The sequence below is a fragment of the Lepisma saccharinum genome, chromosome 15, assembly GCF_977018435.1.
Source record: "Lepisma saccharinum chromosome 15, izLepSacc3.1, whole genome shotgun sequence".
Classification (NCBI taxonomy): Eukaryota; Metazoa; Arthropoda; class Insecta; order Zygentoma; family Lepismatidae; genus Lepisma; species Lepisma saccharinum.
The window spans coordinates 6399057-6521966 of record NC_139243.1 but is presented as its reverse complement, the minus strand read 5'-3'; the positions used below and the strand labels follow the sequence as shown (position 1 = coordinate 6521966).

Here is a 122910-nt window from a genome sequence, read left to right as displayed (position 1 = left end):
GAAAGTATCTACAAAAAAATTATCAATAATTATAAAAACAGCATATAGTAATGGATCAAAGAGTTAATTTTTCTCCAACTGGAAATTACAATCTTTATGTTCTCTTACAAATATTATTATTTTTGTATTTATTTTGACAAGAGTGCCTTCAAGAACAGCTTCTCTTATACAAATGTTAGTGGTCATAAATCTCTATTTTAACAACACATTCTTACCTGTTGATATAATAATAAAAATAATAATAATTATACCTCTGATTCACAATAAAGTTATTATTAATATTACATGTGAGATACTTTACAGGGTGTCCACATGAAACCTCCCTGATTTTAAATTACAATTGTGAGAGAACTATTTGACAGAGCCTTGTGGTTTGCGGCATCATGTATCGCAACTCAAAAAGTTTTTTTTTTTTTAGATGCTGAGTAATTAGCAGCAATGACGACAGCACAAGAGAGAGCACAGGGTGTGGTGTGGTATGCGGAAACAAAATCGCCAATTTCAGTCCAAAGACATTTCAGATGTGCATTTGAATAGAAGCAGCAAAGACAATTAAGGCTTGTTACGACAAGTTACGACCCACTGGGAGTGTTAACCGGCAGTCAGGTCGACAATTGTTCGAGATCGAGTATCAGCTAGACATTTTAAGGGTTACAAATGGAGCCCACGTAGAAGTGCACTAAATTAAAAATAAAGAAATAAAAAAACTTTCTGAGTTGCTTTTTGTTCCATTGTGCAGGGTTTATTTTTATACGCTTTGTCCTTTAATTGGACCCAAAGAAAGAAGTCTGCACGCATTAGATTGGAAGACATGGATGACCAAAGGTTTTTTTGAGATAATTCTGTGTCAAAAAAAAAAATTCTTTGAAGTGTGACTTGATGCAGAGTCTTGTTGGTAATATCCATTAGTTAGTTCATCATCCATTAACTGATTATTTACGAACGAGGAACACAATCTGTTCCACTCCATACATTGTTACTCACGTGACATGACTCTCAACTGGCAAGATGCGGAACAAAGGCAAATGAAAGTTCCTGTACGAGTCATAATATCGCAAGGATCCACGCTGTTTTTCATTGCTGGTATGTCTATATAAATTTTCACGCCATTATCTCAATAACATAATTTTCTATAGACAATAGTTTGGGGTCTCCAGCAAGAGAATCACCCTTTTTAACATCTAATTAATCCAGATGGGGTGTATAAACAAAATAAATATGAATTTTTGAAGTAAACAAGATCAAATTTTCAGAATATGCCACTCTCACGGGCATTTCTGGATTGCAACCATTGCACAGGAACTCGATGGGTTCGTTACAACCCAGAAGGGTCCATAACTACACAATTCAGTTGTATTGAGTGTGGTAAAAACAACTGAATTAAAAAGAACAAACTCATCTCCATAATACCTTGGAAAATTTAATAGGAAACAGCTCAACTTCCATAACAAGAAAAACAGAATAAACCTGAAGTAAAAGCACAACAAAAAATGGAGCAGTAGATATTAAGATTTATCACTGCCCATCTTGTATTTTATTGCCTCGCAGACAGCTCTCATCCAAATACCGACAGCATGGGCTCCAGGGTCTGGAGATTGGAGCTTTCTACTACCCGAAACATAACTTGCCCTTCCAGCACGTGGTCTCATTGCTAATGTCCTTTGGGCAATGATTTCCGCTGAATCAGTAGCATATTCCAAAGCTTCTAAAGGTTTTTTCGGCCTCCTTGTGTAGGCCGACTCAAAAGCATCTGCTACTGCACTTAAAGGATCAACCATCGTCCTGTCTCCCGGTTCAGCCCCACCAAACTTCATGACCGCTGCGACGCCAGCTTTCAGCGCCGTCAACCATGTTTTGATAGTCACTTCGGTCAGATGGACAAAAACTTGACTCGCTGCCATTAGGAAGATGCTATAGAGTGCACCTGAAGTTCCGCCAATTTTGTCCTCTGCTATTAGACTCAGTTTCTGAAACACTGAAAATGGACTAGAAGTGTCTAGGCCCTCGTCTATAACACGAAGAATTGCTTCTGCAGCCCTTTTCATTCTAGACCCAAACATACCGTCCCCAGTTTCCAAATCGAAAACGTTCAGCTGATCCTCACATGCAGCTACCGATGTCGCACTATACTGAATTGACAAGAAGAGAATTTTGGAGGCATCTTCCGATATCCTAGGGCAGTCCACGATGAAGTTCCTGTCATCCAAAGCAGGAGGTGGTGGTACTTTGGAGGGCATTCCCTTACCGGATGCACTCATCATTCGAAAATGTCTTGGCCAGGAAGGAGCGCAAGTTGGAGCATCCAGGAAACGTAAAATCTCCGGCACATGCTTCATGACAGTTATGGAAAAGCCAGCCATGTTAAGAGCTGTTAGCAATGTTCCGCAGTAAGTTCTCACGACAATACGACCCTTCTTGCGCAACTGCAATATGGTATCCTTGGCAAACACCATCTCCTCAATCTTAGACGAGCCTCCGAGGTTGTTGATGAGCAGAATAATTTCATCCCCGTTGTGAACGTTTAAACCAGTTTGTGATTCTGAGTGAAACACTCCTTCGAGCATCGTATAGACAGTGGACGACGTGTTTGTGAATGGAATCCTCGATGAGCCAGGTTCCCCATGAATCCCGTGCCCAATCTCCATCTCGGCATCACCCAGTGCAATCGGTGCACCCTTCACTCCCTTCGGCACCGTGCAGTATTCAACGGTTATGCTAACGGTGGCCATGTTCGCTACGGCAAGTTCGCACATGGAATGGATTTCATCTAGAGTCTTTCCTTCCTCGGCCATAGCCCCAGCTATTTTATGAATTAACACGGTTCCCGCCAAACCTCTTCTTCCGTTACTCCTGTCGTTTGTGGAACCTGCACTGTCCTCACTAACGAGCACCATCTTCACATTTATCCCAATGCTTTTCGCTCTCTCCACGGCAAGTCCGAAACTCAACCTGTCGCCAGTGTAATTCTTGACTATTACCAAGATCCCCGCTGTGTCATCCTGCGCAAGGGCACGGATAGCTGCGAGAACACTTCCTGCTGGTGGAGGTGAAAAAATATCACCGCAGGCTATGCCGGTCAGCATCCCAGGTCCAATAAAACCAGCATGCCCCGGCTCGTGTCCCGCGCTGCCACCGGAAAGAATTTTCACCTTGTCTGCCAGGGAAAGATAGTCACGCCTTAATATTACACGGTGGCCGTCCATCATTATGAGCCCATTGTTTACAAGAACCATTCCAGCCAGGCACTCGTCAGCCGCATGGTCTGTGGTATTCAGTAACTTCTTCACTATTGGCTCATACGGTGGCTGTGGTGAAAATTGTGGGTTCTTAGAAACATCGAAACACATGTTTGAACCTTTGTTGTTGTTCATTTTTCTGAAACAAGGAATAGCATGGTGTTAAAAACTGATTGAAATCTACTGTACAAAAGCAACAATTGAAGAAAGTATGGATGTATATTCAAATTGGATTTGGTGCGTATTACTCACAATATTGAAATTAAAAAAATATTTCTATTAAGAACACAATAAAATATCATATAAAAACTACTTTACTTACGAATTTCTGAGTCTACTCAGCCTGCACTTACTGCATTCCTCATAGAACATCAGCCGATTACCACATAGACGGAAGGGAGTACAGTTTTTGGAATTTTAACTCATTTTTACTAATTTTAATGCATTTCACGTGAATTTATAGTGAACATGACAAGCTTTAAGGGAATGCAAAGTGAAAGGGAGATAGTTTTATCTGACAATTTTTCCTCAATCCTACCCATCTAACCTTTTCTTGTATGATATAACGACGTGGCATGGCAGTATTGCATGCTTCAAGAACGCCTGAAGAAGGGGGCAGTCGTTTCCCCGAAACATAGCTAACTCAAGGAGTAGACTCACAAATATGTAAGTAGTAGTTTTTATGATATTTTTATTGTGTTCTTAATAGAAATATTTTTTTAATATCAACATGATATAATCCATGAAAAATTATGACCCCAGAGAGGGATTTTTTTTTTCAGATTTCTATAGTGAATGTCAATTAAATAAGAACATTGTCTCTAGTGGCTAGATTCCTACATAAAATATTGTGTCCCATGGCATATGATTCTGCACACACTCTGCTCAATTCAGAGCCTATATTGATGGATTTACATATCACATTTACCCCGCACAAGTGCTGCTACAATAATAATAATAATTACATTTTTATCCCAAGCAGTACAAAATTTTTATTATAGCTACTTCAGTAGGATACTTTTCTGAATTATAATGCCTGTGTACAAATGTTTATATATATTTATATATGGTACACGCATATTTCTTACATGGTTAAATTTCTAGTAATTTCTGTTAATATGTACTTCATTGGTTCTGATGTTTACTCAGTGGCGTCTCGTCCCTTGGGGCTTCCGGGGCTTAGCCCCTAAAGAAAAACGGACGTATTCACGTAATTATCAATCACCATAACGCATAACTATCACACAGTCTTTTAAAAGGCGATTTTTAGCCACGTAAATTTGTCGTCTGTTGCAATGGATACGACAGCGCTCCTAGTGGCATTGATGTCAATTATCCATCTCCGGGGCACGTCGCAAAGGAAGGCATGGCCTACGCTACAGTGAAGGTCACATGCTAGCAGAGAGAGAAGGGGAGAGTCCAATGGATTTGAGTGCTGATTCGGGGCTAGTTCCTTCGCGTCACGTTCGATCTCGCGTGTTGTTCTGTAGTGTTTTGGTGGCTTTCATTCGCTATGCTTGAGTAAGTTTGGAAGGGTTGATGTTCGAACACAAATTGATGATGACATAGGCTGTCAATTACAAGACACAATGAATTTGTCCGAAAAAATAGGCATATATTAAATAGAATTATCGATTGCTTAAAATTCTGTGGTCGACATGAACTTGCTCTACGAGGACATAATGAAAGAGAACAATCTTTAAACAGAGGCATCTTCCCAGATTTATTATCCCTTCATAGAAGAGGTAACTTCATGTTCTTTATTGTAGTGAAGAGTTGAAAAACATAAACTCTATCAGTAGATTGCATTCATTTTTTATTTAAAATTATTTAGAGGGTACCTTTACAAACATAGTTTTAATAACTCCAGTGGCAACAGCTGAATCTGAACGATGTTTCAGCACATTGAAGCGTATTAAAACCTGCTTAAGAAATGCAATGGGACAAGACAGACCAAATGCCTTGGCACTTGCTTATAATAGAGAAAGAATACATTTCAAACATAGAGGGCTTCAACGAAAAAGTAATAACAAAATTTGCTGAGCAGAAGAACAGGAGTCGACGTTCGTAGAAAGGTATGTTTCACAACAATACCTGTTTCTTTTGTAATCATGTGAATTGTCATTATATTTTAAATTCTTTAGAAAAATAAGTCCAGTTTTGTAGTTTAGAAGAAGATAAATCCACATTTTTTTCTAATTCATGTAATTTGTCATTACATTTTAAATTATTTCAAAAAAGTAAGTCCAGTTTTGTAGTCTAGAAGAAAAAAAATACCTATTTTCTGTATTTCATGTGAATTGTCATTATATTTTAAATTCTTTAAAAAATAAGCCCAGGCCAAATTTGAGGCCACGAGACGCCACTGTGTTTACTGGAGAATGATTCCATCATTCTGTATACTTCTATGCATATATTTGTCTGCAAGTAACCATTCAGTTACTGCCATTTTGGATACTTTGCAGGGGGTGGGGTGTGAATGGGTTTTCTGACTCAGCATTAAAAAAATATTGTAAATGGTTTTGGTGTTAGATAAGGCAAGTCACCAAAGGCTTAGAGTTCTTAGCATTACATTAAAGTCCCTAAATGCATTTTACAACTGATCAAGTGATGTCTAGTCTAAAGCACAACATCCCTTCACGCCTTGTGTGAAAATACGGCAGTAGTATATGCCCAAGATGGTAGTAAACGAGTTGTTGTTGGGAAGCACCGATGCTTACATAAGCTACTTTTTACGTAATATTTTCTGCAATAAATAGTATTTTGCAAAGCTCTAAACTAAGTCAAAGCTGCAAATTTACGTTTACAGTGTTCTTCAAGACTTCCAAATGCTTTTATAAAACTTGCAAAAATCATTAAACATTCAGAATCATTGACTGTAGTCTTAAGAAAGGATGTGATGCACCATTTGTGACAAGCCAGAGTGGAAGTTTAGATATTATTAAGGGGGTCGCTATCATGTTCACATCTAGCTTGAAAATTCTGAACGAGGCCGGTATTAGGTGTTCAGAATTTTTAAGAGACAAGATGTGAACATGAAAGTGACCTCCTTAACCCTTAAACAGAAACATTGGTCTGCGAGACCTTTAGTGTTTTGTAGTTCTACAGTGTGGCAACACTGATTGAGCTGTCTCTCCCCCTCCACAGTGCCTTATAATCAACCACTTGCCTACCCTGTGCACATGTTACTGCTCAGTTTGTGACTGTTTGTTACGAGAGACTTATTGTTATTTGAAAACCTGCAGGTCTAACAGACCGGGTGTTTCGCATTACGTATTCAATGCCAAGGTTGGAAGTGATTTGCATAATACACTTTCTTCGTTTTGTTCCCATGTAATTTTAGTTTTCAATAAGTACCGAGACACACAGTTAACAACAGCGCACCTAGCGGCAGCCAGAGAACTACAAACAAAAGACGCACGCCAAGCAACAGTACAGCAAGTTCCAACGAGGATGGTGGCAGTGGCCACTGAAATTAATCAAAAAAGAAAGAACAGCTTCGCGAATAAAAGCAAGTACTACTTTCTCCGTATTTAATAACTTTGAGTTATTAATCATGATTTCGCTCTTTTATTGTCTAAGAATATATAAATAACAAATATTAAAAAATAAGGTCTCTCAGACCAGATGTTCCTAATTATGAAGCAAAGACCTATGTTAATTTTTAAGGGTTAATAATATCTACAGAGGCAGGTATTAAGTGTTCTTATTTTTTTTTAGACCATCCACCTCATTGCCGCAATACATTCTGATAAAAATCCACGTTCTTGGTGTGAACATAATCGCTGATATATTTTTTCAGGTACGAATTTACAATACCGGAAGTATCTCCAATTGTTTTCAAATTTGGCATACTCACTAATTTTGGCCTCGTAATCACGAATCTGCAGTTAATAATTGGCGGTATTGCAAAATAACCTTGTCAATTACCACTATGATTCTCCATACACTAACATGGAAACCATGTTTTCTGATATGAAGAAGTCTTCCTTTCCGCACAACGGTCTTGCTACCTTGTGTTCTGACATCACACAAGGAATGCCTACGAGGTCAGGTTAGGTTCCATTAGCATAAATACAAGGACAAATTATTTTTTACGGTAAGGGAACTAAACCTACTCTAAAATTAAAAAGCTTTCTCGCATGACGTCATAACACAATGGCGCTCAAGTGTTGTGCAATAAGTGAGACCAGTTGCATGGAGCGTTGATTTGCATGTGAGAAAACTGCATCTTGCGTAAAGGTGGAAAACATGTTTGCCCCACGAACCATTCACGGTAAGGTAAGCTTAGGTTAGGCAAGCATAGTTAAAATTCAGGGTCATCACAAACATAGTTTTGAAACGCTAATCATTGGAAAAAATAGTTGTTTTCTTCATAAATCAAGGGTGTTTACTCCGTTCACGGACCCACTTATTTCGACTTATTTTGCAATTTCTAGATGTGACTGCCAAATTTTAACTGCAGATTCGTGATTACGAGGCCAAAATTATTGAGTATGCCGAATTTGAAAGCAATTGAAGATATAATCTATCTGCTCTTGGAAAACCTCTTACTACAGTGGTTACCAAGCTCTTTGTTTCACGGCGTCCTTAGTGTTTCAAGATTTTTCAATGGTGCCAAAATCAGAATGTAACCCTATCTAACACTTGCAAAACTCAGTTAGTGTCGTTAGCTTGCTTGCCTAAGTTAAAAAATAAGCACACATTTCAAATTCAGAAACATTATATGTAAAAGCTACTTAAAAAGCACATATTTAAATTGATGTGATGGTCCGATTCTAAATCCACATGTAGACTAACAAATAAGTGTCATTTCAGTGAAAATACTGAAATATTTCGCGGCGTCCTGTAAGCCAGTCACTGTAGTCTCCCCACAAATTACGTTCTTCATTACCGCAATCATTCTCCATACATAAACATAACAACCATGTTTCATGATATGAACAAGTGACGTTCGGCATTCGTTGCGCTGTCTACAGCATTGCCACGCTGTTCCTTCGTTACTTGCAGAGCATTATTTGAGAAGAGCATGTGGAATGTGGATTTTGATTAGGGGTTAGTTTGGCAACGGTGTTTGAGCGTTCTTCTAGAAAAATGGCATCTTGCTCAGTGAGGAAGCTAGTGCTACAAAACTTATATTTTGTTACAATATATGCTCATTGGGAAAAGATTTAACTGGTATCACCAAGAACCATTTTCCGGTAAGGTTAGGGTAAGAAAGTATCTTGAATTAGGTTAATATTTGTTAGATTAACTCATTTTGGTCTTCTGATCAGTACATTATGAACAGATAGCTGCAAGAAACATGCACAGGTAGCCCACAAACCATTGACGGATAGCCCCACGAACCATTTCTGGTAAGGTTACGTTAGGTTAAGCAAGCTTAGTTAAAATTTTGTTTGTAAAACAATGCGATACAGCTTTTAAAAAAAAAAATCTCAACTTACATCAGTTTTTCTCACGATTCCCCCCTCCCCCCACTTTTAACAACAGATTCGTGATTAGAAGGCCAAATTTAGTAAGTATACCAAATATTAACGAAATTGGAGATATTCTCTATTTTCTGCATTCGCTCCAAAACTTCTGAAAAAAGATTAGATGACAAAGACAAAGATTCCTTTTCTGAGGGGGGGAGACTCAATAAGTTTCGCATATGAAGATGGGGGTAACAGTTTCATAAATCGGAGACAGATTTCTTCAATTTTGCACAAGAAACTACTTACGGAAATGAGTTTCTCCAAAGTTTACAACATTTGTTGAGGATTTTTCTTTCACCGTGGAATATATTTGACCGGGAAATCGTGTATTTTTCAAGAGAAATATCTCACCGATACACAATTGCCATTGCTTTCATTTGCTTTCCCTACGACAACCAGATGCTGAGTACGTTTGATGATGTAAGCTCCTGTCAGTGTTTTTTACTATGCTTGCCTAACGTAACCAAACCTAATCTAACCTTATCGGAAATGGTTGATGGGGCTATCCGTGTATGGTTCGTGGGGCTATCCATGTATGGTTCGTGGGGCTATCCATGTATGGTTCGTGGGGCTATCCATCAGCTACCCGTGCATAATGTTTCTTCGCTTCCGTAACACACAATTATCGTATGAGGGAAACACCTACTAATCATATATTTCGGACTTCTTTACATTGTTAACGTGTTATTTTCGAACGTGGAACATTTCCTAAAGTGAAATAATGCATATCAATGTCTATTTCTTAGATTTACGAGTACTTACTGTTACGTGTTGTTTCGAATCTGTAACACATTATGGCCATGATAGCATTTTATGCAGTGTTGCAACCTCGTTCACCGGAAAATATCTACTTTCGTGCCCGGATTTGAAATTCCTTGAAAACCATTCACGTTAGCCCCAAAACCATTTTCCGTAAGGTTAGGTTAGGTTATGTAAGCATAGTTAAAAAAAAAAAATAATAACACTCGAAACGTCATGCTCTAGTGAAAACACGGCGTGGCTGAAACACTGGCTACAGGGTTGCATCATCTTAACTACAGCGCAGAGAATAACGTAGTGTGGAAAACGACATGCTTCTGCGCTCTCTGGCTGGTTCCACTCTAAAATGATCCGCTAGAGGCGCTGGTGTTGACCCCGGTGCTTGGTGTTCGACTGCTTATAATGGTAGTAAATGGAGTTTTCGCTGCAACGTCTGATTCCTTTACATGAAGCATTTCTATGAATGTGATAATTGCTATGACATTTGGTACAGTGGTCGCGAAGATATTAACGAACATTCTAGACAGTCTACCACATACTGTTATCGTCATACTTTCGTTAATAATACGGGAGAAAAAATACGCGTGGAATGCTCTTGACAACTAAATTTTTGTGTATGAATTACGTTCGTTATTATTATCATCATCATTTCTTTTAAAGATATACACACTGAAGCATTTGTATTTTTGATATTTACTGTCTCTTTTCTTCCGCTTTAAACTAATCGCGGTGATTATGATAATGATGATTGCATGAAACGACAAGGGGAACCCCACAAAACGTTCTTAGTACCATCGACATGATTGTAAGGCAACTTTCAAACCAATGGGACAAGCGACATGGGATGTTCACACTGTCACACTAGTGACACACACTTCCAGACTGTAAAATAGCATTCATTGCACATGAGGGTCCAAACAGCAAACGACACGTTCATATGGCGTATTCGCGTGCTACTTGTTACTTCGGTCAGAAAGCTCCTTAAAGGAAGGGTGCTGAAACCGAAGCAACACGCTACAGGGGGAGTTCCCAACTAAGTGACAAGCGACATGGTGCCTTCAGTCTATTAGCAAGCGTTGCTTGCGAACAACAGATAGGTGACACGATAAACCGCACGTTACAAGTAAAGATCTAGGCGACACGATAAGCAACACGTGTCGCTTTGTCGCTTCTGCGTCGCTCAAACTGGGCCATTTCCTCAATAGCTTGCAACATGTTGCCGTGGTTTGTTGTTCGCGCATACGCGTTGCAATGAGTGTCTTGCTTTAGTGAGATTGCGCACCAAAGCGACAAGCAGCACACGACACTTATCGCTTGAGGATTTCACCAACCGAACGCTATCCTGTGCCTCCCGTCATGCCGCTACGATGTGAAATGTTGCTCTTGATTGGCTCCTTTCCAAGCAACATGTGTCGCTTCGGTGTGAAAGTTGCCTTGGACCGAAGGACCCGTGTCGCTTTGGTGTGAAATCCTCGTATCGTTTGTCGCGTGTCGCTTTGGTCTAAAATCTCCTTGAGGAAACGGTGCAGTCAGAGCTTGTGTCCCTACGGTTCGAAAGGCTGCATTGATTTCAGACTGCTTGCTTTCAAGCGACATTTGTGGTTTGTCGCCTCGGTATGAAATATCTCTCAGGATACTATTTATATTCTAATAACATAGAAAAATAAACTCTAATACAGAGTCCAAGACCTGACGTCCGGAATCACATTGCGATGTTTCTTCTTGTGTTACGCATGCTATTTATTTATTAATTTTATTTTACTTTTCTTTCCAAATTAATGCCATTTCGTGACTGCAAATCACTCCACAAATATAACTGTTTCCATCAATTCACTTACCGCCTTTCTAGAGAAACAAATCTACACAATATATTCCAAAAACTAACTAAGCCGCATTACTTTCATAACAAAATTAGCACCTGGGTCGATCGCACTGCCATCTACTTGTCATCGTCTCGAGGAACCAGTTTCTTGGGTCGTTTTCCACACTACGTTATTCAAGGCGCTGTAATCTTAACACACGGAACATTGCATTTTCGTGCAGAAAGCAAAGGCGGGAGCAGAAACAGCGTGTCGGACAGAGATTTTCGCAGAAAACAACACGCATTCACATTAAAATGGATCAAATCTACATTCAAGAACTTCCACAACGCTAAAGAAAATTATATCCGTAAGTACTTTCTCCCGTAAATTTGAAGCAATCAGTTTCCCTCATACGATACTGTTACCGTAGCTTCTTCTGAAAAAATGAAGAAATTCTATCGGCGGAGATCGCACTGTTACCCATAGGTTACCAAAATAAATTTGGATACATACATTTCCTAGCCTTGCACTTACCTCTTCCAAAAACTAATGTAAGTGCAAAGACAAAACAGTGCTGAGGAAATTTCAGTTTTTCTATACACTTCACGAAATAGTTATAGTTCCATTTAAAGTGAATCACTTCCTGGTTGAGTTTCAATGTATAAAGTCGTATTAATAGGCCGATTAATTCATTCATCATTTCATGATTTCATTTCAGTCACTTGTTGCGAATATGTTGAGCCATAGAGCTGACTTATCCATACGAAAACTACTTTTCATTGGTCTTGCGATTTGTCCTGTGCCGCAGAGCAAATGAGCAGCCCATCACATAATTAATTTTTACATATATATTTTCTACGTAGGTTAATTTTCACACAATGAGACTCACACGATGCACTTATGTTAATTTACTCTTGAAAAACTATATTTTTACACCTTATAACGTGCCCTGCCTGCACTAGGAAGATTAGTAAGACACAAATATGGATGTGTCCAATAGCAATACAAGTTGGAACATATTAAGTGAAAGTCTGTAGAACATAGCAGGCATGAGTTGTCTTCATGTTGAAGGGTAGTAGCAACGTTCAGATAAAAAATGGTTCTTATGGGGAGGGAAGGGGGTGCGGAATCCCGAAAATTCGGTGCCGGAATCGAAAAGAAAAAATCCCGTCCCGACCAAACATTTATCCTCAAGCACATTACTAGGTTTGGACAATAAATTTAAAAATCACAAAAAATAGAAATTACATATGTATTAATGTATGATGCTATGTAACAAACCGTCGTAAGCGTGAGGGGTAAAACATCTCCTGTGCATAGGGGTATGAGGAATCCCGAAAAGTCGAAACCGAGATATGGAAATAAATTCCCGTTCCCAACCCCGACTTTTTGGGATACCGAATAGTAGGCTTACCATATTTTTTTGGGTCCAACCCAGGACATATTTGCGATCAACTCGCTACTGCTGAATTTCAGGGGTTTTTTTTACAAAAAGAAATTGAAATTACTTAAAAGTCTTAACATTTTATTGGAGCATTAAACTATAAATTGTACAGGAAAGAATATTAACATTATTTTCTAAAATCAATCAATTAATTTGCAAGTATTTAATTGAGTAATACATTTTCTGATGTTTTGGAAATCTCTCCGTTCTAAGTAACATTATCTGTTAGTGGACTCAGTTGTACTTTTCACTAGATATGACTTTTTTCAGAAATGGCTTGTTTGTTTTAATAACATCATAAAATTCAATATTATATTAATATTCAATACGGGTAGTTATTTTCATGTTCAGATTCTCAAAACCCAGGACATTTTGCAATCCCGGACATCACCCCGGACAGCACTAAAAAACCAGGACTGTCCGGGCTAATCCCGGACGTATGGTAAGCCTACCGAGTAGTCAATTGATTGATTGGTTGGTTTTATTTTACTTTGCCTTTTCTGCCACTTTTGGCTAATCGCGAAGATGACGATGAGTGATGAAGGGATATTCACAAAGAACACCCATGTCCAGGCCGGGATTCGAACGCGGGACAAAATTAACACAGTGGTTAAAAGTCCAAAACTAAGAATGAATAAATCACCACTGATCAACTACAAAGAAGAATATAATATAAAGTTTACAGTAAACAACCGACAAGAGTCGACGAAGTAATGTCAGCAATTGAACAAGATAGCGCAAATTTACCGAATGAAATTATGCTTCTTAGTAGTAGCAGTGATTGAGTACTAAATATTTGAGGGTGGGGGCAACGACAGTTTACTTTCTATTTGGCAGCCACGACTTACTAAAAGAGCCCATAATGAGGGGCAAATATTGGGGGGAGCAACTGTCCCCCCACGCCCCCCCCCCTAATCGCAATTGATTCTTGGTGTCTTGATTCCATTGCTTCGCGTCTCCAGCAGTTCCCCGTCATGAGTTTGAAAACAAGTGTTGTCAAGACATAGAAAATACATGTCTGTAGATTCTGTTAAATTTTGAAAATGAACTAGGCCCAGTGGCGTGGCGTGACTTTTTCAAAAGTGTCACCGGCTATCAGTACGACAATTATGCCTACAAAACATGATCACAACCCCCCCCCCCCGTAAAAAAAAACATGTCTTCGATCTAGATATTTGTTCATTTCGTTCTTGTTTTGCAATCAGCACAGTGATTTAGCCACAAACACTCCTAGAAAGAACTACCACGAAAATCCAATGAATAGTGGTAGACCCTTGTCAATTCTTCATGTCTCTGTTTCTTTGCAATGAGGTGAGAAGAAGAACCACACTTTTCTCGGGTCAGTTTGACGTTTGTTTGGTGAGCACTGAGCAGACGACAGAACTCCGCTCCTGTGGAAAGGAAGCCCAGCTGTACGTACTACTGTTGCCAACTTAGTATTTTGTAGCAAGGTTTGTCCAAATCACGAATCACACCAAGGAACTATATTTTCGTCTATTACCTAACTGGTCTCAGTTGTAGTTCAATCCAACCTTGGCTCTGCAGTCTACCTCTAGTTGCTTCACAGAAATGGTATTCCTATTTCAGGCGGGATTTAGCTCTTTTCTGCCAATCCGATGTGACAACACTGGCTGATCTGGTAGGTCTGAACGGCAACAGGGCCCCTTAACAGGCATATGAATAACCCCATAGCACACTATGCCCCAAAGTCCTTCCCCACTCTTTCCTTGCATTGGCGCCCTCATCTTCCTTGTTGCCTCTTCAGGGTAGCGGAACGGCATCCCTCTTCGCTTCTGTCGGCTGCAGAAAAAATGTCCTAGGCAATATCTACTCGACGGCAACGGTGTTCATTAACATATTTAACAATGTTTTCATTTTATTGAAACAACTTCTTAATTCGTTACATTTTGCTGTTAGCTAATAAAAATGACTTTATAGTCATTCAAAGTGTGGGACACTGCGTTTTGATGAGAATAAAGTTGATTGATTGATTAATTTGGTTTGTTCTACTTCGATTTTCTGCCACTTTTGGCTAATCGCGAAGATGAGGATGAGTAATGAGATGATTAAATTGATAAAGAGACACTCTCAAAGAACATCCAAGCTCAGACCGGGATCCGAACCCGGGACCCCTAGCGTCATAGCGCCAAGAAGGGCGACTGCCGAGAATCCAATAAAGCTGACGCTTCGTACGAAGGTCATGCTTGAAATAAAATACTGGCATCTGTCCTGCGTTTCATTGATCCACCTGTGCAAACATTAGGCATAACGGGAGAAAGTTTCGGCAGACAGAGAAAGTATTTGGTTTATCTTTCTTAGCAAACAGAAAGCAGTTCCTTGTTGAAGTGCCATGCAACAAACTACGTGCAAATAAATTATACATGTCATGAGTTTTCTCTGTAATGCGCACACTGTTAAAAATGACGTAGTCAAAATCAACCGCGGCCTGTCTCCAAGGTGACAGTTTGTTGTCCTCAATGACATACTGGCGGCAAGGTTAATGTGTCTCTAGAATGTAAAACAATGAAACGACAGTGCTGCAATATGCATATTTTAAACATCGGAACAAGAACAATCCCTAGTTAAACCTGTGGAAAAGCGAATGTGGAAGTCACTAGCCCTATCAAAAGGTTGGACGGAAACTTTAAAGTTACAAAACCATGAACAAGTAAACAGGCTTTTGTGATTAGTCCGCGGTCAACATGAAACTCATGAAGGGGTTTACTAAATTTCATACAATTACATTGTAGTGTGTAGAGTCCACTTTATGCAAGGAAGGTTAATCGGGCTGGACCTACTATAGTCTAAAGAGGGATCCGGACCACAATGTGCCTCCGCCGGGTATCGAACCTGGGACCTCTTTATTACAAAGCTACGATGCTACCACTACAGCATGGGAGGGGTGTTATATTAACAATCGGGAGCAGAATAAGTGTGGACCGATTTGTGGAGGAGCCCTGTGCGATTAATAAAGTGAAAACACTTTCTTTACTACGTGATTACTAACGAGAGATCTCAAATGAAATATAAATCCTTACTTTCCTTTTTAACATGGATATTATTTTCATTATTTTAATGTTTGTAACTACATTTTTTTTATTTTTTTATTATTTGAGAACACACGAGGTGCCCAGGCAAGCCTTGCAGCCACTGTGCGCACGCATATGGACTGACAATTACAATTACATTGACATATCCGATTCACTGTCGAAGACAAACATGCCGTCATACTTGTAATGTCAAATGCAAGGCCAGTAAACATATATATACTTACAGCTGTCCCCGGACAACACGGATAAACTTTCACAACGTATAAAGAACATCAAGGCTAACCGCTTTTCGTAATGACGTATTTCTCTTTCAAGCCTCGTTTGGCGCTACAAGTCCTGAGGAGGGGTCCGGTTCGAATCCCGGCCTGGGTATGGATATTCTTTGTGAGTGTTCATTCATCAATTTCGTCATATCACCACTCTTCCTCACCATCACGATTAGTCAAAAGTGGCAGGAAAACGACGCAAAAAACAGAAATAAAGAATAAGATGTCTTGGTGCAAGAAATATGTTTTACTCTATGTATGTAACCACGTAGCACAGGGTTACGGTGTTGCCACTGGCAACCCCCCCCCCCTTTGTCAGCGGATGGTGTGTGAGCAAAACTTGCAAAATATTTTTTAACGCAAAATCTTCAATTACGATAAACAATGTATGCATGCATGGCGCTAAATGCTAATTTGAAGGGGAATGGCGCAGTGGTAGCGTCGCCGCCTTGTAATCAAGGACTCTTTGGTTCGATTCCCGGTAAAGGCACATAGTGGTACGATTCCCACTTTAAACTGTAGGTCCAGTCCCGATTAGCCTTACTGTGTATAAAGTGGACTTAAAACAGCAATTCAATCAATCAATGCTAATTTGAGGGGGAAATTAAGCCTCGTGACGTCACCCATTCGGTGTATCTGCTGGAACAATGCTGTTTTCTCAACACAATAACGCTTTTACAAGATTATTTGATATAACAAATGTTTGGTCCTAACCGTGTATCTGTGCTGCGTTGTTGCATACATTATGAGAAAATGCTGTTCCGCTTGAAACATAGGTATTGTCGTCATGAACTAATGGCATTTGAAAACATGAAAGGATGGCGTAGTAGTAAGGTCGCTGTCTTGTAATCAAGAGATCCCGGGTCGAATCCTACTTTAAACTGAAGGTCCAGTCCCGATTAGCCCATCTGGGTGGATCTAAGCTCGCGCAACTTCTGTAATTCCTGTCAATCTGACGACGATATAAGATTATCCTAGTTGCCAAGGTCGCTTGGGACCAATGGGAGAATCCCCGACAATCCCCCCCCCCCCGTCTCCTTTCGTTAATTCACACTCTGGTTAAGAACACGCTAATTTTGAAGAATGGTATAAATGCCGTGACCTTTCGAGCGTATTGCTTTCGAAAAAAAAAAGCCTACGTTATTCGATGACACTCCTTGAAAAGCACCAAGGCCATTTTTTTCCTCACGTGACAACGTTTTTCTGACATTATCTCTTACTAAGGATATGAAATTAGGTCAAGGTTTGGTGAAACCTCTAAATTTATCTTCAGAACAGTTCAGATCTGATAATTAGTAACTGAAACTTTCAATTATCCAGGGTTCGAAATGGGAATTTTCATGAAACGAAAAGCTTTACTTTCGTTAACATGCTGTTGTCTGTTTTTGTCTACGATTACAACAGTGACGAGATGGAACGGGAAGGTTCCAGATTCACGAACCGTTCGACTCCTGAGATTATCCCTTCCGCCTCAGTTCGAACGTATAAGCCAGTGGCGTATGCTGGGTTCAAAACTTGGGCTTTCTCACAAGACATTAGTGTCCAAATAAGAAAAATATTGTTCTTTTTATATTTTGAAACATGCGAAACAGTTTCCTTTGTTCAATTATGTGTTGTTCAACTATTGGAAAATACTGTATCTTTCTATTCAATATGGCAACAAACTCTTGTAGCTGGACACACTTAGCCATTGCTGAAGAGGAGATGCACATTTTTAAATGTTTCTTCATTTTCCAATTTTATCTCATATTTTTGGCTTCAAAATTCCCCGTTCCTGAGAAAAATCCATGCTGGGAACAACACTGTATTCAAAGACAAAGGCTAGCCCTAGGTTCTTCGTAAGATGAAGTCTGTGCAGGTTGCCAACTCCTAAGAAATCATGTTTCCAACTCGTAAAGCATCAACGTCATATTATTGAAATGAACAGACTAAGCACATTTTCTAATCGATTTTTCTTGTGAATTTCAGTCTGTGTGGTTTAGGCTTTCCAGATGGCCTAGGAAGCCTGGGATATACGCTCCTGGTATAAGCAGTTAATGAGATTTATATTTGACAACATGGAATCATAATCAGAGACACGAGGTTTTGATGTTGTGATAAGGGACAAAGCTCGGATTAAGGGAGGATTATGGTATTTTAATCTCTACACTGGCTCAACTTTACTGTATAAAATTAACTTTTGCGCTCATCAACCGCAGCAAGTTTCGTCACAGGCCTTCCCTCGCCTGTGGTTTGCTTACTATAAGGGAGCTTTCAGACCGAAACGAGAAGCAACACGGAGAATTTACATCCTAGCGACATGAGACACGTGTCGGTTGAGGATTTCACCAATCGAATGCAGGCTTATGTGGCCTGTAATGCCGCTACAGGCTGAAACGTTGCTCTTGATTGGCTCGTTACTAAGAGGCATGTTTCACGTGCCTCTTGCCGCTTCGGTCTGAAATCTCCCTTAGGGGAGATTGAAGCGACAAGGGACACGTGTCGCTAAGAAGTGATCTCTCAGTAATCATTCGAATCCTCCGTACGGAAGTGACACGACAAGCTGCACATGTCGCTTCCGTGTCGCTCGGTTTGAGTCCACTTTATGCACAGTAAGGCTAATCGGGACTGGACCTATAGTTTAAAGTGGGATCCGAAACACTTGTGCCTCCACCGGGTATCGAACCTGGGACCCCTTGATTACAAGGCAATGACGCTACCACTGCGCCATGGGGGAGGCCCGTGTCGCTCGGACATGGACTATTTTCTCAATACCGTGCATCGTAGCGCCTCGATCTGTTGTTCGCACATGCGTGGTGAATGTTCTGTTTTCATACCGAAGTGACACGTAACACGTCGCTTGTTAAGTAGCTTATTAACAGCGATGTTTCACACCGTAGCGGCATGACTAACCACACAAACCTTATGTTCGATTGGTGAAATCCTCAGGAAGCTTTCAGATCGAAGCGACAAACGGCACAGGCCCCTTCAGTCAATTAGCAAGGATTTTCCGTGCATACGCAACAGACCGAGGCGACACGATGCACGTCATTGAGGAAACGACCCAGTCCGAGCGACACGTGCAACTTGTCGTGTTGCTACGATTGGGAAGTTTATATTTATTTCAGATGGTCGGTTTCCAAGCGACATGCGTGTCTTGCCGCTTGTCGCTTTTCGCTTCGGTGTGAAATCTCCCTAAGTCCGTAAGTGCGCCAAAATGAAATGTGTCGATCGTTTTAGTTCAATTCTGTATAAGTACTTCCGATTGTCTAACCGCTGCGGAGTTTTCATTTAATCACTCTCACAGTTAGGCATGGGTTCATAGGTCCCAGTGTCCCCTCCATCGAAATGTTGCAAACTTACACTACAAATTCTACAAAAACAAAAGCAGCTGTTCAACATACATTTTAGGGGTAATGAATTGCAAACTGACGTTAATATTTGTTGATTCTTCGTTTCATGTCATGTAAGGACCTGTAACTCAGTCCACTCGCAAGCCTGGGAATTATACAAATGTAGTAATTTACGTAATTATTTTTTTTTTACTTATTCTCGAAAATTTCACTACATTTAATGTGTATTCTGGGAAGAATTTAGCGAAAATCGTGTTTTTTTTCTGCTGTTACAGTATAGACTTGTCTGCATAAGAAATACATTGCAAGTTGCTATCTCAATCTCAGTACTGTCCTTTTGACAACTTTTCATTCAAGACAGTGTCTTTTCTTTTTATCTAAAGTTGCGCCAACACTGAAAGTATGCTAAAACTCTCTTTTTACACAATTTGGAATGCACATCGTACGTTTTTTTTTTTTTTTAGTAGTGACACATCGAAAATGAAAAGACAAAGATTTAGAAACTTATTAGCCTCACATAATTCTCGGTTTGAACTTTCAGCATTTTCTGATTGATTGCTTGATTTGCTTTATTATACCTGGCTTTTTGTGCCACTTTTGGCTAATTTGCGAAGATTGATTGATTTGGTGTTTTAAGTCCACTTTATTGACAGTAAGGCTAATCGGGACCGGGCATACAGTTTAAAGTGGGATCCGAACCACTTGTGCCTCCACCAGGTATCGAACCCGGGACCCCTTGCTTACAAGGCGACGATGCACTAATTTGCGAAGATGGAGATGAGTGATGATATGATGAAATTGATGAATAGACAATCACAAACATCCATGACCGGGTCGGGATTCAAACCCGGAACCCTTGGCGTCGTAGCGCGATGTGCTAACCACTCCGTCCTGGAGGCTCAGCATATTGTTTTTTTGCTCTTAGGTAATAACACGAAATATAGGTAAAGTTAAGTTCCCCGTGCATATAGCACTGTGCCATTTAGGGGATATATAAACATATGTATAATATTGTTTATTATTTGTAATATATGTATGTAATATATTGCGTTGTACTTCAGACAAACTACGCCGTACATATATTGTGTGTCCCAGGCCCCGCACCCATCTAGAGCCGGCCCTGTTTTATGTAAAAGTAAGGCAACGAAGCAGGATAAAACTAAAAAGTACAAAAAAAGCTGACATCCGTTATCTTGTACTTCGTGTATTCGTGGAAAGTCTTTCTGCAGAGCTGCCCAGACTGAAAGCTAAGCTTATGATGAATGATTTAAGATGCGACAACATCAACTTCGCAGTTAAACTTCAGTGCGCAGTGTGTGCCAGACTATGAACTGTTGTATCACCATTTGTTTAACGTAACTAAATCAATTGTGCTCACGGAACTCTCCTGACTTGTACGGTATTACAGCGAGGGGATTCGTAGCTAGTAAAGAGATAATTTCTTACATGAATTCAATTCAGTGCTGTACACAGACAAAATGGCAATTGCTCTACTCAGAGATATATCAAATATGTATAGACCTACTTGCTTATTATTATTTGATGTAAGCATTTCCATAATGATTTGGAAACGTGCCGAGGGACAGAAGGTCAAAGATCAAAGGGACATTGCACTTGAGACGAAGTAAGCAGAAAAAAGATAGTTTTCTCTGGAAATGTACAGATTAAAGTACGCTTTCGGCTTTCCACAGAAACGCCAGAACATTCACACTTATTTCTTTCACGCTTTACAGATTAGCATTTTGAAGAAGTCACTTCCGTAATATTTACGTTGACCTTGCAATCCTCTGGTTATCATAAACTAGGCAAGAAATCTAATGGGGTTTCTTGAAGCAAGTAGCCTATAGAAATCTACGTATTAAACCAGAAAAGACCAATGTTTGTTATCTGTGGCTTGGGGTTCTTCAATGAAAACAGGCCTGTTTAACTCATTCTAAACAATGGTATTCAAATGACAAGCAAACGAATGTAATTTGTGATTATTTTTTTTTTTGACTATGTGGTATACGCATAAATATTAAGCGCAGGTGTTTTTTTCTTTTCAATGCTCAATTTTATACTGCCGTTTGATTCTAAATAATATGTCATTGCTTGTTTTGTAGCTTTTGTGCCACAAGGAACAGAACGAGAAAAAAACTATCAATTCTGTTAATAATTGGAAAATGAGTTATTTATCGACAAAGTGAATGAATCATTTTCTGCAACTCACATTTCGTCCGGTTTATAGAAACATGAAATATAATTATCCATAATTAAAGAACCGTCCTCCGTGGCGAACACAGCGCGCTATGACCTCAGGAACCCCGGGTTCGAATCCCGGCCTGAGCATGGGTGTTTGTGAATGTCCCTTCATCAATTTCATCATATCACCACTCATCCTGGGGTATAAGGGATGACCCTTTCTGAAGCTACCCAAATGTCAACCTCCCTTCCACGTAGAATAACCCTGGACTGCAATTTGCAGACTATCGATGCTCTGGCGTCTGGACTCACGGCTACTATAATCTTCCGTGGGGCTCGTGTTTTGGGCTTATCCTTGTTTGTTTGAGTTTCTAGGTCCATTTTATGCACAGTAAGGCTAATCGGAACTGGATCTACAGTTTAAAGTGAGAGCCGAACAACCTGTGTGCCCCCAACGGAACCCCTTGATTACAAGGCGACGACGTTACCACTACGCCATCGGGGAGGCCTTGAGTGTTTGTGTGTCCATTTTATCAATTTCGTCTTATCCCTACTCCTCCTCATCTGGCAGGAATGCCAAGTAAAATCAATCAAACAAAAACATAATTAAGAACAAGAATGTTTTGTTTGTTTGTTTGTTGCAGGCAGCCAAACACATGGGCGGAGTTTGAGCTCTTGCTTTGGGGGGGCAGACTCTGGGAGAAGCATATGATGTACAGTCACAGACACTTCTGAGTTGTAACGACCCTATTGAAGAAGCACTGAAGCAAGCCATCTATGTCTGACCACCAAGCGCCTTGTGACTAGACAACCCAACCAGCATTGCAATTCTGCGGCTTGTATACCAGTCACGGGTATACATCTCTGTAAATTGAGTAGTGATGCCAAAGAGAAATACGAGATGAAGATTGTCGATCGTAATGTCTCGTGTTCTCGACATGGAATAATACTCGGTCCACGTTACGTTCCTTTATTTAATGTTGTTTGGGAACGAACCTGACGGACTGGGTTTATATTTTCACTCCTTGCATTACAGTAAATTCCATATTTTACAATTATATTAATGCTTTGAACGAAAATAATACCCAGAAAAAACATCAAACACACGTGCACACCACTCTTCTCACACACATGCACGTGAAAACAAACACACATAGCTAAGATTTAACTTCCAAGTGAATGTCCAAATAACAGTAAATGGAGAAGCACGATGTGCGAAACATGGGATTTTTCACAGAAAGAATGCGTCTATTTTTGACATACGTGGTTTCTATTAATAGACAATGAAACAATTATGAGAGAAATTAAGCTGCGTTTTCGTCTTCAGCTGTTGAGGAAGGGAAGAGACTGACTGGAAAAACGAAACATGGTGTTATTGATAGAGTGTTGGTTAGCGTACAGAACTTTCATCAGTGAGATCTAGGTTCGATCCCCACCAAGGACAATTTTTTAATTCTTTTCTATTAGTGAAGAAGTATGTAATATTGTTTTCTAGGCATTTCGACGAAAGCATACACATCAAATTTGTTCGTTTAATCTGTATTTTCATTCTTCTAATAAGTTATCTATCACAAGGGGATATAGAGATTCTCTATCTAGGCGATGGATATCTTCTCAATGGTTCCGTAGCTACGATTCTCCAGTCCCTTCCACCCACTTGTCTTATTTATTTACTTTATTCATATCAACTCACAAAATACCTTGAATCTAACGAAAACACACAGATATAGTTAGAACAAGAAACACACCTCGCGTCGAAGGTTCCAGACTCGAGTTCTTGCCTTTTTGCGAGGTTGATTATTCCTGTGTGTCTGTTTATCATCTTTGTGTAAAAAATATTCCTCATTATTGCCGTGATTAACCTAGGGAGAGTCCAAAGTGACTGAAATAACAAAAGTACAGAAAATGCAAGACACATCTGCCCAGGCATGTTATACCTTGGGAATTAGCAATCTGACAATTAACTTCCGTTTCAGTCCACTACTTGCGAAACAGTTTCGTGTTGTCTCGTTTGGAGTGTTGGTTATCGTGTCGGACTAGCATGCGCGCAACCTGAGTTCGTGCCCAGCGGAAGGGAAGTTTTTTTGTTTTTTTTTGTCTAATTTCATCCAACCTTATTTATAAAACTGAGGTTTCTGCAAAACCTTTAGAATTCCATACCACTTCGTATTTTAGTAATCTGAAAACAGCAAAGATGAAAATTTGATGTTCAGAAGCGACGATGTATTTGTGTATGTGTTGAAAAAATGCAGTTATTTATTAGCGAAAAGCATGCAGCCACGTGATCTTTGAGAACCCTTCCTAGTTGTCAGTGCTAATATGGCAGTAGCTACAGTCTGTCAACACACACCAACTTTCACGTTCCCCGTAAAATGATTACCTTTCCACGTTTCAAGATCATGAGTGATATCTAAAGCAATAATTTGATACTTGCGTTTGCATGTTCGAACTTTTTCCTCGGCAAATGACATTGAAAGCATTAATAACTGTTTGCATTGTGATATTGATATCATATGTGGAAAGAATAAAAATGGAGAATTTCGCTTAAAACAACTTATAAATATATTAAATTATGTGGATACCTGATGTGAAACGTAGGATGCACGATCAGAGAGCCTTAATGTTGCATTGAAAACTACAGAGAACAATGACTGACTAATGAACAATGAAAGGTTTTTCTATGCTCCAATGGGATTTTATTTATACTATAAACAAACAAGGGAGAAGGACACAGGTTCGTATGATGAACTAAATTGTAATCTAAAAGTTTTAATTGAAGAAACAAAACACGTTCACGGTCAAAAATAGGGCATTCAATTTCAGGCACATTACACTAACTGAAAAAGTATTTTCAAAATTAATAGTATCCGCGTTCTTCACCTTTTTCTCAGTTGTCAGACATGTCAATTTCCTCTATATTCTCATTGGGACAAACACCCACATCCATGCCCGAACCGAGTATTGGTAATATCGCACGCTAGCCAACAATTCCCGGGTAAGAGTTTGATACGCGGTTTAGGCACAAGTGGTTGGAATCCCACTTTAAACTATAGATATAGTTTTCTTACTGTGCATAAAGTGGACTTAAAAAGAAAAAAAAACGAGGAAAAGCGCTTGAAGGTTCGATGAGTTCCAAGTGCCTTGATAAGGAGAAGCTATTACATGATTTTCAAGTGGTCAAGTGGCCCCGTGATAGCGGATAAGTTTCACGTAAAGAAGGCTTTGTGTTAGTTTCCCGTTCTATTGCCCCATTTTTTAAAATAACTCGAGCAACTAATTATTGCATTTTATTTGATAATTTATTGGAGTGAAGGTTAAATACATTTTTTTTTATTTTTGGGTGGAAATCTTTACTTTACCGTTTTAAATTTTATTTGTGAAAATTATTTTTTACCATAGTTTTTTTCACATTTCTCATCATTTTACTAACATACTAATGTTATGCCTGGCGAAAAGTATACATTTCTTTCGAGAAAATGATCCGGAAATACATATAATACTATTCACAAGAAATTATCGTAACCGTTTGGAAAACAAAATTCAATTCAAAATTCAACATTTCGCACAGCAAATAAAATAAGAATGTTCGTAATAAACAAATTGAAATATATAGTTCTCGAGTTGAGAAAAAAAAATTGGAACAATCAAACGGGAATCGAACCCATTATCTCCTGCGTGTCAAACTAACACGCTACCACCCCACCACCTTGTCTTCTGTCAGTCGGACAATATAATCGTCTTGTGAGTAACGCTTGCTATGTTTCTAATCTTTGAAGCGCTTGTAATTGTTGTTATGTGTCACGGAGTTATGTTTACTGCAACATTTCAGCACACAATCCAAACATACGTAAATTTTATACACAGAAAACATGGGTTTTCTGCACATAATTACGGAGCATGCGCTCTGTCAAGGACTAGAAGGAACCTCGCAAAAGTTACCGAAGCTTCTCTGCGGTGCTGACAGTTGGCCCCGGAGTCACGTGATATTGCTTATCAGTCGACATGACCTTGTGCCTGCAGAACCAGCACACGGAAGTGAACGAAGGTATTTTACGTGATTTGTAAACTGGAACAAAACATGCCACGCGTTACAACAGACAGAGGTTTGTCTTCAGCTTTGGACAGACAAACCACACTATGCATACAGACAGAGTATAATGTAAGATAAAAGGAAATTATTTTTCCATCTCCTCACACTTAGTGTTGTCCACGGGACGAGACGGGGCAGGCATTTAAAAATTCGAGACGAGATTGACCATGTGTCATGAGACAAACGAATATTTTCGAGACGAGACAGCATTTCCACGAGACTTCCACGAGACGAGAGAGGCCAAAGTCTCTTCTCGTGGGCAACAGTACTCACACTGACAACTTTATTGCCTTTTCTTGGAGTTATTTGACCACAGAAACGGATTATATTATTGAAGTCGTATCTCATGTGATGGCTTGGTTCAGTATGCTGATCAGGTTTTCTTACAAAAGCAGGACGAGCTACCAAAGAACAGTAATTTTCTATATTTTATATCTGCTTCCTTCCTCATCCGGTATAAGGCAGAAGAGCACATACCACAAATATGTAAGAGAACTATTGCTAATTTGGTAACTTGTCTTGCAAATGAATTTCTCTCATGAACAGCTGCAAAGAAACAAAGGCTTTCATTTTTAAAGATTACACTGAATAATTCTTATTTGATTAGGAAACTAAAAATGACTTCAGTATTCTCATACAGTACACAAGAGATTCTAAACAAACTCTAAAACATACTACTGTTCGTTTCAACGTATTATTTCAAGAATCAATACTCAAAATAAAGGGCATGCTCAAGAACAATTATGTTTCTGTGATTATCAAGTGCATTACGTGGTTAACATCAAGTTTGGATTTGCCGGTTATCCAAATATTATTAATTTTGAAAATAGTCTTTCAGTTAGTGTAATGTGCCTGAAATTGAATGCCCTATTTTTGACCGTGAACGTGTCTTGTTTCTTCAATTAAAACTTTTAGATTACAATTTAGTTCATCATACGAACCTGTGTCTTTCTCCCTTGTATGTTTATAGTTATAAATAAAATCCCATTGGAGCATAGAAAAACCTTTCATTGTTCATTAGTCAGTCACTGTTTTCTGTAGTTTTCAATGCAACATTAAGGCTATCTGATCGTGCATCCTACGTTTCACATCAGGTATCCACATAATTTAATATATTTATAAGTTGTTTTAAGCGAAATTCTCCATTTTTATTCTTTCCACATATGATATCAATATCACAATGCAAACAGTTATTAATGCTTTCAATGTCATTTGCCGAGGAAAAAAGTTCGAACATGCAAACGCAAGTATCAAAGTATTGCTTTAGATAGCACTCATGATCTTGAAACGTGGAAAGGTAATCATTTTACGGGGAACGTGAAAGTTGGTGTGTGTTGACAGACTGTAGCTACTGCCATATTAGCACTGACAACTAGGAAGCGTTCTCAAAGATCACGTGGCTGCATGCTTGATTTTGATTTGATTTAGTTTATTTTACTTCGCGTTTTGTGCCTCTTGGCTAATTTGCGAAGATGGGGATGAGTGATGAAATTGATGAATGGACATTCACAAACAACCAAGCCCGACCGGGATTCGAACCCGGGACCTTTGGCGTCGCAGCGCGATGTGCTAACCACTCGGCCACAGGGTAGGTCCCGTGGCTGCATGCTTTTTCCTAATAAATAACTGCGTTTTTTCAACACATACACAAATACATCGTCGCTTCTGAACATCAAATTTTCATCTTTGCTGTTTTCAGATTACTAAAATACGAAGTGGTATGGAATTCTAAAGGTTTTGCAGAAACCTCAGTTTTATAAATAAGGTTGGATGAAATTAGACAAAAAAAAAAAAAACTTCCCTTCCGCTGGGCTCGAACTCAGGTTGCGCGTATGCTAGTCCGACACGATAACCAACACTCCAAACGTGACAACACGAAACTGTTTCGCAAGTAGTGGACTGAATCGGAAGTTAATTGTCAGATTGCTAATTCCCAAGGTATAACATGCCTGGGCAGATGTGTCTTGCATTTTCTGTACTTTTGTTATTTCAGTCGCTTTGGACTCTCCCTAGGTTAATCACGGCAATAATGAGGAATATTTTTTACACAAAGATGATAAACAGACACACAGGAATAATCAACCTCGCAAAAAGGCAAGAACTCGAGTCTGGAACCTTCGACGCGAGGTGTGTTTCTTGTTCTAACTATATCTGTGTGTTTTCGTTAGATTCAAGGTATTTTGTGAGTTGATATGAATAAAGTAAATAAATAAGACAAGTGGGTGGAAGGGACTGGAGAATCGTAGCTACGGAACCATTGAGAAGATATCCATCGCCTAGATAGAGAATCTCTATATCCCCTTGTGATAGATAACTTATTAGAAGAATGAAAATACAGATTAAACGAACAAATTTGATGTGTATGCTTTCGTCGAAATGCCTAGAAAACAATATTACATACTTCTTCACTAATAGAAAAGAATTAAAAAATTGTCCTTGGTGGGGATCGAACCTAGATCTCACTGATGAAAGTTCTGTACGCTAACCAACACTCTATCAATAACACCATGTTTCGTTTTTCCAGTCAGTCTCTTCCCTTCCTCAACAGCTGAAGACGAAAACGCAGCTTAATTTCTCTCATAATTGTTTCATTGTCTATTAATAGAAACCACGTATGTCAAAAATAGACGCATTCTTTCTGTGAAAAATCCATGTTTCGCACATGGTGCTTCTCCATTTACTGTTATTTGAACATTCACTTGGAAGTTAAATCTTAGCTATGTGTGTTTGTTTTCATGTGCATGTGTGTGAGAAGAGTGGTGTGCACGTGTGTTTGATGTTTTTTCTGGGTATTATTTTCGTTCAAAGCATTAATATAATTGTAAAATATGGAATTTACTGTAATGCAAGGAGTGAAAATATAAACCCAGTTCGTCAGGTTCGTCCCCAAACAACATTAAATAATGGAACTTAACGTGGACCGAGAATTATTCCATGTCGAGAACACGAGACATTACGATCGACAATCTTCATCTCGTATTTCTCTTTGGCATCACTACTCAATTTACAGAGATGTATACCCGTGACTGGTATACAAGCCGCAGAATTGCAATGCTGGTTGGGTTGTCTAGTCACAAGGCGCTTGGTGGTCAGACATAGATGGCTTGTTTCAGTACTTCTTCAATAGGGTTGTTACAACCCAGAAGTGTCCGTGACTGTACCTGAGGGTTATTGAATATACCCTAGTTTATAAAGGGTCCGGAGGCCTTCCCTCGGAAATTAAAAAAAGAACAACTTAAAAACACTTAGTTTTAGCCCTTTTAGATTTGAAAATGTTAAATTTCCTCTCTTAAGTACACAAATATTAATTAGTATATTGGTTGTCAGTTTTAAAAATGTAAAACAGTACGATTATTGCATTTTGCATTTCATTAAATTTTTATTATAATACTCGTATTACTTTAAAAAAAGTTAAGGTAAGCTTCAGAAATTTTAGAAAAATTAAATTGAATACTCCCTTTGTCCCATAATTATTGTCCGGTACACTTTCGTTTGTTGTCCCATAATAATTGTCCGATAGGCAAACTGTGACATTGGTGTATACAGAAGAAGAAAATTAAACACGGGAATGAGCCATACAACGTTATTACTCAAGGATCCGTACAAATTTGCCGATCAAGTATCCAAAAGAACATAAATAAAAAGTCACCATTTTGGCATACCGGACTATAATTATGGGACAGAGGGAGCAGTTCTTTTGAAGCCTCAGCAGTAACTGTTGGCTCAACACAAAGTAATTTTAGTTTGTTTTTTTTACTTCAAACTGTACACATCAATCAAATCGTCTTAAGACCTGCTATTGCGGCGCAATTACCGCACATGCCAACATGCCAAACGTTAAGATTTGCGGGATGGCTTCATAACAAAAATGTAGTAACTGAACTTAACCATGTGGTAATTTTTTAGTCTTTTTTTAAGTTAACTCCGCCTATGGCCAAACATCGTCTGACTTCATCTGCAGTAAAAGGAAATAGCATTCCGTTCACGATTTCGGAAATTATTTCCGGATATTCCCGACATCCTATATAGTCGGGACTCTTTCCTTTCTCGTCCAGACAGCAACAAAAAAGGGTCCTGCTTCCAACTTCGGAAATGAAGTTATTCCTACTACCTATAGCTGCGATGATCTAGCCGGTAGGGCGCCTGACTGCCACGCGGAGGACCCGGGTTTGTTTCCCGGGGTGGCTGATATAAGGTCGAAAGTTTTCCGGCCTTGTCTCCGCGTAAACCGGCTCTGGGGTTCACCCAGCCTCAAAATAATGAGTGCATGGGAGGGTAAAGACGGCTGAAGCGTGGTGCTGATCACATCACCTCCAAAATGGCCTAGATATACAATGTGTGGGGCCCTATTCTCACATCCCCTAAAAGTATGCCTTTATGGCAGGGTGCTATGCGCACGGGGAACTTTACCGTTTACGTTTACCCACCACTTAGAATGATGGGACTTTTTCTTTCCCGTGTAGCCAACAAAAATGCTGTCCCTCACACCGCTTACATTTATACTTGCATCCTGGGCTTTTATAACTGTGTGGCTGTTAACTTATTTCCGTCTGTAAACCTGTGACATTGAAATCCTTTTTTTATGATAACGTACGCCTGATTTTAATAAAGACGATGAATAAGGTGATGTACTACGTACAAGTGAACCAATGAAATAGTTTGTTACGACACGCGAGGTGTTCTGCTGTGGCCAATGACGATAGCCGTAAGAAAGTCGACAGCTCAAAGCTGTGAAGTGAAGAAGAAGAAGAATCGAACCGTGCATGCACGCGCTGAATATGTTCGAATCGTGAATGATGAACGGGTACATTGATATGGGCGGAAAAAAGGAAGTCCGAGTATGGTGTGATGGATGGTATGGATACTTAATGCATATCTGTCTGTTTATTGTCAGTAGTGTTCAATAATCGTGTTGCGGTGAAATATGTTGTGCTGTATTAGATTTGGTTTCTTTTACCTTGAGCTTTCTGCTATACACTACTCAAGTCAATAGTTCCAAAATATTGTTGATATTATAAAGTGATTAAAGTAAACACTGTAAGAGTTATATCCATTAAGTAATAAGGCAAACTTCATGAATTTATTATTTTAGTGACTGAAGAAATTAATTGGAAAATACATCTTGCGAAACTAATTATTTAACATTCCCCGCCCTGTCAATACCAAGTATGTTTACGTACTAGCCTTGGACTTTATTGCAAACGCACTACAAAAAAATATACGATATTATGTTAACGTGTGCTGTAGTAAAAATCCTGTTATTGAGTACGGATTTTATTTGTTTTGATAAGAAGGCAATATAAGCCAAAACGAAAGAATGCTCAAAGATGTAAAGTTTCAGATATAATTTTGCACCCAACATAAATAAATAAAAATTGGGCTAATGGCAAAGATACGTAGAATAATTTTTGATTCGTTACACCCAAAAATTTCATTTTTATCTGAACCTTGATTTCCAGTATTTGGTGTGTATTGTTAGCAGTACAAGGACGTAGCCGGTTGGTTTTTGACCACACGGCTATTATTTTCCTCTTAGCGGTCATAAGAAGTGTTGTCTGTTCGAGATACTTCATTTTAATATATTACTCTCAAATGTCTTTTTTATTTATCTAGACATAAGAGTTAGCATTTATATAAATATACTTGTGATTAAATTCCTACATAATAATTCATTATATAAGTAAAAAATACTATGGGTCAGAAAGACATGCCAGGGCCCAAGTTCCTTTTGTTTTATTGCGATTTATTCGTGCTACAAATGCAATTTTAACATGGTTCGATTTCGATTTACTTCTGATAACACATACGTACTGCAGAGTTTTAGCGATTACATTTTGTTCAACATATGCATTCGTAGTTAGGTTAGGCAGATCAAGTTTGGTTCTATTACTATTAGCATTATAATGAAGTCCCTAAATTCATACTACTTAGGCTCAGATTTGCTTCTACATTAATTCCCACTAGTATACATTGTCCATAGGAAGCGCACATGCTTGCGTAAGGTAATTTTAAGTACTGACGAAGGTAAAATTTATAGTATCAAAAATATATACACTAAAATTGTAACGTTTCCACCCTCTAACAGGGTCTTCTTGAGAGGAAGCTTCACAATAAACATGGAGACAAGACTTAACTGTGTTATAATTTTTAAGCTGATTTTTTTCAACATAAATAGCTTTTTTTGGAAATCCAAACAGTGGTAGTTACTTTAAGAAACTTCAAATGTTGTGTGGCAAATTGCCAAAATTCTACGATAATTGGTCTTCCTGCTATGAAAATTTGAAAAAAAAAATCATACAACAACCGGAACCGTTACCTGTAATATTCATAAAACATGCAAAATATTTCACTTTGTTGAGGGGTTACATAGGGTCAAGGGTACCCTCGTGTCCATTTTTTGTGTTCACATTGAAATGTTATTAAATATCATCCCAGTAGAGGTATAAACATATTGATTTGTATTTTTTGTTTACGTGCAGTTATGACATGGTCCACTTTGGCCATGCCAACTCTCTTCGACAAGCGAAAGCATTGGGTGATCAGCTAATTGTTGGTGTGCATACGGATGAGGAAATTACAAAACACAAAGGCCCACCAGTTTTTACTGAAGATGAAAGGTAGGTTTTTTTCCCTTTTGCATTTCTTCCATTCTCTTTTCATTTTTGTCCTTACATTCTCATTGAAAGTCTAATTATAGCAGTTTCAAAGTGTTAACTCTCATAGGTACACGGCAACTACAAGAGCTATTGACAAGGCAAACATAGGCATTACCAAGGCTCGAAAAATCCCGGTCTCCATGGTGACTAAAAATTTCAGCTTGGCGACTGATCTTTTGCTGTAATATTGCCGTTCTTTTAAGTTTGCATGTACGAAATTTTGAAGATTCTAAGTTCAAATTGCAGTACAGCGTGAGTTAGGAATTTTTTTTTTTTAAAAAAAAAACTCAATATGCTGACCAAGGCAGAAATTTATTTTATTTTAAAACATAAACTAAACGTAACGTTTCAACTTTCTAGCAAGGTCTTCTTCAGACTGTACCAAGTATAAAATACCTTGCTGGGAGGTTGAAACGTTACGTTTAGTTTATGTTTTAAAATAAAATAGATTTCTGCCTTGGTCAGCATATTGAGTTTTTCATATCATGGAAACAAGGCTTAATGGTGTTATGATTTTCTTTATCAACGTTGTGAACATTTCATAGAATCAGTAACTATTCCTTACTCTGCGTTCTCACATGATTTAGCAATGTTTTGAATACAATGATGCTCAACTTTCTTATAGTATGCACAATTGCCAGTAGGTGGTTTCCTGGTGCAGAATTTCAGGGCTGGCACCTAGCTCTGATGAAGATTTTTCGAGCACTAGGCATTACTAAGAATTTGGTAATTTAGTATTATACGAACTAACTCATTTCAGACCCTCTGTGTTCTGAATAATTTTTCAGTGTATTTATGCTAATAGAACCAAACCTAACCTAACCTCATAGGCATTCCTCGTCTGACATCAGAACACAAGGTAGCGACAGTGTATTGTGACAAGGTCTGAAATGAGGTAGTCCGTATAATACTAAAGTACCAAGAATTTTTGTAGGTGATTTATGAAAAAATAATTATGCAATAATAATACAAAAATATAATAGTAACAAATATTATTATAAAACTACTACCAATAAAATTATCATTCCTACTGTTGCATCACAGGTAAAATAGAAACTCTTGTACTTGAAGCTCACATGTCTGGCCCAAATGTGCTTCTTCATTTTTTCAAATTTTACATCATTAACACACTGAAATACATGATCGTTCTCATATTGTGTTATAATTTTTTACTCAGCTCAGTCAAGGTATGGGGAAATTTTAGTCACATTTTATTTTGTGTAACTTTTCACATAGACATCCAATTTTTGTAATTTGGAATAAGACATTGTGGAGACATGGCATGAAACATAAGCTTTTAATCTCATTTCATCATTTTACAATGATAATTTACTTTTATTATTCTGCTGAAATACCAATTAACTGAAATTTATTTACTTTGTCTGTTTTCACAAACAATGAGATTTCCCCCCTATAATCAAATGAGCAATAAATAAGTTTTGAGAGTCATAAGATGATTTTGTTTTTAGAATAGGTGGGTCAGGTCTAGGGCCTTTAGCAGTAAAATATCATCCCTGTATGCTTTAAATACCTGATCACATAATATCTGGTCTTGAGCATGAAACACCCTTTGAGCCTTGCATGGAAATCCACGAAAAGTTGCATTAAGTTTCATTTCAAATCATAATTTCTTCAGTAATTAATACTTGGTGAAGCTTTTAACTGTGCTAATCAGTTTCTCCAAGCTTTGAACTTCCACAGTTGTTTCGAACATTCTAAAGCACTTCCTAGTACTCATATAAAACTCGTGGAAAGTCATTAAGCATTCAGAACAGTTGCCAATAATAATGTATTATAATGCTGCAATGTTAGCTTCTTAAACAACTTTTGAAGAATTGAAATAACAGTTGGGCTGAAAAGTTCGTAGGCTGACTTATAGATGGCGTTACTAGAATTAAATCCATGTGATTAGTACTAACCTTCAAAAGATACGTGTATAAATTTCACAGCTGCTGGATAATTAGTTCGTGAGATATAGCATTGTGAGTGAAGCAGCTTTTGTTATTGTGAAAAAATGGATAAAAACAGAATTTCGTGTGTTAATAAAGCATTGCTTTTTGGCGAAAAAAAATACTGTTGAAGCCAAGGCTTGGCTTGATAAACATTATTCGGACTCTGCACCAGGAAAATCAACCGTTGAGAAGTGGTTTGCTAAATTTAAACGAGGCGAAATGAGCATCGAAGACGATGCACGCAGTGGACGCCCCAAGGAGGCTGTTACCGACGAAAACATCAAAAAAGTCCACAAAATAATTTTAAATGATCGTAAAGTGAAGTTGATCGAGATAGCTGAGATTATTACATAGCGTTGTTGGAGCGTTTAAAGGATGAAATCACGAAAAAACGGCCCCATTTGAAGAAGAAAAGAGTGCTGTTTCATCAAGACAATGCACCGTGTCACAAATCAATGAAAACGATGGCAAAATTATATGAATTAGACTACGAATTGCTTCCCCATCCACCATATTCTCCAGATCTGGCCCCCAGTGACTTTTTCCTGTTTGCAGACCTTAAAAGAATGCTCGCTGGAAAGAAATTTAGCACTGATGAAGAGGTAATCGCCGAAACTGAGGCCTATTTTGAAGCTAAAGAGAAATCGTACTATAAAAATGGCATCGAAAAATTGTATGACCGCTATAATCGTTGTATCGCCCTCGAAGGCAACTATATTGAATAATAAAATCGAATTTTGTCAAAAAAATATTTTTTACTATGTTAGCCTACGAACTTTTCAGCCCAACTGTTATAGCACATACCTTTGGAAACCGGTTTTGCTAGCTCTTCTTCCAGACATTTTTATTTCAAGTTATTGCTTCAGTTTTTTGCTCTGGAAGGGGTTGATGCTTGTAAATGCACTTTCAAAGAAGCAAACTGAAATGAAAAATTAACATGCATGGAGTTTTCTTGGATGAACTACACTTTGACTAATTGTTTATTGAAAGATCGATTGTTATGGTTGTATCTTTTCTGTAGGTATAAAATGGTGCGTGGTATCAAATGGGTGGATGAGGTTGTAGAAGGTGCTCCGTACGTTACTACTTTGGAAACACTTGACAGATACAACTGTGATTTTTGTGTTCATGGTGGTGAGTTCTGTTTTATGTCATTATTTATAATGGTGACTTTTTTTGTATGTTTTAATTTTGGGTACTGTCAGTAAAATCATTTAATGGAAGTACTGAACCTATTATTTTCCTGTAGTTTACGGTTATTACAAGCATAAGAAAACAGTTTTTCTTTGTGATGTTTCAGGAGAACACACGCTCCTTTCATCAGACATTATATTTTCAATATAGCAAAAGAAAATGGCTTTCACACTAACAGAATAAACCAAATCAAAAAACAAGTCGCAAGAAAACTAAAGAAGATGAAGAATCTGTTGAAAAGAAATTTGTGTGCATTCCATTCCACAAGGGATTCTCACATAAAATTGCAACAAAAAGAAAAAAAAGTCAAAATGAAAATAAATGTCTGATGAAAGGAGCGTGTGTTCTCCTTTCTTGTATGTAAGCAATGCGTACATACAAGAAAAACTAGTACTGAACCTGTTTCATTAAATTGCCTGTAATTTTGTACCACACATTATTAGGGCTGAGCCGATGTATCGGTTCAGATTCATCTACCGATACTTTTCCGGCATTTTGAGTCATTCACGGGGTCCACAAAAATGCCACCTGATACTTTTGCGGAGTCTAATTAAGCTAGAAAGTATGCAAAATTCAAACTTTCTTCTTATCTTGCACTAATTTCGCACAAAAAACTATATTTTGTGATTACATATATCTATTTTAGTATTCTTATGTATTTCTTGAATATTCTAAAGTAAATTCTTGGTAAATTTATGCATGTAATTGGAGAAGAAATTAGAAACCAATATTGGTCAATATTTTGAACAATTTTTTATTATTGGAATCAAGTATCGGTATCAGTGGGAATTGGTAAGACTATCGGTATCGGTTCAAGGTGGTGTTGGCTCAGCCCTACGCATGCATAATCATTTATTGTTAACCATTTATGCCACAATGTTAGGGGCAGAGCACCCCTTGGCTGAACCTCACCTGCTTATTAAAGAAAGACGTTAAATTATAGAAATCATGGAACTTGCATATGAACGAGTTAAAATATTTGGGTATGTTGGCACACATGGCCATTTTGCACTCTTCAGTGTACTGGGTGGCCAGAATAAAAGTTACCCAACTCAGAGTCCTCTGTAGCCTGTTTGAGGCATCGTAGAACTCTGAAATTTGGTGAATTCACTATGCAGACCATGGGGAACAGGATGGCGATAAAAAGAAGAAAATAGTTAAATTTTCTGCCACCAGGTTGAAATGTGGAACTGTACTTCCATGATGGGTTGTACTGTAATAATGACATAAACTGATCGGAGTATGGATTTTCCTTTACCTTGCAATCTTGCAATAAACAAGATATTATTTTCATGCAACTTCCAGCCACTAACAAATGTCTTTCTAATTACTAACTCAGCTAAATCACTTAAGGTGAGTGCTGAAAAGTTCGGAAGATCATCATCAATCCATTAAATAAGAAAGAACATGCATTGCTGGTGAAGTTTTTTTATCAGAATGGTAGTAATAGTGCAACTGCACTGCGAGGTTATCGTCATGCGAAAGGGGCTCATGAGGAGACAGGTGAGTGGAGAAGGTTACATATTTTAGAACTACGTAATTTGTATTCATGTCCAGATATTATTAGAATAATTAAATCAAGAAGACTTAGGTGGGCAGGCCATGTGGCACGAATGGGAGAGGAAAGAGGAGTTTACAGGATTCTTGTTGGGAAATCTGATGGTAAGAGACCTGTAGGAAGGCCAAGACGAAGATGGAGGGACAACGTTAAGATAGACCTAAAGGAAATTGGTAGGGATGGAAAAGAGTATATAGATCTTGCTCAAGATAGGGACAGATGGAAGGCCTGTGTTGCTGCAGCCATGAACTTTCGGGTTTAAGAAGGCTAGAGAGTTAGTTAGAAAGGGGCCCATGACGACTCATTATTACAGCGCCACATTTCAACCTGGTTGCAGAAAATTGAACTATTTTTTATCGCCATCCTCTTCCCCATGGTCTGCATAGTGGATTCACCAAATTTCAGAGTTCTACGATGCCTCAAACAGGCTACAGAGGGCTCTGAGTTGGGTAACTTTCATTCTGGCCACCCGGTACACGGAATATACAGGGTGGCCCAAAAAAGGTAACCAAAATGTACATGCCTTATGTGTTTGGTTATTTTTTGGACCACCCTGTATCTAAAAACCTTACCTGAGAGTTGAGAAAAGGTATATAAAAAGCCCCTTGAAAAAGTATAAGTGCAAGGTTTTAAAGGGACCCACACACACGTTAAAAGGATAAGGACACACTTCCTCAGAGTCAGTGGGAATGGCCCACTCTTCTCACAAATCTAAAAACATTTTTTATAACACCATCATCCTCTCCCAACATGCACGATAAATCAATGCGAAGGTTAGAGCTCTTGGGAAATTAAATTCAGCTCATTCAAGAAGGATGTGATGAAAGTTTAAAATGACTTTACACACATGGTGCAGCTGCAGCAAATGACAATGTGTGAGATGGCTGTGTCCAATTCGAAGCAATTAAAATGGTATCTTCCTGATGGGAAGGGTGGTACAAAGAATGGTGGGTTTGATAGTGCAAAGCTTGTTCCTCATTGGAACATACATGAAACTTATTTACATAACTTCAGAAAAACTTACAGCCAAGAATCACCAATTGAAAAAAAGGAAAATAAAAGTACTTTTTCAAAACAGAACTAATCTCTGTGAACAACTTTTTGAGTCCCATCACTGATGTTACTTGCAGAAAATCATTAAGCATTTGGAACTGTTACCAATAATGTATTATAATGCTACAATGTTAGCTTTTTAAAGCAACTTTTGAAGAATTGAAATAATGCACTTCTTTCCGAGTAGCTCTGCAATTGTCCCCATGATACTAGGTTGGCACCAAAAATTTTGGGCTTACTAGGAATCAAACGAGAGACCATTCATGCTAAGAGTGAGAGCCTTACTAATTGACGAAAGTACCAAATTAACAAAATAAAATTGTTTCAGTTGAAATATGAATGTAGGGAAGTGTTAAAATAGCCACAGGCATGTTACCTAGGAGGAAGATTCTGCATTTTATAGTCAATGTGTCTATATGGGAAGAAAATTGAGGGATTGTGAAGAGATTGGTCTGAATGTTCTTTGATATATCAAGCAAGAATTTTCTTAATGAGAGATATATGCTATAAAGTTTTCTGTTATGCAAATATATCTAGTTTCCTGGATGCAAAATACATGACTGTGTTTTATCCATAAGGACCGGTTTGATTATGATTTTCTTTTTACCCTAGATGATATTACAATGACTGCAGATGGGGTGGATACATATCATTTGGTAAAAGATGCAGGGAGGTATAAGTGAGTATGCTTAGACAATTATTTTCAATATTTTGGTGAACATGAATAAGCATGTCATGTGCTAAATTATGGAAATAATTGAAGGGATCGGGTGTAGAACATGGTAAGTGACATTTTGGTCATTCTGAGTTCATTAAGAAAAAAGGTTATTACAAGCTATACTGTAGATAAATTGTTTTTGTGTTGTGTTTACCAATGCCAATTAATTGTATGACGTGGCACATTTTACTTTGTAACTTCAAAATGACCAAAATGTCACTTACGATGTTTTACACCTGAGCCCTTCAATTAATATCTGGTTTCTGTCTTTGTTGTTATGTGTATTTCCATGTCTCCTTTGGTGTAGATTTTACTATTGTTATTAATGTGCATCTACAAGCTGTGCCGGTTAATAATTCTTAATTTTGTCGCTGGAAGCAAGGGATAGTGCCAGTCTCAACTGTTACGCCAGTGTTTTGCCAGGACAGCAACTGTCAAAATGCCGTTGATGTGCAACCGAGTGCGAGTGATTGTGATATTGGGTTTGTGTGGGAAACATGTTGACGCGAGTGAAAGCCATCGTATCCTTGTGGAAACGTAAGGTGACCGTGTCCTAAACGCAAGATGCATGTGTGCGTTGGTTTCGACGAATCAAAAGTGGGGATTTCGACTTGAAAGACAAAGATTGCCCGGGCCAGCCGAAAAAGCAATGCCGAATTGCAAGCACTGTTGGATGAAGACGATACGCAAACACAACAACAACTGGCAGAGAAGTTAAATGTTGGTCGCCAAACCATATCTGATCATCTTCATGCCATGGGAAAGTTCCAGAAGGCAGGAAAATGGGTCCCACATCATCTGAACGACAGACAAATGGAAAAGTGAAAAACTGTGTGTGAAGTGTTGCTTTCTCGGCATGAAAAAAAGTTATTCTTGCATCGAATAGTGACTGGGGACAAAAAATGGATCTACTTCGAGAACCCAAAATGCAAAAAGTCATGGGTTGACCCAGGACAACCTTCAACATCGACCGCAAAACTGAATCGCTTCGGAAGGAAGACAATGTTGTGCATTTGGTGGGATCAGTAGGGTGTGGTGTACCATGAGCTTCTGAAACCAAGTGAAACAGTGAATGCCGTTCGCTACCGTCAACAACTCATCAATTTGAACCATGCATTGATCGAAAAGCACCCAGATTGTGCGACAAGACACGGAAAAGTGATTTTGCAGCACGACAACGCCTCAACACACTCAGCGAAAGGCGTCAGAGACACCATTTCTGCACTTGGCTGGGAATTCTTGCCCCACCCACCATACTCACCAGACTTAGCCCCTTCGGACTACCACTTGTTTTCATCGATGTCGAACAATGGCTTGCTGACTGGATCACCTCAAAATGTGAACAACGTTTCTGGAAGGGCATCCGCAATTTAACGGACAGATGGGCAGAATGTATAGCTAGTGATGGCGCATACTTTGAATAAAGCATTTGTTACTTTTCTCCCCAGATACACTTGTTTTCTTTCGGATGAATTAAGAATTATTAACCGGCACACCTGGTATAAATGCACTTTCTTACATGTTCATATAATTACTGTAGTTAATGCAAACAGTGTAACCACTGGCAGTGGCGGCAGTTTGGTTCCAAAACCAGGGGGCAAAGGCAGTATATTTCCCTTTGTATATTAGGTTTAGCATAGTGCAGGGGCAAAAGTGTCAAAAAGTGGGGGCAGCTGCCCCCCTTCGCCGCCACTGACCACTGGAGTTAACGTAAACAGAATGAAACATATCTAGAAAGGTGGATCTAGTTCGTTCTTAAGGAATGTCCAGGAATTATAACATCAATTATGAACATAAATGTTAAAAACAGGAATATGGAAAATACGGACAGTATACTGACAAGAATCTCAGTATATGGATCAGCATAACTTTTATTACCGTTAACATTATCCTAGAATTTAACCATTTTAGTGGGATTGAACAGATTAATCTATCAGCCTTCAAGGAGTTCGGACGTGCATGAATAGCTCTCTCTTTCCGCTTGAGTTGACCGCTGTGAACCGCATGTAAGAGGGTCCGTCTACCCAACTCGAGCTTGCACGGAGGAGGGGATACTGCAGCACAAGTACTGACTCTGTCGTATTTTTTTTAATTGTTAAGAGCAGTATTGCCCGAAAAATGGGAATCAGCAAAGCTGAGTGGCAACGGATTGAAAACTCCATCTCGACAGCCATAGCGAAGGAACTCAACCAACAGTTCGGAGACCTGGACAGACGCATCGCCCTGGCATTTGCAAGTGATGCGGTGTTGAAAGAAATTAAACCAGCGCTGACCACTGCAATTAAATCTGCCGTGGAGGATGCCATTCAAGAAGTAAAAAACGATCTCGAGAGGAAAATCTCTGAGCTAGACAAGCAAGTGAAGCAAGTGCGAAAGGATCTGAATTCCCTGGAACAATATGACCGTCGCCTGAACCTTGTTTTTCATGGCATCAATGAAAGTGAGGGTGAAAAGTGTGAAGTGATTGCTTCAAAAATCATCAATGAGCAGGTGAAAGTGAAAGTGCCACAAAATGTGTTTCATCGTGTTCACCGACTGGGAGCACCGCGACGTGATGGCAAACCCCGGCCGATCATTGCGCGCTTTGTCACCTACGCCCAGAGAGACTTGTTCTACAAGAACAAGAAGAACCTCAAGGCTACAGGGACAGGTATTTTCATAACTGAAAACCTAACAAAAACAAATTTGGACCTTTTTCACAAGGTAAGGCTTAGTAAAATATTCGAACGAGTATGGACAACCGATGGGAATGTACTTGCCCTACACAACGGAAACGTGGTTAGGATTAGTGACCCGGAGGACATCGCAAAGTTCAGCAGAAAGTAACGCTGTTCCGCCACACTCCCCTCCTAACGGTGGTTGTGTTTATTTTTGGAACTGCTTCCCCCATCAATGACGTACGGGCAACGGTGACCAGTCAAAAGTAGAGGGTAGGGGAATGCAGGAGAACATTCCGCGCCGAACCATACAAAGCTTGCAATACTCTCTGCATTCCTCAATGGTGGCGAAAGGAGGGCATGAACCTGTCGCATAATAGACTGTTATATAAATGTAAACAACCCTCAGCTTGTATTCTAACTCACGCCAGAATATATCGGCAAGCTCAAAAATCTATATTTCTCCCATTTTTAGTTAATCAACAAATATTTTCATTTTTTTTATTTTTCTTTTTTGTGTCAGTATTCACATTTTTATATTAATTTTTACTTTTTTATTCTTAAATTTTTCATTTATTTTTTTACATTTTTAAAAATTTGATTGTAGTAATAAGTCACTATGATAACTAGCACCTGTTTTTTTATGCGTATGCACATTTTCATTGTTATTCCAATATGCAATTCACACTTGGGACAGAATATATACTTCATGACCAACAGTGGAGGAAACGATAAATATAAATGACCCTACCAATGTAGTCAATGGTGCAGAAACGCCACTCCCAATCAGAATTCACTCCAGTTACTTTGAAGAGTCGCCCATTAATATCCGCCACAGCAATTACAATATAAAGGAACAGCTCGAAGCTGAAATAAATAGATCTGAAAATGGCTTTAAATTATGTCATCTAAATATTCAAGGTTTACTCAACTCCATAGATGAATTTAAAGAAATGATATCGAACTTAAACTTTGACCTGATAGCCATTACAGAAAGCTGGTTAAAACCGAATATTAGTAATAATATAGTAGACATCGAAAATTACACATTAGTTCGACAAGATAGATTAAACAAATCTAGAGGTGGTGTGTGCTTATACATTTCTAAATCGCTTAAATGGAAACTTTTAGACGGGTTCGTTAATAATGATATCGGCGTAGAGTACCTTGTAATCGAATTAACTATCGATAGGAAAAAAATTGGACTTATGGTAGCATATAAACCCCCAAATGTCAGCTATACTCACATCAGTCACGTAGCAGATATCCTCCAACACCTATACTTAAATTACGATTACTTCATTGCGTTAGGCGACTGGAATATCAACATGTTAAGAAAAAACGAAAGCAGTACTAGACTCCTTCAGAGTATAATCAAGGAAGTTCACGGGAAACAATTAATTACCAAGCCAACCAGAGTGACAGCGACGTCAAAGTCATTAATTGATTTAATCGTTTGTTCACAAGATTTAATTGTAAAGCAAATTGGGCAGAGCGAGTTACCTGGAATCACAGATCACCATATAACATACTCCATATTTGACCTGTACGCACCAAAGCAACCTAAAAAAATTATCAAAATTAGAAATTTCAAAACCATGGACTTGGACAAGTTTCGTAAAGACGCGGAAAATGTGGAATGGTGCAAAATCGAAAGAAACGAGGACGTAGATGCAGCGGTGGAGGCCTTGAATGATAACATTATCAGATTAATAGATAAGCACGCCCCCCAGCGAAAAATTCGTGTAACCAAACCTCCCGCCCCCTGGATTTCAAATCAAGTAAGGGAATTCTGGAAGTTGCGCGACTTCTTTCATCTGAGATATGTAAATACAGGAGACCCAGACGCTCTCCTATCGTACAAATACTTCAGAAACAGAGCCAAAAAAGCAGTCAGAAACGCAAAATTTAAGCACTATAACGAAACTGTAAATATGAATGTAAAAAATGCTAAAAATTTATGGTCTAACCTCAGAAGCCAGGGACTTTTACCAAATAAAAAGAGTAATGCGCTCTCCTCAGATACATTTCGGCCGAATGCGGTAAACGAGTTCTTTGTTAAGCCGAGTGCACCCTCAGATAACAATGCAGCGGTGATTGATGAAACCAACACGTATCTTGAGCAACCCAACAATGACACGTTCTTTTTTACCCCAGTAAGTAGCGAACAAGTACGTAAAATTTTTAACAAAATGAAATCGAAAGCGTGCGGTTATGATGGCATAAACCTAACTATTTTACAGTATTGCATCCCCTTTTGTTTAGAAGCTCTTACGCACATTATTAATCTTTCCCTTTCCAAAGGTTGGTTCCCTCAAGAGTGGAAAAAATGCGAAGTAACACCTATACCTAAAAAATCCAACCCCACAGAAATAAAAGATCTACGACCTATTAGCATTCTATCCACAATGTCCAAAATACTTGAAAAAGTAATTTATGAACAAATACTTTCACATATTCAAGGTTTCCTACCACACTTTCAATCTGGTTTCAGAAAAATGCATAGTACTTGCACTGCGCTGGTAGATATCGTAGACAATGTAAGTAAAGGAATAGATGAAAATGAAGTTACACTTTTAGTCTTGTTGGACTATTCAAGAGCGTTCGACTCGATCAATCATGAATTGTTATTGGCCAAACTGTATCACTATGGCGTTACCGGAAACGCGTTAAATTGGTTTCGATCATATCTCGGCAACAGGAAACAACGTGTGAAATATCGGGAACCGGAAGTCACATACTCTAAATGGTTAGTTGTTCAACAAGGCGTCCCTCAAGGAAGTATATTGGGTCCACTACTATACATGATTTACGTAGCTGATTTCGACCGCGCTGTCCAATATTGCCACTACCATCAGTATGCTGACGATTCGCAAATCTATATTCAGTGTAATACAGAAAACTACGATAATGCGATGACCAAACTTCAATTCGACCTTGATGCTATAACAAATTGGTCACGGAGGAACTCCCTTCAATTAAATCCAACAAAATCTTGCTTCATGACCATAGGAACTCATGGTACACTTAAGAAACTTCACAAAAACGCACCTTCTCCTCCAACTCTTGGCAGTATACCGCTATGCGAAGTGGATACAAGCAAAAACTTGGGGATTATGTTCGATAGACACTTAAATTGGGAGCCACAAGTCGAATTTATTGTGAAAAACTGTATGGGGAAACTTAAATCTTTGTATCATTTAAAACATGCTCTGGACGCTAATGTTAAAGATCGTCTTATGCAATCACTCGTCCTATCCACGTTAGACTATTGCGCTCCAGTGTACAGTAATATATCCCAGGGCTTAAACTATAAACTTCAAAAAATTCAGAATTGTTGTATACGTTTCATATTTAACCTAAACAGAAAGGAACATGTATCCCCCTATTTAAAGAAACTTTCTTGGCTAAACATTAACAATAGAAGAAAATACTTAACACTCACCTTGATGCACAAAATACTTAAGAGTGGCTCCCCAAAATACTTATCCGATAAGATCTGTTCTCATAGAACATCAGCCGAACATAATATCCGCAACAAGCACAATCTAAAAATCCCCAAACATAAAACCGCCACATATAACAAGTCCATCATTGTTACAGGGATCAGGGAATGGAACAAACTGCCTGCACCATTGACTAACATTATTTGCCATCAAAGTTTTAAGAAAAATCTGAAGAACTTACTATTGTCCCAACAACTTAATTAACCTTCATATGTTAACAATTGCACCTGCACTTATACATCATATAATGCATACCTAACCTACCCCCCCCCCCCCCCGGCATACACATTGAACTACCGAAGACTTATTACTTATCTTTACTCAACAGTATATATACTAATCTAATCAATGTATTATTTTATCATTGTATAATCTTTATATTATCTTTATTGTATTATCATGATCATTATGTGTTTTTTTTCTTTCTTTTTGTTTTTATTCATTTATTGTATCTTTGACAAGGGTTGGTTGTAAGAACGGCCCATGAGGCCGAAACACGCCTGCTTAAATAAAGACCATTCTATTCTATTCTATTCTTATCACATCAGTATGCGCCAATTTACTCATATCAGCTCATCGGTAAGGTTACCAATAATTTTGCCAATACTATAAGGTATGCCCAAATGAAAATGAGACTACGGTTATATCTAAAGCATATCATATTACAGAATATTTGCATTACATAATATGTGAAGTACAGTTAATGTGTAACATGATACCTACACATAATTGCCATTGGAATTGATGCACTAATCCCAGTGCGTAGGAAGGGAGTGGATGGCTTCAGTGTAGAAACTCCTGGGTTGCTTATGGATCCAGTTTTCCACGGTGTTCCGCACTTCCTTGTCACAGGTGAATCGTTGACCTTTCAGTGATTCTTTTGAGGGGCCGAAGATATGGGAGTCACATGGGAAAATATCGGGGCTGTACGGAGGATGTGTGAGGACTTCCCATTGAAATGTTCTCAGCAGGTGGAGGGTCCTTTTGGCCACATGTGCCCTAGCGTTGTCCTGGAGCAGCACTATCCCCTTCGAGACCTTACCTCTGCGCTTCTTTTTGATGACATGTTTAAGCCTCAACAACGTGTTGCAGTACCGTTCAGGGTTCACTGTTTCACCCCATTCTAGACAGTTGATGAGTAGAGGTTCTTCATTCCATATTGGATTACAGCTCTCTGCACTAATCTGGAGGAATCCATAATACACCCGTCCATGCAAAACAACTCTCGCCAAGTGAGGAAACAGCGGGTGAAGCAGTTCGCTACACCTGCAAACTGGGACAGACACCGCACCATCTCTCAGCAAACACCTTCTTCGATTAGATAAAATGCCGCTACAGCAAAGGTCTCCTTTTCATTTGGGCATACCTTATATATCTATAAAAATGGTTGTCTTCCTCTACACATTGCAATGTGGTGCCATTAGGGCCAATGGGGGTGTATGGTACTAGGAACTCCGCACAGTCACAATCTCACCCATAGTGGAGGCGATGTAATAAACCCTATCCCTCCCCCCCCCCTTCGTATCCATTTCATTAGAGGCTTGGTGAACCCCAGATACATGTTCGGAATAGTATCCTCCTTGGTGGTGTAGTGGTAATGTTGTTGCGTTGTAATCAAGGGGCCTTGGGTTCAATACCCAATGGAAGCCCATAGTGATTCAGATTCCACTGTGTTGCCAGTACCGATTAGCTTATGTGTGCATAAAGTGGACTTAAAAAACAAGAACTCAGCTCGTAATCCCCCCATCCCTGAGATCACGTACTGTGGGAATCAAACTAGAATCTCCTGTTTGGCAGTGAGACACCCTACCCACCAGACCAGCACACCTCTTCGGTACGTCTATAAATAGCCTGCAATTATTGCAAAATTCTGAAATTTTATTCATGTAAATATACAATTTATATGGCATACTTTTGTAAAGTATTTTTAAAATATGCAGTTATTTTTCAAAAGCACAACTCATTGCCATCACCTGATTACATACATTAATTAAGGATGTGAATGAATGGTTCCTGTTGTTCAAGGAGCATTGGTAATTGATTGGTAGAATCTTAAATTATTGGTATGTGTCAATTTTATTTCATATTGATCAATCCCGATTTTTAATGTCTTCATTCCTGAATCCGTGAAGAAGGAATCAGATATGGTTCTGGAATATTGGAGGGAAGATATGCATTTCAGGCACTTGAGAGTATGCCCTTCTCCACGTTTCTGGACATTTGTTTCATGGCACAGATTCCCACCAAAACCAATACTTGAAAATTGTAATGATTATAGGTTATTCAATATATTCATTAACAATAGTGTGTAATTATTTAACTCTTAATTATATGCATCAATTGAGCAAGATTTTTTGCTTTAAAATACGCAGAAATTACATTAGAATACTAAATTACATGTTATGTCTAGAGGCACATATTTTTGGCAAATAAAGCAAAATTTCGGAACAGAAACAGTTATTTTCAGATTCAAAAGCAGTAAATAAAATAAAATTTTGTTGTTATAACAGTGAAAAAGCCGTATATAAAATGGCATTTTGGTTTTAAAAAATTTGAATATAAACCCAAATTTGATTTAAAACTGCACTTACTACACAAAATAAACATATCCCTTCTAATAGCACATTTATGTGGTTACAGAATATTAAGTTTATTCCTGTGTAAAGGGGTCCAGTTTTGCTTCTCAAATATTTACAGCAGAATTAATCAATTTTCTGTGAGGATAATTCTCACTTCAGATAGTGTCGCATTGTAAATAAACTCTAAATTTCTTATTTAAGAGTCTGATTCGCATTTTGCAGTTCATTTCATTTCATGAAAGATCAAAATACCAAAAAGGTATCGGTAAATATATTCCAACCAATACTTTCCGATACCAAAGCATCGGTATCAGCTCAGTCATAATTTGTTCTGTTTATGGGAAGTTCTATGAATGCTGTTTCATTTTGCTTATTACATTTGTTATTGCAATATTAATGCCTCCATGCTATATTTGATAGAGTAAGTGGATCTCATCTGAGAGCATGCGAGTGGACTGGCGTAATGAAATACTTGGTGTAGTGTTTACCTGGTTTCCGTAAGCTTCAGCTGCATGTCATCCACATATCTTAATATCCATTACAGGGAAGTGAAGCGCACGGCTGGCGTATCCACAACAGACCTTGTGGGAAGGATGCTTCTCCTGACTAGGCAGCACTTCCGACAAGGTGCCCTTGAGTACGATGTCGAGAGGGAAGGATCGAGCACGATGGGCCTTGATTCGACAGCTCGCAGTCCGTGGACGGGATGCTCTCAGTTCCTGCCAACGACCCAGAAGATCATTCAGTTCAGTGAGGGTAAAGAGCCTAAGGTAGGGAATGCAGTATGTTGAAAATTTAACAAATCCTTTGATTGGCACATGGCCTGAAGGCTAATGCTCTAACCTTTGGTGTGATTAGCCACCTCAACACCTAAAACTAAGCAATCACCCCCTTGAGACGATGTCGAAATCACAGAAACTAACAACTGGCTGTTAAAGCAAAGTACTCGTATAATTCTAATTGCAATGGCTGAGTTCAATCCCCATTGCCTTCAAAAATTGGTGATATTCTTGACAAATGAGATGGGACTCGATGTGCTGACCACTCGACACCCCAATGTAAACCTGCCCAGCAGGTCTTATTCTGTGCATAGCAGTTTTTTTTAGTTAAGGCTCGGTTGGCCCTTTGGCCACTTCCAGGGCTGATGTTTTCAAATTTTCCTCTCCTTCAGAAAAAGCACCATTGCCTTCCAAAAACTGAAAAATAAATTGTAGAGCACTGACATGAATTTCCGTGTGGTTTGTTTTGCTGGTATCTAGATACAGGGTGTACGCAAAGTGCCAGACACATTTTAATTATTAATAAATCAGAAACTAATGAAGATACAAATGAACTGGTGGCAATAACAGATAATTAAACTCAAAAAGTTTTATGTCTTGTATCGGTACACTTCTATGTGAATGTCAAGATGATAATCAATTTTTTGACACATTCGGGTCAGTGTGTCGACATCCACAGTCGCTATCATGTTTATTCTGGTTTTCAGTTCACATGCTCATCATATGCCTCACAAAAATTTCTGCCACATATCCCCAAAGGAAAAAAGTTCAATGAGGTTCTGTCGGGTGATCTCGTGGGCCAAGTTAATCTTCCCGGCAAGCGTTCGTTCAAAACACGACTAATAATATTGACGAACCGTACAAAAGTGATGAAAATTAAATCTGGAATAAACAACGCAATATCTACTTTGGATGTTGACATGCTGACCTGAATGTGTGAAAAAATCTATTATCGTCTTGACATTCTCTGTGCGACAAAATAAACACACATAGAAGTGTACTGATACAAGACAAAACTTTTTGAGTTTAACTATCTGTTATTGCCACCAGTTTATTTGTACATTCATTAGTTTCTGGTTTATTAATAATTAAAATGTGTCACACACTTTGTGTACACCCTGTATTATCAGTAGGTTAATAGATTTATGTAATTATGAAATTACGAGATGTGGCTAGAAAAAACCGGACTGTTGCTACAAAATATTTTATTGGTTATATTGTACAATGCGAACATTATCCCCTTAAAAGTACTCCCCTGAACTATCGATACCCTGCTCCATACGAATATTCCATTTCTGGAAGCAGTGCTGGAAATCATTTTCTGAAAACATGTTCATGACCTCAGTCACGTTTGTTTTTACAGATTATACGGTCGTAAATCTGGTTCCTGTCAGTGCTGATTTGACCTTCGGGAATAGAAAGAAGTCGCACGGAGCGAGGTCTGACGAATAAAGTGGATGCTTGGCCAAAAAAAAAGCCTTGACTGACAATGCCATGTGGGCAGGAGCATTGTACTGATGAAGAATCCATGACTTGTTTTTGCACAAATCAGGTCATGGTCGTCAGCACAGGAATGTAATAATGTTGGTTGTTTTGCAATAGCTCAAGTGACTATCTTTTCGAATCAATTCACCGACATTTGCAATGTTTGATTCCGTTTTTGACATGCAAGTCGTCAGCGATCACTTCTCGTCCCTCTTTAAACCTTTGAAACCACTCAAATACTTGCGTGCGTAATAAACACTCATCTCCGTACACTTCCTTCAACAAACCATAAGTTTCTGTGGCGGATTTTCTGAGTTTCATAAGAAACTATAAATTGATACGCTGTTCCACTTTCACACTTAACATTTTTCCGACGGAGCACAGATGTACGGTTCACTTCGTCCACAAGCTACAGCGGAACTGAGCACCGCGCACCCTGGGCAATCACACAGTCGATAGGCAGGATATCACGTTATACACTCATACACCGCTTGACCTTGAGGTGCTTGCCGTTTGTCGACAGCAACATCAATCCGTATTTTTTCCAGCCACACCTCGTATCTCTAGAAGGAGTTCTAAGCTGATGTAATTGTTCAGATTTTGGAATGTTATAGCAGTTTTTCGAAAGGGGAGAAAAATTTGCAAACAGCTGCCCTCACGGTGGCCAAAGGTTCAGCTCAACTGTAAGTAGTCCTTTGAAGACGCATATGTGCTGCTCTCTACAGTGCTACGAGGCCAGAGATCTCAGGTATAAACTCTGGAAAAGGCATAGAAGAGTCAATGTGTGTACTCACCATCCATACTCATCTTGATTAACCCAATGGGTAGAAAAGTGATGTGCAATATTCAAAATAGAAAGACAGATTTTTTGTGACATGTGTAGCATTACTTAGCACCCATGTAACCAAATGGTTGGTGCTTCTTGCTCTGGTGTTATCCCCCGTGGGAGCTCCCAGAAATTTTAGTGTTGACCCAGCATCATAAAGACAATCAGGGAACTACTTGAAATTGAAGTAGTGATCCAGGTAGAAAAAAAAAGCCCGAAAACAGCAGCGATGGGACTCAAATGAAAATACATTAAAAAACCTGAAGAAAAAAAAAACAGGCAAAATCATGTTTTTTGTACTCGTCACGATTTGAGGATAAATTCACAATATAAATTACAATTTTACTTACGTTTTTTGCGAGTATGATATGTTTTCTTCAATTACGACGTTTCGAGACAACTTCTCTCTTCTTCAGGTTTCGGTGTTTTATAAGCAATTCATAAAGTCATAGCTTCGTTAAAATATTTCTTCCATAGTCATCAGGATTAAGGGTTAGGTGAAATGCGAGCAGGAAAAAGTATAGGATGTATATGTACAGGGTCCGGCGGAATGAATAGCCTGATTTGAGTCACGTAGTACGGCGTCGCTGTTGCGCCTGCGCAACGACATGTGTGCACGCTGCATTGAGGAAGGACTGCCATTTGTAAGTATGGCCTTGTGGAGTTCGAAACATCGAGCATTCGCCGTTGAGGCGTATTTAAAAAATAACGAGTCTCCAATCACCATGCAGCGGCTCTTTTGTCGCCATTTCCAGGTGGGCTGACATCAGAACGTCCCGGATCATAGGACGATTGTACGGTGGGCGCAACAATTCAGGACTAATGCATCGTGTTCAAAAAAGAAAAGCCCGGGGAGACCAAAGACACAGGGGCGAGTGGAGGAGGCCCGTCAATCACTGATCCGAAGTCCTCGGCGTTCTGCTGCCAGACATGCCTTGGCACTAGGAATGTCAGATCGTTCCCTGCGGCGCATCATCCATGAAGACGTCCACTTCCACCCCTACAAAATGCAGGTCGCACAGAAACTAACCGAACAAGATAAACATGCCCGACGAACCTTTGCGTTGCATTGCTTGGAACTTTTAGCAGACGAGCCGCAGGTGCGAAACAACATACTGATGTCGGATGAGGCTCATTTTGATCTGCACGGTGGTGTCAATAAACAGAATTACAGATACTGGGCGCTATTTAATCCTCGTTGGCTGCATGAGCAACCCCTGCACAGTGAACGTGTGACGGTGTGGTGCGGTGTGGCATCGTTTGGCATCATCGGGCCATATTTTTTTTGAGGATCTTCATGGACGTGCGGTAACGGTTAATAGCGATCGCTATGTCCAAATGTTACATGACTTTCTCCTTCCAAGGGTGAACAGAGACATATGGTTCCAACAGGATGGAGCAACAGCCTACACGGCCCGCCGGTCCATGACTGTCTTGCGGCATCATTTTCCTCGTCGATTGATTTCCCGATTTGGGGACATTCATTGGCCATCACGGTCGCCTGATTTGACTGGCCCTGACTTCTTCTTGTTGGGCTACCTGAAAAGTCAAGTGTACGCTACACGTCCTCATACCATGGCTGAACTGAAGGCAAGGATACGTACAGCTGTGGAGGCGATCCCATTGGACATGCTGGAGCGGGTGATGCGAGCTTTTGTTCGCCGCCTGGAAGAATCCGTCGGGCGTTATCTTCAAAACCAAGTAAAATGGCATCTATTATTCTTTGTTTTCAATGTGTGTTTCAATAAATTATTCGATTTGTTTTGATGTTCTATCCTTTTTAGATCCTACTATTCATTCTGCCGGACCCTGTATAATGTATTATAGGTTTTAACTTTGGTAAACAATGGCTTTTAAGCACGTAAATTTTCAGTGCGTAATCGATCTTCCTATACTTTTTCCCGCTCGCATTTCACCTAACCCTTAATCCTGATGACTATGGAAGAAATATTTTGACGAAGCTATGACTTTATGAATTGCTTATAAAACACCGAAACCTGAAGAAGAGAGAAGTTATCTCTTGAAACGTCGTAATTGAAGAAAACTTATTATACTCGCAAAAAACGTAAGTAAAATTGTAATTTATATTGTTAATCTTGTGAGTAATTCGCACATAGTAAATATGAACGTTGAGGATAAATTCCACTTTTTCCTTGAACCAGCTACTTAAATGAACAAGTTCTTACATAATACTTTTGTTCATTTATTTTGAACAATGTTGAATATACTTTATTCTTTTTATGTAGTCATTAAAAGTATGGTTTTATTGTGTTTGCTTTGACTAGAACTTTTCTTTTGTTAAATTTTACTGATTTGAATTTTCAATTTTTAATTAAGTAGAAATTGTTTCATTTGTCTCTTAAAGAATTAGCTGCATATAATTGAATGGACAACTTTTTTGTATGTGAATCCTGGGGTCCTTGTTACAGGATGCATGTTCCATTGTAGTATTGTTCTTATTCACAAACCAACATTAACCTAACGTTGTTGAAAACCATTGCATGATAGGTGAAATGTAACTTCTAACAAGCTTGCTTATACAGTGCCTTTCACGGCCAAGTCGTTCGCAGAGGGGCGGAAGCACGTCTGCCGGCATTTAGACCTACAACTGTACTCTGACCTTGGCACTGGATGCGTCAGTGCTTCAGTATCCAGATAACTGATGTCCAGTTTGTGAAGTGTTAAGGTGTTAACAAGTGTTTTAGATTGTTTTGTTTTATTTTACGTATTACTGGTACTTTTCTGCAGTCTAATTATGCCATGATATCCGTACAATTTAAAACAACGAATTTTTATGTACAACTCTTAAGTCATCACGAATTCTTGTAAGGATGGAAGTTATAAGGCGTTTCGCAGCAGAATTCCCAGATGTTCCTGTTCCACACAGACAATGTTTGAAAACTTGTGAACATGTTTAGGGAAACAGGGTCTGTTCTTGATAAGAAGCGAAGAATGAAACGGCATGTGGTTACCGAGGAGAAAGTAGACGATGTTAGAGCACGATTGGAACATAATCCTAAAAAATCCCCCCGGCACCTTGCACAAGAAAGTCATCTGCATGGTGAGCTACCAAGCTTTTAAACCTGAAGCCATACATTAGAAGGATTGAAAGAAAATATCAGGAGAGAAATTCAAGCAATTTCGGAAGCGAAACTGATACGTGTTAGTGAAAATTTGCTAAAAAGATTCCGTAAATGTGGCCGCGGTGGCTCAGTCGGTAACGCGTCTGACTACCATGCTCAAGGTCCCGGGTTTGATTCCCGGCCGGTTCAAATCCGGGAACTTTTCTAACGATGGAAGCGGCCTCGGCGTCCACCCAGCGTCGAATAACATGGGTACCTGGGGGAAACCCTGGGGGGTAAAGGCGGTCAGGGGCATGATGCTGATCACATCACCCCACTCACGACCATATCAAGAAAGTGTGGGGCGTTACCCCCACACCCCCTATACGCCTTCATGGCGTGGTGCTATGCACAGGGGAACACTTTACCTTTTTAAATGTGGATGCAGGAGGAGAACATTTCCAACGCCTCTTGTAACAACGTACATGTTTATTCTAATTGTAACTGTCCATCTAATTGTATGAGCTGATTTCATACATTTCCAGTTACGCGGAAGTTGCATCAAGTTTGCTGGCAAACGAGCTCTCGCTGGCAGGTATCCTTGTCGCCGCTCCGTGGACGATTGAACTGTGAAATGCACTGTATTACCTATTGAAGCCATAACGACAACCCTACAGTGCATATAAGTAATGTGCTTAAATATATTCCCTTGGAATTTGCATGGAGAATGCCTTGGGAGTAATTGGCTTTTATCAGTGTGGTCTGATGAGTAAGTTTTTTTTTTGTTATTTTAAGTTGATTTATTTTACATGTTTATATGTTTTACCAATTGTTTCTGTTACGCGAAAAGAATATAAATTGATCTTTTGGGAGATTTTTGGCAAATTTCTACTGCATTGCACTAACGGTTGATGTGTGAATAATACAGTGCATGATATCTACCACATATAACTAACAGTTGTGCAATACAAGTCCAGTCGTCTCGTCACAAGTCAAAATATCAGGATGTTTCAGTGTTCGATCCCGCATCCCTGAATTAAGGGTGTTTCTTCCTGATTTCTTTGTCAACTTCTTCTGGTCACTTTCATTGTCATCGTTGCAGTCAGTCGAGAGCGGTGCTGAATGCAAAATTGTAACGTGCATGGAGTTCCGGAGAAAAACTGAGCCAAAATTGGTTTTGCGTTCAACACGTACGCTGAGGGTTTTTGAGCATGTCATGAGGGATAGTCTGTATTCTAGTGTCACACGTGTGTTTACTTTCATTTCCTCCATTGCAGATGAGAGATGGAAAAAGAGTTCTTGGATTTGAAATTATGGTGAGTCACTCAGACTGTAAGGACTGATCGGGGAACCTGTACTAAAGCTGCAATGCAAAGCTCGATGCCTCGTCATTGTGCGATATCATTTAGTAAGAAATTTCAAGTTTAAGCTTTTTACTATTGGATAGAGTTGTGCCCAAGAAGCAAGCAACATACAACACATGTCACTTAAAAGGAACCAATTAATTGTAACCTTTTAGGCCATGCCAACACACGTTACTTGGAGTGGGACCAATTTACGGGGTTTGAGCCCACGCAATATTTTGCCAGTTATAATATTTTATTTTAGGAATAAAGTATCTACTCGTAAGTATTTCATAATAATTTGTTACATCTTCAGTATGTTACTTTTTAGTGGCCTATTTTATTTACACTATCCGTGCTCACATTGCTCTTAGGAACGTAAGGGAGGATAAAGTGCTTATAACCGGAATGAGGATTGATAGGCACAGAAACTTTTATCTTCAAAATAGGTGCCCTATAAGATTCATGTACGAGGGTGAATCAAATATGAACGAGCCTTGTGCGGAAAAACAAAATTTATTGAAGGAAACAGAGACATTGCCACATCCTATTTTTCTACATAGTCTCCGCCCTTAGTGATACATTTTTCCCAACGTTGTGACAGGTTCTTGATGCCGTTCTTGTAGAATGAAGCTGGGTGGATAGCCAACCAGTTGCGCACAAAGGTTTCCACCTGATCGTTGGTCGCAAATTGCTCACCCCCAAGTGCTTCTTTGAGGGCTCCGAACAGGTGAAAATCACATGGTGAAAGGTCTGGGCTGTATGGTGGATGCGGAAGCGGTTCCCAGTGCATTTCCACTAGTTCCTGCCACGTAACACCTTCTGTATGGGGTCTGGCGTTGTCGTGGGGGAACAAGACCTGGCGGATGGGACAGCCTCGTCGTTTGCATCGATACTGCACCTTAACTTGATCCAGGAGGCCGCAGTAGTAGGGTGCGTTGTTGGTCCGACGTTCATGTAAGAAATCCACCAGTAGGATCCCCCTCCAGTCCCAAAACACCGTGGCCAACACCTTCCCCGCAGACAACCGAACTTTGGCCTTCACGGGGTTTCCTTCGCCTTTCCTCCTCCACTCCATGCTGGCACGCTTGGATGCTGGGGTGTAATGATGCACCCATGTCACAGGTAACGATGCGATGCAAAAACGCTTCCCCTTCCACGTCAAAACGAGTGTGAAGCTGGCGAGCAATGCAAACTCGGTCATCTTTTTGAGCAACATTCAGTTCTGCCGCAATTTGCTTCACAGTGACTCGGCGATCCTGTTCGACAAGCTCACGAACACGAGCATGTTGTCATTCGTCACACTGGTGCGAGGACGACGGGAGTGGACTTCATTTGCAACACGTTCACGGCCTTGCTGGAATTCCTTACACCACACCTTCACTCTTGCCCATGAGAGGGTACTATTCGTAAACTGGGCCTGCAGTCTCTGGTAAATTTCGGCCAGTTTGACGTTTTTCTGGGTGAGGAACTTGATGATTATGCGTTGCGCAACAGACACTGGCACACACTGCTCACTCATCGTGAGAGCTACTAAACGAAGCATGCGACACGCCGGCTGTTCTGGTTCCTGACTCACGACAGCCCCACCTACCGGCTGCACATGCCCAATCACACCCTGCTACCCATTCCGACGCTTAGCCAATCAAGGCTCGTTCATATTTGATTCACCCTCGTATTACTCTCAGAAATATCATGAAGTGTTCATTATAGATGCGGTAAACGCAGTTTAAAATTACTTATGTGAAATTTTGAAATTCGTATTTCCGCATTGCCCAGTTAATGGTTAAATCGTATTAATGCTCCAGACGCTGTACCCTTAGTGAATGAAGACAGAGGGTCTTCGAAATTAATAGGATTTAACCATTAAATTGTGCAACATGGAAATACAAAATTTCATGTATCATGAAGTTGTTTCGAAACGTAAAAGCCTACTTTTTCTGGCCAAGGAACAAAAAATGAATTCAGGGCAAATCCTCAGCTTATGCATAATGCATATATAGTATTCATTAAAATAATAAAACAAATCTCAGAGTTGAGTCGACCTAATATTTCTCAAAAGTTGGCACCACTGAAAGCCTGTTATTTTATTGGTTCATCTTCAAGTAACGGTCAATACATGTTGCTTGGCTGTGGTTTGAAATCCCCTTGTTTTGTATTTGGATTATTTGATACTGGCATGATTGATTGGATAAATGGACACATGCGTAAATGGAAGAAGCTTTTTGTGATGACACACACCAGACAGAAGGGAAAGAAGTCTAGGTCGCGATATTGGAAACAAAGCCAGCAAGAATTCCAGTTAATCTACCTGTATTAGTGAACTTACAACATTTGTTGAAATCCAAGGTATCGTAAATGAAATAAAAACAGAAAAGAGTCCTTACTAGGTCTGGATGCAACCCACAGAACTAGAATACAATCGTTATGATTATCCACCATTTTGAATAAATTGCCCCAAAGAAAAATGTTGCGCCAGAATAAAGATGTCTCAACTATGAATAAGCAGAAGAACCCTCTCTTATCTCAAAATTTGTACTGGATCCTGAACTAAACACTTTTAACCACATTTACTGCAAATTGATAATATAAGCGAAAGATACAGAGCAAAAATCAACACGAAGGAGAATTATTATATGAATTTTGACAAACAATTGAAGACTAAAATTGGTAAACGCTGTAAGTGCCACAATAATTCAAACACCATTTTCCACGTTAAACAGTGAAATGTGCCATGCTTTATAATGTGGTAAACGTGAAATGTGGCTGGTAGCCCTCTAAGTAGTTCAAAGAGCATGTAAAGAGGTCACTAAAGTGTAAATCACCAACCCTGAGACCTTCTGTAAACAAACGGTCTCACCGATTCGATGTATCACTCCGCGTCAGCTGATCCATGACTGCAATCATCTGCTGTTACTCATAGTTCGCCGCACCTATTCATTTTATATAAGAGCCTCTGAATGTGAAAACCCGCTCTCAAAACATCAGACGAATATGCAGCCGCATACATTGTTACTCTCCCGGCCATTCTCTCTTTCATAACCCTTAAAACTGCAGACACTGACACACCACTGCACTGGGATACCAACTTAGCCACTTCATTTACTGGTTTCTCAGGATACCACTGACAGAACGTTACATAAATATTGAGTACAATCTGTTTCTCACCCCTTTTCAAAGGCTGTCCTTGCTGGTGTTTTGAAAACAAGCTCGGAGTAAACTTAGACTTTCCCTCACGCATAGAACTCGGCATGTTATTTTTCTAAGGATAAGTCAGGGAATATTACTAAGTTGCACTACTTCCTTGCTGTTCACATGATTATTTTTAGAAAATAACCAATGTTATAAAATATCATTGTGTACACAAATCTCTAAGCTTATTGAAAGTTACAATGCATATTACTACAAAATGTTCACACTTATCTTGCCTTCCCATGCCACCAAGTTATTTTACGAAGTGCACTATATTTGGCGGAACAAAAATCGTTATTAGGATGCTTGTCAAAGTTTCCAACCGCAATAAATTTACGAACTTTCTTTGTCTTGTTTTGATCATCATCATCAATATATTTATTGGACTTACAGCATTGCACATGGCTGTTTATGCCCATTATATATTTTATTTACATAAGATACAATTTACATAAAATCTACAAACAAATTTCAAATACACTCCTATCTATATCATCCATACATTACCATGTTATATCATTTTGTCTAAAAAAATGCAAGTAAAATATATTCAATTCACATGCAAGAAAGAAGCCAAATTTATGGGAAATGATTACTGGTGCAAAGAGTTAACCATAAAGGTGAAGCAATAAGTAAAAAAAGAAAGACCATTGGGTTTAAAGTGAGACGTCATTTGCGGCAGCGTATCCCATACTACAAATTGGCCATTGTTTTACCTTACGTAATGAATCCTGTAACAACGCTGGATTTTCGTGTGGATTATTTTACTTCAATGAGTTTGCAATGCTTTCTGCATGCACGTGGTTTTGTTTACAGAAGGTCTCACGGTTTGTGATTTGAACTTTAGTGTGCACGTTCTTACGGGCTGATGTGCGCAACGATGCGATTTCCCAACACTTACGCTTTTGGCACTTACAACGTTTACCACTTTTACTGATCCATGTCATCACTATTAATGGGCCTCCCCAATAACGTAATAGTAATGTTGCCGCCTTACAATCAAGGGATCCTGGGTTTGATACCCGGTTGAGGCTAATGGCACAGTGGTTTGGGTCAGACTTTAACCTTTTGCTGCCCAAGCATCTCGAAGGAGATACCCAAATGTAACCCTCACTGTCAAGGTCGTAGTTTTTACGTTATAACTTTTCTATTTTTGGCTAGAATTTCGATTTTATTTTTTTATATTGTTCCTAACACATGTATTTAACAGAAATGGTTTTTTGCATTTTTTTTTACTTCATGAAAATGGAGGGGAAAAGGTGGGAAAAGGTACTTCTCTTTTGCGGCTCTTTTCAACGTCAAATTTTTGCCGACAATGGAAGACCGGCTTTGTTGTTCTAAAGCAATGCTTTTCACTCCCTCCTGCTAAGTGCATTCGAAGGAAGCTTGTTTATCAGTATCCGATGTCAAAATGAAAGTTTTCCTTGAGGGCGCAAGCAGGGGGTGGGGGAGGGGGAAGACTGGTTGTTGAATCTGCGTTGTGAGAATGGAATTTCGAAGCACGCTGAAGGAAACCTTTGTTTTTTTTTTTTAGCACAAGTGGCCACAGGGGTTACCCAGCATTGTCTAAAAATAGAATTTCAAGCAGCTGCAATAATTGGTGCTCATTTTTCACTACGTTGTAGCTTTTCGTCCGTGAATGTTGTGCGTAGGTGTCGTTTTGTGTCCAAGTGCAAGGATATTTTTTGGGTGAAGTGACAATTTTTTAAAATAATTTTTGGGGGTTTTCTCCCTTCCCCCTCCATATATACACCAAATTTGCATAAATTTTGCATTTTGACATTTTTTTTCGGGAAGGGGGGGGGGGGAAACACCATTTTTTTAAAGAAAAGTATTTTTGAGGGGATTTCCCCCTTTCCCCCTCCATATGTACGCCGAATGTGCATAAATTATATATCGTCTGAATCTGTGATTCATTCTGCGTTCAACGGTATATCTTTCATATCTCTAGGGCATTTAGTTTCTGAGCTATAGTCATTTCAATGTAACTCTGCATTTTGAAGCTTGAATCAGTGGCATGGCGACCATTCATTTTGGGGGTACAACTCAAGTTACATTGGTCATATGATAATGCAAATATTTTTGTGTTCCTTACATGTCAGCCATAATTTCTATGTGCATGTCGACACTGTCATGTACTTTTTGCTTGAGGGGAGGGTGGGGGAACAAAATTTTTTTTCCTGAAATTTTGGAATTTTGAGAGTTAGCCCCCTCCCCCCCGCCACATATACGCCGAATTTGCAAAAATTTCATATAGTCTGAATCTCTGGTTCATTCCGCGTACAACAGTATATTACTCATCTCTCTAGGGCAATTAGCCTCCGATCTACACTCATTTAATTGAAACTCTGCATTTTGCTCAAAATCGGCTCGGGACAGAGAGGCTTACATGTGAAAAAGGCCTTGGGCGGCAAAAGGTTAAACTGTAGTTCCAGTCCTGATAAGCCTATCTGTGCATAAAGTGGAGTTAGAACAACAGATCACAATTAATGGTAATGTCTTGTTCTTCGCAATGTCACATTCATAGTTTTAGCACAATAAATATTGAATGATATATACTTTTTAACATCATGATTGTTCCAAAGATAAATGAAGGCATGATCTTTCAAAGTTCAAAGATTTAACAAGCCTTACTTTGAAATTGGTCCTCTAAAAATAGAACACAGTACCATACTGTATTTCACTTCTCCCCAACGTCAAGATTCTCTTTAATAATAATAATAAACGTTTCTATAGTCAGCAGAGCCATAGTAGTATAGTCAGCACAGCGGGGTGTCTAACTGCTATGCAGGAGGTGCTGAGTGGGTGACCTCAGGTTCAACAATGTCTCTGTATAAAGTGTATCGGGGGGGGGGGGGGGTAAAGGCAGCAGGAGCATGGTTCTGATCATATCTCCACAGATGACCAAGGTTGTGAATGTGTGATGCTTCTATATGCTTCCAAGGCATATTGCAATGTTCAGAGGTAAGTCAGAACATGTAAAGATTTGCCCTATTGTACCTAAATTTGTGCATCAGACTTGCCCCTGTTAGTTGTATCATTTATCTGTAGTAAATTTCTAAAATTTTTCCCAGATTTATGAATCGCCCTGTATTTTAACAATAATAACTGCTTGTTTGACTTGAGATTTCAGCCCCACTAGACATAACAGCATAATTGGATCTCCCACATAGCTAAATAATTAGCACTCTCACCTTTGGTGTAAATGGTCCTAAGTTTGATACTCAGTGTGAGCTCCAAAATTTCTGAGTTGACCCTAGCATTGCAGCATTGTGAGGGCAGTTAGGGAGCCACTTGAAACTAATATTAGAGGACTCTAGTCTCAAAAGACTGTTGCACCACAGAGTTTAAAATGTCGATTTGAAGGGATTAAAAGTGCTACGTGCATCGTCAAATTACTATTGTTTGTTCAGTGACTGTGGTGGTGGAGGGGATCAAGCACCCCTTACCCCCTCAACATACAAGGAAAACTACATAAATAAATGGCGTTTGTTGCTCAAAAGTGAATTTTGTGTATGGCATTTAACCTTTAGGTGCCCGATCGTCTCGATCGAGACGTTCTTAGGTAACCCTCGGGTGCCGGATCGTCTCGATCGAGACGCTTTGTCAAGGTCGTAGTTTTTACGTTACAATTTCGCTATTTTTGGCTGGAATTCAGATTTTCTTTTTTTCATATTGTCGTTAACACATGTATTTAACAGAAATGATTGTTGCACGTTTTTTTTTTCATGAAAATGGCAGGGAAAAGGAGACTTCTTTTTTTAATCTTTTTTCAAAGGAAAAATTTTGCCGACAAAGGAAGGCTGGCTTTGTTGTTCTAAAGCAATGCATTTCCCTCACCCCTGGAAACTGCATTCGAAGGAAGTTTGTTTATCGGTACCCGAGGTCAATCCGAAGCTTGAGACAGTGGCACGCAGGCCTTTCGTTTCGGGGGGTACAACTCGCGTTACATTGGTCATATGATAATGATGCAAATATTTTTCTGTTTCTTACATGCCAGCGATAATTTCTATGTGCATGTTGACCTTTTCATGTCCTTTTTTTGGGGGAAAGGTGACAAGGGGAGGAAACCCCAATTTTTTAAAAAAAAATTATATGCCAAATGTGCATAAATTTTATATCGTCTGAATCTGTGATTCATTCCGCAAACAACGGTATATCATTCATCTCTCTAGGGCAATTAGCCTCAGCTACAGTCCAACTAACGCTGCATTTTGAAGCTTGAATCAGTAGCGTGCTGACCATTCCTTTTGGTGGTACAACTCGCGTTACATTGGTCATACGGTAATAATGCAAATATTTTTGTGTTCCTTACATGTGCATGTACTTTTTCCATGGAAGGAGAGGACGAATCACCATTTTTTTCCCAAAATTTTGGAATTTTGGGGGTTCTCCCCTCCCCCGCCACATATACACCGAACTTGCATAAATTTTATACTCTGAATCTCTTTTTCATTCCGCGTACAACGGTATATCATTCATATCTCTAGGGCAATTAGCCTCCGATCTACACTCGTTTAATTAAAACTCTGCATTTTGCTCAAAATCAGCTCGGCCACCAAGGGGGTTACCTGTGAAAATGGCCTTGGGCTCCAAAAGGTTAAGTGTATACTGAATGTGACTGCCCACCCCTCTGCCTCCCATTTTTTTTTTTTTTTACTGGTGCACTCACTGCCTATACTGTGACATAATATATGACATTAGAAGTCTAACGTAACAGTTATATAGCTGCTGATATAGAATATCCATTTAAGTATCAGTTGCATTGTGGAAAATTTGAATGAAGAATGTGGCTCAACTAGGACACAAACCAATCCCCTGGCATAACTATGGTTTTTTCACAAGTATGTACTGGCACACTTAACTAGAATGGTAGGTTGAGTTCTAGAGATTTCTGGCAGTACAAATTCTTACAATAAATGCTTCCTCTATTTTGTATACTGAGGAACATTGGTGGGATTTGAAACTTAGACACAAGTGTTGGAAACAGGTCAATGATGGGAAGAAAATTACTGTGATGTCTTCTTCGCCTTCCCTACTACTTGGCATAGGGGTAACATCATCGCCTTGTAATCAAGGGGTCCCAGGTTCAATACTCTTTGGCGACACATTGCACAGTGGTTCGGATTCCACTTTAAACTGTAGGTCCAGACCCGATTAGCCTATCCATAAAGTGGACTTAAAACTTCAACATTCAAGACTTATTTCTTATGACAAGACAGTTTGATATGTACAGTTTCATTTATTTATTGTTCTGGAACACATTACATTTTGGTTGTGTTGTATTGTCATCATGAAAAGAATTGAAAAAACTTTATTCTTGTTCGATTCACTGATACTATCAGAACAATAGTAATGTGTGTTAGAATTATATTTATTACCAAAATGCCATTTCAATTAAAGTGAAGCACATTTATTTATTTGGCATTCTACTCATTGTAGCAGCCTCTATCACAATGTGTATTGAAATTAGGTACACATAAGTAGGTTAGTTTGTATTCATATGAGAAATGGCTATTTGGGTCAGCCAATATATCTGATGTGATGGTCTCTGCCAAAATTATTGAAAGTTGACAAACAAAAACATTATTTTCCTGTAGTTTACGGTTATTACAAGCATAAGAAAACAGTTTTTCCTTGTGACATTTCAGGAGAACACACGCTCCCTTCAGACATTTATTTTCATTTTGACTAAAGATACAGTTATAACAATGGTTAGTAATTTTTTAAACAAAAAGAATTCGTTATATAATAGATGTTGTCAATGTTACATTGTTGTAATATAGCAACTTAACTGTGAAAAGAAGCAGTCTGTTTTATTTTTATTTCAGATAATTTTTTTTATCACATTAGTTTTTATTTAAAATTATGAATCCCAAATATCATCAGGTAATTCAAATTCATCATTGTTTTCACAAAGTCTCTTGATGTTTTCTGTTGCATTAAATTTTAAAGATGGAGGCTTACTCCATTTGTGAAAAAGAAAACTCCATACTGGATCTATGTTACCATTTTCATTATTTAATTTATTCCAGTGTTCTTCTGCAATGAACGAAGCTTCCCAGACATTCAACTCTGTGTTTCCCATCAATCTTTTTAAAACTCTTCTCTTTTTAATGTAATTAATTCAGTGTAACATTGACAACATCCATTATATAATGGATTCTTTTTGTTTAAAAAATTACTAACCATTGTTATAACTGTATCTTTAGTCAAAATGAAAATAAATGTCTGATGACAGGAGCGTGTGTTCTCCTGAAACGTCACAAAGAAAAACTGTTTTCTTATGCTTGTAATAACCGTAAACTACAGGAAAATAATTCTACAATGCAAGCAATGCGTACAAAAAAGAAACAAAAAAAAAATGTTAGTGAATCCAATGAACTCATGTACACTTGTATTGTTTTTTCTTGTGATATACAGTTATCGTCTGCAAACTGAAAGACAATGGAGTGAAAAATGTGTCTTAGTTACTCTGACAGGTCATGTTGAAGCCACTCAAAATTTCCACAATTTCCAAACCCTTGATGTGCATCTCACGTGACATGACTGAATTCATTGTGTTTCCATTTCCTTTCAGCCGGGAGACCGAATTATCTACGTAGCAGGTGCCTTTGATCTGTTCCACGTGGGCCACCTAGACTTCCTAGAGAAAGCAAAGGCCAAGGGTGATTTCCTAATCGTAGGCCTACACACCGACCCTGTTGTAAACAGGTACAAGGGAAGCAACTACCCAATCATGAATCTCCACGAACGAGTACTTAGCGTTTTAGCATGTAAGGTGAGTGCATTGTACTAAAAATATCTTAAGACTGAATCTTATGTGTTTACGCTTCCTCAAACTCATAATGACCCATTTAATAACAGTTTCCAATGTAGGAAGCTTCTCAATGCTATTCTTCTCACACTAAAATAATGATAGTTTACTTCTGAGCTTGTAGTCCCTCGCACTGGCATATTCTGACCTGGTTTACTGCAACAATTCTTACGCATTATACACATTTATTATACACCCTGTTTAATTAGATACAATAAAACACCAATGTAATTATGCAAGTAAAAGCAGCAAATTTTCTGTCAGTTTCTCTATTTTTCATAAAATCTCCCTTTTTACCAAAAATTGGAGCTAGATTTCCCTGCACCAAAGGAAATTTCTCTTCATGTAGCAACACTGCTTCTGTGTTCTTTTTGGAGCTGTGGAACTAACCATGCAGGCCATGTTTATTTAAATAGTCACTTTCCCACTTTCTCTTCGACTCCTGCCCCTCCCTGCATACAATCGGGTAGGAAACCCAGTCACCACATCGGAGTAATGAACAACGATCAGGGAACTAATCACTGAATCACCTAAACTGTCCAAAGTTGTGCTGTCACCTCTCACAGATATCACAACCAGCAATATAGACATAATTTGGGTCATCGAAACCCTCGCCCCTCTTACATATTTCTGAAATTAATAATGACCTTGAATAAACCCAATTGGCAATAACCAGAAGTCATCCCCGCGAGAGAAGGTTACTAATCTCCAACTACAGAAAGGAGTAATGTTGTAGTGTCATCACTTGTAAATTCATCACTACCGTACTTGTTTTTCTATACAAATGTTTTTTTTAAAAAAATAGTTCAACATGAAACACCCACAGACATCCATGCCTAGATACTAATGACAACTCCAAAATGATGTCAAGAGCTAGGACCTAATTTTATTTCTCATTTTATTGTGCTTCTTTTATGCTCTTTTTCCTTCGCATTAATTGGAGGAGAGAATTTATTATAGTTATTGCACTACATAAAACAGAACTTGCAAAAATGTATTACCCTTTAATTTGACTAACAGATCTCTACACCGTAATTAATAAATACAACTTACTTGGCTAATCTAATCCTTAAGGAGTTTACTTCTCCTTCATTAACCCACAAAACAAGAGGAAACTTATATTTGTACATTGTCACTACATACCAGGTGTGCTGGTTAATAATTCGTAATTGATCCGAAAGAAAACAAGTGTATCTGGGGAGAAAGTTAACAAATGCTTTATTCAAAGTATGCGCCATCACTAGCTATACATTGTGCCCATCTGTCCGTCAAATTGTGGATGCCCTTCCAGAAAAATCGTTCACATTTTGAGGTGATCCAGTCAGCAAGCCATTGTTCGACATCTTCGTAATTGTTGAAGTGTTGCTGGGAAAGTGAGTGAGACATCGATGAAAACAAGTGGTAGTCCAAAGTGGCTAAGTCTGGTGAGTATGGCAGGTGGGGCAAGAATTCCCAGCCAAGTGCAGAAATGGTGTCTCCGACGCCTTTCGCTATGTGTGATGAGGCATTGTCGTGCTGCAAAATCACTTTTCCGTGGCTTGTTGCCCAATCTGGGTGCTTTTCGATCAATGCATGGTTCAAATTGATGAGTTGTTGACGGTAGCGAACGGCATTCACTGTTTCACCTGGTTTCAGAAGCTCATGGTACACCACACCCTTCTGATCCCACCAAATGCACAGCATTGTCTTCCTTCCGAAGCGATCCGGTTTTGCAGTCAATGTTGAAGGTTGTCCTGGGTCAACATATGACTTTTTGCATTTTGGGTTCTCGAAGTAGATCCATTTTTCGTCCCCAGTCACTATCCGATGCAAGAAAGAATTTCTTTCATGCTGAAAAAGCAACACTTCACACACACACACACACACAGTTTTTTCGCTTTTCCATTTGTCTGTCGAGATGATGTGGGACCCATTTTCTGCCTTCTGGATCTTTCCCATGGCGTGAAGACGATCAGATATGGTTTGGCGACAAACATTTAACTTCTCTTCCAGTTGTTGTTGCGTTTGCGTATCGTTTTCGTCCAACGTCCAATTCGGCATCTTGGAATTTTTTCAGCTGGCCCGGGTGATCTTTGTCTTTCAAGTCGAAATCACCACTTATGAATCGTTGAAACCAACGCACACACGCGTCTTGTCTTGCATTAGGACATTGTCACCGTACGTTTCCACAAGGATACTTGCGTTTTTCTTTTGATTGAACAAGAAAAGCAGGACGTGCCGTGCCGCACATGCTCCTTATTTGGTTTGAAGGTCGACATGTTTCCCACACAAACCCAATATCACGATCACTCACACTCGGTTCCACATCCACGGCGTTTTGACAGGTACTGTCCTGGCAACACACTGATGTAACAGTTGAGACTGTGCACCAACCCTTGCTTCCAGCGCACCTGGTTGGTAGTTAAGAGTTATGGTGGTTGCGGTAAACGCGGTTTAAAATTACTTACGAGAAATTTAAAAGATTTCGTAATTCCGCGTTGCACAATTTAATGGTTCAATCCTATTAATTTCGAAGATCCACTGTCTTCATTCACAAAAGGGTACGACGTTTGAAGCGGAGATGGTACCGCGTCAGTACATTGTTTGTTCCCGGGCGGCGGTGGTTGCAATTTTTCCCGTTCGGCAGCACTGGCGCGCGCATCTTGGTTTGCGTCGTCTGCTTCCTGTTGTCCGGTGGCGTTGCCAGTTGGGGGTTGGGGGGCTGGGCCGTGTTGCTCGGTAATGTGCCGTTCCTGTTCCCCGCGTGGCTGGAGGGGGGTCGAGTGTGTGTATAGCATCTTTTCTTTTTCAGGTCGGGGATCTTTCTGAGGACAGGGTGCCAAGTTGGGTGTGCTTGTCCATTGTCCAGGTTTAGTGCTGGTTTCTGCTGGATGATAGCATGGGTTTCTTTGATGGTGTTTTCTATGACGGAGCCGGTTGGGTGAAGTATGGATATGGAGGAGATGGTGTGGTTAGTGGAGTGGAGGTGTTGGGAGAGGCCTGATTTAGGTGTGTCGTTTTTGGAATCTTTTACATGTTCGTTAATCCGTTCTTGGACGGTGCGGATGGTTCTGCCAATGTAGGTGTTGTGGCATTGGCATGTAGTCTTGTAGACACCGGGGGATGCAAGTTTGGGTAGGTAGTATCTCTTGAAGTTGGGTAGTGCCCTTCCGATTTGGGATATGGGTTTGTGTGCTACTCGGATGTTGAAGGGTTTGAGGGCCTTGGCAAATTTTCCAGATGTGGTGGGGTGGTATGGAAAGGTGATCCATTTGGGTTTAGGATTTTGGTTCGGGTTATCTCTGTTTTTTGGATGTCTGAACTGGGTTTCTGTTTTTGCGCACCACATGGATAGTTGGCGCTCGGTGTAACCGTTGTTTAGGCCTATTTCCGTTACGCACGCTATTTCATCTTGCAGGTCATCTTCTGTGCAGCTGTGTGTGAAGGCTCTTCTGTAAAAGTTCATCCATACTCCAGCTTTCTGTTTTGGTGGGTGGTTGGATTTTGCATGGATATACTGGGTGCCCGAACCTGGTTTTCTGTATACGGATGTGACGAACTTGTCTTGGAGTCGTCGGATGCTGAGGTCGAGAAAGTTGAGGCGGCCATTTTGTTCCCTTTCAACGGTGAAGTTTATGTTGGGATGTATGTTATTGAGGACAGTTAGGAGAAGGGTTAGGTCCTCTTCCTGTTTGTAAATGACTATGGTGTCATCGGCATATCTTTTGTATCTTATATGAGCAAACTCTGTTTGGTTGAGAATTGACTTCTCAGCCACATGCAGCACTATGTTGGATAGGGGTGCAGAAAGGGGGGTTGCCCATCGCTAGGCCCCCTGTCTGGTGGAAGAAACTGTCCTCGAACTGGAAGTAGTTGTGGGTGAGGCAGGCTTGTAGAAGGTTGCAGATTTCATCAGTTACAAATGGAGGCGTGTGTTGTTGCTGAGTAGCCAAGTTCTATGATAACTGTGCCCTCCTTCAAGATAGTGAAAAGAAGAAACTAAGGAACACCCACCCCAGCCTTCCCTGTGCATATGGCATACCAAAAACTCACAAACCAGGAACCCCCTTGAGAATCATAGTGGCGGCTTCAATCAACCAAGTGTCCACCTAACCAAATGGCTCCTCCAGAAACTGACCGCCCACAATGACAAACTCACCTACTGCCTAAAAAACAGCCTCGAGGCAAAAGAATTTGTCACCTCTTTTGTCAAAGCCGACAACTGCAAACTAGCCAGCATAGACGTAGTGGACATGTACTCCTCCATCCCGATCAGCCTTGCACTTGACTCCACCAGAACTTGGCTACTCAGCAACAACACGCCTCCATTTGTAACTGATGAAATCTGCAACCTTCTACAAGCCTGCCTCACCCACAACTACTTCCAGTTCGAGGACAGTTTCTTCCACAGACAGGGGGCCTAGCGATGGGCAACCCCCTTTCTGCACCCCTATCCAACATAGTGCTGCATGTGGCTGAGAAGTCAATTCTCAACCAAACAGAGTTTGCTCATATAAGATACAAAAGATATGCCGATGACACCATAGTCATTTACAAACAGGAAGAGGACCTAACCCTTCTCCTAACTGCCCTCAATAACATACATCCCAACATAAACTTCACCGTTGAAAGGGAACAAAATGGCCGCCTCAACTTTCTCGACCTCAGCATCCAACGACTCCAAGACAAGTTCGTCACATCCGTATACAGAAAACCAGGTTCGGGCACCCAGTATATCCATGCAAAATCAAACCACCCACCAAAACAGAAAGCTGGAGTATGGATGAACTTTTACAGAAGAGCCTTCACACACAGCTGCACAGAAGATGACCTGCAAGATGAAATAGCGTGCGTAACGGAAATAGGCCTAAACAACGGTTACACCGAGCGCCAACTATCCATGTGGTGCGCAAAAACAGAAACCCAGTTCAGACATCCAAAAAAACAGAGATAACCCGAACCAAAATCCTAAACCCAAATGGATCGCCTTTCCATACCACCCCACCACATCTGGAAAATTTGCCAAGGCCCTCAAACCCTTCAACATCCGAGTAGCACACAAACCCATATCCCAAATCGGAAGGGCACTACCCAACTTCAAGAGATACTACCTACCCAAACTTGCATCCCCCGGTGTCTACAAGACCACATGCCAATGCCACAACACCTACATTGGCAGAACCATCCGCACCGTCCAAGAACGGATTAACGAACATGTAAAAGATTCCAAAAACGACACACCTAAATCAGGCCTCTCCCAACACCTCCACTCCACTAACCACACCATCTCCTCCATATCCATACTTCACCCAACCGGCTCCATCATAGAAAACACCATCAAAGAAACCCATGCTATCATCCAGCAGAAACCAGCACTAAACCTGGACAATGGACAAGCACACCCAACTTGGCACCCTGTCCTCAGAAAGATCCCCGACCTGAAAAAGAAAAGATGCTATACACACACTCGACCCCCCTCCAGCCACGCGGGGAACAGGAACGGCACATTACCGAGCAACACGGCCCAGCCCCCCAACCCCCAACTGGCAACGCCACTGGACAACAGGAAGCAGACGACGCAAACCAAGATGCGCGCGCCAGTGCTGCCGAACGGGAAAAATCGCAACCACCGCCGCCCGGGAACAAACAATGTACTGACGCGGTACCATCTCCGCTTCAAACGTCGTACCCTTTTGTGAATGAAGACAGTGGATCTTCGAAATTAATAGGATTGAACCATTAAATTGTGCAACGCGGAATTACGAAATCTTTTAAATTTCTCGTAAGTAAGTTAAGAGTTAATTGAAAGAACTACTAAAATATTTGTCCTGCACCGTGGCCCTGCAGTCTAAAGCATCATGCTTTGGGATCTGGCTACAGCATGCCCGCAGGTTCGAGTCTCCTGGGAGAAGAGTAGCAACTTTTCTCCTGAGATTTCGGCCTGTGTATGGGACCGGTGACCACCCACCATTGTGAGGAAATTGGGGAGCTACGAATGAGTAGCATAACCCGGTCATGAAAATCTACAACAATGACCGGGGTTTCGTCATGCTGGCCACACACCCCATAACTGGTTGAATGATGTACCACCTCGGGTGAGTGAGTGAGGAGGTAGTGAGGCTGGCGGTAAGTTGGTTGGTCCGGGCCCTCAGTGGGTTGTTGCACCGCATGTTATTACTCAAATATTTTCCATCTATATACTATCATTTTCTATGAGTGGATTAATTGTGTCATATAGTTCAGGTCTCTTAGTGTTATTAAGAAAATTGGTACAATTTTACATTCTCAGATTTGTGTGCTTACCTTTGCTGGTCCACTATAAAAATTCAATATTTTCTGATGATCAAGAAAAGGATATAATTGAGGTTCTAGTGCATACTATTCAAAAGTGATATTAAATGTTTGCTCTGTTAGTATATTGTGATTCATATAATTTATATCTTGATTCATAAATAACAATGTGTATTCAATTGTTTCTTCTTTTCAGTACGTGTCAGAGGTGGTGATAGGTGCACCCTATCCCGTAACCAAGGACCTGATGGAGCACTTTAAGGTGGACGTCGTGTGCCATGGATTCACACCGATTCAGCCAGATATTGACGGAAGCGATCCGTATGCCGAACCCAAAAGGCAGGGCAAGTTCCTTCAGATAGACTCTGGCAATTCTATGACCACGGAGAAAATAGTGGAGCGGATAATATGTCACAGGTAAGTTTATTCGAAGTAATTTGATTGTAAGTTAAATATTTCTTTGAGTTTTTATTTTAAGTGTACATTATGCACAGATTAGCTAATCGGAAACGAACCTACAGTTTAAAGTGCAATCCAAACCACCATGTGCATCCACCGTGGGCCCATTTGATCACAAGGTGACAATGTTAGCACTATACCATTGGGGAAGCCCATAAGTTAAAGTAGAATTCTGTATTGTGCATCTTCAGTATATGCTCTGAAGAAATTTTCAAAATAAAAGCTTGTTCTGTAATATTTTTAACCAATATCGGTGCCAATATTTTTATTTTGCAAAAATGTATTTTATTCCATGTAAATCTACCTATTATAAATCTATTTTTCCAGTGGCAAATTAACAATGGTTTCTTGTGCGAGTTGAAGTTAAAATCACAATTTTAAAGTTCACGATTTCTACAAATAGGCAGGTAAAAAGGATCAAGAATATTGGGCAAAAAAGCATGAGAAGTGCTAAAAATGAAAAAGCATATAAAGGAACTAAATTCTAATCTTGTGAATCGTTACTGGCTTTACACAGAACAAATTCTAGTTATTGACCAACTCCACGAGCACACATAAAACAGGTAAACAGTATGCTTAAGGAACGAGAATACAATGTTACAAGTAGGTCACAAGGAACTCATAGTGGTAATGCTGCCGCCTTGTAATCAAGGGGCCGAGGGTTGGTCTCTGGCAAAGGCATAGTAGTTGAGATCTCACTTTATGCTGTAGGTCTGGTTTTGATTGCCCTATCATTGCACAAAGTGGACATTAAATAAACTTTGATATTTTGTCCACCACTGTTTAACTTAATTCTTTCATCTATGCTATGTTTTGCAAATACAGTGCATTCATTTTGACTCTGGTCCGAGATAGCTCATGACTGCAGAACATCGAGGTATGGTGCAGATGTTGGCATTTTCGTCCCATAACATCCCACTTATTTTTACACACATATCTTTAGCATGCAGACAATTATATTCATATTGTATAACGAGTACTAACCTGTGTTATAAGAGTTGTTCAAAGTGGTGGCCAACTGCGTTTACACATTCCTGGCATCTTTTGATGAAATTTTGATTGACATATTTGTTCTGTCTGCAAGTTGTTTTCTTGCCATTGTTGAACACTACTGTGAGATTAAAAATTATAGATACTTGAGTTTGGACTCCAATTTAAGATCAGAAGTTAAAAGAATTACAGAAGAGGAACTTTTGCATGTCAATCAAAATGTCCTCAAAAGATGGCCGGGAATGTGTGAATGCAATTGTCCACCACTTTGAACATATCTTATAACACAGGTTAGTACTTGTTGTGCAATATAAATATAATTGTCTGCATGCTAAAGATAAGTATGTAAAAATAAGTGGGATGTTACGGGACAAAAATGCCAACATCTGCACCATGCCTCACTGTTCTGCAGTCACGTGCTATCTCGTCCTCGAGTCAAACTGAACGCACTGTAGTAGCAGAAAAGAAGAAACTTTATATTCCGTTTTCACCATGGTGAATAATTTTATAATAAACTTTTCTTTCAGATTGGAGTTTGAGACCAGAAACATGATGAAAGAGAAAAAGGAACTGGCAGCTTACGAGGCTTTCAGCAAGGCTAAGTCCGAGGGAAAGGTATGAGAAGGGTTAACCAGTTCCTTAAAATAAATGAAGGTCCGGTGAAGTCCATTCCCGCATATTTCCGTTAGTGAAAATTATATAGTTGTAGTGGCAATGGAGCAATTTTTAGTGCACAGATGTTCACATTCCACAATCCTGTACCAGTAATTTTTACAATATTATTTTTTAATGTTTATTGAGTGTTCATTTCAAGGTGTGTTGTTTTAAAATGGCTTCTTTAATCAAAATAAATATTAGTCACATGGTGAAGAAATGCTTACTTGTTTGTTTATATTTAAATATTTGTTATTCATAATTATAAATGATTAAGGTACTTCATTGAAAAAAATCCATTTCTCGAAAGGAAAAGATATGAAACTGGATTGTTTAGCATTTTCTGCACCAATTTTTATATATTGTTCCTATATTATTGTAGGTTTATCCCAACGCTATATTTTATGCACAAATCATATCAGTTACTTATATATGTATTTATACCAAAATATTTATCTTTACAAATAATAAATTTTAGTTATACATTTATTTTTACATCATTTGTGTTACTTGGTTTGGTTTTGAAAATATCTGCCGCTTCTTTTTTTGTGTCTTTAATATGTACAAATCTATAATTAATGTTCAGAAATGTTATTTAAGTGAATGCATATTGTATGCATTATCATAAAGTGTACTGTATCAAGTAATAATGTGCTGAATTACAACTTTGATTATATTTTTAGTACATACCATGTAATAAATTGAAGACCGAGTGAATATTTCAATACTGTTCATTTCTACATTCAGGTTAGTTATGTGTACATACAAACTTATTCATTACATACTGTTCTAAAGTCTTGCTTGGCTTGTTTCTTTGGTTGAAATGTTAAATGTTTGAAGATGATAATGGATTTATATATGTAAATCTGAAAGTATTGTTTAAATTATGAAAACATTTCGATAATGCTGTTTTATTACGATAAAAAGTAACATTCTTCAGTATCCCAAAATTTTAATCTATTTGTTCCACTATTTAAGTAGCTTTCAATAACTTCATTTTAAGCATCTGATGCATTTTTTAAAAATAAATTCTTATAAATTGTGTTCAGTACATTGCACATGTCCCACCGTAATTGCAGTATTGCATATTGCATGCAATGCAGAAGTCATTGCTGTTTTAATTAATTTTCTAGAGATGATTTACATTTATTATGTTATTTATTACAAATATAGTTAGGAGCTTTTATGTTTTTTATCTATCTTCCAACAAGATTGAAATTTTCTGTGTATTGGTAAATATGATAGTTAACATAATTAACTATTGTCGATGAGTGTAGTATATCAATAAGCAAGTGTTAAGCATAACAAAATAGGTTTATCAGTTTAAAACTAAATACAAGTAACATCTTTGAATGTAGCTTGCCTCAGAATTTTGGAAAAAAGGTACTTAAGATTACTATTAATCATTATCTTGTAATTTTGCACCTTATTTGTATTTCGTATAATAATGCTCAGTTTTTTTGTGTGTCAAGCTATTACTTTTTTGCGCACGAAAGGTAATAATTGTGAATATTAAACTGATTCAAAAAATTATGTGATATTAATGTAGATCAACTTCTTAAATTAATTTTACCATACATAATTTTCTTCATAACAAATATTTTAAATTTCTGAAATGATTTATGTTCAGTAGCATACATATATAATTATTACTTAAGTTTATCTTCATATAAACTGTGCAAGCCATTAATTATGTGGATACAAATGTGTATATAGTTGAATTGCCTGGGTTGTAATGCCTTTTCTGTACAGAAAAGTTTATAACTCAATGAAATTTTTTAAAAAAATCATAAAATATGTATATACTGTTATTGAAAAAGAGTTTAGATTAGAAGTTTAACCACAGTTTTTAGGATAATTGTTCGTTATAGTGTATAACTTTTAAATGTGTTGTTAGCTTTAAACTGAGCAATTCATAAATATTAAACCAAATGGATTTGCATTTTATAACTGTATTATAACATTCTGCATGCAAAATTCAGTGGGTACTGCAGTTAACCAAGATAAGTAAAAATTATGTACCAAGAAATTTACATTTTGTTCCTGTAGCCTGTTTCAAACACCATAATGTACTTTGAAATGTAGTGCTTTTAATCAATCAAGGATTTTAGAAATCTCTGAAATATAATTATTACTGAGTTTCAGAGTCACGTTGGCCTCATAATTAAAATTTAACATATACCGAAATAAAATTTAAACTCGGATGTTATTTGGCAGACATTCCGAAAGGAACCAACATTTTCTTCCGTAAGTAATGCACTAAACCAGGTGATTAGAAGAAGCTTTGTTAGAAATCAGGGTTTATGAAATGTACATTTCTTATCAACCAGTATTAATAAAATCTCTCAAGAGTAAACTCGTACCATTATATTGGATTCTGAATTTCACATTTTACAATATGATTTTTAACTTTCGCCTTCAAATTTATTAGGGCAAATTTATTGATACTCTCCTGATCTTGGGCAAGATATTGGTAAAATTGCAGGTAATTTTGTAAAATTTTGCCATTTTGTTATTATTATGAATATAAACTTATAAACAATATGCCTTGGTTTTGTAAAGGAAAATGTCTAAATATGCAGTTTCTTTTTCAAAGCAAAGTCCATTGTGGTCACCTGGTTTCATACACTAATTAGCTGAATGAATCATTCATGTTCTTCAGAGAACATTGAGTTTTATATCTGACTAGAAAAATTACAGTAATTTTTCGGTATTTGTGATTGTTATTTGCAATTTATGATTTAGTTTTCAGACTACATGAACAATATGGGAGGTATGAGTGTACGAATCATACCTTCTTTATTTCACTTGTTAGTGCATGTAATGACTTAGTTGTAGTTCGTGACCTTGATTGTTCTATATGCTTTTTTTTTGGTAGAGTTTGAATGACATCATAAAGAAGCATCGAAGGTCAGAATTTAAAAATTCTGAACAAATACAATCATTTTCATTGATATTTAGGTGCCCTTTTATACAAAGAACCAAATAATGCATACGGCATCACAGTGAAATGAAAGTGGTATAAGAAAATTACATCGCAGTGCTGCCACCTATGTGAAGTTTTTCCACGGTTGCCAAAATATGCTGTTACCTTATTGTAATGTAATGATTCAGAAACCCAATATATATATATATATATATTGAGTACACCACACAGACTGATATATCCATGTAGTTACCAACTCAGGCTTATTTATAATACATTTTACAAATATGGCTTTGTAACAAATGCACCACATACATTATATGCTAGAAACAATAATAAACCAGTGACATTATATTCCTCGAGAGTAGAAAATTACTATTGGTTGGCTTTATTTCATAGTGTAAAATAGAAGTAAACGGCAGAATAAAAGTGTTAATTTGTCAAGTTAATCTAGTCTTGTAAATCATATTAAAGTATATAGATTGTCACTAGATTGTGACAAGCAAAAAATAAACTAGTTGAATAATGAAAAATATTCTAGTTAATTTACTAGTCCACTGTGAAAATTAAATATTTGAAGCTTGTAATTTTAATTAGAAAATGTAATACTATTGGGCTTTCATTGCTGAACAATAAGCGTGGTATACAAATTCTCAATATTAGGAAAATTGTTACTAGTACTAGTATTTGTAAGGGAGGATGTTCACATTTATAAATCTAGTAGAAATACATTTTAATTCTTCTGCTTTCAATTCACATTTCTTGTTGTATGATCTTTTTGTTCTTTATATTAGCTAGTTTTATGTTCTATATTGAATCATTATAGTTTCTTATTTTTATGTAATTTGGTGTAATGTTTGTTGATTACGAATTGATTATCCCAATCTGATATAAGATGGCTGACAATTTATATAAGCTTTAAATCATTGGTTTCCTTTATTAATATTATATATATGTGATGAAAATAATGTTTTATTTTGTTAGAAAAAAAAAGGAATTCACTTTAATTCGACTATAATCATGATTATATATAATAAATATATTGTACTTTAGAAGCCATGGTTTTTTCAGTTACATTTTTCACATAGGTGCACATCCAAATTAATAAATAACATTCATTGTTGTTAAGAGAGAGGATTGCAATTTTATTAAGTGCGGTTTATAAAACAAAGAGACAATTGCATTTTGAATTGTGTCTCAGTTGCTGGCAATGTGTAAAAATATTGTAGAAGTTTGTGAAACTTTTGGTTTCAATTCTTGAGTTGTGTTAAGATTACACAGGGTGTTACTGAATCCCCCTCAACTTTCAAAGAAAAACCTTATTAACGTTCCCAATGTTTTTCAAGACAGACAAGTTTGTTAGAAATCTTAGTAATTGTGAAGGTGCAGTTAACTCCTTATTAGTGTAGGAAACCAGGCAGTGGGTTTTGCATTGAAAGAGAAGATGCATATTTAGACATTTACTTTACAAAACCAGGGCAAATGGTTATATATGTTTATAATCATAAAATTAATAACAAAATGGCAGAATTTTGCACTGAATTACAGGCTGCTTATAGATATATCAGATTGGTATAATTAACATTAAATTTACTGATTTTGGCCAGTACAAATAGAATACTGAATAATCTGTCCTGATCCTAAAATTTACACTAAATACATGCATAATCACTCTTACGTAATGAAATGTATGTATATTGTTCATTACCTAGATCGACAAAAAGAAATCATGGTAAACTTTCCGTATCGGGAAAACTGATTTCTTAAAATTTACAGGAGAAATTACTTCCCAAATGCAGTTTCATTAGACTTGTGGAAGTTCGGGGAAGTTTTTCTCGCATCATTCATTGAATTTTGCCGGTAAATCATGTATTTTTTTATATAAATGTGTGACCGATGCACGAAAGCTGTTGCATCCATTTCCTTCCAGCCGAATGTTGCCTGTGTGTGATGACGTAATCACGGTCAATGCCGGTCAGTGTTTCCAAACATGTGTTTTTGTAAGTGAAGAAGGTATGTTTCCGCAAATGGTTTGTGGGGCTATGTGTCAATGGTTCGTGGGGCTATGCGAGAATGGTGTGTGGGGCTACGCATTTTTTTTTCTAAACCAATTTTTGACTATTCTAACCTAAACATGACCCAACCTAACCTAACCTTACTGGAAATGGTTCGTGGGTCTATGCATCAATGGTTTGTGGGGTTACGTAGGTATTTATGGGTGGAGTGGGGTGGAAACACTGCATGCCGACTACGGTAGTGAAACTGTGACCGCCATTTAGCATGTTACCGAAGGGGAAAAGAAACAAACAAAACTTACTTCATACGTCGAAAATATAGATTATTTCCGTGAAAAAAGCAAAATGCCACCTTCAGCAATGTTTCTCAATGCAGAATACATAAAGTAGGAATATGGAAAGTGACATAAATTGCGAATTTCAGGTGTTTTCCTGATATGGAAAGTTTACTGAAATCACATTATTGTTCTTATCACGGGTGTATTTTATGCGAAGGTGTGCTTCTTTAAATATTTTAAGTACCTCCGTGACTATATTGTTAACACATTGTCTACATTTCTAATGTAGACATTTACATTTATCTGATTAACAATTGAAGATTCAATGTAATGTATTCCAGATACCTGTTGTCCCATTAATTTCCTGATAACTTTACCATCAAACATAAATGTGATTTATGCATGCAATGAGTCATCTCATCATTATTACAATGCAAAATGAAAAGAAATATTCTACAATGCAAACACTATGTACATACAAGAGGCGGAATGTACACTCGCCTCAATTAGTACTCCGGCAGTTTGTTTCTTTATACAGCATATTTGCAAATGATACAATTCAATCTACACATGTATCAATATACGCTGTATAAAACACACCGTACTACTAACTTAGTTGATTCTGTACAATATAAAAGCTTTATTTTCCTTCATAGAGAACATGGCCAAACTGTTTTAGATAGTAGCATTCTATGTTTCTTTCGTATAGCATGATCTTGAATACTATTATCCATTTACCATTGCCACTAAACTATAGATGATCATTTAAGCTTAAACAAAATAAATAATACTGTTGCCAAAATAAGTCACTTGAATCATATTAGGGTAATTTACTTGTATCTACAATCACTAAATCTTGTGCAAGTCACAAGAAAAGGTTTTGCATGTACTAGAAGTGTATACTCTCTTTGCACATAATAGCTCTGTAATAAAATTTACTTGTACACATAATTGCTTGTAAATACATCTTGGGCAGTCAAGATATATTTCAAATGTAAAATATGTATGTAAAATCATATGATACTAGTCATGTGGCTGGGCCATAAGAATATAGATAATTCTATTTTTAAAAGAGTTGTTTTAGAGCTAGTAAAAATTATGTCTATGTAAAAGAAAAGCGCAAAATGTAGCAACAATGTAGGTTTTTTACCCTACTGACAATACAATATATTGTAGCATGTAATACAATTTGAGCTTTAGGAATCATATTTTTTTGAGTTGGTCAGCAAAATGTAATTTATTGTAAATGAAGTGTTCACAAGAGTTTTGCGGAATGTGGAAAAAGAAACACATATTTGTAACAAAAAAGAGTTAAATTGAGTGTACTTTATCCATAAAATATCTTTATTTTATCGTCATATGTCACAATAAATGGCAAGTAATTGGTGTACACACATAATACATTTGCTAGTAAATTGCAACAGCATAATTTTTTTTTAAAAAAAAATTGTAAATTTGTTTTATTTTAAGTAGAACTTAATGTGACGATTTGGTAACTTAAAATTCTAAAACTAATTGTAAAATAATATCCAATAATGTAAGTTTGGACATAGTATTGCAATTACAACATGTTAATGTTGAAATTCTCATCTTGTCAAACTATTTTTTTTTTTAATTTGCCAAAACAGTCCATGTTAGTCTATAGAAAATATGGTTAACATTCTATAAAATGGGTGCATATTTAATATTAGGGAGGTAAGAACATATGAATAGGATTTCACAATTATGTTCTGTTTGTATAAGTTTTATGTAAGTTTAAAAATGTTAACTGTGTACCTTGTGTTTGGTTTCCAGTGAACAGTAGTTTTTAATAATATTAATTTATTGTAAAGTAATAAAGCTGTGTTGATGCATATTCAAGAATTTCCTTTGATTTGTGCTTCCAGAGGTCATTGTTACAATCTACATTGTTAGGAGTCTTTATAGGATTAAGTGTGTGTTAATGTACGTCAAAAGACTGAAAACATCCATATGACCTATAATGAAATATGAATATATATAAACCAGTCTTTATTTATTAATCTGCTTTGATTATTTAGTTTTTTGGTATTACTATATTTAGTGTTTTGATATACAGATCGTTAATGGATTATTATTTCATGTAGCCACAGGCATTATAGAATTATTATTAATAAAATATAATATATTAATTATTAATAGTAATTCTAATAAACAATGATTTTATCCTTCCAGTAATTGATTGCAAAACTGTAGCTTGGAACTTGATAGTTACAAGATTTAGTTATAAATGATGAAGGGTTGTTGTTGTCGTTTGTTATTGGCTCACACTGCCTATCCTTTGTAGTTTCTAGCCACCTTTACTCTATTTTTGATCCTAGTCGTCTTGCCTCATTGTTCCTTAGGACACTTGTGCAACACTTTAACTCATGATTTGCACTGTGGGAGTTGTACCCTGGTGGGTATGTTACACTTTTGGCCTCCATTTTGTTTATATGTGAATCTGTACAGTGTCCAAGGATTGCTTATCAGGGTTGGTATTGACGCCGGAAATGGGACACCTATTCAGAGTAGGGTTTTGTATAACAATTCCCGATGGTCTTTTCGTAAGGGGCATTGAAGAAACGGATGCATTAATGTTTGTTTGGGTTCTCTGTATTGACAAAGTTGTAGATACAGTGGGATGCATACGTATTACCAAGCAAATTGTCCATCACCATATTCATTATCTAGCTTACGTATAGCTAAGCTCGGCAAAATGTATATAAGAAAAACAACTGCCCTGGCAAGGAAATTAATGTCAAATAAATAAAGAATTGAATATTTATTGAATATCAAAAAAGGATGTTTGATCCAGTTAATGAAAGCTGGTAATATTTTATGCATATTATTGTAAGTAGTAATACATCTTGCATAAATCTTCTTTGGTATTGTCATTCAAAGTCGTATAATTCCAATATTATCCTTGCTTTTAAATTAAGTTCAGCAGAAATAATTAAGGGCATGCCAGACAGTCTCCGCCCGGCTTTTCCCTTCAAGTCAGTGTTGCCAACTTAGCTCTCTTGGAGCCAGATCTGGCTCTCTCGTGCACTCGTTTGCCTGTGAACTGGGGTGCCCGCCCCCGTGACTCACTATGATACCATCACTGGTTCCGGCCCACATAGATCAACTTTTGCCATGATTATACATTTTGCACGTGACGTGATATTGTTATATTGGCTGCGTCGCCCCATCCCCTCTTATATCCCCAGCTACTTTTTTTTTTTTATATATATAGCACCATGTTGACGTGAAATTGGCATAATATTATTATCAGGGAATCCTTTATTTTCGATTTCCTACGACCGTGAGATGGGTGATGCCGCCGGATCTAGATGGTGAAAACTAAGAATAAATTGTCATCAATTTAGAGTTAACGGTAATAGCAGCACCCCACCCCTTTGACAAATAACACTACTCTAGGAAGCACTTCGTAAATCTAGCTCCTTGAAAGTCAGTTTTAACTCCATTTAAGGTGAAATTTAGTTCTCTTATGCACACCAGATTTGGCAACACTGCAAGGAGGCAAGGAGAAATGCATTGGGCATATGGGAGTATTTTTTGATTTGTTATCTTGTGAATATCAAACTTCCGATGGAATAGAAAATGATATGAACGGGAAGAGGACAGTTTGAAGAAGTGATTGCCCAGCAGAAAAGTCTAAACTTCCATTTGATTAGCCGTAACTTGATGTTGAAGTTCATTCCCCATAAGGAATACATGGGATTCCGAAAATTCTTATTCGTCAGTTTTTACAGGTCGTATCTAGCTTAATAATCAACTTTGAAAAACGCTTCGACCTGCCACATGTGGAGAAATTCATACTCTCTTGTACCCCCACGTTTTTCTTCAGTAGCATTGCCCATTCCGACGATATTCAAAAAAATGCACACATGGTGCATGAACAACAAGTATATTTTCATTATAAATAAATTTAATTTTAGTTATTTTAATGTTTCAGTATTTTTATTATTTAATTTTAGTACTTAGTAAGTCTTTCAGGGAGGGGGTCAGGGCCCCCCTAGACCCCCTAAATATGTCCTTGGCCCTGAAGTATATGCAATAAATAAGAATTATAGCGGTAAACCAGGTCAAATTTTCAGAATACGCAGCTGCATGTTACTCTGACCTCTGTGCCATATAGGCTAGCATAAGAAATAAGTAACATAGAATATAATAGTCCTAACTGCATAAAGAAAACTAATAAAAAATTATACTAAACACAGGTAGTAAAATGGATGTACTCACCACCTGGCATAAGGACGTTATTCTCTATGTCCTCACAGAATTTAACATGCTGGATGGAGGGCCTTGTAGCGGTTGGTGAGGGTTGAAGTTTAGGGATTAGTTCAATGGAGCTGTTTCCGATGTCTCTTTACTGCTGCCTGCCATGACCGATGGTTCGAACAGGTCCAGGCAAACCTAAAAAGCACATCAGTAAATGTTAACATGTTTGTTGAATCGTTGAACTCAAGAGTTCAATACGAATGAATCAATTACATTTTTATGGTTCTTCAGCACATATCGCCGAATGCTGTTGGTCGTATCTCCGCTGTTCAAAGGAGATGACGTTTTCATGTTCCGTACATGTTAATGCATCACATCGAAGCAATGTATCTGGTTGTCAGGTGGCATGAATTATCAACAACAATAAAATATTTATGCAAATCTTGTAGTGTATTTCAAATCCGCCTGAGTCAAACTTGAATCAGCTCTCCTGAAGAGTTAGTGAAGATGGACATACGACAAAATAGTATTCAGCTGGTGATTTGTCTATTTTGCACCCTTCAGAGTATACGAGAAAAATCCCCTTCCGTAAAGTTAAAAGTTCCAGCTTGTAAAGGGATCTGCACGGGATATACACAACACGAAAAGTTAAGGGAAAGAAAAAGCTTGCTCAGAGAGAGTGTGAGAGGCATGCCCCTCTGAAAAAATTTAAAACATTTGTTAAAACATGGTCATCCCCTCTCAACATGAATGATAAACAATTGGGAAGGTTAAAAGTGTGAGGAAAGTAAAATTCAATAAGTACATGCCGAACTCATAACGCATGACAATTGTATACCATTGTTATCCAATTTGCTACTTCATTTAGATTGTAAATAAAAAGCTTAATTTTATTACAAAAAGGAAAGAAAAGGGCAAATCGAGGTGAATGCATCTATCGACATCAACGGAGTTCTTTGTATTTTAGAAGACTTTTATTGCAGCCGTACAACCTTAGTAAATCATCTGAAAGTAACAACTTCTACAAACTGAAGATAATGCAAATCTGTGCTTTCTCGTTTCATGAAACATCAAGTAATTGCAAGCTCCAGCGGTCAAGTGACTTGTAGTCACAATTCTGAATGTTCTTATTTGGGCAGGGCCTTTGTGTTTTTGTTTTTTTAAGTCCACTTTATGCACCGATAGGCTAATTGGGACTGGATATACAGTTTAAAGAGATCTGAACCACTTTGTGTTCCCAGTCTGCACGTTACTGATAATCTACTCCTGTTTTTCTGCGGCAATATTTATGAACTGTACACTCTCATATTTACTTTCATTTTATAATGGAACTCTCACAACCTTCCTTCCAACACAGGTAAAAACAGCTACAGCAAAAAATCAAACAAAACCATGGCTGACTCAGTAACTCAGTTGATAGAGCAATGGCACGGTATACCAAAGATCTAGGTTCAAGTCCTGCTCGAGATTGAATTTTTCACTTAAATTTCTACAGCCTTTCAGCGAACTCTGTGGACGCACAAAGATGCACATGCTGAGACTAGCACTACGCTCTTGTGACGAGATTGTGAGTCACTAAACGTTCTTGACCTCTTAGGCTTTCAGTAACAAATAATCTTGTGATCAATTATTAAGGGATGTCCAAATAGAAAAATGTTAGCAAGTTTTAAAAAAATCTTCTCCACAAAACACAGACAACATTTCCTGCATTATACATATCTTTCAACTTGTTATTAAAAAAACAAACTTACTGATGTTGTTACATAGTGTCAGGCGAGTGAGGAAATGTTAATTTACATAGTAACAGTAAAACTTCAACAATTGGGAACAGAAGAAAGCACTATTGTTACAATAATTTCATGAATATTTCACAACTACATTAAAGGGATGTCAAGCTTGTACACAAATGCATACACAACAATCACTAAATTCTTTAGACCTTATTCTGTTACTTTTTCAGTGAAATAACTACAGGGTCCAGCAGAGGAGTTAGACGGTTTTGAAATGTGAATAACACACCTAATTTTCAAAGGTACAGAAATGTATTACTACAGAAATACAGGTTATTATATGGCATTTTAAGTTATTGAATGCCAATTGCCATGGCAATTCTTTATGACTTAAAAATGATGTCCTTCAAGTGACTTCCATTTATGTGTGCACACATTCGAAGCCTCTCCCAGAAGTTGCGGATGGCACGTTGCAATATTTCACCATCAACATTTGCTATTTCATCTCTAATTGCAAGCTTCAGGTCGTCTAATGTGAGAGGTTTATTCACAGACACTTTGGATTTGAGGAATCCCCACAGAAAAAAATCACAGATTGTAAGGTCTGGTGACTGAGGCCAGGGTATGTCACCAAACTGGGAAATGACATGTCCTGGAAAAAGTTGACGAACAACAGCCATAGAGGACCTAGATGTGTGAGCTGTTGCTCCATCTTGTTGGAACCATATGTCTTGCTGATTTATCCTACGCCGAAGCCGACGAAGTTCTGGTAAAACAAAAGTATTCATCATTGCGATATAGCGTTCGGAGTTCACAGTCACACAATCCCCATCTTCATCTTCGAAGACATACGGGCCGATGACACCTAATGCAGCTACACCACACCATACCGTCACTCGTGAACTGTGAAACGGCCATTCATGAAGCTCCTGCGGGTTTTCGTTTGACCAATATCTAAAGTTTTGCTTGTTTTCAGATCGATTTAAATGGAAATGTGCCTCGTCACTCATAAGAATAATCGTTTCCTCGGACATTTGGGGCATCCGTTCAGCAAATCTTTTACGATTGACAAAGTCATCATCATGCAGCTCCTGCACAAGAATAATCTTGTAAGGGTGAAATTTTAGATCCAGATGTAACATTCGTCGTACAGAGCGATCTGAAATCCCCAACGCTACAGCATGCTGGCTGGCAGAACGTCTCGGGCTTCTAACGATAGCTTCCCTTACTCGTCCTATGTTTTCTGGTGTCCAGGGATGGCGACAGGGGTGGGCAAGCGCCCACCCACTCAAGTTCAGTAAGTACATATACTTGGGGATATATGAATGATTCAATATATAAGTGTATTCTGGTGTTCATAACATGTATATTTTACTTGTGAATATTATCTATGCTAGAAATATTCACATATTATCAACACATAAAAAGCCAATTTTGTCATTAGAAGGTAAAATTAATTACTAGAGCTATTGAAACAAAAACTGTGATCAAATTAATACTTCCATCATTAAAAGCAGCTAGTAGGCTTAGGAGGCACAAAATTATGCAGGTTATGATCAAGATTAGATCAAATTTTAGCGTGAACTTGAGGACTGTAGCTCCGGGTCTCCACATACGTACATACAGGGTGGCTCAAAAAGGCACTTAACACCCCCAGTACAAGGCCACTGCAGTGCGCAACATGGAAATGGTGATGACCAATCGTTATCATGCCAAGGGGGAACCACATTGACACCACCCGCATGGTCGGCGGCCATCTTGAATTCAACTTCAGAATTTTAAATGGGAAGGGGGTAATATGATATATCAAATCAGGCTAGAATTTCACGAGAAATGCAATGGTGAAGGTATTATCGACGTATCTTTAACCAGTAAAAAGTTATGACTGAATTCTTGTACCAATTTGCTCCTTTTCGAGGTGTTACAAAAATGCCTTAAAATTTGTTTAGCGCATCGGTATTGCATCGAGACCATAGTGATGTCTAGGGAGAGAAGTTCGCATGCCATTGCACACGATTTTAATCGGATACATCCAAAAAGAGCTGTGCATTATGAATGGTTGTCACGAACAATTACAGTGTGACGCTTCCATTAAATGAAAAGTTCTTCACAGTGACAAGGCTAATGTTTACTGTTCATAAGGAAGTTCATAAACAGAATATTCGAGGCTTTTTATCTGATAACCCATTTTCGACAGATCAAAACTGAATGATTAGTGCTGGTAAGTTAATGGTGTGTCGTGCTGTGTGGAACACGATTGGTTAGTCAATTTTTCATCAACGGATGAATGCTTAGGGCTACTTGGATTTGTTAAATAAACAGGTTTTTTCATCCTTGCTTATGGAAGAAGGTACTTTTTACAGAGTTTTTTTTTCAATAGGGAGGAACACCAGAACACTATGGGAACGTTGGGAAGCAGTTTCTGTCCAAAGTTATTTTATCAGATGAAAAGGGTCGCATATTCTGTTTATGAGCTTCCTTATGAACATAAACATTAGCCTTGTCACTGTGAAGGACTTTTAATTCAATGAAAGCGTCACACTTTAAATTGTTCGCGACAACCATTCATAATGTGCAGCTCTTCGTGGATGTATCCGATTAAAATCGTGTTCAATGGCATGCGAACTTCTCTCCCTAGACATCACTATGATCTCGATGCATTACCGATGCGCTAAACAAATTTTAAGGCATTTTTGTAACACCTCGAAAAGGAGCAAATTGGTACAAGAATTCAGTCATAACATTTACTGGTTAAAGATACGTCTAAAATACCTTCACCATTGCATTTCTAATGAAAATCTAGCCTAATTTGATATATCATATCACCCCCTTCCCATTTAAAATTCTGAAGTTGAATTCAAGATGGCGGACATCAAGATGGCCGCCGACCGCGCGGGTGGCGTCAATATGGTTCTCCCTTGGCCTGGCAGCGATTGGTCATCACCATTTCCACGTTGCGCTCTGCAGTGGCCTTGTACCGAGGGTGTTTTGAGCCATCCTGTATATCCAGGCCTGGGTATGGTTGAAATAATCTCCAAATAAACAGATGAAAATATCATCTTAGCGCTACTTCCTCCAGCAACACAATAAATTTTTTCGACTTTTTAATTATTATTATTATTAGAATAATTTAATCAAGAAGACTTAGACGGGCAGGTCATGTGACACGAGTGGCAGAGGAAAGAATAGTTTACAGGATTCTTGTTGGGAAACCTGATGGTAAAAGACCAGTAGAAAGGCTAAGACGAGGATGGAGGGATAACGTTCAGATGGACCTAAAAGAAATCGGTATGGATGGGAAAGATTGGATTAATCTTGCCCCGGATAGGGACAGATTAAAGGCTTGTGTTGCTGCCACCATAAACCTTCGGATTTAAGTATGCTAGAGAGTATAATATAATTTTAGTTAGCTCTGCATTGAAATTCCAGAAGTGTCCCTTTTTTATTTCATTACAATTTTTATATACCTGTTATCTTCAAATATCAATTGGTATGCGAAATATCAACTTTATATTCGTTCTATTAATAAGAAGGAATCACAATAATCACTACTGTTTGTTTGTTTGTTTTTAAGCCCACTTTTATGCTCAGATAGGCTAATCGGGACTAAACCTACAGTTGAACGTGTAGTCCGAACCAATGTGCATCGTGCTTCCACCAAAGGAGGAGGATTCGAACACAGGACCTCTTCATTATAATGCAACAGCGTTATGCCATTGGGGAAACAATATACAGAAAGAACTCGCACCAAACGTGTCATTTTATCACCACAGAGGATGCGTCTGTTTTAAGAGGGTGATTGCCTGAGACAAATATTGGAGACTTTCGGAAAACAACGTCATTGTTCACGGAATTAGCTGCCTTGATCCACTAATGAAACGCTGTGCAATTGAAACTACCACCTCAACTTTCTAAGAGGTATGAATTAATGAAACTCCATTTTTGGAAGAGTAAGTTGTGGTTGATTTGTTTTATTTTAAGTCATTTCTCTGCTAATTTTAATAATGACGACGTTATAAGGTTCAATGGTGATTGGATGAAAGTAACGAAGGGGCGAAAACAAACACACGCTGACACTCAAAATACAAACCCTCATAAATTATTACTTTGACAGTGGTTCCAGGCGCCAGGGACTCGTTGCCCTGAAAGAATAAAGTTTTCAGGGTATGCTGCACAGGATAGAGGTTGACATTCTAGTGTGTTCGAAATGGTCACGCTATACAACCCAAGTCATCTATGAAAAATAGATGAATTATTACTGGTACGGTGATCAACTTCGATGAATTCCTTGTGTCCTAAATCATTTTGTAACCTCAAAAAATATGTTCATGGAACCATACGTGTATTGCTTGCTTCTCCCGCATTAGTAACATGACAGTTCAGGAAACGAATAGCAACTTAGCTAATAATCTCTTCAATTCCGAACAGATTTTTCAGTCTTACTTGTTTATTACTTATGAGTGATATTTTGTCAAAATTGCCTTTCAATAGCCTAGGAATACTTCATGGACAATGAACAAAGAAATGGTTTTTTGTGTGTGTTTTAAATCATTCCTAATAAGATGTTCATTTTAATCAAAACATTTACTGGCGGCGATTAGGAGGAGCGGGAAGTGGGGGATGCAGTTCCCCGCAACATTTTGCCACTTTTTGCCCCCGCACTATGGTCTCTTTATGCTACCAAGAAAAAGTATATTGTCCTTGCCCCTCAAATGTTGGCACCCAATCGCCGCTACTACAAATATTCAGATGGATTTGTCAGTTGTACAAACCTTGTAAGCTAAGAAAAGTGACCCCCAAGGAGTAAGAAAACTCTTTCAGTCAAAAACTCGTACGATGAAAATACTATGCTCAGGAACATGCATTTAATTTACGAGAGACTTCACGATTGTCTACCATCGCACTTTCTATTATTGTCGCCGAATACATAAAATCAAGTATGTGCCTTGTATTTAGAACACAAGCTTAAACCTAATTCACATTTATTTCACTGTATTAACATGCATGAAAGAATGTGATTAGAATGTATGGCTGCACATGATTAACACTTCCTTGAAATAATTGTGTCCATCAGAGACAAAGCGAAAGGAAATGGAACAAGATGTGAGAATAGATTAGAAAAGAATAAAGAGGAAAACAAGAAATGGAAAGGGAAAAGAAGTAAGAGGAAAATCGGGAGTGTAAGAGAGAGGGGGATACATACGTCTTACATACACATATATATTATATAAGGTCTTATATTTATACTGCCCACCCTAATCTATCAATATGGAGCTTCTGCCCACCCAGTCGAAAATTTCTGGTGCCGCCCCTGCTGGTGTCCTTACGGTTCGAACACGGCCAGGTGGTGACCTATTCATAGCTGATGCTGTCAATCTGAAGTTCTGCACCTACCTGAAGATAGTTTTGCGGCTTGGTACACGCCAGGGACGTAGCTAGGTTGATCAGTTCGGGTGGGCCCAAAATTTAAGATTTTCTTTCTATCAAACCATTAAAAACTAACAAACTATTAATATACCATATAGCCCCCAAAAAATTACGGATATAGACTCGCGAAATCCATGGCCATTATTCGGGAATCTAAATGCAGTATGAACTTATTAACTCGATGGCATCTAAACAGTTTTTAAAAATCCATGTATTTTATCTTCAGATTTTTGAGACACCAAGAACAATGTCGTTATTAGTCCTTACTCCTTAGATTTGTAAATTTGCTCGAAGAAAATTGAGAAGTAGAGAAAACCCTCTTCCGTGGGTTTAGATATAAAAGGGTGCTGGTATTAGGTGTACGTACAAGTATGACAACGGTGCGAAAATGAAATGTTTGTGTTAGTGTTGCCCACGGGACGAGACGGGACAGGCTTTTAAAAATTCGAGACGAGACGAGATTGATCATGTGTCCCGAGACAAACGAATATTTTCGAGACGAGACAGCATTTCACAGCATTTCCACGACACGAGACAGGCCAAAGTCTCGTCTCGTGGGCAACACTAGTTTGTGTAATGAGTTCAAGATAGGCATGCCATGTATATTGTTTATACCAGAATCCAATCCGGCGGCCTTTAGTGCAAGGCGACACCCTAAACCACTATTCTATGTGACATGCACGAGTCTTTTGTGGCGTCGTACTGTACACATTGGAGAATGATGACGATATATATGAAATTTTATGCACACATCTAGTTTCTTAAAAGTAATCTTCTTTGTGCGTGCAAAACTGAATATATGATGGCAATAGAAACAACAAAATTCTCGCGCGCTCAAATTATTGCGCCCTAGTCTTTCAAGGTTCGATCACTTGTAGAAACTCCAAAATTTCTCTGATGGCCTAACATCGTGAGCACAATGGAGAAGCTACTTGAAATCAATATGTAAGCGAATTCCACTCAAAACTAAATGGGACTCGATGTGATGACCATGCGTCACCAAATGGAAAAACACTTCGCAGGCTTTGTCCTTCAAAATTAATTTTACTGAGTAACTGTAGTTTTCATTAGAGGACCTAAACATGGCTTTTTTGCACAGTACAATGTTGTTTTCTTTCACCCTACTTTTATAGTTTTTCATTCAAAGGATTGACACACTACGAAACCAGAGGTCCAAGGTTCGGACCTTGGACAGGTGTGGTTGCATCATGTCTCGCATCGCTATTCCTTCGGATCATCATTCAATCTCATCGTCGCATTTAACCCAAGATGTAGAAAAGCGGCGTAAAATAACGAAATAGAAATTATTGATTGACTTGGTTCATTTTACTTCACTTTTCTGACACTTTTTGGCTAATCGTGAAGATGAGAATGAGTTAAGATTAACTTGATGAAAGGACCATCACGAAGAAGACATTCTCAGGCCGGGATTCGAACACGGGACATTCTGCTTCGTAGCGTAACCTGCTAACCACTCCACCACGGAGTTGTTGGCCCAAATAGAAATGAAAATTAGAAATGCCGTCTTGAATTTGCAGGAACCGAGTTCACCAGCAAGGGCAAAAGATGTTCGCTCTCACTAGGATAGGCAAATAACAGAAAATGCTTGATAAGTAATTTGGCTTTCCATATTTCATGACATTATTATGTAAGTAACTATTATTCGCTATATAACTTTGGATTAATTTTATTTGTATGTCTAGTCAACTTTCCCGCCTAAGCAGCAGCCACAGCGTCTGCATTTGCGGAAGGAGGCCAGGGTTGTTAAAGGTCCAGGAATTTTAAATAAATTCAATTCGGATCCGGGAGAGAAAATCAGCAAGTGTAAATGGGTTCTAGGCCTCAATTCGGTCCAGGAACCTTTCTTCCGTATGAATTTAAATACGGTCCAGGAACCTTGTTTTGCGGCTGAATTTAAACACTGTCCAAGAACCTTTTTTCCAGGATCAATTAAAATTCGGTGCAGGATTTTTTTCCGGATCAATTTAAATACGACCCAGTATCCTTTTTTAATGGAACAATACCCTACTAGGATCGAATTTAAATTGTGCGAGAAGAAAGGTTCCGGTCCTGCAACGGAACCCAATAAAACCCATAAAAGTTATGGGTAGATGGACCTTTGACAACCCTGGTGGAGGCTAAATGAAGAAAAATCACAAAATATGCAGAATTTTGAAACGTATTATTTCTAGAGCATGCACGCTACTAAATAAAGTTGACTACATACCTCGTTTCCTTCCTTAATTGAAATGTGACTTATTCTTCATCACATGTGAGATCAACCGCCCTGGGAGTCAAATCCGGTCTCCTGTGTGGTAGTCGGACACCACTTTAGAAAGTCAATGTGTTGGACATTTGGTCGATCGGTCGATCCTACTTCAATTTTTCGAGAGGAAAATGAGCTGGCAGCTTCTTACTCGAAATTTTACTTCGCCTACCACCGTGGCGGAGTGGTTAGCACATCGTGCTACGATACCAGGTGAGCCGGATTCGAATTCCGGACTGAGCATGGGTGTTTGTGAGTGTCCATTGATCAATTTAATCATATCGTCACTCATCCCCATCTTCACAATTAGCCAAATGTGGCAGAAGAGCAAAGCAAAATGAACCAAATCGATCGAAATTTCACTCGCAATGCATGAAAATGAGATCTCAAGCACTCCGTCATCCTACCGGAATCTCACGTTTACAGAAGCTAACTATGAAACCACTTCTAGGATCAAACTGTTCTTCGAACTAGCTGACAGTCATCAATTGTCGACCAATCAACACAGTAGGGCAAAAAGAAGCAGCTGTCTCTTGAAAATGAGTGGAAAGTTACCAAGGAAGTAAAGTCCATTACAAAGGCTTATTATGGCCTTTCCCTTCATTGCAGGTTATGAGCACAAGGGTTGAGTGTGGGAACCTGAAGGAACCGCGACATCTTTGTCATTCATCTCCCGCCAGAAAAGGGACAAACAGTAGAATTTTGTCTCTTGCAATTTGAAAAGCCTATGTCCATGCTGAACCATAAAGTAATTAACCCAGAAAGTCCTAGCTACCTGAAGTGCGTTACGGCGCGGCCGATAACCAGAGCCAGATGAAGAGAAGATTTTGTGGGAGGGGGTGACCTGGCTTAGGCCCCCTGGTGTGCATGAAGGGAAAGTGCGTTTTCAAAAGGTCCCCGACTTCCCAGAAAGGGACGGCCCATAAAATCACTGCATTTCCTACCAATGCATCCGTTTGTGTTCAACCAAAGTGTATGTCACCGTAGGATCCGAGCGCTTCGAGTTCTGTCGGTTGCGGGACTTCTTGAGTCTTTTGTCAACATGGTGCCAATCAGAGTTTCTTTCTGCCAAGGTCGTTGCACCTATGAATCGGCTCTTCAGCTTGAGTGGCAAAAGACATGTTGTACGGAGGAAAGTTGCACCGGAAAAAATACCTTTTTAAATACGATGAAACCTGTAAAACAACCACAGATATTTATTCGGGGGTGGTCCCTCTGACAAGACATCAATCAATATTCTCAAACTTCTTCGAACGGACTGTGTAAAACATTGCAATACTGCAAAAGCTGAACCTGCTCTGCAACACAAGGAAAATGCTTCATTTAGCAATTAATGTGCCTTTGTTAAGTTGTTAAGTTCAGTATGGCACTACATTTTAAATAATGCTGATGGAATAAATCAATAAAGTTTGTTAAATGACAACGACTCCTTACCACAAGAATATAATTATTCTTTACGGATATCCCCTATAAAGGTTGGGGGTTCGACGTGCTGACCCCACGTCAACCCATTACTGGTTAAAGATCTCCACACCTCTAGGTAGGATTGTGGGAGGGAGACTGGCAGTCGGGAGATAGGCCAAAGCCCCTCCAGGGCTGTCGAACCACGGGTTATTATTTATTTATAGATGCTTAAAGATATGTGCAACCTCACATGTCTTTCCAGTGACTTATTTCAAGGGTTGTACTTGACTCGACAAAATAAGCTTACTGTGTGAGGCAGATTCATACGAACCAAAAATACCCAAAATAATAACAACAATAATGATAATTTATTTCAAAATTACAAAAATGTATTTACTTGTTCTTGATTAAATTTTCGATTCTTCGAAAAGTTTGTTAAGGAGTTGAGTTGAGTTGGTGTTTTTAAGTTCACTTCATGCACAGTAACGCTAATCGGGACTGGACCTACAGTTTAAAGTAAGATCCGGACCACTGTGTACCTGCACCCATGTATCAAACCCGGGACCCCTCGATTACAAGACAACAACGCTATCATTGGCAATCGGGGAGGCATCGTTTGTTAAGGAGGATTCTCAAAATCGGTCTTCACGATATCGAGAAAAATATGCGACTCGAGAAATCGTACAGTTTGTGAAGATAATTACTTTTAACACGTTGCGTGTTTTAGACTGTTTTAAGTAGTAAAATAGATATTTGGTGCGAATAATACTACTTACTCGGAGATATGAGGCATTCTGCCACCACTATACTTATTTAGCGTGTATTGCGCTCTGATTCGGAACCAGTTGTAACTGTTTGCATACTCGTATATGTGGTTTACTGCTGCACAAGCGGTCGTTCTTCAATCTACTAAAGCTCAAAACATTGTTATACAACGGCAACACTCAACGCCCAACCCTGCCTGTTGTGGACCTGCGACTGCTAGGGGTGGAAAGACCGCTCCCTCAAAATTTCGAGAAACAACGAAGTTCTAGGTTCCTACACTGACATCCACTATAGCTAGAACCAGGAAAACGAGAAAGAAATGTGATTTTGGGGTCGTGCCACTCAAATTAAGAACAGTGTTTCTAACTGAAAGAAAAAAAAACTGAAAAAATATTTTGCAATATTTGTCATGAAAGTAAAATTTTCAGCAAATGTAGAACAGTTTGCCGGGGCCACGTGAACGTTTCGGGGGGCCAGTGCACCCCCGCCCCCCCTAACGACGTCCCTGGTACACGCCCATGGCGTGCCACATGAAAATGACGTCGAAAAAGACGCTGCGTTTTCAATACAGATTCTCCAGTCTTGAAGAATCCCTCCACAACAAATGCTCGATATTGCACATTCCAGGGCTCCATGCTTACTGGGCTGACAAACAGTTAAGCAGGCCACCAACTTCTCACCAGATCGCCGGTTGTTGATTTGAATTTATTTTAATTGTTCAAACGGACAAAGTGCTGACTCAAGATCTTACGTAGGTCATTTATAAGGAAAGGAAAAAGGCCTTCGAATGTGTATAGAAGTAAATTGAAGGCATCATTTTTATTTTTACACGAACTGTCGTGGTAAATAAAAGTGGCATACAATAACCTGTATTTCTGTAGTAATACATTTCTGCACCTTTGAAAATTAAGTGTGTTATTCACATTTCAAAACCGTCTAACTCCTTTGCCGGACCCTTTATAACTCAGTCACTTTTTAAAAATAACTTTCCAAATATTCTTGGAAAATGGAAGGGTCTATGAGGCGAGAAGTTCTTACTAATAGTGACTGTTTTTAGATTATTAATAAACTGAGTGACGAAGGTGGTGGTTAGATGAAAAGAGCAGTCAAGGCAAAAAGTTTAAAAACAAAAAAAAAGTGGGAATCATAGAACATAAGACCTTCTGTAAACAAAAGCACGTGTACCTTAACAGTGTTGCCAACTTATGAAAATAAAATACCCCACACAGCCACAAGGTGCAAAGATATACCATTTGTCAAACGACGCGGAATAAGCAGTGTTACACTGATGACCTGTTTGGAGTTAAATATACATATGAGTAGTGTAATTGGCTATATAACCAGTGCCAGAAAGGATGAACCCCCCTCTGGCAGATTTGCCTACACTTAAAACAGGCTCAACATGCCCATATGAGCTTTTTGCTCAAGTGTGGAACCCTGCCTAATCAAAGATTTTTGTAAAAATGCCCTCGGGAAGTTCCCGTGAAATGATGACCCCTCTCAGATTGATTTGCCTACACTTATAAAAGGCACTTCTGTGAGATTGTTGTCCATAATCCTGTCAAAAATATGCCCCTTTTGATATTTTTTTGTCCACACCTAAAACTACGCCAAACGTATTAACACACATACACCCACAAACACATACACCCACACACACACACACATATTTACTTCCGGTTTAAGTTCAATTGGGCACCAGGCTCAACTTGTATATCTAGTATTAAGATAATATAATTTTTCTAGAATTGTTCTGTGACTCTCTCATTTCTTACATCATAAACATATGATTTTTCTCCTATGAGAATAACACTACATATGGTGTCATCAGGTAATGCCTCATGGAATTCACAGATAATTTTAATGTTTGTCCTGTCATTCACCACAACTTGTTTCCTTTTTGAAGCATTGATGACAAACATGGGTCTCTGTGTTTTGAATTCATCTGGTGTGTAATACATGTCAGTATTGCCAGTAGTGACCCTTTCGTATGCTGTAAATGCTTCATATAATTTAAGGAAATCATCCTTGGAAATGTCTAAATTATAATTTTCTCTAGGAAATACCTCATTTCTGCCATTTTTAAGATATATGTTCTTGATGTTGCAGTTATCAAATATACTTGAATTTTTTTCCTGATTATTGTGTCTTCCATTCTGAAACAATACCACCACAAAATCCGGCATGTCATATTGTATACTGGAGAATGAATTTGTAGCATCAAACTCATAATAGGTACCAGATGCGGGCTTCTGTACACATTGATATGTATAAAATTGTAAGAGAACCAGTGGATTTTTTATTATATCTGCTTTGTATTTAAGAGCATAACTGGCTTCATATTCAACAACCGGGATTCTTAACTCCATAGTCTGAATAATGCATTTGCCTGCATCTGGTAGGGTATTAGGCAGAGCTTCCCCTGTAGAGTTTAATGTACTGTACCTCATCAAAGCATTGTTATCATTTGCAGCTCTTCTAAATGTGATTCTTAAACCACCCTTCCACATAATATCTTTGTAATCTGAGAAGAATCCTGGCAATAGGCGCATCGGGAACAGCACTGTGTGGTTCTTAGATAATATCTTATCACCAGCCTCAAATCCACCTATTTTGTAGTAAGAAGCCTCGGTTTTGGATAATTTTAATGTGGCCAAAGCTGTGGAGGTAATGCCGAGATAATAAACTCTGTTTATAACAACACCATGCTTTCTGATCTCAATTTCAGAGAACAGATGGGGCACAAAATTGTCCACCAATCTTATATTTGAATTTGCCGGATAATCTGTTCCATCGAGCTTTACAACATCAAATTTGATGTATAGATCTGCTCTGTGGGGGTGTATAAAGCCATCCCCTACATCAAGATCAACCTCAATCTCTGTGTTGGGTTGATTTAAATTTGCAAATGTCCTGTTTGGGGGGAATGATTGTAGCTCATAACTCTCAATATTTTCCATTTTTTTTGTATGTATTTCTATTTAAATATTAATCTCTATGATTGCAGTTGTTGTGGCTCCAGCAAAATCAACTAATTCTTCTTTTTCATTAGTGACCATCAATTCAATATAATCTATTCTATTATGGCACACAGGAAAATATAATGTTGGGGATGGATTGTAGATGATGGGCTCCATAAATTCAGAATTAGGTTTGAATGTTGCAATGATGCCAGTTTGTTTGTGAGTGCCTATGCCATTTGATTTGGTGATCATACCCTCAGCCACATTACAGTGAATATTCAGAGTCTCTATGGCTAAGAATTTAGGTATATTAATAGCAGTGTGTTTGATGGCCGGTTCAAGTTTTGTGTTGTTCTCAAAGCCTAACAGCTCTCCTATAGTACCCAGATCCACTGTTTCTGTAGCAGATACAATCTCTACTCTGTGAGTGACAGAATTTTGACTTAACACTACACCTCTGGGTAATTGAGCATTTAGAGTGGAGAGATTATATTGCCCTGGAGTGATGACAATTTTTTGATCCCCTACTGCAATTTTGTTGTTGTGGTGTGTAATATTAGGGATCAAGTACATGCCGTAAAATGCTCTGAGAGCTATTGTTTTGGGATACACTATGTCATCATGCAATTTGAGTTTCAATATTGAATTTTGGCTGGTGAGATGGAATACCCCCATGATGTTTCAGATACAACAGGGCTTTTTGAAAATTTTCAATTGATGGTTTATTTATTTGAGACATATATCTAAGAACAGATAAACACAAATGTCCACAATTAACATCTTTGAAGTTTTGAACACGGGCATTATTGTAATAAAGATTAGCTGATTTTAGATATTTTACTAAATTTTCAGGTGGAACACCTCCAAATGAATCAAACACAAATGCCTTATTGTTTAAATATTTAAGATAACAAATCCAGTGAGTGCCCTGATTTTTGTACTTATCCAAATTAACAATGCCACACTCTTTGTTGAGTGGTTGTTCTGGCAAAGAATCAGACATGTACACACCTCTAAAATTTTTGATGCCCAGTGGCTTGATTAAAGCTTCAATATCTTGGTTTGTAAGCGGCTCTTGTTTTTTTTAAACTTATTCATGGCTCTCTTAACACCTTTGCCTTGTTTCTCCATGGCCAGGTTATGGCGCCTCTGCTCATCTAATTCTGCCCTATTTTTCTTGGCATCTATTACTGTTTTTGCTATGGCAGCTGATCCCCCAGCCAAGCTCCCAACAGCCCCGAGAGCAGCTAAGATGGCCGGGATAGTAAATATGAAATCCCCCACATGTGATTTTTTTCTAGATTGTTGTAATTTTTTTAATTGGGGGGTACTAAGCAACAATTTCATACCATGTCCCTTTGCAATGCAAGAATTTTTTTCTTGCGCTGCTTTTTGGTCAAAAGGCTATCAATAGGCCCAAGAGATTTGAGACCTGCATAAGGTATTTGATACATAACACCCTTGGCCTTCATTGTAGGTTTATTATATATATATTCACAAACCCCACCCCAGTTTTTGTTTGGTGTTCATAGCTATGGTGGTTCCCAATGCTGCTATTTTTTCACTTAAAGAAGCATCTTTGCTTACAAATCTACCAAATGCAGCCTCTTCTAATTTTTTGTCTGCAACATGTCTCTTGTCAAGATCAGTATGTGTGTTGTATGCTAAGTCATGGTCTCTACAAGCAGCATCTAGGGGATTTACACCAGGATCCCCTCTGTTTAATCTATGATCCAATTTTGTGCCTGGACCACAATACTGATAGCCTGGAATGTGTAGTTCAAATGGCAGCTTGTTTATAATGTCATTAACCAGGCCCCGACCCTCAGAAATATTCCAAAATTTAGGTGGTAGAGTATTAATAATTTTTATAAAATATCCAATCCCCCTAGTGTCATTCACTATAAAATTAGATAATTTGGTGCTTATCATGTCCATAATTCCAACCTTTTCATTGTAAAAATTGTGGTTGCCAGCATTTTCCTCCCCAGCTATCACCAATAACCTATCTACAAGTTTCCTGACATCATCAACCCACACAAATTCTTTAGGCAGGGTGTTGTATTGTTTGATTCCACTGCCAGTCTTGATCTGTGACCATATGGGCTTGATTAAATTATTGTATTTTGCCCCACTGCTAGACTTGACTCTTTTTTGTGTGGGATCATTGTTCTGGTATAGAGCATCTGATTTTATTAATATTTCTTTGTAATATTCATAATCTTGATCTGTATAGCTGCCAGGCCTTTTCCTAGTCATCAGTTCCCACAACCCAGGTGTGCCGGGATATTTAACAAAACCACCTCTTTGTCCAAGATGAGATTAGGGCCTCCCGTTGGCGCAGTGGTAGCGTCGTCGCCTTGTAATCAAGGGATCCCGGGTTCGATACCCGGTGGAGGCACATAGTGGTTCGGATTCCACTTTAAACTGTAGGTCCAGTCCCGATTAACCTTACTGTGCATAAAGTGGACTTAAAACACTAAATCAACCAACCAATCCAAGATGAGATTCTGAATAAACAATTATATCATCTCCCATAAATGTTACTCTGAAATTGCCAATTCTATGTATGATGCTACCATCACGCTCTGTGTCAGCATATAAGCCAAAGACCTCATCTTTGTTGTCTTTAGGTGTGCTTAAATATTTTTGAGCAAGAAGACCCAATTCAATAGGATCCTGTGTAGCTTCAATTCTTCTAGGAGCAATAGGACTAGGTGTATGAATACTGGAAAGTGGGGTGATTGGATAATCTAATATGTTCCTTGCAGCTACAGGTACAAGCTCTGTGATCAAATTTTGATTTTGCTCTGTAACAGTTTTGATATTTTTACCTAATTCACTAATAGCATCAATGATAGGCTGTTCTGTTTGTTTGTGTTGTTCATAAATTCCTCGGTTCTGTGATTTCCATCCCTTAAATCTTTTTACAAGATAATCTTTTAATTTAAGATCATCAATGATTGGCCTTTTCATGGTTATTTATATATGTTTCAATGTCTAGAAAATTGTTGTTTTTATTTCTGTATTTGCCACTACTGGGTTTTCTTGTCATATCAATTGTGACAAACCCATAACTGTCCTGGTTCCAGCACCTACTGCAAAACTTGGAAAAATTATTGTAGCTCAAGTCCCCACCTACATATTCATCATGTATGTGTTTGAGGTTGGTATGATCTTGATGAAACACACATATAAAATTGCTGTTGTCTCGGATCAGCTGCTTCGGAATTTTTGAAAAAGTCTGTGCCAGGTAAAAACAATCAATGTTTTTGTGTCGGCCCTGTGTAAAAAAATTTCTAACCTTGTTTTGATTATCCAATATAATGTCATCAAACACAACAACAGAATTATCGAGACATTCATGAAGTGGCTTAACATCTGGTTCAAAAGTGGCAATATCCAATCCATCATATAGCTTCATCAGCTGCTGATATTTTAATTGTTCCAAGCTCTTAGAAAAAACATACAAGTGCCTGTTTTTCCAGTCTAACCAGTTGGGTGCCAATAAAAAAATATCAACCATTAGTGTAGTTTTACCACAAGCAGATGGCCCAACAATAAGACACCTAATATTATCAGGCAGCAAGTTGCCATTTCTCTTATTCTGTTGTTCAGGTTCTGGCAGCCTTTTTATAACATCCCAGGTCCTCATATTATTATTTTGTTTGCATCGATCCAGCTGTGTTCTGGAAGTCCTAGCCATTTGACAAATAACTTGTTGCCTTTTCTGCGGATGATTTTTTCTATGAGATATGTGTCAGGCTGTTTAGTCTTGCTGAGTTCTTCTTCATAGAATCTGCCTTTGAGAATTTCTCCTCGGTGATCTTTTATTATATATGTGTTAAGGGTCCCGGGTTTAACTTGAACCACTGTAAATAATTCAGTGCTCCAGTTTCTTGTAAAGCCTCTTTTGAATAAGTGCTTATATTTGCTGATTCTTACTTGATCACCCACCCTGTATTTGGCCTTTCTTGTTGTTGGCTGGTATCTAGGATAATAAACAGTCCTGATCAATTTTTGCTCATCAGATGAAGTTACTTCAGAGGGTTTCATGTTGATTGTGGAATGGACCGAGTTGTTATATTTATGTAGAAGTTCTGGAAGAATATTAATCCATTTATAATTACCTTGGAGGGTAAATTGTTTATACATAAGATTTTTTAGGGTTTTGTTGAATCTCTACAATTGAGGCTTTGAGATCACTGTAACTCGAATAATGTTTTATTGCCTGGCTTCTAATAAATTGTTGAAACACAGAATTATAAAATTCTTTGCCATTATCTGTTTGCAAATAGCGCGGTGATCTTCCACTCTGATTGATGATTGTTCTGATGGCTTCTGTAACACATGTTCCAGTCTTGGATTTGAGTGGCACAGCCCAGGCAAATTTTGAAAATGTGTCTATTACAGTGAGTAGATACTTGTAGCCCTTGTTGATTTTGTCTAAGTTTTTCAACTGTCCACTTGCCATTTCAATCAAGTCGCTCTGCCATAAATCAATAATGCCCTTTGTGACTACTGGGAGTCTCTTAAAATTATGTCTGGCTTGTCTGTGTAGTTCATCAACAATAATTTCTCTAGACATAATATGTAAACAAGAATATTGCAACTATGGGGTGTTCAGCAGCTGATACTGCAGGATTTTCTAAATACAGTTTGTCTCCTATTTGTATTTTAAATTCCAGAGAGCCATCATCTTCAGCATAGGCTGTTTCTAATGTATTGGGATCTGTAAAATCCTCTAACTCTACACTGGTGATTTTTGGTTTGTTGTCAGCATTTGTTATTGATAAGGTGGGGTAGTGGTGTGCCTGTGGTTGAAGCCAATATTTGATCTTGATTGGTCTCAATGTGCCCCCAACAAAAAACTGGTAATAAAATTGTGCAGGGGACAGCATATATATTTTGCCACCTGGTGTAAATGGTGAATCATATTCTTTGTTGGGGATGCTGTACAATTCAAGAATTACTGTATGTTTTGGATTCTCGATTATGTCTGTTATTTCTTTTTCTGCTGTAAGCAATCTGCTTGTTACAGATTCAAGGTGCTCATTGATGGTCCTAACAACATCATCATAGCCTGGCTTGATTTTTATGTCCACAATAAGTTTCTTGTATTGTTGCACAATCTCTTGAAGCTGGGTGGCAAAAACAGACAGAGCATTTGCTTGATTGGATTCCATGGTCCCTAGCTGTTGCTTGATATTAGCTACAATTTGTTGCAAATTTTCAATAACTGCCAATTTTGAATTTTGAGCAGTAAGATCATGGACCTGTCTTCTGATATCCTCAAACAGGGCATGCAGTTCATTAATATGTTGATTGGTTGGTAGAGTGGCCACTGTCTGAGTGAGATGTTTGATCTCTGCTTGGATATTCTTGATATCTTCTGATTTCAATATCCTATTCACTGCCCTCTTAATATTTTTAAGTTCCTGTGATGTGGGAAGATTTCATACTGTATTTTGCAAAGATTCAAGTGCCAATTTTACATTGTTTAATTCAGAAGCATCAGCCACATTTTGCATAGCATTTTGGAGCAGGGCTATATCTGCCTGAGTGGGTGTGGATTGTTGTAAAATTTCAAGTTTTGTTTGAATATCATCAATCAAATGATGAAAATGAGATAGTTCAGATTCAGTGTTGAGGTTTTCAAGCTTTGTGATTTGGTGCTGGACACTAACAAGAGTATCTACAATACCGGGCAGGCGAGATTCTTGTACATTTGCCAAATCACTTTGCACTGCTGCTATTGTACCTTCAAGATGGGTTATGGTACTTTGAATTTTTCCAAAATCTTCATATGTTTCAAGTTGCAGCTTAATATTTGGTACACTCCGAGTTATTGCACTCAAAGCATCAGAAGATGGCAAATTGTTCATAAAATTTTCAAGTGTCTCAATTTTTTCTTTAACTTCGGCTATGGCATTGTGCAGAGGATCCAGATTAGGTATTTGGAGTGATTGAATCTGTTCTTTTAGAGTGGAAATCACTAGATCAAAATCTTCTTGTGATTTTATGCTTTTGACAATTGTTTGGAGCTGTGCCTGGACATTATTTATTTGCTCTTCCAATTGTTGTTTCAATTGCTCAGAATTGGTGGCCTGGGTCTTAAATTTGGCTTGAAGAGCTGATACAGCTTCTTCTAAACTTTGAAAATTATCTAATGTTGCCAGATCAGTATATTTTTGAAGCAACAATTTGAGTTCAGAATCAATTTTAAGAAGAGGGTCCATGCATTGTGATTGTAAATTTGTAATTTCTAATTGAAGACTGGCATTGAGTGTGGTTTGTAAAGCTTGTAAATCACTTCTTAATTTCTTGACTCTGACATCAAGCATCAGAATCTCATCACTGTGATCTTCATGTCTTGTATGGCCAAATATATCATTAGGCATTTTTGTTTTAGTGGTTATTTATTATAGAGTATCTGATTCTTAATTCTATAAAAAAGGGTATAAGCTTGTCATAGGATCCAGGGACCTCAATATATAAGCAGTCACCAGCAGAAACAGTATATACAGTGCCAGAAATCATGTTTGAGTGCTTAATTCTATAAATATTTCTCCCTACTGAAATCTTGACATCACCCTCAGGGGTTGTAATAAATTGCAATTGCCCACCTACAGGTAATTGGTAATGATTTAAATTATTGTTAAATATGTACAATGTTTTGCCTGTTTCATCATCAACATCTGTAAGTATGCTGTTCAGATGAATAATTAAGAAACCACTTAGTTTAGATATTATATCAGAAGAGGGTTGTGGTGTCGGCAGGTCCATAATACCTTGTTTTTTGAACCCAAATAAGTTCATAGGCATGTTTATTTATTTCAAATCATGCTCTGTAATTGGGCATTGATTTCCATTTTTCAAATCACAATGCCCCCAAGGTAAAGTATGTATGCCACATGATAAAATGCATCTCTTATCATCATGTGGGTCCAGAGCCACTTTTCTTACAATATTTGTAGTCAATAAGTGATCCACACTCTGAATTCTATTTTCTGATGTTCTGATTGTGCTACATGATTTGAGACAATTTTTATAATCTTCAAATTGGAGCTCTTTTTCAACAGTTACTCTGCCAATGCCCTTGGCTTTTTTGGCAACAGCACCACTACATGTTTCAAAACTGTACATCTTGGCTCTTTACCCAGCAAATGCCACAATAACATCACCAAGTGTCTCATCTTTTAACTTGCCAGGCACCTTTTTGTTGTGGTGTTGACTCTTTGTATGTTCACTGGTATCAAAATATTTAAACAATTCAGGCTGTGCAATATCTTGATAAACATCTTCTGTTTGAATATCAAGAACAAAACTATCAGTGTCCATGTACATCAATTTTACACAATCACCATAAAAAGGTTTCAACACATTATAATACAATTTTAACATGTGTAATTTGGCCAATTCCAATATTACAGCCCCTACATAAATAGGTTTATCAAACTTAATTTTTGTTTTTTTCATGTTGAAAAGTGCCATATTTTCATCATAAATTCTTCTATAATTGAAATTAGGTTTTGCAACCAATTTTTTGCTCAGGCTGGGGTCAGTAATTATTTTAACATCGGTATGTTTTCTGACATTTTCAATAGTTTTGCCATATACAGAATTGACCATCAATTTAAACAAGGCCTTATCAAATTGGCTCATTGCAGATGTTCGAAGCTCTGTATTTGTATTAATATATGGCTTCAACCATTTTAAGTGCCTGAACCTCAAAACTTCTCCAACTTTGGTCACTTGAACACCATGATGCATCAGGAACTAGAGGTTTTTGTAATATATAACATAACCCTGTTTTGGCTCCAGTGTCATCATGAGCTTCTTCTGTTTAGAGCCAGGTGAGCACTGAACCTCGGGAATTGGGGGCAGATCAGAAAATTTGTTGTGTAAATCATCAGGAATTGTCAGATCAACCTCTAAGAAGAGGCCATAGTCACTGTCATCAAAATCCTTAAGATTCTCAATATTGAAATCTTCAACCCATTCAAGCCCTGAATATGGCAGTTTATCCATCATGGCATAACCATACAGGCTGTTTGCATCCACATACAGTATATAATTTGATGGCAGTGCTGGATCATAATCAGGAATATATTTATTATTAGCTCTGGCATATCTCTGAGAACATTGCACCATGCCTCCTCTTATACATTGTTCCATAAACAGATACATATCTTGATCCTGGATCAGATCCAATTGCATTTTAGTGTATAAAAACATTGCAGCCCATGCTAGACCTGGGGCACTGTAAAAATGCATTGGATCCAGCTTATAATTTTGCATGGAAGATTTTCTGAATGCCTGCAGTATATCAGCTAAGAGGGTCACATCAAGTTTTAAATAAGCCTTGTGATAATCACCAAATGTCTTGCATTTTAAATTGTTCCACATCAACTGGGCATGGTGATAATCATCATCAGTGATTCCAGATCCTCTGATTTTGCTGTAAAACTCTTGTTGTGGTGGCAGAGAACACTCATCAAATTTAGAAAAATCTGTAACATAATCATATGGATATACACCCTTCCGCCTAATTAATTTCAGGTCCTGATTTGGAAACAAAGCACATGTGATTTTGAATTGATCATCAGATAATTGAGTGGCCAGTGTAGCCAGGCTAGCCGATAAAATTCTGTAGGAATCAAGAAATCTTATGTGAATAGGAACACCATTAACTTTAATTATTTTGTTAATGGCAATATATTTTTCATCATTTTCAGCTAAAATATTTAAATTCTGCTTGTCAAACCCCTCGTACCTGATCAGATGATGAAAATCATAATTGGATGCTCCATGGCAAAATATGGGGACAAATTTTGGTCTCTGGATCTTAATATTACAGCTATTACACAGGGCCATTAAGAATTTACCATGTGTATGAGAATGGTGTTTCACCTTGATATTTATATCTGAAAATTCAGAATCACATACCGGGCATTTTTCTGCATTGTTGAAATCTTCAATCTGTTTCTCTGTTAAAGACAACATAGGTTTTGATTTTAATAAAATATTAGATGCTATGTCATGGCACTCATTTTCTATTCTAAGTGCAAATTCTTTGATGGCATCTGCCCCCATGTATAAATTTTCTTTACTAACAACACCATCCTGTACAACCACATAATAAAAGCTGGAAGGTTCATGTAGCTGGTATGGTGTAATTGAAGATTCTTCAGGATCTGGATTGCAGAATGCAAGAGGTTTGAGATTTGATTCAAAATCACAGACAATATATGCTGGGTGTTCCAACAAGGCTTCAAACTTTTTGAATTTTGCTTTTTCACTTGGATTAGGCATCACCATATGAACAGGTTTATAATTGTCACAGTATTTCAGATGCTCAATTAACTTGTTTTTAGCAATTTCTGCATTCACTTCCCGAACCCCTTTCACCATTTTTCTACCATCAAATACACTTAAACATCTTCTACACAACTTGAATATTGTATTGGATTTGTCTAGTTGTGTTATGACTAAAGCTTCAAGATTATGTATCAGAGTGTAATGATTTGTGCCATCCTTTTCAATTAAGAGCAGATCAATCGGAACAGCAGATTCATCATCAAGTGTACTGATTCTGAGAGGATCTATCAAGCAATTGTCACGGCCACTAGAACAAGTAAATACATTAATAGATAATTGTTTGCCATTGATGTGCCTGGCTTTTTTTCAAATTTATCAATATTCTGGACATACATTGGATATTCTAAACCCTCCATTGCCTCATCAAAATCATTTTCATGTTGTTTATAATAAGTTATTCTCTCAGGATTCCTTGAAACTGGATACAAAGCAGCTAAAATACACCACAAAAAGCATTTCTGGTCATTATTTTTTATATTAACCACGGCTGTTTTGTTTTTGATATTGGCAGGTAATGGCACATAAGTGGAACCTTGTAATGGGTTGAATTCAGAAATATTAACATATAACTTGTGTGGAGATCCGCATAGGCTCCATCCAGACTCTTTTGCTGCAAATTCAGAGTGTTTAATATTTAATTGATCTATCAAACTGCTTATTATTTTGTGTGAATTTGCATTTGAATATACCGGTACAGTTTCTGTTATGTGGGGCTGTGTAAATTTTGTGCCATTTGGCTTCTTATATTGTGCAAACAATTTGAGGGACAGCTTATAAGACCCATTTTGTGCATTTAGAATTGCCTGCACATGAGGATTTACACTGTTCAAAAAATTCTTAATTCCACATTTTTGCTCTGATTCAAACCGGTAATCCCTTAATTGGCTGTTAAAACTGCTATGGATGGGTGCATAGCATGGCTGCTTTGCCGGTGAAGCATTAACAGGTGTTTCATGCTTCCTTTTCAGACCAGATGTAGATGGTTGTGGGGGCAATGTTGATGACTGTGCAGAGCAAGTATTTTTATGTGTATATGTGAAGTATTGCAGATTATATTCTCTATGGCATTTAGGGCAAATTTTTGTGGGAGTTCTGCATTTGTCTGGATTGCAATTCCTTTGATGCCTGGCCCAATTGGGGCTGGATATATTCTTTTTGCATTGATTACAATATTTTTGATTTGGCATTTTTGTTGTTGTTTATTATATACAATTTCCTGGGGTCCAAATCAAAATTCTATGCTTAATAAAAAATATCAGTTGGGTTCAGCAGTGTGATTTGTATATTTTGTGTGTGTGTGTGTATGTGTGTAAATATTTTTGGCTTTGGTATTTATATAAAATTTCTTGGGGTCCAAATCAAAACTTTATACTTAATAAACCTATGACAGGTTGTCAAAAATTCTGTATATTAAATCAAATAGATTTGTAATTCAATTTATACAAATCTGCAATATTTTTGTGTTTAAAAAATATGAGCAGCACTGCAACAACACACCCTCACTCTTCAACAACTTTTTCAATACTGGCTGATATGCAATGCAAAATCTCTTTATATACCCTAAGCACGGACCGCATTGAAAACATCTGAAACAATAAGCCAATCAGAATTTAACACATCATCACATTATGTCATAAGCAACCAATCAGAAAACAACACGTGTCTAATGCATAATATTGGGTAATAATTTGTTGGAAAACATAATGCAACAGAAATAAAGCAGAAATAGGCCACAAGTGGACCGGAGGTAGGCAAACCGGAAGTGGACCGGAAGTGGACCGGAAGTGAACCGGAAGTGAACCGGAAGTGGACCGGAAGTGGACCGGAAGTGGACCGGAAGTGGACCGGAAGTGAACCGAAAGTGGACCGGAAGTGGACCGGAAGTAAATGTGTGTGTGTGTGTGTGTGTGTGTGTGTGTGTGTGTGTGTGTGTGTGTGTGTGTGTGTTAATACGTTTGGCGTAGTTTTAGGTGTGGGCAAAAAAAATATCAAAAGGGGCATATTTTTGACAGGATTATGGACAACAATCTCACAGAAGTGCCTTTTATAAGTGTAGGCAAATCAATCTGAGGGGGGTCATACTTTCACAGGAAATTCCCGAGGGCGTTTTTACAAAAATCTTTGATTAGGCAGGGTTCCACACTTGAGCAAAAAGCTCATATGGGCATGTTGAGCCTGTTTTAAGTGTAGGCAAATCTGCCAGAGGGGGGTTCATCCTTTCTGGCACTGGTTATATAGCCAATTACACTACTCATATGTAAAAAATGAAAAATCAAAATGTACATCTTGCCTGGTGGCCGACCGAAGTTCCCTGATTCGAATCCCGCCTTGGGTATTATTTGTGAGTGTCCCTTCATCAATTTCATCTGACGATCACTCATCCTCATCATCGGGATTAGCCAAAAATGGAAGAAAAGCGACGCTAAATAACAAAAATCAAATACCAAATACAACAACTAATGCAAATGTGCATGCCACAACGTGGTCGATCTAATATCTCATTGCCACACGTTCCAGTATCCTCCAGAGTGTACCTCAACGTCTCTAAAGATACATCATCCAAAAACACACTCGTATGTCCTTGTCACCCCGTTCGAAAATGCTGGTTTATGCAGCAAAAACACCAAGGGAAACTAAAACTGCAACTTAGTAAAGCATTGTCCCTGACAAAAAAGTGGGGAAAGAAAACAGTAAGATACACAAATATTTTGAGACAGTCACATTTCCCTACATACGAAATAAGATGCACATTTGGGGGTGAATTCTTAAATAGTGTCACTTTTTTCTCTCCCTTATTGAGAGGTGATCCTTTTAATTCAACCTCCTCCACCCTGACGGCCTGCCCTCACCCTCATCGTCACGACTCGCCCTCCTTCACCCGCGAAAGTATTCCGGAGTGTGAACACCTCTGCGCCCCCCTCACCCCGCATCATAATCCTCACTGACAACGTGAAATCACACTATCATATGCAGTGATGTGCGTCTACGCGTAAACAACGATAGTCTACATTCTACTCGTAGACTATTTTATACACGTAGATGACGTAATCTATGTAAACAACATGGCGAAAGGTGATAACTTAGCAGAGGGTGCCGTGGAATTAAAAGAAAATTATATATATAGCAACTGCGTATCAGTTGCTGATGTGTGAAGAGAACTTTTCATACTCTTTCTTCAAAATTCGAACAATTTCTCACCTAGGTAAAAACCTAATATAGGAAATATTCTAGTGTTTTACGGGGAAAAGACCATTCTTGCCTCACGACTGCCATCTGTTCTCTGTTTTGCATTCTATTTATCTTCTTCCATAGTTGATGATAGAAGAGAAAATAAATTTTGTTGTAAGTAGGATTCTTTTCATTTCGTTAGGAACCAATATAGTTGAAAATGTCACTTTCCTTTCATGAAACCCTTGAAAATTAATTTTAATGCACTTTAAATTGTCTACGTAGTCCATGTAAACTACAGCCCAATGTAATCTACGCGTAGATTACGTGTAGACAACGCACGTAGACGTAAACTTATAGTCTACGGCACATCACTGATCATATGCCAGGCCCGTAGCCAGAATTGATCTCCAGGGGGGCTCAAGGGTTATGAGGGGGGGCTTTGTAAATCAAGTCCATTTTTCAAAAGTTTAGCAATGTTAAATTAAGGTAAATTATGTGTGTGAGGGGGTCATTAAGTTACATAAAGTTTAGAAATATCACACAAATACTACATTTTTCTATATCATTTAAAATATCACTTCAAGTGTTAATTGGCTGCTACTGAAATCATCCCTTCCTACTACACATTCCATATGTTTGATGATACAGATATTTATATTACACAGAAAGAGATGGACAATGTTCAATCATAGGGTCTACTGTACATTCCACTCCACTATAAAACTCCCCTTCGTTCCCAAAACTTGGGAGCTGTTAACGTTTGACGCAGATCCGGAATTTCTGTATAAATAGGAGGTTGCAACAGGGGCAACGAAGGTACAGATAAAGAAGCTCCCCTGTGAAGAAACTTTCTGAAGTCTAGAGAAAAGAAATCTCTTAAATACTTGCCGCTACTTAAGACTTCTTCTTATAAATAAGATGAGCAAATGTAATAGCTGCTGTTCATGCTCCCTGAATTAATTCTTCATCAAAGTTGTGAGGGAAATAATATCTGCTGTCTACATTTTCACTTTTCACTGTAAACAAATTACACAAAATAGCTTTACCTAATGTCAAGGGGGCTGACCTCAGTGCCAGGGGGGGCTGATGGTAGTTCCAGGTGGGTTCGGCCCCCCTGGCCCCTTCCTGGCTACGGGCCTGTCATATGCCTACATTCGACATACCACTTCCGTTTCTGTACTTGACTTAGTGAGAAGTATTGAGGTTGGCAACGACCTAATAACGGATTTCTTCCGCAGCGTGTAGTCCGTTCTATAAAAGTACGCTAATGCAAGAAAAACGTGCAAATTACATTGTGATATACATTTTAAAATATATTTTCATTAAAGGTTTCTCTTTATAATAATAATACGTGACGATTGCATAAATTAAAACCGATCACGTGAGCAGCAAGAAAATAGCGCCAGTTTCGAACATGGCGACTTCCATGCATGCAGGAAGGTCTCTGTCTCTGTGTTCTCAGAGTTTCTTTCGAAAATACAGCCGTTTGAAAAGTGGCGAGAAGCAGGTTGATCTTAACGTGTATATGACGTTGTGTTGGTAAGAGAACGCAGTGAAGTTAGTGTCCGAGTGTAGTTGTGTGTCTGCGTCTTGTGTTTTCGGTCTGGTGAAAGAAAGGAAAACGACCGGTCAACTTGTGAGTCCCGTGAAGAAACACGTTGTTGCTCGCATAAACAAGTACACCGATTTTGAGATAACCGCAATACGGCGCAAGGTGCATTCGTATTTTTTCAAACAAAGAGCTGTCCACTGTGAAGAAGATATTGGCGAATGTTAATAGTGATGGTGACGATCTCCCCGTTCGACGTTAAATCGCCTCTTGTGGCACGTTGAGTTCGTTTTGGGGAAGCAAATGTGACAGACGACACTCATTGACAGGGACGATATCGTTGTCTAGCGCCAAAAATGCCTCCAGTTCGAAAAGGAGCTGCTGAATCAAGGTAAGAAAATACATTACTTGCATGAGACGTGGGTAAATAATTTTCCCCCAAAATATTTAACAAGCAATATTTTATTTATTTTTTCCTTTTTGTGATATTGCGACTAGTAGCCCATATTTGGACCACAATTTTGAAATACATCATTTTACCATTTTTTGGAAATTGCTTCTTTTTTTAAAAAAAAATTGAGACCTTTTATACTTTAACATGCTATTACATATAAGTATATAGTTCATAGATATGCATTTTAAAGGAAGGTGCTTGACATCGTAATTTTTTTCCTCCGAAAATGACGACATAAAAAAGGGGGGGCCCATATTTAGACCTTTTCCTCTATCGTGTCGTCGATATATCGTCACGATATTTGGCGATATACACACATCAAAAAAAAAGTTTGGAAACACCCACAGTACCGGGTATTAGAGAAAGAAAACGAGGTATAGGCGTCATGAAAAATGAATGGTGTATTTTTGGAAACCTTTCACCACAGTACAGTAAAACGACATGATCATCCCAATCAAATGGCAGACGAAAAAACAAAGAATGCCATTATGGCGAAAATGGAACAAGAAGAGACAGCACATGACCTGATGTCTGTAAATCATATGGTCCATCTCAGTAGCGAGTAACGCCTCCTCGTACACGTCACAGGTCATTCACACGTTGTGGCATACCATTGATGAGGCTGTCAATGAACTCTTGGTCCATCATATCCCTCTCGTCTTCTGTCGCTCGTCGGAGGTCGTTCAGTGTTGAGGGAGATGGTACACGCTTCCGGACAGCCCTTTTCAGCTTGTCCCATACATGTTCGATGGGGTTCATGTCTGGGGAAAATGGGAGCCAATCCACTCGAGTGATAGAGTCGAATTACTTTCGGAACATCTCCAGCGGACTACGCGAGTCTGTCTAGCGAGCCTAGTGGGCGTGTGGAGCCTGAGCAGGGTGCTTAGCGATAGGTCCTGGGTTGAGATGACGTCAGCGGCTCGCTTCGCTGATTGGCTGCTTCGAGAGTGGTGACTCGTTCCGAAGCTTATGATGATACCAGCCAAAGATGTTATGGAAATAATCTCCCTCTACCTCCTACAATCCGCGCCCTGTGACAACGAGCATTGTCATCCTGCAACACGAAAGCATTTCCCACAGCAGCACGAAAAGGCGCAACAAAACGTCCCGATATGTGACAGCATTCATAGACCCTTGGACAGCAGCCAGTGGCGTGCGACGTCCCAAATGATACCACCCCAAAACATGACCGAGCCACCTCCCTGTTGATGCCGCTCCACCACATACAGAGCTCGAGCAATGCTACCTGACTCTCGCCACACACGTATTCGACCATTATCAGGTCGCAAACACAGGCGGCATTCATCAGTAAAGAGAACACTGGACCATCGCTGAATGTCCCAGTCGTGGTGTCGTTGAGTCCACCGATATCGCACACTACGGCGTGTCCTGGTTAACGGGGGCGCTCTCCAGGGACGCCGTGCACGCAACCGTGCATTATGGAGGCGATTGCAAATTGTTTGTGGGGTCACGTGTACACCTGTAGCTCCAAACATGTCATTTCTGAGGTCTGCAGCAGTGCGTTCGGGTTTCTCCGGGCAAGAATTCGGACATAGCGATCCTGTGGAACGGGGACTACCACTGCGAGGACGCCTCCAGTCACCACATACAGTTTCCATGTTTTGGACACGGCCGATACACTCACACCCACTTGTGCAACTTGACAATAAGAATAACCTTCCTTCAATAAGGTGACAATTCGAACACGATTGTATTCTGATATCGTTACTGGAGGCATTTTTCTACCCAGGCAGGTGCGTTTGACTCACTGCAACACGCGGAAACGCAATGCGTCTTACCGTACTGATAGCTCGGAATGGTTGTGATTTGCACTATTCCCACCCACGCTGCACGGTGATGCTGTTATTTCTGTCTGCTCTGCTGGTAACGTCTCGACTGACATTACCATGAGTCACATGCCAGGCACCGTTACATATTTCACCGTTTCATTGGTCAATAGGGGTATTTCCAAACTTTCTTTGATGTGTGTATATCGTGTCGGCGATATATCGTCACGATATTTGGCGATATATATCGTGTCGGCGATATATCGTCACGATTTTGGCGATATATATCGTGTCGGCGATATATCGTCACGATATTTAGCGATATATATCGTGTCGGCGATATATCGTCACGATATTTGGCGATATATATCGTGTCGGCGATATATCGTCACGATATTTGGCGATATATATCGTGTCGGCGATATATCGTCACGATATTTGGCAATATATATCGTGTCGGCGATATATAGTCACGATATTTGGTGATATATATCGTGTCGGCGATATATCCTCACGATATTTGGCGATATATCGTCACGATATATATATATATATTATATATATATATATATATATATATATATATATATATCTTGTCGGCGATATATCGCCACGATATTTGGCAATATTTATATATATCGTGTCGGCGATATATCGTCACGATTTTGGCGATATATATCGTGTCGGTGATATATCGTCACGATATTTGGCGATATATATCGTGTCGGTGATATATCGTCACGATATTTGGCGATATATATCGTGTCGGCGATATATCCTCACGATATTTGGCATATATATCGTGTCGGCGATATATCGTCACGATATTTGGTGATATATATCGTGTCGGCGATATATCGTCACGATATTTGGCGATATACTCGCATATCGTGGTGTTGATATATCGCCGATATCGCGATAAGGAAAAATATCCTATAGTATCGTCTGTGACGATCTTTTCTTGATATATCGCGAAATCAAATTTCCATCCCTAGCCGGGACCTTGAATCGGTTGTCAGTTCCTTAGTACCGCTCGTAGGGCTGTAGAAACACTGACTGGATAAATTTCAATGAAAATATTACTATTTACATTCTTTAAAACAATTAATATTCAGACTTGAGAAGCAATTATCTGCTATTTTTTACCCAGCGTGAGTCCTTGCGTCCTAGCGGAGAGCGCCCGACCTTCCGGGTTAATCGCAACGATGAGGATGAAGGAAGGACGAAATATATCGTGATCGAGACTATATTTTAGGACGGCGCACATAGCAAAGATGTTGAAGAAGCCATTGTTTCAAGAGTTACCTGATTATGAGCCCACATAACGTCATCAGAAACTGTGCAACTATTTATTTCCTGTTTTCGTTGTGTATAATTTATTATCAATAAATAAGAACATTATTTCAAAACAAACATATCATAGTATCATAGAGCACAACTCCAAACCTGATCAATTACAAGTTACGTTTAAGTCTGCTCTCCAGAGTTCGAGTTTCGTTCCGCCGTCAACAGATGTCGCTAGAAACAGCCGCGCCGTGACGAGTGTGCCGGCCTGCTCCGTTTAGTGTTCACACCGATTGGTATGAAGTCTGCTTGCAAGACAACGGCTCAGGGCGTCAGAGACATGGAGCTAAGAAGGGGGAGGAGCAAGCATCGCGCGATTTTTCTGAAGCCGGGTCACGTGACAGGACGAAGCGGAGGCAGACCAAGTAGTCGCCATAAGAACGTATGTAATTTTGTGTACTTTTTAATGCGAATTACAGAGCAATGGTGGCTTGTTCAGCATATGGCCGATGCGATGTTCTTCTGTCTGTTGAAGTCGTTGGTTGAAGTAGATGCGGCCATCTTACGCAGACAAACTTAAGCTCCGCCCACTGGCTTCAAAACGAAAGCAAGGAGTGATACGAGATTGCAGGCACCTGGTCAGAGACGCCTGTGTGAACAAATATTACTACCACCACTCATTAGATAACGAGGGCTTTCTAACGGCGAAATGTAGTGTGTCGAAATTTACACTTAGCTGGCTAACATTTCTTCTCCAATTACCATGCTACCTCCGTCCATTGTTACGTCTTTTTTAGTGGTGACAATTAGAGTGCGCGTCAAATCTCCTGCATATGGCGATAGCCAATAGCAGCGCACTGCAGCGGTGCCATGTCGAGATCTCGCACGGAAAAGAGACAGCGTGGTTGAGCGAAACGCCTTGTCACGAAGAGCACGGAACATTAGATACGAAGGAATTTTACCCTTGACGTAACAATGTCACTTCTCTCCATCAGAAATTTACGACCGTCGTTGGTTTCCCTGTACTTGAAGCCTAATTGTTTTCAAGGTGGAAGTTTAGAGCCTTTGTAAGATATTTTGTCCCGTAAAGAGTACGTTATATTTTTGGCAGTAAGAAATTCGCCACGATCTTAAAATTCAAAGACGATTCTACGAATTACGTCTTTTTCAAAGTCATCTAAGTTTGTTATTCATTTCGGTACGTTATGTGCTTTCTAGGTCATTGAAACATTGGAGCAGGCTCCGATCCACATTGTTTTGCCCCCGAACATATCCGAGAAACGGTAGCTTGATTCACACCACACGCTTGAGCTGTTAGAGCCTGGCACTTCTTAAAGTCAATTTTACTTCTCTTTTTTTTCACTCGAACATTTTTAAAAAAATACAGAGGTTAGGTGGCCGCGGTGGCTCAGTCGGTAACGCGTCTGACTACCATGCTAAAGGTCCCGGGTTCGATCCCCGGCCGGTTCAAATCCGGGAACTTTTCTAACGGTGGAAGCGGTCCCGGCGCCTACCCAGCGTCGAATAACATGGGTACCTGGGGGAAACCCTGGGGGGTAAAGGCGGTCAGGGGCGTGATGCTGATCACATCACCCCCACTCACGACCGGATCAAGAAAGTGTGGGGCGTTACCCCCACACCCCCTATACGCCTTCATGGCGTGGTGCTAAGCACAGGGGAACACTTTACCTTTTTACAGAGGTTGTTCGCTTTATATCCGACCATTTTCGATTCGGTGCTGCTACCTGGCGTATCATGCTGAAACTATGGGTCTGCTGGCGGGAGCAGTGTTGTGTCTGACCTTGTAGGTGCGTGAGTGTTGGTAGTGAATGTTATCAAATGGCGCCGAAAATCGACCGGTCTTGGGAAAGTTACGTAATGGCCCTTTTCCATGCTAAGTTTTCATACGTACGCATTGTGAAACAGTGTCGGGAGAATTGGTTAACACTCGGGGTGACTACTGCGAAAGCTATTGTGTCCCGTTACACACAATAGGCTCTCCTTGCGAAACATTCACCCACGAAAACCACCAGAAGAAGGGCTGCAAGCAAAATGTCACATACCGTGACATTGACGGCAAGGGGCGCAGCAACTTTGTTCGTCAGTGCAGGGAAAGCTTCCCTCGTGGCTTTATGGTTGTGACGGGATTCGGATATGAGGGTAAGTTGATGATACGCAAGGTGGGCAAAAACGTGAAGGTGAATGCCAGATACTTCCAAGACTCCATTCTGACACCTATCTATCGGAGACATATTCCACAATTGTATGGAATGGACGCGAACCAGGTGATGATCCATATGGACAACGCTTCGAGTCATACCGCCAGAACATCACTAGGTTTTTATCAGGAAATGGCAGAGGAATTAGGAATTCGTGTCATTCCGTTTTAAGACATTCCTGTGAAAAGCCCAGATGTCAGTCCAATGGATTTTTGCGCATTTGGACTGTTGAAACGACGTCTTCAACATCGCCGCCCGCGCACCCTGGATGGTCTATGGAAAGCTTGCAGGGAAGAGTGGGACAGAATTCCCATGCCTGTCCTGCGCCGGAGCTTGCTGCAATGGAAACTGCGATGCCGGGCGATAGTCCACAATGCTGGGGGTCCAATAGAACATGATCGGTGGTGGCGGCGCGGTATCTCTTAAGGTGAGTACCCGTCAAAAATGGTCGGATATAAGGGGAACAACCTTACTGTATTATACACCTGAAAAATCACCTGCCGTGCCTGGCTTCGTACAACACTGTATATTTCTCTCTTCTCTCGCTACCACTAGGTTTACTCAACGACATGCTGCACACACCCACTAAACACACGGAAGAAACGAACAGTGACGGTATCCTCTTCGTCAACTTCTTCTTCTACCATCACTGGGAACGAACGTTCCCTGTTCCCTTCGATAATCGGAAAGTTTCGGAATTCAACAGGAACGAAGGGAAAGCAAAAACGATATAATGCAAATACGTTTATAACAACATTGCTTCTACAGAGGGAACAGTAGAAGCTACAATCACGCTTATTTTTCGTACATACTCGCAAAATTCATTATCTTTCTATCTTTTGAACTACTGACACTTGAAATAATCTATTTATATCCGAGCGCCAGGTACACGAATTACAGTACGCGTCAAATCTCCTTGAACGGCTGAACAGCACGAGCGAATCACAGACGTGCGGCGTTGCCGTGCTCTCAGTGACAAGGCGTTTCGCTCAACCACGCTGTCTCTTTTCCGTGTGAGATTTTGACGTGGCACCGCTGCAGTGCGCTGCTATTGGCTATCGCCATATGCAGGAGATTTGACGCGCACTATAGCCCCGAATCAGCAACAAATCCATTGCACTCTCCCCTCCTCTCTCTGCTAGCATGTGACCTTCACTGTAGCGTAGGTGGGTGTAGGCCACGCCTTCCTTTGCGACGTGCCCCGGAAAACGATAATTGACATCAATGCCGCTAGGAGCGCTGTCGTATCCATTGCAACAGTCGATGAATTTACGTGGGTAAAAATCACCTTTTAAAAGACTGTGTGATAGTTATGCGTTATGGTGATTGATAATTACGTGAATACGTCCGTTTTTCTTTAGGGGCTAAGCCCCGGAAGCCCGAAGGGACGAGACACCACTGATGATAGGGGAAATTCATGTTCCTTGTTGAAAATTAATTTTTCGACAGAGAATAGCCTTTGGCGCGTACACCTTCGTACACCATCACGCGTCGTGATTGTGTTTTGTTCATGTTCATGGGGTATCCAGTGTTTCAAACCGTCTGTGTTTGCAACGAAAGTAAGAAACGTGACGTGTCGTGGATGCGTGGTGAAATTTGTACTGGGTGTGGAAGATCCAGTGGATTTTTTAATTGAACACGGGATCGTGAAGATAGGAAAGGAATGTCCAAAATGTGGCAGTGAATGTAAGCTACTCGTTAGATGGAATGGGCTGTGGGTATATGCATGTTCAAAGAGAGTCCAGGGGCGTGGGAAGTTTGGGGCTCATTTGAAGGCAGGTGACTCCGGCCAATTTCTAACATGCCTTTAACAGGGACTCTATACAGAAAGCCGGAGCGGAGGCGGGGGCGCGGTAGCGGTAGGTCAATTACCCCTGGCGCGGAGCCCGGAATCGGTGGGAAATTCGGACTCAAAAATTTCAAATGAAAATAATTTTTTACTTTAAATTTCCCACCGATTCCGAGACGGATAGCCCCAAGAACCATTATAATTTTCTTCGTAAAACAATGGGAAAAAGGTTTTTTTTAAAAAAATTAGATCACATGAGCTTTGTTCACGGGCATTTCTTGGGTTCCGAGAAAGAAGTACTCGTAATGTGAAAAATTGCAATTACTTTGATAAAAAAAAACGTCAGTACACCTTAAGGAATGTTCCGCGAAGCAGATAGGTAAGTACGGATGTCATAAATTGACGAAACGAAGAATTTATACGTGTCCGACGAATAGTAAATTTTTACCTGTTGCATATTAATATCATAATACAAGGAAGGGAGAATTTGAGATTTTTAAAACTTATAAGAACCCAACGTTTTTCAAAATTTGGCATCCCTGACTGCTTTCTAGTGGGCGGCATACACAGTAAGATATATCGTATATTTACAACTTTCCACTCTCAAAAATGTCAACTGGGGATAATTTTATAGGGCTTGAAATTACCACTCTGGTTTTTCCAGAGTTTATGGTGCTTTTACTTGAAAATGTCAACTTTTCAAAATTTCGGAGGGGACTGTAGCGTACGCCAGTGGTTGCGCCTCTGCTCACAAAGAACACTCATGCACAGGCTCGAAACTGGGACCCTTGGCTTCGTAGTGTGTTGTGTAACCATCCCACCATACAGGTCGGCTTAGTTGGTCAAATTATTATCAAACATGATGAAAATGTGATAGTGTTTCACATTTATTATTTTGGTTAATGTGCGTAAAAATCTTGCATACTGGAAACTAGAGGGAAACATTATGAAGCACGATTTATAAAGAACTCCCTTAATCAGCTCTGCAGAGAGGCTCAAAGCTGTTGGTACATATTGATCGTCTATTAACATTATGGACCTGTAAATATCAAGTAGCTACAGTCCCGACTAGATTTTATCTTTGTATTCTTTGGCAGCCCGGAAAGGTCATTATCGAAATACTGTTATTTGATGTTGCTCACTGTTACTTATAGCTTTTGCTATGTCTGCCAATGCGACACAATATATTAAGAATTTGCCCCCTCTGGGAATGACTTTGCCCCCCCCCCCCCTACTAAGAATTCCTGACTACGGGCCTGCGGCCGCTCATAAGGACGATACGGACGCCGCACTGCCGTGTGTAACCACAAGTGAACAAACATTACATTAACATTTATATATTAGCTTTTACATTGTCTGAATTGCAAATATTCCGTTGCTTATAGATCGTTGGTTAGTAAGTTCTGTATTCATTCTTCCGCGATAATTGTAAAGTTTGCACGCCACCGTACGAGGGAATACGGAACTTCGAGAGAAATGTAGTAGGGCGCCGTCCTCCCACTTTACGAGTAGAGCATTCACAGGCGCGGGCGCGAGGGCAGAGGCGAGAGAACTGGGCGAATAACACGCACAGGTCCTGTACATGGGAGGACGGAGGGTTTGTCTTCCGAAACCCACCCCCTAGGCGAAACTCAAGGTCCGTGGGCGAAACCGGCCCTCTCTCCGGAGAACGGTAAACAATGAAGAGTTGCCAGAAGCAATGAAGTTAACAGAATATAGAAAATTTGAAACCGTGAAGCTAATTGGGATTTCATACATTAAGAATAGCAGATGATGCCATTTTTCGATGGCTTGTATTGTAGCATCGAAACAAGAACTGGACGAGCAAATGTAAGAAAAGTTGTTCGCCTTGTCCTCTACACACTGTGAAAATTGCCCTGCGTATATAGGTTCAAGAAAATGACGCTGCGTTGCCAGAGGTCCCGGGTTCGAATCCCGGTTTGGACATGGATGTGTGTCTTTGTCCAAAAATGGGAAAAACAGAAAATGTAGTAAGAATTGACAACCTGAGAAAAAGTTAATAACAGGGCATACTAACGCTTAGGGGTATTCCTTAAAAAAAAATTAAAAAGTCGGTACGGCATTTGAATGCCACGTGGGAGACCCGGGTTCAATTCCTGGGGGGATCTAAGATCGGAATTTTTCCGGTCTTGTCCCGCATAAAACAGCTCCGGGACTCATCCAGCCTCAAATCAATGGGTACCTGGGGCCAACCCTGGGGAGTAAAGGCTTCCGAAGCATGGTGCTGATCACATCGCCTTCAATTTGGCCGAGGTCGTGAATGTGTGGGGATCTATCCCCACATCCCTTAAATGTGTCTTCAAGGCACGGTGCTATATACAGGAAACTTTGCCTTTTTATAACCTAATTTTTTGCCAAAACATTCTATCAACTCTTCGGCTGTGGAGTGGATTTTCCTAATTTTACTCATCTTAAACCATTCTGTGACCCACAGAAATCAGTATCAGTATTTTAAAAACCCTGATATTTGGGGTTTGTACGCTTTGGTGGTGACAGGCACCCGCGAGACCTCATGATTTCATATTATAGTCATTAAGGAACATATTTTTTCCTAATGTAAAGAGCATACAAGATTCCCCTGTATGCAACTTAATATGAAATGACACCGTAATCGAAGAAGTCATTGATCAATCAAGGGGTTCCCATTTGTGTGTCGGGTGTCAAAAAAATGTGTTTTCAACAATAAAATAATACAATTCACACAATATTTACGTAACCAGTAAGCCAACATTTTCTGTAGTGATGTAAGAGTCTCCCCTTTGAAGCTAATAGGACCCGTGATAGTCCTAAGAGACCCATGTTTTAATGTACAAAAAACGTAACAGACGTTGTACGTTACAAATGTTTACAGTATTCCTCAAAGTGTAGATAATATGTAACCATTATTATTAACTTATTCATTGCTTAACACAACACATTGGTGTTATTGAATTCTTGTTCCTACGTAAAAATCTTGCATACTGGAAACTAGAGGGAAACATTATGAATCACGTCTTAATCGTCTATTAACATTATCAACCTGCAATCTAGTTGCCTCAGATTCGATTTTCGGTGGCAGCACATTTAAATTTCAAGTAGATACAGTCTGGATTAGCCTATTATCTTAAATTTTATTGATATTTAATGTTGCTCGAAGTTTTTTTTTGTTCGTTGGAGTTTCGCGATATCATCCCTTTCCGTTAGTAATTGCTTTGTGTGTGTGTGTGGGGGGGGGGGCAACGTGTCCTCCTGTGTACCCCACTATATCTGCCAATGCGACACAATATATTAAAAATTTGCCGCCTCAAGAATTGACTTTGACTCCCCTACGAGCCGCCACTGATCGGGACTGGACCTATAGTTGAAACCACTATGTGCCTCCACAGAGTATCGAACTCGGAGCTCCTTGAATACAAGGCGACGCCGTTACCACTACGACATCAGGCAGGCCCTCACATTACGTCATGGCTTGTTAAACCATGTCATCATATTCAGCCTAGAATGTTCTAAGGTTTTGAAGTGAGACAGCTATTATATTGCATACAACAGACAATCCATTGGTTGTAATCTGAATGTGGCGTACTTCACAGACGTTATTGTGGTCAGTTCGTACGTGAACAGGGGCGCCGACTTGTCAAAATTATTGGGGGGGGGGCCTTTGATCGCTGAAATAAATTAATAAATGACTCACTCCTTCCTTTTTTTAAGTTTTGGCCTCAGTGTTCTGAATCTCGTAAAAGCCCATGAATTCCTCAAAAATATCAAAAATTTCATTCACAGTTCGAATGCAGAATGTCAATTGTTCACGGATGGATATGTCACAAGATTCGTCAACCATAATAGCAAAATATTCCCAACTTTTAATATCTGCTACCACGGAGCGCAAAACAG

The 122910-nt window shown here is 38.9% G+C and overlaps 3 protein-coding genes across 6 annotated transcripts; 1 reads left to right on the top strand and 2 right to left on the bottom strand.

Moving 5' to 3' along the window:
- Positions 1-1400: 1400 nt before the first annotated feature.
- On the bottom strand, positions 1401-48125 carry LOC145999546 (triokinase/FMN cyclase-like). 3 transcript variants are annotated; one of them, XM_083136544.1, is made up of 3 exons: positions 47999-48125; positions 35050-35164; positions 1401-3375 (listed from the first exon to the last, which is right to left on the bottom strand). In XM_083136544.1, the coding sequence occupies exons 2-3, from the start codon at positions 35085-35087 to the stop codon at positions 1506-1508; spliced, it is 1908 nt and encodes a 635-aa protein (XP_082992670.1). In that variant the 5' UTR covers positions 35088-35164; positions 47999-48125; the 3' UTR covers positions 1401-1505. The 3 variants fall into 3 exon arrangements, with proteins under 3 accessions (XP_082992670.1, XP_082992672.1, XP_082992671.1); XM_083136546.1 differs by lacking the exons at positions 35050-35164; positions 47999-48125 and adding an exon at positions 11788-12028; XM_083136545.1 differs by lacking the exons at positions 35050-35164; positions 47999-48125 and adding an exon at positions 11809-12028.
- Pect (phosphoethanolamine cytidylyltransferase) lies at positions 30384-80461 on the top strand. Of its 2 annotated transcripts, XM_083136549.1 has the most exons (9): positions 30384-30492; positions 32117-32254; positions 35267-35379; positions 38663-38729; positions 48055-48280; positions 54940-54978; positions 64778-64978; positions 71481-71701; positions 73261-80461. In XM_083136549.1, exons 1-9 carry the CDS (start codon positions 30431-30433, stop codon positions 73352-73354), a joined length of 1161 nt encoding a protein of 386 aa, XP_082992675.1. In that variant the 5' UTR covers positions 30384-30430; the 3' UTR covers positions 73355-80461. The 2 variants fall into 2 exon arrangements, with proteins under 2 accessions (XP_082992675.1, XP_082992676.1); XM_083136550.1 differs by lacking the exon at positions 54940-54978.
- Positions 80462-84943: 4482 nt separating this feature from the next.
- LOC145999742 (uncharacterized) lies at positions 84944-85702 on the bottom strand. Its single transcript, XM_083137027.1, has one exon. It carries the CDS (start codon positions 85700-85702, stop codon positions 84944-84946), a length of 759 nt encoding a protein of 252 aa, XP_082993153.1.
- Between the last annotated feature and the right edge of the window lie 37208 nt (positions 85703-122910).

Bases quoted from the DNA above. Each gene is read 5' to 3' on its own strand.
- Pect (XM_083136549.1), top strand. From the start codon at position 30,431: ATGATGAACGGGTACATTGATATGGGCGGAAAAAAGGAAGTCCGAGTA. The intron at 30,493-32,116 runs GTATGGATACTT...GTTTACGTGCAG, and splicing joins CGAGTATGGTGTGATGGATG to TTATGACATGGTCCACTTTG. The intron at 32,255-35,266 runs GTAGGTTTTTTT...TCTTTTCTGTAG, and splicing joins GTTTTTACTGAAGATGAAAG to GTATAAAATGGTGCGTGGTA.
- LOC145999546 (XM_083136544.1), bottom strand. From the start codon at position 35,087: ATGTCTGGAAGAAGAGCTAGCAAAACCGGTTTCCAAAG. The intron at 3,376-35,049 runs GTATGTGCTATA...TCCTTGTTTCAG, and splicing joins AGCAAAACCGGTTTCCAAAG to AAAAATGAACAACAACAAAG.
- LOC145999742 (XM_083137027.1), bottom strand. From the start codon at position 85,702: ATGTTACATCTGGATCTAAAATTTCACCCTTACAAGATTATTCTTGTG.